Raw genomic sequence first — 119132 nt, 5'->3', positions numbered from 1 at the left:
TTATTAGGTTAAAATATAGTAAGGCACAAAAGATATTGTAACATTTAGAAAGGTAGTCGATGAGATTCCAGGAAGAAATTTGGAACATCGGCATATACAGACCTGTGAATGAACCCTTGTGTGATGGCGCAAATGATAGCAAGAGCGGGCTGCTCAAACTAAGGCCAAGATGCTGCAAGGGCTCCTCCAGCAATCTTCTTCTGAAAGGGGTGAAACGACGACAATGGAGCCAAAAATGATCGATAGATTCAGGCTCACGGCAAAATGCACCGCGGGGAGATTGCGCCAAACCAGACCAGTGCAGATAGAAAAGTACAGGAGGGATACGGCAGCGCAGCATCGTCAGAGATACTTCTAGCTGTCGAGATCGACAAACTTTCTTGATCCAGGAATATCGCAGATGTGAATATTCCATCGATGTTTTTAAGTGCTGTGCCTTGCAGCTTAATAACGCACGTCGTCGGAACCTAATTGCTATAGGTTGCTGAAGATTTATTTCGGCAACTAGGTGTTGCGAGGGCAGCCAGGGAAAAAGCTGTATAGACAGCTTGAGAGGTCCTGGCTTCCTCTTACAGTGCAGCATTGACGGCGGCAGAGTACGATGATATACTATAATATACGTTGTAGCCGGGATGACAGGCAACACGGGGCCGCTTAGGGAAGCCTTTGCGAGGTTATCAGCGATCTCATTTACTCTCAAACTGCTGTGGCCGGCTACCCATATTAAATAAACAAGGCACAGATGCGAACGAAGGAGGGATAAAAATGCGCTTAAAGTGGGACACTCCACATGTGGACAGAGGACCCATTGCTTTGCGCTGGAAGGGTGTTATAAATTTGCACGTTTAAAGGCTGAAATATTCTTTGCACAACCACAACCTGTGGGTTGTGAAAAGGAGGCCAATGGGCACCAAAAAAGGAGGTCGGCTGGCATGAGAAAATGCTTTGCGAACGGTGCAAATGGGATTCATAGATTCGTAGGTAAGGCTGCACAGTTAGACAGTGAAGTCGAGATAAGAGAGGGGAATGCAGGCTACAAGATACAGCACACTGGTGGCCAAGAAATTAGGGAGGCCAAGGCACATCAGAAGCGCTTCGCTGTCCAAAAGAACGAGAAGACAAAATTTGTATGTAGTAGAGCCTGAAAACAACACAGGTTAGAATTCTAAAATGGGCCTGACATACATTTTGTAAATCATTTACAGCGTATCCGTGCGCACACCGTAGCGGTGACTGCACAGCCTACGTAACATGCCCGCAGCACGAGCACCCTTCACCGTCACATGGATCAATCTTCACGATCTCCCGCCCTTAGAAAAATGCAGCCAAGTAGCGCTTCTATGCTTGATACACAAGTACGTGTACACAGATAGACCATCACCTCTGCCACTCAGCAATCCACGGCGCATGTCTCGACGCTTGCATAATCATCTTAGTTTTTTTCGCACCTTCGGCCGTACAAAAGCGTTCAATTCATCTGCACTTCCTCGTGCCATTTTATTCTGGAATGATCTTCCTGATGCAATTGCACCGTTACCTAACCCTGCGTCATTCCATAAACATGTGTTAAACTTGTACTGCTAGCACTGAGTACATGTGTTATTTTGTGCTCTGTACTTGTATTACTGCTGGCCTTATTTTTATGTGTATATCTATGTATGCACCTGTAAGTATTGCGCTGTGTAGGTACGATTTAGTTTTCTGTTAGTTCTTGTGAATTATGTTCTGTTTTGATACTGAAATACCCAGTGTTTGCCTCTTGTTACTGAAATCCTTTTTGATGTTGTAACCCCCCATACACAATGCCCGTTGGGGCCTGTGAGGTTCAATAAATAAAAATGTAGCGCCGCCAGGTGTCGTGATAAATCACGCAAAGCTATTTTGGGGATTGAAACTGAGGCATTCGTTGCAATGGACATGTAAGAGAGGACTGTAGAGGAAGAACAAGGATGGCGCACTTGGTTAACGTTTAACTTCAAGTGTAAACTGCTCAGCCGGGGCTCAAGAGTACTCATATATGAATGTAAATGGTCACAGAATAAATGTATATCAGGCACAGCCAAAAAAAAAACGCAATGTCATCCGTATAGTGGTAGCGCGTATATGGCAATGGAGAGGAATGGAGCTCTGCAGAATATTAAACAGCAATGGAGAAGCAGAAAGAACTGCTTCTTGCGGGTAATGAAGCCACACAAGCGACTAAATATTCTGGAAATTGAAGAGACTGTAACCTATGTATTAGGATAAAGTGGTCTATACTGTCGTAAGCTTTGTAGACGTCTAGCATCACCAAAGTACAGGTGTTGACGACGAGGAAGGAGAATTCGAGTGTCAAGATCTGCATGGGAATTTAATATCGAACATTGTAGCCGGAAGCCAAGTTGACACAGGCTGAGAGTAGTTCTACGGTCCATGAAGGCTGAACATCCTATTAGCAACACCATTTCTATTAATTTTACCACGTTTGATGTTATTGAAATAGGCCAAATATTGACAAATTCATAGTCTCGTGTTTGTGTTGTGTTGGGTTTAATGGCACATAGGCATCTAAGGCCATCATGCGCCAAAAACAAGGTAATAGGGAATGTTTTCTGCGTCATTTAATAAAAATGTGGTGTAAAGGGCCTAAAAATTTTAACTAGCTAGTAATAACAGACAAAACGAGATTTGAGAATGGCTAATGGTAAAAGCTTTAAAAAAAGGTCAGGCAACCTCAGCGGCCATCCTTGGCTGGCCAAGGATGTCGAGGATCCCAACCTCAGCCTTCTTCTCAGGAATGAGAAAGCGGCTGAGGTGTATCATGCAATAAAGCGAGCCAGTGGTTCAGTGTTTACAGTTTGTCGAGTAAGCCTGCTTCTTTTAAAAAGTTTAAAATAGAACGTATGTTAAGAATGGCGTTATCATGTAAGAGCAGTGTTGAATGGAAAGGAATGCATTCTTTATAAAATTGACAAGTACTTTTTTCTTAGTTTTTCTAGTTTAACACACGAGATTAAAATATGGTTAACCGTAAGTTCGTCTCCGCATTCTTCGCAAGCAGGTTTGTCTTGTTTGGTTAGTAGAATGTTGTGGGTAAGGTGTCTGTCCCATACGTAAACGACATAAAATAACTTCAAAAAAGCGTTCCTGATGTGTGCATGATTTCCATTGTCCTAATATTGGTTTTATTAAGTGTAGCTTGTTATTTATCTGGCTATGCTATGTGCTCTGCCATTTGTTCCTCAGTCTGCTCTGAACTAGCTCCATACAATCATTATGTGGCATGCTTATTTTCCGTATTTCCTTGTTGTGGGCTTCAGAGGCGCATGCGTCCGCTCTCTCGTTACCATCAATTCCAACATGGCTTGGAACCCAACATAATTTTATGTTATGTCCTTGTGTTATGATCCTTGTTATGTTGTGTATGACAGTACCTAGTGATGGCATGACTGCATTTCTGGACTGTAGTGCTTTCAGTACACTGAGGGAGTCTGTGTAGATAATACTGTTTTCGATGTTCTTGCTTATTATTTTCTCCGTAGCAAGAAACACAGCATAACACTCAGCTGTAAAAACCGATGCACACTGAGGAAGCCTTACTATTTTTTCCCAGTTCCCTTCCACTGCTGCACTTCCAACATAACTTGTAGTTTTCGATCCGTCTGTGTAGAACTCGGTGTAGCTATCATATTTTTTCTTTAGTGTAAGGAACTCTTGTATGATGTGTTCTGCTGGAGTTTGTCTCTTGTTGAACTGTGTAGGACTTATATCACAGACCGACGGAAAACTGTACCAAGGGGCAAATGCGTCGCAACGTTCTTCAACATTTGGTAATGTTTCCGATAAGTCAAGTTCTCGGCAGATCTCCTCAAACCGCATTAGCAAAGGCCTGGTTGCTTGGGGCTTATTTGTAAATATTACTCGAGACGGGCATGTTGTGACGATTGAATAACACACGTGTTTTGTTCGCGACCTAATTCTAAGAATGTATGAGCATGTAAGTGCTATTCCTCTGTCTTCAAGTGATGGCTCATTTGCTTCAACATGAAGGCTCATTACCGGAGACGTTCTGTATGCTCCACAAGAAAGGCGGATACCTAGATTATGAACTGGATCTAATCTTTTTAGATATGAAGGCCTTGCCGCGCCGTACACTATACTCCCATAACCTAGACATGAGCGCACTAGAGAACGGTAGATGTGAAGGAGGCATGCTCTGTCAGATCCCCAGCGTTTCCTTGAGAGTACTTTAAGGATATTCATTGCACGGGAGGGCTTCACTTTCAAGTTGTTTATGTGCGGCAGAAATGTAAGTTTTTTATCAAATGTTATTCCTAAAAATTTGTTCGTGTTTTACCGGAAGTGTGGCTCCATTTAGGTGTAAGTTCGGATCGATCTGCAAGCCTCTTTTAAGTGAGAAAGCAACAGCCACTGTTTTCTGTGGAGAGAACTTGAACCCATTTTTGTCTGCCCAGATTGCTAACTTGTTTAATGTGAGTTGTACCTGCCTCTCACACGTTGACAGGGTGGAGGACGTGCAAGCAATCTGAAGGTCGTCGACATATACGGAATACATAATGGAGTTGGGAATTATTTTCGCTATGGTATTCATTTTCAGGACAAAAAGAGTGGTACCTAGGATACAGGCCTGCGGTACCCCATTCTCCTGGACAAATCTCTTCGAAAGGGTTGCACCCAGGCGCACCTGAAAAGTCCGGTGTGACAGGAAATCTTAGTAGCGCAGAATGTTGGGCCAGTTGGTGCAGCGACATATTCAAGAAAACTTTGCGCAGAATAACACAAGACCAAAAGGTGTTATTCTGCGCAAAGTTTTCTTGGACAGGAAATCCTTCAGGCTGTTCAACATCCTACCCCTGATGCCAAGATCTGCCAAGTCGCGTAGAATCCCATATCTCCATGTGGTATCGTACGCTTTCTCCATGTCAAACTGCCAGACAATGTTGTTGATGTATGAACGCCTCTCGAACTGTATTTTCTAAGCGGACGAGATGGTCAGTTGTCGAACATCCTTTCTTAAATCCGCACTGGAGGATGTCAAGGAGGTCGCGTGATTCAAGAATGAACATGAGCCTAACGTTGAGGACACTTTCAAATGATTTTGCTATACAACTTGTAAGAGCTATCGGCCTATAACTATTAGGGGAGGTGGGCGGTTTTCCAGGTTTTAAGAATGGTACGATAACTGCTTTTTTCCAAGCCTCCGGCATCTTTCCGGACACCCATATCTTGTTGAAAAATTGAAGAACTGCTCCTAGAGCAGCTTCGGACAGGTGGGCAAGCATTTGATAATGTACATCATCCGGGCCTGGTGCTGTCTGTTTACCGAAGGACAGTACGTTTTGGATCTTCTGAACTGTAAATATTGTATTATATGTTTCGTTTGTACTGCCACTCGTTGGAAGTTTCTGCTTTTCAGTTGTGTTTTTGTGTTTTAAGAATGACTGTGTGTAGTGTGAAGAGCTTGAAACGTCAGAGAAATGTTGTCCTAGTATGTCAGCCTGTTCATCTATACTTGTTTGCGTTCCAGGGGCTGTTAGAAATGGTATAGTAAAGGGAGAGAATTTGCCGTCTAATTTACGCACCTGTTCCCACATGTTTTTTGATGTTATTGAACTACTGATGGATGAACGATATATCTGCCATGAGGCTTTCTCAGCACTGCCACGCACGTACCGAGCTTTAGCTCTCCCCTTTTTAAAATTTAAAAGGTTCTCATGTGTCGCATACCTTCGAAACTTACCCCAAGCACTATTTTGTTGTTTTCTTGCTTCCTTGCACTCTTTTGTCCACCACAGTTCGCGATTTTGTGACAACACTCCTGAAGACTGCGGAATAGCTAACTGTGCGGCGGTTATAATACAATTTGTGAACAATTCGTTTATCTGGTCAATGCTTAAATTATCTAAAACTATATTTTCTGAAGCTGCGTTAGCTCTAAAAAGTGACCAGTCAGCGAGATGAAGCTTCCAACGTCGCGGGTTTGTTGGGATGATTTGTGGTGCAGATGTTAAACTAATTCGCACTGGAAGGTGATCACTGCCATATGGGTTGTCGATGACATCCCATTTAAAATCGTTAAAAATAGATGGCGATGAGAAAGCTAGATCGAGGGAGCTCATCCCTCCCGAGCTGGGGCAACAATATGTCGCTATTCCTGTATTTAAAAGACAGATATTATTTGAGAGGATAAAATCTTCTATTACTTGGCCCCTCGAGTCACAGCGTTCGCTTCCCCAGAACAGTGAGTTAGCGTTAAATTCACCAACTACCAGGAATGGCTCCGGTAGTTCATTTATCAGGCCTTCTAAATCTTGTATTGTTAATGTCATGTGCGGAGGAAGATATACAGAACATATAGTTATGGTTTTGTAGCTAACGACGCTAACCGCAACCGCTTCCAGTTTTGTGTTAAGATTGATTTTTTTTCCAGGGACACCGCTTTGAGTGACAATTGCGACGCCTCCTGAGAGTCTGTTTGCATGCTCGCAATCGCGTCGGAATGTTTTATAATGTCTCAGGATATTTGTATGTTGTGGACCGAGGTTGGTTTCCTGAACACACAAAGCTGCAGGAAGCATTGACCCAAGAAAATGTGTTATGTCATTGTAATTCCTAAGCAATCCTCTACAATTCCATTGAAGTAGGAAAGTCATGTTTATGTTTTTGGATGAGAACTGAAGGGATTTGCTTGTCTTCTGGGCCCGTTATCGAGGTCCTGTCTTTTATTCGCTCATGAGACCGATTCCGCCGCTGCAAAGCGGGCGGACTGGTAGTTGTATCCATCACCTCACCAGAGGTGCTGGAGGACCGCGAAGCCGCGGATGTGTTGGTGTCAGGCCTCCCCCAACGGGGGGAAGTCCTGCGGGATGCTGACCCATGGGCCAGCACTCCCTGGCTTGGAGTTGGCAGAGCAGCTTTCGCTCTCCCTGCCTGGGGCGTGGGTGGCCCTGCTACAGGCGCAGTGGAACTGGCCTCGGCAGGTGCCTGAGCGCTGTGTGGTGCTACGCCCCCGCGCACCACATCAGCGAAGTTGGGTTTTGCTGTGAAGGAGAATGAATTGGTAAGCGCAAAACGCCTCCTCGCTTCTTTGAATGAAATGTTTTCTTTGGTCTTTATTGTAATAATTTTTTTCTCCTTTTTCCAGGACGGACACGCCCTGGAGTATGCAGCGTGGGCTCCTTCACAGTTCGAGCAACGTAGTGCTGCGTCGCATTCCTCAGACTGGTGGTCCTTTGAAGCGCATTTGGCGCAGGTTTTGCGGCCGCGGCAGCTCTGTGAGCCATGGCCAAACCTCTGACAGTTAAAACAGCGGCGGGGATTGGGTATGTAGTGCCGGACGTTGACTTTCAAGCATCCGACGTCGATTGTTTCGGGCAAGCTGCTCGTGTTAAATGTGAGGACCATGTGTTTGGTGTCTATTTCCTTGTTATCTTTGCGGATTTTGATCCTGTGGACATCAATTACATTTTGTTCGGATAGTCTTTGAAGCATTTCAGTTTCTGTTAGGTGGATAACGTCAGCCTCTGAGATCACGCCTTTGACTTTGTTGAGGGATCGGTGGGGAGTTACGGAGGCAGAGATGTCCCCTATGGGCACTGGATGCTCTCGCGTAGTTCAAGAAGTAGGTCGCCGCTGGCCATTTTTGATACCTTGTAGCCAGGCCCTAAAGTATCTATCTGTTAAGCATTTGGTGACAAGAAATGGGGATATAATTCGTGCTTGTTTGTCTTCACTGTTGCTGTGTATTACGTGAAACTTTGTGAATGACGGTTTCTTTTTCGCGAAAAAGTCTGTTGCCTCGTTCCGCCCTCTTTTGAGAGAGCGATCAGGTTTGGAAAGGGGGGAGCCATAAAAAATTGATGTTTTTCGGTCATGGTGCCAGCAAACCACCATGGAGTCCAACAAGGGGACGCGACAGGAACTTGAAAGAAAGTCCTGCCCACGCCAGCTGTACACCTTAACTATAACCTAATATGACTCAACTCAGGGTAGTTGGTCACACACGGTTAACCCTCGACGCCAGGAAAAAGAGGAAAAAACGAAGAAGAGAGGAGGATACAGGAAAGTTGTAAGAAAGGAAATAGGAAAGTGAAAGATAGAGGGGAGGACAGGAAAAGGCGACTGCCGATTTCCCCCGGTCGGGTCAGGCCGGAGGTGCCGTCTACAGGAAGCTGGGGCCAAAGTGGTGTGTTGCCTCCGCCGAGGGTCCTTAAGGGTCCAAACGCTCGGCATCGGCTCAACCACCAGGATCCCCTTTTCCCTGGACACGGCGATGCCACGCACAGCTAAGCGGGGATGCTCGGGTCCGTGGTGACGCATTGTTCACCATCAACCCCCTGCGGGGATTGTCCTGCGGATGCTCGGGTTAACCCCGTGGTGTCGCCACTCACCGACGTCTGCATGCTGCAGACGCCTCCCTGCGGGGAAAATTCAGTCTCCACCATGATTTTTAAGTAAGGTGATCACCTTTGCCAGCTTCAACTCAGGAGGTATCCAAGCATGTTTGATACAATAGTTTACCAGGTGCAATAAGGATTCGGGAAAAATTTCTCAAACAGAATCTTGAGCATTTTTGAAGTGACATCATCAGGACTGGGAGCAGCAGCTGACAATCTCTGAAAAACCTGAGAAAGTTCAGAGAGATTAACTTGAGAGACATAATTATTTGGCGTCGCTGGCACAAACAACACCGGACGCAAAGGAAGTACAGACGAGAACCGCTTTTGCAGGCCCGTGGCAATTGATTCAAAGCTCTTGATAGCTTCTTTAGGTTACATTTACTATGACTGCAAAATACGAGAGGAGGGGACCTTTTTCTAGACCGTAGAAAGCCGAATAGTGCACGTCGGTTGCCCGAATTTGAAGCATATTGGAATGTTCATAGTCATATTTTTTTTCGCGCTGAAAACTGAGAATTTAAATGTGGCTACTATGAATTTATAATAATTCTATTTATTTGAGCATGGGTATGAAGAAGGTTTGTCCATGCTGCCTTCCTCCGCATATAATTTCTCATACAATCTACGTTCTACCAAAGATTGGAAGAATTCCGTTTTGATGACTGCACTAGGAACTCCGACTTTTGACGGCATTCCTGTGTAGGCAGACACACGCTTGTTGACGGGTGGTCCTCTGCGATGTTAGAGAGCACCCTGCGAAGAGAAAACCTAAAAGCACAAAGGCGGCTAACCAATGCTACCGTCCAGAAACCTGATTTCTTTCTTCGATAAGGCAATCGATGGCTTGCTCACGCACCAGTCACCTCCTCTGGATATGAGCCAGGCCTCGATCACCTCCCTCTGGCGTTGGTCCCTCGCTCTGGTCCTAATTTCTGACTCCCCAAGCATAGGCTCACACTTGAAGTCACAGTCCGATCGGCAGTCATACTCACAAAAACACTTTCTGCATTTCTTGCAGTGGTCTGCCAGATGTCCGCCCGCATTACCATTCAGACACCGTCGATGTCCACCATGCCTCTCCGGAAGAGAGCTTGGGGGAATGGGAGGATTCTCCTGACAGGACCAAACCATGTGGAAGTTCAGTGTGGACAGCGCCCATCAATTTTGGGGTCAAAATGTTTCGGTATTGCAGGACACAACATAGTGCTGGTCTGCTTGGTGCCTTGCTGCGCTAGAGGCAACATAGTTCTGGCTATTTTGCTCTTCGCTGTGGCTTGCAATTTAACTTCATTCCGCAATAATAAAACAAGCACAGCAAGAATGTTTTGTCATGCAGACTCTCGCTAGTTACCGACTAGAAAATAACAAATAAACACATATACATAAGTGCAACTTTATTAGAGCACGTGGAACTTGAGAACAGCACGCGCAAAGCGGAATCGAAATAACAACCTGCGCACTTGACTAAAACGCAATCAGTTATGAATATTATATTGATGTAAATGAACGAGCAAAATTTCGTACACACTTTGCATACTTAGTTCACCGAAAATGGCTAAGGCAGATGCTTCGTGGTCCTAGAATAGAGCATAAATGATGAGAAATCACTTTTTCTTAAACCTTCACTGCCGCAGCAATTTTCGGAGCACTAATCTATGTGCGCAGTGGCCCAGCGGTGTTCCACCCCTTATTTCCCTTGCGCGCTGCTTGGCCGCCGTCAGCCTACGACGAAGGAAACTTATTGGAACCGCAAATAAATTGCAAGCCAACTTAGCATGTCTGTTTTGCAGGCTCATTGCAAAACGTGATCAGGCTTAATGGTTTGACATGCCACTTAGTTTTTCTGTCACACAGCATGAAAACACATGTCCTACCCCTGACCCACCACGCAATGAGAGGGTCAATATTTGTCACAAATTATTCATTTCATTACTGCTGCAAGGTATGGTGCAGTTAGAGTAAATTCATGTTTTTGTGCATACATGGTGATGTCACATAAAATAATTTGCATTCAGCGTATTTGCGTGAATTAGTAAACATTTGTTATTTGAAGCCTAAGAATACGAGCAGCCAACCCTGCTTCTCTTAAACTATCTGCGCATTTTTTCAATATTTTGATCCCATAAAGGCTAAATTTCCCACGAGTAAAGTTCGCGGAGGGTTAACCTAGAATGACGTAAATATGTAGAGAATATTATGCTGTGTCTTCAGAACTTATACACACGTACCTCCGCTATCGACGGAAACTGAGTGTGCAGATTTTGCCCAGGTAAGCTACTGGTGTTGTCACTTAAACTGTAAACTTGAATCTGTTTCAAAATTGTTGTGTGCACCGGCAAAACCTTAATAAAGTTAATAAATAGCAGTTAATTTAGCTCATACCTACTGCGTAAATATCTGTCTTATATCGAGAATGCGTTTTCCTTGACACAGCAGACAATTGCAAAGTGTTATTATCTAGTAAAACTTAGGGTAACAGTTCACGTCGTGCAACGTGATAATATTTCCAATATTTTGTTTACTCTGTAAAAATATTCCTATCTGTAACTGCAGTACATTTTATTTACGGCTACATCATCGTCATCATGCACCATGAACAACTTAATTACCACAGCAGCATGAATCACCTTCGTGCGCCATGTGACTGTACATTAGAAAACAATACGCAATGAATAAAGCACTTGTTGAAATGTGCAATAACTTTCAGGGCATAAACGATTCATTTCTCAGAGGTGAAGCTAGTCTGCTGGGATACAGGAACCTACAGCAGTACACAGCCATATACAATGCCACAGTGCAGATGATTGTGCTGTCACGGTCGGTCAATATATCAATTCACACACAAATCTATTTGAAGTGCGTCACAGCAACATGAATCACTGTCGTGCGCCATGTGACTGTACATTAGAAAACAATATGCAATGAATAAAGCACTTGTAGAAATCTGCAATAACTTTCAGAGCATAAACGACTCATTTCTCAGAGGTGAAGCTGTCTGCTGGGATACAGGAACCTACAGCAGTACACAGCCATATACAATGCCACAGTGCGGATGAATGTGCGGTGAAGGTCTGTCAGTATATCAATTCACGCACAAATCTATTTGAACTGCGTCACAGCAACATGACTCACTATCGTGCGCCATGTGACTGTACATTAGAAAACAATACTCAATGCAAAAAGCACGTGTAGAAATGTGTAATAACTTTCAGGGCATAAACGATTCATTTCTCAGAGGTGACGCTGTCTGCGGGGATACAGGAACCTACAGCAGTACACAGCCATATACAATGCCACAGTGCCGGTGAAGTTGCTATGAAGGTCGTTCAATACCGTATTTACTCGCATAATGCTCGCACTCGCATAATACTCGCACCCCCCACATTGCCTATCGAAAATTGGAATTTTTTTTTCCTCGCATAATCATCGCATCCCCAACATCACTCGACAGAACTAAGGAAAAGTGCATGCACTATCAAAATATAGCATTACCAAACTAATGATCAAAAGACTAACAGATACAAAGGAGCGGATGACCCAGCTACAGCCTAAGACAAATACAGCTCAGATAGGAAAGAAAATGATTACTTCAAAGCAAAGCGGAATCTTTGGGCTACATAAAAACATTCAAGAGAGCGAGAAGGCGAGAAGGTGTTTCGTCAGTTTTGTTCCGCTGGTACCGCCGCACGTTCTCCCGAGTTCCGCGAGTTCCGCGAGTGAGTGATGGTGATGTTGCGGGCGGCCAGCCTTCGCAAATAAAGTGGTTCTGCAGCTAGTGTTTGTCGTCTCTGTGGTTTTATTACAAACGTAAGTCCTGCTTGCAATTGAAGTTTTGGTTAAATTTACAATAGCTGGCTTGAGAACCCCGGTTCACAGCCTATTTACATTTGCTTTCAGCACTCCAAAGCATTGTTCAAAAATGTTCTCCGCGTAATTATCGCACCCCCTAACTTCGCACCGATTTTCTGCGAAAAAAAGTGCGAGGATTATGCGAGTAAATACGGTATATCAATTCACATACAAATCTATTTGAAGTGCGTTACGAACATGAAATAATTGAAATGGCACCCATCAACTGCAATTTGTAGATTATCAGAGCATTGTTGGGCGGTTTGTGTGGGAGAAACGAAAGTGAAAATTTGCATGCAATTGACCATGTCTTCTTGAACGACAATTTCCGTACATGCCCCTGTATTGCTCTCTAAGCAGCATAGATTGCTGAAAGGGCAAATAATACGGTCAATATTGTCCTAAAATTAGAATGAGACGCTCCTCCTCATACACACAAAAGGGAATTTGCAAAGCGTCTTCTGAGCACAGGAAGAGGGGGATTTATGCAATAAATTTCTCTCTTTTATGGTGCAGGCGTGCTTATTCTTTGTGACGAGTGTAACATTCCGATTATCGTAATAGCTCAAATTTTGTTTGAAATAATTGCGCTCGTTGAGATAAGAAGAGCTTAATTGTCATTAGGACAATTCCAGCAAATATTTCTAACGAAAGCAGAAGCGATAACTCATTTTACGACGGTGGCACAGCAATAATGTAACCGACAGAACCGCTGCGAAAGGAGAAAGGCTGATCACAGGCTGGGTCTGAAAAATTAATATTTGGCGGAAGCCAACATATATTCGTGAATTGCTTCGTTCAGAAACACTTTGGATGCGATTTGCGTCGTCTGTCATTGCTACCACTGCCGGAATTTGGTGTTACCACGGCCTGGCAGTGTTGCATCGATATTAGCAAATTCTGCACATAATAATGCTGTTTCATCGTACACGCGGTAACGACACTGCAAAAGTCCTCTTTTGCTATAACCGTAATCGCTAAAAAAAATTGCAAAACATAATAAGACAGTTTACTTCGTGCTCTCTGCTGGAACTAGAAAAACACAGGCATTCAATGGTAGGTGTTGCGTGACCCCTCAATATACATTTGGTAGTCTACAAGGAATTATTTCAGTGAGTTGAAACTTGAGCGCTATAAAACTTGTGTTTCAGCTAAGATTGTACGCAATCTGTAAATAGGCTTTTTGAGATAGAACAGCGCTTCTTTCGGCATCGGATTTTCAACGCTGTATTAGATCAGAATACAGCTAAGGCGTGCTAATTAGCTGACTGGTTAGCTGATATTGAATAGTTAACTTTGTGAGTAGTACTGTTAGCCTCATTATTTATTTAAAGGCATGTAGCCCACCGTAACATCCATATTAGTTTTAGAATTCAGAAAACAGAGTTACCATCAGCATTGTGGCTCAAGAGATTTTGGAGGCGTCTCGACAAAACACCAGCGTTTCGAGGAGCTTGCAGGGAAAGCGACCTTTCCAGTGCATGTAACTCGCTCAAAAAGGCAAAATATGTTGGGACGGAGCACTAACGGGAAGTGCATATTCGCCATTCTAAAAACTGTTACGGATATTACTTGTCTTGTGCTCTTGTCTTGTGCAGGAACTACAAAAAATGTCTATTTGATCTTTACGCACAACAATATATGTGCTCCCTCTGTACACGAATGGAAACATATCAAAATAGAATAGCCTTGCCTAACGGTGTTATGAAGACAGGAAACAATGGCTTGGGGTAGAACGTGCGATTCTCTAGCAAGAGATACGAAGTTCTAATTCCTATGCCGCGTCAGGTAGTTATGAGAATAAAAAATCTGAGTTTGAATAAACATAAATGCGCAGTTTTGATGTACATGTCAGTCGCGATAATCTGAGAGACGACAACATGCGCTCTTACGACCGCAGCGTTGAACTAACCACCTAAATAAAGAAATGATACATCAACACCCCAGGCCATAGTTTGAAACACTGAGGTCCAATTGATCATTTTGCTCGGCATTTGGCGCAGTGCAAGTTGCTAGCTTTGCTTGGATATCGACAGATCGCTAGCAGAAACTGCATCTGTGAACGCGAGAAAAGCGTTAATCCGGCCAACTCCAGGAGATTTTTATCCCGTAGCGTTTCTGTAGCGGGATTGAAAAGCGAGTTCTCCCAATAGGGTGACCACCGATATAGTGCATCCCAAAAGATAGACGGCGAAGTAGATATGATAGGGCTCGGTTGCGATGGTGGCTTTCGGTTTCCCATGCGCGCGCCAGCTGCGATGAGGCACGGCAAGGCCGCCTTCAGCAATGGCCAGGAGGAGGCGGCGGTGCTGGTACCTAGAAGATACGAAATGCGGAATGAAGTTCAAGCGGAAAAATAGACCTGCTTGAGCCTTAAGGATAAGGTCCGAAATAGTCTAGTAAGCAAAGAACTTGTCTGCTCAGTTCCGAAGCAGCATGAGCGTATCATGAGCGTATCATACATGAACGTATCTGTATCATGCATGACGATATACATGGACATGCAAGAAAGCAGGCTTCCGTTCAAAATGTGTCTTTTTATTAACTTCTTTGTACTTACGCAAAGTAAAAAGGTTGGACCCAACGAGGCGCCACATATTTCCGTTGTTTTGATTGTCGTTCTCCAGGAACAAAAGGCTGTAAATCGTCAGCATTGTTTCCGAAAATAAAAGTGCTTGTTGTGCCAACTTAAAACCCAACAGGGGCGATAACAGCAAGCACGCTTGCCATTCGTGGTAGGCCGGTGTTACGGTGCAGTAGGCAGTTGCACCACATAGGACCCCACAACATGAGGCACAAGCACGAGACACCGAAGAAACGAAAGACACAGGCTGCCGCGATGGGTGCGGCCAGCGAGCACGCGCTAGGCCCACAAACCTACGTGCAGCTCATCTGCGTTTGAAGCGCTTGTAGCACTGGCCCCGGGTGCAGAAGCACTGTCGCGGTGCTGATCACACAGTCGCGGTGCTGATCATCAAGCCCCATAACCTGCCTTGCTCTGGGCAGGCTATGGCGCTTGATGCGCGAAACGTGGAAGATGTCGGGCTGTCGGGACCAGGAAGTGGACTAACTGAAGGCAGGAGCGATCTCATAGGTGCCGGCCGTAACTTAGCTCAGCACATGATATCGGCCAAAGTAGCGGGATAGAAGCTTTTCTGAGACCCCTGTACGGATAGAAGGCGCCCAGAAGAGCGCAAGGGAGCCAGGTGAGGAGGCGACGAGGTAGCGGCTGTTACAGTGTTCCTGCTGAGGAGCTTGCAAGAGGGAGCGTGCGAATTCACGGGCTTGGCAGGAGCAATGACTTCAGCGGCATTTTCAGAAGGCGGCGAAGAGATGTACGAAGCACGATGTACGAAGTCAAGAGGCAAGTGAGGCTTGCGGCTACACAAGAGGTAAAACGGGCAGTAGCTAGCAGTGTCTTAGGTGGAGAAATTTTACGCAGATTTAACGTACAGTAGGGCTGCGTTCCAGTCGCGGTAATCAGGCGAGATGTACTGGCGAGCATGTCAGTGAGAGTGCGGCTGAGGCATTCAGTGAGGCTTTTAGTTTGCGGATTGTAAGCGGTTTTGGACTTGTGTTTGTTGTGTTTGTTGAAGAATATAGGTAGTCCCTATCGGGGATACATGGGGTAATAAGGGAGTAATTACTCATTGGCATCCACCCAAGCGCAGCCATACGGCTACAAAGGAAAGCTATACAGCTTTCTCAGAAACTTCGTAGTTAAAGAAAAATTCGTCCTGGTCCGCGGTTCGAACCCGGGACCACCGCTACACCGGAGCAGTCGCTCTACCAACTGAGCTAACCGGGACGGCAAGCTTATGGTAGGGCGAGAGCGAATTGATCAATAACTCGAAGTGGGAACAGTGTTGGTCAAATGTTTAGGGGAATCCCCCAAGGTGGAGTAAGTTTGTAATAAGGGAGTAATTACCCTTACAAAAATGACTTTTGAGCTTCAGTTGACGCCTTGTTGAGCTCCTGTTGAATCAACTGGAAACCCACATGAACTCAATGTATGTTGTGCCTACACAACACCTGCTACACGGAATTTTTGTTGAGCGTAGTCAAGAGATTTACTATTGAGCAATTTCTGTTGAACTTAAGTTGAATCATCTCAAGACAGCCGTTTCTAAGCCTAACTAAATGAAATCATTTCGACATGCATCGTGTAAACAGAACCTGATCACATTACACATATTAAGAACGCACGCAACACCCGTCATAACTCTCATAAACCGCTCAAAGTCATTTTCTTGCATAGAAAAAAGTGCAATATGCTCTTTCAGGCATACCTACTTTGGATGATTCGTATGTGCTCTCATAAAAAGGGCGCTTATTTATGCTTTATTTAAGTTGTTTATGAATGAATCAAGGTCGTCAAATAATAGACCGTTGCATATGAACTTCATTACTTCTACTACACATAAAATAAATAAATATTAATAGTAGTAACTGACATAACTTTGCTGATCGGCAGTCTACAACCTGCGCAGGTCCGGACACCCCTGAGTAGGACTATATAAGGGCGAAGCCGAGGTTGCACTTAAGATCGTAAGATGAACTCTGTCAGTTCTTTCTATAGCCTCGTGTGCAGTACTGTCCCATGCTCTTTATCTGATGGATGTGTAGGGCTAAGGTGTATGTATGTATATATATATTGATGTACACACGTGTTTGTGCGTATGTGAGGAGCACTACGTCACAGGGGATGACGGCTTCACGTTAACGAAAAATTGCAGCAATAAATATGAATATACCGCCGAAAATTGCATTGGTAGTCGGTCCATCTGGCGCAATACGATGTATTCCCAGGATTTTTTTGCTTTTTTACCCCAGCCAAGATTCAGAATGGCGTGTTGATTCACTCCCGTAATTCCTACATGAATTCAACATGAACGCAAACAGAAATTTCATTGAGAATGCTCAACTCTAGCACAGTGGCCACTTTTCCAATGAGTTTCAACTCGGCCTCAACAATTCACCAACACTAGCCCATCCTGGTCACAACAAAAATTCAACATGGCGTGTTGAGTCTGCTCATGAGAACTTCAACACTGTCTCAAGAAGCATTTTTGTAAGGGTACATGGGGTGGGGCGCAGGGCAACAAAAGGGGCGGCTTCTGATGGTAGAGAAACTTGGTTGGGAGACCACAATCGCCGCGAGGAAGGCAAGGGGTCGCGATCGATGAGGGGGACATCGAAGGGCAGAACGCTTTACGAGCAGTTGATAATAGCTGAGTGTTCTGATAGAAAATCGAGACCAAGATTGAGTTCATGAGCATCACCATCATCATCAGCCTGACTACGCCCACTGCAGAGCAAATGCCTCTTCCATGGCTCTCCAATAAACCCGGTCCTTTGCCAGTTGCGGCCACCGTATCTCCACCTTCCTAACTTTCTGCCACCCCTGCTGCGCTTGCCACCTCTTGGAACCCTCTCCGTTACTCTTAAAGACCAGCGATTATCTTGCGTTCGCAACACATGCCCTGCTCAAGCCCATTTCTGCCTCTTTATTTTGACTAGCATGTCATTAACCCGTGTTTGTTCCCTCACCCAGTCCGCCCGCTTCCGATATCTTAACATTATAGCTATCGTGTTTCTTCCCATGGCTCGCTGCGTTGTCATTAACTTAAGCTGAACCGTCATGAGCACAGCGGTATAAAACAGTGAACTGCTCAGGGATAACATGGCCACCAACACGGTGCAGATTCCATCAACAGCAACCGGTCTACCGTACGGGACACGCAACCGAGGCGTAGCACGGTTGAAAACTTTTCGGGGGCGATAGGCGAAGGCCTACATTGCTTACAGATACATGTGCTCCAGGGTCAATGAATGCACGCACGGGAACACCATCGACAGAAATCTCTCGTTCGTTCTGCCGGGAGGTCTGTAGAGGTTTTACGGGCCGCGTCATAGATTCAGCGTTAACACCGAGAACTGCATCAACCACTTTTCCCAATCAGGACGGACGGAAGGGGCGGCAGCCGAAAAACTAGGTTGCTACGGGGATTGAGAACGACGGTCTGGAGGAGAAGGGGAGCTGGAATATCGAAGAGATGGGGAACTTGAGGAGTCGTACTCGTCAGGCTGGGAGCGGGGTAGGAAACGAGGCCGCATTTCGGAATGGTGGCGGTAGCAATAGTCGGTGAGAGGAATAGAAGGAGGCCAATATACTAGTGAAATGCCGGGAAATGTGGCCGCGGGGGAGAAGTTGAAGCAGATGGGTCGCCCATGAGGCGTCCTCCACTCTGCTGGATTTTTGTAGTGTAGAGAAGAATACGAAGAGGAGTGGGTGGGAAAGGTTGGCGCCAAGATGCCGGATGCTCGGGCTCGCAATTTAAAATACAGGTGGAGAGAGGTCTAAGTTAGCAAGATCTTCACGCACGACGGCCTGAATAAGCGATAGAGAAGCCAAGTTCTGGTCGGAGACAATGAGGTCTTTGAGCCGCAATTACGGTTGCTGTCTGCCGTGCTCAATTTAAACGTGACGAAGACCTTTCGAGATGCTGCGTGCAAAGCACCTATGGCAATCTCTAATATATTAGAAACAAGGGCTCGTAACTCCAATATCGCCGTAGTCTTGCGTCTTCTGGACTTTAAAGCGAACATTACACAGCTTTGCCACCTTACGGCCCTGTATATAGGTAGTCGGCCGGAGCTGGAACGAAAAGGCAGGCTGGAAATAATGGATGAGGCAATTACCCTCTTCCGTAAGAGGATGACGCGAGAGCTGTAATATATTACTACCCATAAATGCGGATTTGGCTATTCTCTACTTTACAGTAATATATATCCCTGGGAGTCATCATACCACTGCTGGCTCAGACGTGGTATGCTGGTCAAACGATGGGCCACAGCCCTACATTGATGTGTACTGCCATCAGTAGAGCTTATGCGACCCAGGTTACTCTTCCAGAGCATCTGGTGGTTAAAAATTTGTAATTTAAGACCGCCATCTCACACGATGGGCAGTTTACTCACAATCCGTAGGAATACAGGGTAAGGTCACTCGACCGCCCAATTTTGCTCCCATAGCGAGGTGTCTAATGCCCAGCAGAATGTTTCGCCTCAGGCTGGGCAATCTGGGCCGAAGATAAGATGGCCGCCTGGGTCACCCTACCCCGGCTAATTTTTCGCTCTCAACACCGCCGACCGCCCGGTTTTTTTACGGAACGGGAACATTAATGCCATCGCTTTAAAAAACTACAAATAGAAGCTCAAGCGTACCATCAATCTCAAATTATTGCACTTGACTGGCATCACCCCTGGCCGCGTTCGGCGTCTCTGGGATGCTGTTATTTTCTCAGGAAGGGCTTCCTGATAAAATGTTCGAAGCCGACGCGGGATATTGTGCAGAATATAATAATGGCACAAAAGTTTTTCACCCAGTCGGTGGCGGCAAATGAGCGTTTATACTAAAACATGATAAGCTGAGTTGCATTTCATGACGCGTGCCCACACGTTGTAGCGCCAGGCGTCGGTGCATTATTTGTGAGCCACCCCCAGAAAATCCGGTGCGTTTCTTTACGCGCTGCTAATGGGAGGTGCCATCGATGTTTCTTTCTTGTTCAAGTTCGGCAACGCAATGCAATCAACAGGTTGGCAGTAACCACCTTCCAGAGCACAGATCTAAACGGTATCAAAAGGGTTGAAAATTGGGCGAGTTGGTACGAATTCATACTGGTGTGGCACCACAGGGACTGGGACAGAGACAGAGTGACAACAACACAAGTGCTCACTTGTGAGCACTTCTGTTGTTGTCGCTCTGTCTCTGTCCCTGTCCCTGTGGTGCCACACCAGTATGGAAACGGTATCACCTGAAGGGTCTTTTGCACAGATCTGTTGTACTTGAAGGCGTCGGAGTCGGCCTCTTCATCGAAGAGCCCCATGATCGGACAGGACTGCTACCAATGTTAAACTTTGAAAGTTCCACGCTTTGCAGCAACACATTTCAATTTCGCGTGTGACTTTATCAGAAACTTCACATGTCGCGATGCGCAAAGTGCTTATCTTAAATCATTGGTACTACAGCCATTGCCCCAGAAATGTGCGCTGAGCATTGTTTTTGGCGGGCTGTGAAAAACGTGCGATTACAGCTGTTTTCTGAAAGCTCTGGGCGTACTCCATACTTGCTTATATTATTTTCCGAGAAACAGACGCCCCTCTTAAGCAAACTGGCTCTATTCTAAATTCAATGGTAGCCTTTACGTCTGAATGCCTCGGCGCTGACCAAATTTTTTTTGAAGTGATCAGTAAATATGGTGCTGAATACAAAATCATCTATACCCTTCAGTAGAACAGTTTCTTGGGCAAGTTGGCTCTTTACATTAGGGAAATAAACCAGCCAAAAAAGAAGACGCACCGAGGAAAACTCAGAAGATAGGAAAGAGGCTGACTACCACCTGTTTATTCGAACATTCGGGGCTCAAATACATACAGGGCACTCAGTCATGTGACCTTCTTGAAAATTCAAGAAGGGTTATCGTGAAGTATTTTTTTTTCAGTTGAAGGGCAAAAGCCTGGCATTCCTATCAGATGTACTGTCAGCGAGCTAGACTCATGACAACAGCGAATTAGCCGTTTTCTTCTTGAACATTTGAATAAGCTTAATACATAGTTGACAGCCGTTTTGAAAGAGCAGATGGACGTTGGGTTTTTCTTTTCTATTGCTGCTGAAGTCTTATTCTATTCCGTGCCCCATCCAGAACTGTTTGAGGCAGTACGCGAGAGGATTGATTTCAATGGGTCTGCACCCTTTCTGAATTCAGGTGATATAAATGTGGAAAGTTTGTTGTCGATTTAGGCTTGTACCTTCACTTCAGTGTGGTTTCTTTTCGAACAGCCATGTTTTTTTTTTCCAAAAAGGAAATTTGCATAGGATTGTGTGTTGCCCCATTGAAATGCAATATATTTATATCTTTCGTTGACCGTGCCTTAGCGTCTCCTAATGACAATGGCTCCGTACTGCGAATTTTAAGATATTTGGACAATTTTTGGTGAAATTAGGAAGTAACAGTAAATTGGGGCATTCCAGTACTGCAGAAGGTATCTTATGACTGTTTAGACAAGTAGGCAAAGGCTGTGCTTGTACTTATGAAGTGCCGGAGAACAACTGTTTGCAGTTTTTAGATATTAGCCTCAAGTATTCGGGAGGGCATGCCTGTTGGATGTATTTGCCCAGAGCAAAGAACTAATTGCTCCCTTGTTTCGATCCATTCCAACAGAGTCAAAAGGGCGACCGCTTCTCTTTGGAATCGGCGCTTTTCAAGCCCTGTTTTCACATGGTTAAGGATAGTATTAACAATCAGATCAATAGACTTCAAAAGGCGGCTTCCCACGCTCTGTGGTGCCTGCAGTAGCAGAGGCCCTGTTACAAAAAGATGATAGAAAGAAAAGCCCCAGAGCGAAGCCACGACAAGGGAGGCCCCAAGTGGTCCCTTATATGCACCGTGTAGCGCACAGCCCAAAAAAGGTTGTCAGGTATGACGTTCCTGTCGTGTTCTCAACCCCGAGACAGCTGAGTGGCCTGTGCGCCCGCATAGGGCGGCGGAAGAAGCGTTAGTGAGAAAAGGGAAATACTTTGTGGACTGTGCAGTTGGTGTGGTGTATAAAATACCACTGACTTGGGGTGGGTTCTCTGTAGGCCAAACGGGTCGTTGTAATAAAGGTCGGGCATGGGAGCACTCTCAATCGCTAGAAAAGGAAACTGGGTAAAATCGGTTCCTTCACTGCAATGAGTGTAAATGTGGGCAGGTTCTTGATAGTTCCACGATTCTTAGCAGGAGTAGCGATAAGACAGCGCGTAGGCTCTGGAGACCTTTCTGATTTAGAAAGAAGCATGCTGTAGTGATTGCTCTGTAGGCTTTATGAATAAGAAAATCGCAATTGTAAAATCGTTTTTATAATCATGAGGCCTTGACAGCGAATGTGTGTATTCTAAGAATAAAAAATTCTGTTCTACGTGTTGTGCTTTTATGGTTTGATGCTTGTAGAAGGTGTTGCGGTCATTGTAAATTTTGTTTCAACAACGAAAGGTGGATGTGAGCGATTGTGAGAGGATCACGTGACTGAGTGCCTTGTATATATTTGAGCGCCGAAGGTTTCATAAACAGTTGGTAGTCCAGCACCTTTCCTATCGTCTTCTTCCCACTTTTCCTGTATGCTAAAGGCGGTTCTCAGGCGGTTTTCAGTGGCTGGCATAGGAGGACAGCAAGGAGTCTCTGCTAGACACCACGCATTAGAAATATGACTTTCTTCTGCTCGGCCATGTTGAGGTTGCTGCGGCGAATGACCCGAATCGTTCCTTCGACGTTATTGAGGACGGGCTCGTTGCAAACTGCGGTCTTCGCTGCAGGAGTAGTTCAACTCTTTATCCTGAAAAGGGTTCTATACGTCGAGCCTTAAGAGTTTAAGAGCCATACCACTCTCTCTGTGCTCATCCCACCGGTAAGGCTCCTCTGATGACTCGTTTCAGAACTTCATCTTGGCACTATAATCGGACGGCAGTCGGGCATATCCACATTGTTGTCGCTCAGCTGTGACGAGATTCTGTTAGGTAGAGAAAGGAGGAATGCCTTGCAAAAGAATACTGTTTTTAGTATAACTTGTGCTCGCAACAAAATCGTCAGGGTCGGTAGCTGCAAGGGCGCTTGCCTGATGTCATAGCTGGAAATTACAGCCGCTCTCAGGCTATTTCAAATTCATGCTTACGGAGAACTTCTGTAATATGGCGTGGAAAGCACCTATAGCAGTCTCTCACATCGCAGTAGTAGTGGCACGTGGATACCACCGCTGCCAGAAAAATCCTTTCACCGGTCGCGTCCGTCGGTAATAGGGCCGCGTGCCGGCTTCTTTGACAAAGAAAAATCACCACAAAGCTTTTTGCTCTTAATATGAAGCAAACAAAATAGGTGCTCAATCACGAAGAATTTTTTTCTGATTGGGTTCAGAGTAATGCCTGACTGGTGACGCTATCACTGCCTGGAAATATGAAAACAAATCAATTTTTTCAACCCACTGTTTCAGGCCAGAACGTTTGCAATTTAAATAGGGTAGGTTTAAAAGTGAACGTTTTTGCTGGTGAAAAGACGAAGTCATGAACGTACTCAATTATTAAGGTGAATTGTTAAGTTCTTAAGAGAGCTTGCAATTCGAGGAACAGAAGACATTAAAGGAAGAGAACAGAACTCCGCAAGCAAAATTTTATTAGTAAAGATTTTTAAAATTGCTTTGCTTCTTCCTCTAGAATGTATTGCATTTTCCAAGGGCGAAACTGCTTACCAAATACGTTATCACATTTAAGAAATCAATAACATTAAGCTACTTGCAAACACTATATACTCAGTCTACCTGTATTTTTATTACCTGATTATTATGAAAACGACTGAGATATATGAGTAGAGTTACACGCACGGCGATCATATGTAAAAAGGAAGGTAGAAGTTTAGGTTCATTGGGGTTTAACGTCACGAAGCAAATGAGGCTATGAGGGACGCTGTAGTGAAGGGCTCCGGAAATTTCGACCACCTCGGGTTTTTTAACGTGCACTGACATCGAACAGTACATGGGCCTCTAGAATTTTGCCTCCATCGAAATTCGGCCGCCGCGGCCAGGATCTAACCCGCGTCTTTTGGGTCAGCAGCCGAGCGCCGTAACCACTGAGCCACCGCGGCAGACATGGTAGAAGTGTCCTTACATGGACGCTAAAACACTTTACCTTAAGTCCATCCTCTGCACAAAACATAAGGCAGCATTGTGCGATGTCATGCTCTTGAAGAAGGTGTCGAAAAGGGATGCGCAAAGCATGTTTGTTGTAAAAATCGTAAATAACGAATGGCTGAGTTTAACGCCTTGAGCACCTCTTGGGGTATGAGGGATGGCATATTGTAGCAGCACAGAGTGATTTAGACCATCTTTGGTTATTTGTGATATTTCGATATCACAGACCATGAAAGCGGTTTTGCCACTCCGCACCCTAGAAATTATGCCGTCGCGCTGGGGGAACGAGCCTGCAACCTTGGGATCAACTGCACAACTCTACATCCATCGAGTCACCGCGGTGTTTTGTTGGTTTGACTAGATATAAAACGTTATCACAGAGAATATTTTTCAATAATATTAGCTTTAACATACACCCATTACCACTATCCGAAAAACTTCCACGCGTGATCACTGGATCTGAGCACCGGAATCGAAGAGAAAACCAAACTTATAGGGCACCTGATTCGCACGTGGCTTATCTAGGCAACTCGATCATCATTTTTGTATGCTGTTGGCTTTGTCCTTGTGTATGTATTGCTCTTGCTGCACAAAATTTTTTCGATTGACAGGGTCAGTATTGGGGTTGGTCTTCTACTATATTGTGTCCTGCGCAGTTAATTTTATCTATTCCTGTACTAACTCGCCCTGATAATTTGCCTCTTGGAGCCAATAGCGCTAAAGCAAATTTGGGCATGAGATCGTAAGATCGGCTGCAAATTTTATTTTGCAGCACAGCTTTCTTGACCTGCTTTTGATGTCCAGTGGCATTAGTAGGGCAGTACATGAGGATGTGACCACCTCCCGCACGGCCCGGTCTGCTTTTGTCGTATACGGCAGCAGGGCGCACCCAATCCGCTGATGCCGTGACCCTAAGCAGCTCGTCCCCGTGATCCCATTGCCCCCTCCACCGCCTCGTACAGGAAGGCCGTACCTCGCACATCGTGCAAAGTATGTCGTTATCAGATAGAGAACTACTGCTAAAACTATGAATTATTTTCGACACATCTGTGCAAGATTTAAAAGGAGTATAAGGAATTGCAAGACAGCTGTAACAGTAGCATAAAGATGCATAGAGAGTACCGTGAGTGAATGGATTAAGCAACGAATGAAAGGGACAAGAATAAGAAAGATGGTAGACCGTTATTAGAGCGTAGGTGCGAAAACAGTTACGCAGAACCATTCGATCATTTTATAAGTAAGCCGCTTGCTTACTTCGCTGAATTATGTGCGACAGTCCTTGGCTCGCACCACTCTTTCGCGAGTTTCATTAACAGTTGCTTTGGCGTGGTTTCTCAACGCGTGCATGAAGCTGTTCTTCATATTCGTCATGGGTTAGTGTGTGCACTAGTGGCATTGCGAAGAACAATACATTTACTGCCATGGAACCAAACTTCCTTGCAAAACAAAAACGTGCTAAAAAGCATAGAAGAGTTAAAAAGACACATATTTGAAGGCTGCTCTACTGGCGAAGTAGTAGAGCAGCGACTCTCTAGAAAAAAATCGAAACAAAAACCGGAACTGTACTTGTGTGAGCCCTAAGAATGTATGAATGACAACCTCCGTGCATTCATGAGAAGACTTACATCTGCGCAATACAATTTCCTTCCATACTGTCGTAATCACCTCTCCAGTTTATTGGATGGCGCCTAGTTATTAAGCCTAACACACGCATGGTTTCGTTTCTTGTGCTGGTCGCCAGAAAGCGTCAGCAATCTCGTTACTATCTTGCGCAGATAGGGATGCGTCATCCCCAGCCGACTTCACTCTTGCGAGATAGGGTGAGAAGTCTTATCAATACAGCGCCAAATGCTTGCAAGCAGCGCTTAGGATGACGTCCCGAATTACTGCATGGGCGTCAGTCCTGATCGTTTGCTCAGTAGGAGTCCCAGAAGGTATTATTAACTAGCCAACACAGACTTGTTACAGTGGTCAAGTTGCGGCAGGGTCTTCATTGTAGCCTTCTAGAGGCATCGTGCTCTGGACGCTGGATTAATAAGAAGACTGAAGCAAAGCTGGGCTAACATACGGGCAGTGCACTCAGAGCACCTGCCGCCCATGCACTGCAGGACAGAGATCCAATTTCCGTGGAAATACATTTATCACACAAGTACCAGGTCTTTGTAACATTGCGCAAACAGAAGCATAACTGTCACAAACTAATGCGTGGCACCACCTTTCAAAGCAAGTGCAAGAACCGCAAAATGGAAGGTAAAGAGGCTGGCGCATATCATCAGCAGGAGCATGGGAATATTCAGAGTGAAATTAATGACATTCTATTTACGCAAAAAATGATTACGCGTTATAGGCTGTGCACAGAAGGAATGCCTTCTGAAGCTTAGGACACCTAGATGTAAAATCCTGTGCATCATTCTGATTTGTGCGCTATACTTCCCCTTGTTTTGTTCTAATGCGAAGGGCATTGTTAGGCACCACTAACGAGCAAGATTCAAAAAGGAGTTAAAAAACGCACCTTAGGGGATTCCATACGTGCACTGCCGGATATCGCATCATAGTGGAGAACGGGTCACCTGGCAGCAGGTTCCAGCGCAGCGCTGCAGAGATTTCTTCATCCGTGCATGTGGAAAAAGCAACATGCGTCTGCTGACGAGATCTTTCGTAACACTCATAGACGTCTTTGGCGAACACTGAATCCCAACTGAATTTAAGAATTCCTTTCTCCACGACATTATAAACGGCAGGCGAGCGAAATGTGGCGCTCCTCATCCGGTAATGAGTGTTGAATTCGTAATTAAAGCAGGGACAGAGGGTGCCTTCCTCTATTCGCTGGTTGAGCTCGGCGAATGATTTTACGTTTGCCATCGCAGTTGGGGTGCTTCGAATGGCTGTAATGCTGCTTTGGATGTAATTTCCGAGAGCCAACATGCCTAGTGCCCAGAAATAAGTGGCAAGGCTACGGTAAGCGAGGCAGTTTGCCGCAGAACCCGGTGGACTCCTACCAAGGAGGCCGCACAACAGTAGAAGCACGATGTTCGACACAGAGGGCCTCGTCCGTATCTGAGAAACGTACCGAGAACGAATAAGCGTAATACCGAGCACTAAAGACAACGTAGTTATTAACACCAATATAAAACAAAGAAACGAAAGTGGGGTGTCGATGACGGTAACCATGTTGTCAACTCTTGGATGGCTAAAAAAACATATAGGCTCTGGAGAGTATTGAGCGTATGCGAATACGTATTCCAACATCGCGTGTACGCGCCCACTGGTCATAATAAACATGTCTACTTTTCTTTCTGTAAAATCTTTCCACTCGCTGAAATTATGAATACACAAGGTATTGTTGAGAGCCCTGTACGCATCAATCAATGCCAACGCTTCAGGCTTTCTGGTCAAGTCTACATCACCGCTGTAAAGGACCACTGCGGCCGCAGACAAGTTGTTTCCTTTGGGTAATTTAGTCGTTGAGCCCAGCTTCTTGGAAAAGAGCTCATCGGCTGAAACAGTTACATGAGCCTCACAGCGCAGGAAGCGGTCTTCGGGTATGCTGATGGCTGTGGAGTTAATCATCACCCCCTGACAAAGTGCATTAGGTAAGGACTCCGAAAGGTATTTGAACCAACGGTTCCAAAAGATCCATTGGCTTCGGACCCTCTGTGACATGTAGGCGGCCAGAATATATTGCGTCGTGTCTGGGATAGTATGCACTGTTGGCACAAAGATAATCCTCTCTATTCGCTGATCGACGGGGTTGTCTAAGAAAAGTTGAGAGCCTGGACGCTTATAGAAATAAAGAAATTCAGTGTAGACCGAAGCTGCTTCAGTGCTGACAAATTTTACAGGAATTGGGATATCCTTTACAACAGCATAGAGGTGTTCTGTCTCCGAGAGATCATAAAGTAAGATTGCGCGAGCAGAAGACAATTTCGAAGCATTCATGATACTCAGAAGAGAATACTCCTCTTGAGGGAACGTCAAAACATGCAATACGAAAAGGCAGAGCAGGTTAGCTAAGAGCAGAACAGCACATCCACTACGCCTTAAGAACATGATGTTAAAAAGCCAAAATTTGCGAAATACGGTTAATAAAAAACAATGTAGTTCTGTAACAAAGCCAACTGCCAGGCCTATCGGATGATTGCTTTTGGAGTGAAGCGTCACTGTCCTGTACAAAGCATACTTTGTCAGTGCCTTCAATCACTGTGACTTCCCTTTTACCGTGCACAGCTATTTCAAGGAAGGGTCTATGGAGCCAAATGGAGAGAAACGTCTGTCGTACTTGAGGCCGGTGTTTTCTCAGATTGTTGGGTACCCTCGAAAGTAGTGAACGTGCACTGCGCAAGGTTCAAGCAGCCATGACTGTTAAAAGCACAACACACCGGCGAGAAAAGGAAAGATTCGAGTAGCGGCGCATTACTTCTTGGCCCAGCTTTTCATTGGTGCCGTTTAACTAGCTTGAAAGAGTGGTTAGCAGGGTTGCATATTTCACTGTTCTAAATGCATTACTCTCCGTCCACCAGTTTCCAATCGATTCCCCCTTACGCATGCCGTAGTACAAACATAGTCTAATGGAAGGCACACATTAAAAGCCCTATGTTTGCCACTGTATGAGTATGGATGCTCCTTTTTCACCTTTTCTTAAGTGGTCTTCCATTACTACATTGATTTACTGGGCAGGTTTTGTTTTGAACATCAGCGTGGATAGGTGGTGCGTAGTTCACGCCATGGGCAGCACTAAGCACCCTCGGGCGTGCAAATATCATACCATGTCCTAGTTACCGACAAAACGGGGTCGACACGAAAGCTCCTTCTTAGCATTTTAAGGGTGCAGGGTGTAGTGCTACCCATCTTTATGCGCCGCCAGAAAGTTTGCTTGCGTCAGGCCTGTATTGATCGTTATAGTCGCGTTGCGTGCTAGTATATACGATTATGAGGACCTTTTTTCGATATTAGTTGAATTCATCTTAACAAGAATTGAGTAAAAAAAAATTTTCTATTCATTCAAACTTCAGCAGAATTCAAGCAGTCATTTCATATAGATTACATGCTATTTAGATGAATATTTGCCTAGCAGTAATGCAACAATATTATAATTTAATCAGGATCAGTGTGAAAACTTTGGATTTGCTTTCATTGGTGTGGAAATGAAGATATGACCCAGTGTTCTCCCAAAAACGAAATTTGAACTGATGAAGTTCAGACTTATCAAAACTAGCGCTTAAAAAGCTGATGAAATGAATCGAGGAAAAAGAATTGACAGACCGTTGCGATAGTCGGTAATGCCAAATTTGAGCTCAGCTCTTTAGCCGTGGCAGCTACTATCTGCCACGGCTGGCGTGTTACTCAGCTAACCATGCTCGGGTATCTTCCGTGGCAGCTACCTTTCAAATGTTAATTTCTCCTCTCTCTTTGGAAAAGCAGGGAGACGAACTCTTCCCACACCAGAACGTTATCTCTCTGCCTCTGCAGTTTTTTTTGTTTTTCGCACAATCAAGGAAGCGCCGCTGCCTCTTCGTGGCGACGATGGAAGTGCAGGACGTTAGGCCTACTCTGGAACCCGGTGGGTCGGAGGCAGCCTCCCAGAATAACCGCTCCTATCAACCGAGAGAGGCAAGCAGCTAGGCCACCGAGCTGTATTCTGTTACAAGCGAAGATTCCTCGGCCGACAAAGGGTTCTTCTCAGTTATGAGCAAGAAATTCAAGAGCAGACTGCGTAAGAGTCAAGACTGGTCCTCAATAACATCTACCGTCTTCACGACGCGTGGTGCCTTAGCACATACGGTCCTGTTTGTGCCCGAAACGTCCACCGATAGCTTATGCCTGCTGAACAGGGAAGCTACGTCAGTGTTCCTCGTGGTTTGCGTCCTGGGAGGGATGAAGGACGTGAGGATCAACAGCCGACGGAACCTGCTTGCAATCGATGTAACGGAGCGGGGCGCCTTGGAGAGTCTAGCCACCATCAAGAAGACTGGAGACATCCCCGTCCACTCTCTACTTGAAAACAATGGCCCAACCGCTGGCGTCTTTTTCGACGTCGACGCGCCCTGCCAATATTGTTTAAACCAGTGACGAACAGCATCGACATAATCAAAGTTCAGCACCTCGGCAAGTCAAGATGTGTCAAGCTCATCTTTAAGGGTGACTGTAATCCATCGCATGTGAAGGCTGACCGCTTTCGACATGCAGTTCGCCGAAATTGCCTAAATTTCAGTGCTTGAAAATTGGGCATGTCAGTGGTGTTTCTAAAAAACATCGTAGATGGCCTGCGCTGCTCTGAGCCAGATATTAAGGCGGAAGCCTTTAATGCCTCATCGTTGTAAGCAGCAGTTATCGACAGAAATGTCACGCTTTTCAATTGGTCGAAACGGTCGTGACGTCATAGTGCGCGAATTTCAAACGGGGCCAATTGTACTTTGGCTCCTAACCATGCAACCAATTAATGGGACCCTACAGTGATGCTCCAAGTAAGTGGGACTGGGTTTAGTTAATTGCTTACTTAACAAATTAGCCTAATTAACCTTTCTAGTCAGACCAGATAAATAAATAAAACCGAGTAGAAAATTGGCCGAGCTTGGGAATCGAACCCCGGTCACCGGAGTGCGAGACGAGCCCGCTACCACTGTGCCATGCCAGCTCGATGGTTTGGAATGAACAAAGGCGCGTCTAGTGAATATGGTGTCTTCGTTCACTCCCGTCTTCCTCCATTCCCATTACGACGAGGTTTAGATGTCCACCGAGATATGACAGATATGAGACAGAGGAAAGGAAGCCATTTTCTTTCCTCAAAAAGCAATTCACTGACGAGCGAGGCGTAGAACCGAACGGGTGATGGCGTTCTGTGGACTCTCTGGCAGCGTTGCAAGACGCTGTCGCGTTCCGCTCTCAGAGGCGAAGCTTACCATCTTAACCACACGTCAGTGACACAAGCAGCAACACTGCGCTTAAGGCTTTCGCCTCACCGCACTTTAGGTCAACAAAGTGCCCTCTGAATTTTGATGACATTTGCCACGCTACCGTCTTGAAGTGCGCCAATTTACATGGCCCTCATGAGGCTTCTCCAAAAGTCTGTTCCCGCTTGAAGAAAGAACGGGTGGTGTTAAAGCAAACTGCGTGAGACCAATCAACGCACAGAGTGGCTGCAGCTACGGTGTGTCGGCCTCGTTTTCGTCACCGACGATCTACTAGACAAGCGGCTGTGAGCGGCAGGGAAGTCTCCATCGCTCCTGCTACTTGTCTTCCCCCTCAACCGATTAATGCAAGCCCGGTGACTGGAGAAGCCGAAACGAGCGCTTCAGAGGTGACATGGCCACCACTACTGCCGTAGTCACGCTCGACCTCAGTGTCTGAGCAGGCGCCACGCTCCCGCTTTCTTACGCCTACAGCTGAGCAAGCCTAAGGCCGAGATCCAGCCCCAGGTGAGGAGGCGCAGGTGATCGCCATCTTGAGGCCCCTTATGAGCGACATCCGTGTGATGCTGCCTAGCCTTCACTCGCCAGCAGAGCGGAACGGCTTGCACGTACTGGACGCGCTTACTCCAGCTCTTGAAGCTTTACAGTAGCAGGCACACTGGCTCTCCTAGCGTTATCATTTCAAAGCCAAGTCATAGGAATATCAATTTTCCAGTGGAATGCCCGAGGACTCAGTTCCCGCATTTCGGACATTCGAGAATACGTCTATCAATACAGATTTCCAATCCTTGTGATTTGTGAGCCGAATGAGTAACAGCTCATCCGCAATTTTTTTATCTGAAGCGTTCGAATCCTCCACGCCCAGAGAAAGTAGCGAGGCCATCGTCCATATTCGAACGGAGCTTACTTATGTGCACCATACGGTTCACCTTCACAACGACAGCAAGTACGTCTCTCTAACGGTGAAAAGACGCATCCTGGCGTTTACGCTTGTGGGCGTGTACTTATCTCCAACAACATCGTTTGACAACGACAGACTGACGGATTTGCTGGCTGCAACACCTGGCACTTGGATCGTCAGCGACGACTTGAATGCGCATCACGCCATGTGGGGATGAATTCAAAGGGAAGAATTCTCTGGTTTGCCTCTGAGCGCGACCTGCAGTGCCTTAACGACGGTTCTCCAACGTACATCCGCGGGCTGTCTTAGAGCAGCTGCCTGGACTTGGCGTTTATGTCGGGGTGCCTTGCGAGACGCGTCCTGTGGTTTGCCGATGTGGAAACGCATGGAGGCAACCATATCCTCACATGTATTATCGATACTGGTCTCCGTGGATGCAAATCTGCCAAACGCTTGCAAAGCATAGACTGGTCTATGTTCAAAAACCCTTATGGTAAGTGCCTACAAAGAAGACATTACAGCAGGTATTGAAGAGCGCATCAAGGAGGCTGTGGAAAACATAAAATGCTTATTCACTTCGATAGGAAACTTCACAGACTTCAACGTGGAGCTGCAGCGCCTCCGATCACTTCGATGAAGAGCAGAACGACGATAGAGGCGTTCAAAGCTGCTGCTTGACCCTAGGGATGCAAGGCGTACGCAGAAGAAAATTCAGCGCAGAATTCAGATCTAGTGCGCTGACCGTTGGAAGGAATTGTGCGAGCAGCTGGGTTTTCAAAAGCCTCTCTCACGTATTTGGAGTGATGTGCGTGCTCTACGACAATGTGCTCAGCGGCTGCAGCCATTCAAGTCTCTCGCACTTCGCTAAGGACGTAGAGAAGCGGAGTTTGAAGAAGACTTTTGCGCACGAATAGCATACCCCATGAACCTATCCACAGCTATGAATTGCGAAGAAGTGCCTAGATCTGGGGCTTAACGAATGGACCTCCTTTTCGCCATGGAAGAACTAGAAAGCGCCACGGCTGGTTGCAGACGGTCATTGTCGCCGGGGCCCGATGAAGTAACATACTCTGCACTTTAATACCTTGGTCAGGATGCTCGATGTGTTCTTTTAGACCATTTCAGCTTATCGTGGTGTGCGCGCAAAGTTCCGGATGCGTGAAAATGAAGTCGTTTGGTTGAAGTGCTTGTCTTCCCAAAAGGATCAGTAGTACGTCCCACATTATTCCTTTTGCATTTAAATGACGTTACGTCACTTCCAAGCACCCAGGATATTATCTTGTGCGCCGACGGCACAACTGATTTGTTTCCTTCTCCTGATCATCGTCCCTTTATTCTTCCGGAAACATATGGCTCAAAATGTTATCCTTATCTAGACTCTAACCAGTTGACTTGAAACGTAACGAAAACTAAATATCTTCTGTTCTGTTCCATCAACATGTCAGCCATATATCTCGTACATTGCAGCTCAATTCTGATACTTTAGAAAAAGTATCTGAACATAAATTCTAGGTGTCAAATTCACTGGAAACATCCACTGCCGAATCATGTGAATTCTCTGAAAGAAAAAAAGCACCGCTCAAATGGTAGGTTAACTCATTAAAGTTCGAGCGTATCTTCCTCAGAAACTAAAACGTCACCTGTACTTTGCTTTTATATATTCCCGCTTGCATTACTGCATACTAGCCTGTATGGTCACCTCCCGGTCTAATTTAAAAAAAAAGCTTATGTGTTATCCAAAAGAAAGCTTACGATTTATTCATAATTTATCTGCATATGAACATGTCTCCGAATCGTCCCCAGGATTCCGGCCCATGCGCCTCGGAAAACCGGTCGCGCCATCTCGCGACAGCCGGCGGCGCGTAACTGAATGGCGATGAAAAATAAAAAATCAATATCTCGTCACGCATAACAGTTACAAGCGAGCTCTGACCCTGAGGGGTTAAATACCTCATAAAGTTTCTTTTAATAAAGTTTCATCACGGTGGCTTAAATATTGCGTTTACCTTGCGCGATGAGATATGGTCGCATGAAGCCTATGACGAGGTCGCGAAAAAAACCCCACTTGTCCTCACTTGATCACTCACCGCTGCCCTGATTTGCAATATATCGGCCTGCTCTGGTTGCTTTCGCTAGCGAAATGTCCCATCTTTTAATAGATGTAAAGTATTTTACATTTGAAAGAGGCAAATTTTGTCCCTGGCTATTTTTCTATTCATCACGCATCCTCAGCATCGGTAAGAAACGTGTGGCGCCCTCTCTCGGTGCGTTTGGCTAGGCGCACGTCTGCGCTTTTTTTTGCTTGCTTTAGGGAGATCAAGTCATGTCTTGTGCATGCGCGCTTTTATTAAAAGTGTCCCCATTGGATGTAGGCACACTAACATGGGCCGCTACAAGAAAGCGCTCGCCATGTATTCGAGAGGATTATAAGGAAACTCTGGAGCTTTACGGATACATTTAGCGCATGTGATTTCGAAGTTTTTGTTGCGATGATGTTTCCCCTGCTGTAATGCCTAAAACAAGCGATGCAGGTAATAAATAAATAAATAAATACTATTGCAAACGCATACATGGCTACTTGAGAATGAGTGATAGTGGAATTGCGTGCGCATTAACAATACAAAGCAACGAAACTTAGGTATTAGTGCATTAATCGCTACGTCTTAAAGCTCAATAGCGGTCAGCTCTTCGAAAGTTTAGGCGGCGTGGTTAAAATGCAGCAGGGATGCGTTGAAGTCAGTGTACCTCTGTAGTCTCTTTATTGAATATAAAGCTATTTCTGCAATGGTACAAGCCCAATCAAGCCTAATTCGTTTGGCTACTTGCTGTACTCCTGTCATCTGTACATATATAGACGCCTATAAACTTGCATGTTGCAAGTACTGCAGGATTATATGCAAGGAACCTGGTGCTCCGTTTCGTGCCTGTTTCATTAACTGATTGTGCGCATTAGGCAATTTGTCCAGTGTAACAATTCCTAGTGTGGTAATTCACAGCATTTCTTCTAGGTTGTTAAAGTGCCTCCAATTACTCGATCATTCGCCGTCGCTAAGGGCTTTGCCATTGCCGTAATCGCTGCTAATTTCCGCGTTCATGTCAAAAGTGTGTGCAATCTATGAAGCGATAACGAAGAGTTCATAGAACGGCATGTTGTGAGCTATTCTGACAAATTTGCCATTTGCTGTGCAGGAAGCTACGCCTTTTCCCAAAGCCGCAATCCAGAGGCAAATCCAATTTAAATTTTATGATTATAGTTTCCATTGAATTGAGAAGCAAACGCCAGCCAAATAAGTTCTTGTAGGGTAACACGACGTTTCAAAACTGGCTCTGTTTCTGCTTTAAGGCGGCCGCTGGGCGCTCCAACCGGGCCACTTGCGCAATGCGCCGCTCGCGCTGTCCATTAGCGACAGGACGCTACGTGCACGCGGTCTTGAATATGCACTGAATTTACGCGTGTTGTAAACGTGTACAACAATGCTTAGGCACTAGCTTGCGAGCGGCGCGAACTTGATAATTTTTTTGTATTTTGTGAATTGTGTACAAAGCTTCCCGTCTTTTCTGCCGGTCGCTTTCCTCCCTACTTTTCCTCGCTATCCTCTCCCTGTGACTTCCGCCGGCTGTGAATTCCGTGAATTCCGCCGGCTGCAGCTCTCGTGCTTCCTTTTTGTATTTTTTGTCATTAAACGATTACTGCTAATTCTTGAAGGTGCGACTGCGGGCGCGTTGCGGAGGCATTTTAAGCCCACATAAGGTCGACCGCAGGGTCACGGAACTTAAAACATGGATGTAGGAAAAGGTTCCCAGAAAACATTCAACAATCTCTTCCTTCATGACTCAAGTAGAAGGCTTCTGCGCAGTTTCGTTCTGTTTCCACCACAATAGTGCCGTCAAAGCAGTGTTGTCGGTAATGCGTTGCAAGTAACGGCGTTACCGGTAACGCGTTACTTTTTTTGGTAACTTAGTAACGTACTCGTTACCATTTAGTAAGTGTAACGGGTAATGTACTTTCGTTAACATTTTTCGGTAACGTGAGGTGTCACGTTACTAGTTACTTTTTATTCCAATTGTCCGCCTCCGCCTGTTTTTCAAAAAAAAAAACGGCGAAAATGATTTTGCAAATAAACAAAATATACAGGTGTTCTCGACGACCCGTGTTGCGGCTCGCATGCATGCCAAAAAACACCTACCCTTGACGACGCACTCAACTAAAAAAAAAAGCACGAACACGCAGTCACACACTTGTTGTCTCCATCCCCAAACCACTCACGCACACTACTCTCTAAAGAGTGGACTCATGCCAAGCCACCAATGGACCATTTGCAGAAATATGTCAGTCCGTTTCTGCGTAAGCTTGTTTTCCAACCAAAAGGTATCTTTCACAGGCGACACTCTCGCATTCTTTGTGAAAGCAGTTCCCTCTTCTGAGAAAACTCAGGAATGCCGCCAGTTGACTTCAAGATGGCCCCAAGAGAGTCGTCGAAAGAGTACAATGGTACAGCACAGAAAAGGGGATTGCAGCCAACCGACGGTTTCTATCTGCAACTGCGCCTACGTTTCTGGTTATTGCCAGCAAAGCTGACCTTGAACACCTTGACGTAAGCACTCGCATTTTTGCGATAATTATGCATGTTCAAGTAAAAAAAAATTGTTTTGGTGCGCAAATTTATTTTTTCCGGAACTATGACATTTAAGCATTTCTTTATTGCTACACGATTTCCGCGTAATTTCGTAAGCAGAAGCACACCAGAATTTCTGTAAATTTGTTGAGTTCAGCTGTTTTCTTTGTGAAGTTGGAATTATATGAAGTATGAGCTTTATAAAATTGTTATCTTGAGTTCTTACAGCGAATACACAGTGATTAAAATTTGTGGTCATAGAGTAACGGCAAAGTAACGTGCGATACTTTTTTTCGCTAACGGTAACGCGTTACCTTTTTTGTAGGTAACGTAGGGCGGTAACGCGTTTTTTTTAGTGTAACCAGTAACGTATTTAGTTACTTTTTTTCAGTAACTCCTACAACACTGCGTCAAAGTCACCCCTGTGGTGGCATGGCTGGGAAGTACGACCACTGCGCTTCTGTTCATTTGCTTGACATAAGCTTTGTGCTGCTTCACCCTTTCCGTCATATTGTTGGTGTCCCCAGCCTAAGCCTCGTTTACATGAACCGGACTGCGGTAGATTGAATCGGGGGGTCCAGTTGTGTAAGGTCAGCCCGACTCGACGATTGCGTGTTTGCATGAACTAGACTTTAGTGAGTCGAGACCGGTTCAACTGCAGCGACACCAAGCGTCGTGCAGCACAGCGGTGAGGGCAGTGGCAGCCTCCAAGATCGCGGCATGACACCGCTGTCTCACAGGCGCGATGGCGCAAGCGTAAAAACAGGATCGCAATTTATCCTCACCCCTCCCGCTAACTCGACTCTTCGTCTCAATCCGGTTTACGTGCTATCTTCCGTTGGGGTTGAGGGAGTCAAACCCCCCCCCCCCCCCTTTCGGAAGCGGTGTCGACTGGACTCACTTCCTCGACTCCCGCAACCGACTGTGCGGTGTTTACATTGAACCAGTAACCGGTTTTCAACCCAAAGCAGGGTTTTTGCATACCATGCCTTGCATCTTTGTGTAGGACGACGAGTCTTTGGGGCAGTGGAGGAGGCGCCTGATAATGGTGTCCGGCTGGTGCCCAGTTTCCACCTCTTCCTTCCCGAGAATGCTGGCCAAGGTTTTGCTGACGCCTTTTGCGTACGGATTGCATACGCGTTTTTGCTCCTGGCGTATACTTAGCCTACGCGTAGAATTGTTTTCGTTCCGTGTTTTTCTATAAGGATGTTTTCTTTTGTTGACGAGTTTTAATGGTGCAAGGGCAGCCCTGCACCAAAGAGCGCCATGGAACAGTGTTTTCTCCTACATAAGGTTAGGTCAAAGACTTTTCCGAATCAATTCACCTAAGAGAAACCACGAGAAAATTTGTATGCATTGCAAACCGATAGCTACCCGGCGGCACTCGGAATCGAACAACCAAACCGCCCGCGAACCGCATGCGCAAAGCACTGCGGTCGCTGATTTTAAAATAAATAAGGAAGAATTGGGAATCGCTTTCAACCTAAACTTGCTTGAATTTCACCGTACCCTTCCGACACAACTCTTTGACAAAGTTCCTCTCAAAAAGGCTATGACAACGTGACACAAGATTCGCAGAATTAAATGGACGACGAATAGGGAGGGGCGACAGTGTTAAGCGCGAGGCGCCCATATTTGTCTGTGCTAGATATCGGCGCCAGCGCACTGGCGCTGGCGCACGCGCCAGAAGCGGGGTCCGGTTGACAACATTCGGAGGACCGCGGGGCTCTCGGGGACTCTTTTCTTCATAGCTTCGTGTTCCCCGAACTTTTCTTCGCGGTTTAATTCGTCCTTGCCGCCCCCCCCCCCCAACACCTTTTCTTCACGGCTTGAAATTCCTTCCCCCGACTCGAGAGGGGGAGCCAGCCATCACCAGGGACATGGAGATGCGTGGCTCTTTTCGACGCCTGTTCCGGCGTACGCCAAGAGCGCCGACGCTGGGCGCGTACGCGCAGGAAGTGTCGTTGGAGTTGGGGCTTGCGCTGTTTTTTTACTTCCGACACTGAAGAACGACAAAGCTGGCGCGTCTGACAAACCGGTCCTGAAAGGTCTCATGGATGAACGGAGCCTTGCCGTCTCACGTAAAAAAAAAAAAGAAAACCTGACATCGGCTATTGTGTCACTCCTGGCGAAGGGTCAGTCCTGCAGCGGTGAAACATTTCTGAAAAATCCCATCCGAGTTTTTGGAGACAATCAGTTGCATTCTTTGACGTCCTGGTTACGCAGGACTGCCACGAGCTTTGTGAAGAGCGCAGTGCAAGGCACAAAGAGTGGCATAAAAACAAATTTTGGTCGATTTGGCGTGGCTACGGCAAATGCGAATTAGGTGTGTTAGCACAGCGGTTTCGATATTCGTGATCGGATCCACTGCGCACGGCTGGATGTTGATGCAGAAGATACCCAAAGTCCAGCTCGAGAGACAGGTAGTTTATTACACGGGTTGTTCGGCTGCGGCGATGTAAGAGCGAGTGCTGTGTTTCTGAGGTGTGTCGTATTACGTGTTATGTCGATCTGCCACTGTTTTCCTCATGGTTTGTACATTGTTCATGTACATAGAACAAAAGGCGATGATTTAGTGGTCTGATGCAGTGGACAGCAAAACTAATCTAATCGCGCCGACCGGATTCGAAACCCACTCGGGCCGTAAGTTATCTTCTTTTAGTTAATTTTATTCACGGTCAAGAAAACTCCAGACATACAGACGGACCTAGGCGAACACTAAGATTGTAAGCCTCGCCGCGGGATAAAAAAAAATTTGATCGAATCATGTCGCTGTTGTTCCACCGCCATGCGGAAGCAAAGGAAAAGTGTTCTCCGGCCGCCCAATGGAAACGCATCATCGTGTGGCCGTGGTTCTAGTCTGTTGACTTAATGAAGAAGACGGTACATGAAAAGGCTCTACCTTAGAGCTTTTACTTCGTAAACAATTCATTACACAACCATTATGAACAGGCGAGACCTTTGTGCGGCGACGTAATTGGTGAAAGCTTCGGAAACTACGTGTCCTCAGCCTGTGTGTCAAGAAAATCTTGTCATATACTGCTGCTATGTAGCCTTAAAAAGTCCTAAAGTCAGCAAGTACAAGCTCAATCCTGCATGCTCAAACCTCAAGAGAAAGCGTGGCTTTCGGGGTGATTGTCAACTGTCAGAGAGGCTGTCAGATATTGTGAGCTGTAATAGCTACAGACGACAAAAATGTCGGTGTAAAAGCGACTGAAAATGAATATCAAGCAAGGTAGAGCGTGATAAATGAAAACAAAAGTAAATTCAGCGGAAGATGCGGAGCGGCGGGTAAAAACGTGCGGAGCTCAAATAATGGACTGCCAGTGACAGAACGGTGGAAAACATTGGCACCAGAATCTGTTCTTACTGGCATTTGAGCAAAGCGCCACTTTTTAAAGCATGGCCCATATTGATCGCCAGGAATGGGGCGGTGTTGAGCCCGGCTTCATGAACACAACGTACGCCTTGGTTTATGACACTCCACACTGCTTCTTGAAGAAATGGTCAGCGTTCGGTGAATCCATTTCAGAAAGGACGAAAAACGATCGTCTCCCCGTTCTGCCCGCATTCCTTTGCACACAAGTCAAGCTGCCTATTCCGCAGTCAGATTTGCCACACAGAAATCGCCCGAACGCTTTGACCCTTTCTCTCTTTTCCTGCTGGAGAAAAATAAGTTGGCGCGTAGTCAAACCAGCAATTACGCCCAGAACCACAATAATTTTAGAACACATTTCATTATAAAATGAAGGTGGCACTCACAAATAGGATCTTGCAGGCCATGCTACTCAATTATGTCGGAGCTCTCATAACGTTTCAGATGTGGTTTTTCGCTTTTGCAGAGTACAATAGGCATCAGCTTGATCGGGCATGCTTTTTCGGCTCGCTGACAGGCAGTGCCTATCGAGTCAAGGCTGCAGCATGTGCGTCACGCTAAGCCAAAGTGGCTATAAGGGAGACGAGTGTAGGATGAAGGGATAAGTTCGTTATATTTTTTGGAGCTTTTGAGGAACCTAAGTTGGCCGTTGAACCAGGGGTTTTGTAGGCAGAGCTCTTGTCGCTCGTGCACCGGGTTGCAAGGTCAGCTGCCGAGGCTGAGGGAAGCAGATGCATAAGAGAAGGTTTAGACATTGTCTCTCGCCACAAGCCGCAAACTCTGAAGATGCCTCTTGGAGTTGTTTCTTGCCTGAAAGGCAGATCTCTAGCCCTTTTGACAACAGATAAAGTGGGTGGATTCATTGTACTTCCAAGAAATCTGCTGTTGTCGAAGGCAAGCTCTTGATGACCTCTTTAACGAGACAAACCGCACTGGGCTAAAGAGGGTAAAGATGAAGACTAAAAAGCTGTGTAAGGAAATGAACTTAGACGCCCTGGTTCTTTCCATCGAGAACAGTGAGAGGCCTTAACTTAGGGTGTTATTCAGCGTGAAAACCTACAAGCCGGAGCAGCCTCTTCGTGTTATCATTTCCGTGAATGGCACCTGGCAAAAATCAGTAGCTGTGTTCCTTCAGCAAAAGCTCAGTTTGCTCGCTGTCGGCGACCCTTTTAAGGTACAGAGTTCAAGTGGCGCAATCCAGGATCTCAAGGGGTCTCACGAAGGATGGTGGGCATGCTGCATAGACGTTAAAGACCGGTAATACTCGATTCCGCAGGAAGAATTGCTCATTTGCGTGGAAGAAAGCATCGAAACTTAGGGAGCGGTTGGCTTTCAGAACACTGCAGGCATATTCGCGGACGGCTTCATTGAGTTGCTCACTGCGTACCTCAAATCTACTATTCAGCAGTGGGAAGGAAACCTGTACATACAAAACAGTGGAATCTGCATTAGATCCTGCATCGCCCCAGTTTTCAGCCCCTATTTATAGCCAGGAAGGACACAAGCTTGCTAACACATTTAACAGGGTCAGCCGTGGTCAAGGTATTCTCTTTTGTAGACGAATACCTAGTCCTCCTCGACCATACGACGGATATTGAAGCTAAGACCGCGTTCTCGGATGTTATTGAGATCATTAAGCAATGCCTGAAGCCACTGCAAGTGACACACGAGGTCCCGTTAGAAGGTTCGTCCCGGATTTTAGATTTAAGGCTCAGGTTTTCAGTAGGTCATACTTGCTGGAAAGATGAGCCTTGGAGCTGCAAGAAGCTGTTACCGTTTCGTTCGGCCCACTCGAAGCTGACTAAGAGAGCGATTTCTAGCTTGTGTGTGAAGAACGCTATCGAAAAATCTTGCGCTAATTCCATGCAAGAATGTTTCTACGGTCAGGTTGCTCGTCTTCTTGATGCTGGGGACCGGAGTGTTGTTACCTCTGTTCGTCTACGCCTATTGAAGGAAGTAAAACAAGAAGCACGAGCCAGCAATGGCATCGAAGAACCGCCGCAGAAACGAAGAGTGGTCGTAGTACCGTATACAAACAATGTGTCACACCGCCTCAAGAAGATTGCTTGCATAGTGAGATAACGTCGTCTTTTCAGCCCCTATGAAATTAGGCATTATGTGCGCACACGTTAACAAGGGAGATGGCGAGCGTCGGAGGTGTAACACGGCACATCAGTACCCTTTCGTCGACTGTGTGGAGGGTGTGGCGTGCTCCATTCCCCTTTCATGCAGCAAGGTTAACGTCGACCAGACGGGTGAGCGGGCGGGCGGGCGGGCCGGCGGGTAGGCGGGCCGCCCGGCAGGCAGGCAGGCAGGCAGACAAGCGAGCGGGCGGGCGGGCAGGCAGCCAGGCAGGCAGGCAGGCAGTGCTGGGCAGGGCAGGGCAGGCAGGGCAGGCAGGGCAGGCAGGGCAGGCAGGGCAGGCAAGGGCAGGCAGGGCAGGCAGGGCAGGCAGGGCAGGCAGGCAGGCAGGGCAGGCAGGGCAGGGCAGGCAAGGGCAGGCAAGGGCAGGCAGGACAGGCAGGGCAGGCAGGGCAGGCAGGGCAGGGCAGGGCAGGCAAGGGCAGGGCAGGCAGGGCAGGCAGGCAAGGGCAGGCAGGGCAGGCGGCCAGGCAGGCAGGGCAGGGCAGGCCAGGGCAGGGCAGGCAGTGCAGGCAGGGCAGGCAAGGGCAGGGCAGGCAAGGGCAGGCAGGGCAGGGCAGGCAGGGCGGGCAGGCAGGGCAGGGCAGGGCAGGGCAGGCAGGGCAGGTAGGGCAGGTAGGGCAGGCAGGGCAGGGCAGGCAGGGCAGGCAGGGCAGGGCAGGCAAGGGCAGGGCAGGGCAGGGCAGGGCAGGCAAGGGCAGGGCAGGCAAGGGCAGGGCAGGCAGGGCAGGGGAGGGCAGGCAGGCCAGGCAGGCCAGGCAGGCAGGCAGGCAGGCCAGGGCAGGGCAGGGCAGGGCAGGGCAGGGCAGGGCAGGGCAGGGCAGGCAGGGCAGGCAAGGGCAGGCAAGGGCAGGCAGGGCAGGCAGGGCAGGCCAGGGCAGGCAAGGGCAGGGCAGGCAGGCAGGCAGGCGGGCGGGCGGGCGGGCGGGCGAGCGAACGGGCGGGCGGGCGGGCAGGGCAGGCAGGCAGGGCAGGCAGGGTAGGCTAGGGCAGGGCAGGCCACGACAGGGCCAGGGCAAGGCAGGCCAGGGCAAAGCAGGCCAGGGCAAGGCAGGCCAGGGGAGGCAGGACAGGGCAGGGCAGGCATGGCAGGGCAGGCAGTGCAGGACAGGCAAGGGCAGGGCAGGGCAGGGCAGGAGAGGCAAGGGCAGGGCAGAGCATTGCAGGGCAGGCCAAGGCAGGCAGGGCAGGGCAGGCAAGGGCAGGGGTAGGTTGCACAACCACCGGAAGAACCACGAAGAAAAGACAGAGAGACACACACAAGCGTGGTTCGTCCCGTGGTTGCACAACCTACACCTTCACAACATCTTGTACCAACTAGGCGTAACCCAAGTTTTATTGAGGCAAGGGCAGGGCAGGCAAGGGCAGGCAAAGATAGGCAAAGGCAGGGCAGGCCAGGCAGGCCAGGCCAGCAGGCCGGGCAGGCTAGGCAGGCCAGGCAGGCCAGGCAGGCAGGCGGCAGGCAGGCCAGGCATGCACGCAGGCAGGCAGGCAGGCAGGCAGGCAGGCAGGCAGGCAGGACAGGCAGGACAGGCAGGCCAGGCAGGCCAGGCAGGCCAGGCAGGCCAGTCAAGCAGGCCAGGCCAGGCCATGCCAGGCAGGCAGGCAGGCAGTCGGGCAGGCAGGCAGGTAGGCAGGGCAGGAAGGGCAGGCAGGGCAGGCAGGGAAGGCAGGGAAGGCAGGGAAGGGCAGGGCAGGGCTGAGCAAGGGCAAGGCAGGCCAGGGCAAGGCAGGCCAGGTGAGGCAGGACAGGGCAGAGTAGGGCAGGTCAGGAAGGCCAGGCCAGGGCAGGCAGGCAGGGCAGGCAGGGCAGGCAGGGCAGGCACGGCAGGCATGGCAGCAGGGCAAGCAGGGCAAGCAGGGCAGGCAGGGCAGGCAGGGCAGGCAAGGGCAGGGCAGGCAAGGGCAGGCAAAGGCAGGCAAAGGCAGGCAAAGGCAGGCAAGGGCATGCAAGGGCAGGGCAGGCAGGCAGGGCAGGACAGCGCAGGCAGGCCAGGGTAGGAAGGCCAGGGCAGGCAGGCCAGGACGGACAGGCAGGCAGGGCAGGCAGGGAAGGCAGGGCAGGGGCAGGGCAGGCCAGGACAGGGCAAGGGCAAGGCAGGACACGGCACGGGCAGGCCAGGGCAGGCAGGACAGGGCAGGGCAGGACAGGCAAGGGCGGGGCAGGGCAGGGCATGTCAGGGCAGGGCAGGGCAGGCAAGGACAGGGCAGGGCAGGGCAGGCAAGAGCAGGGCAGGCAAGGGCAGGTATAGGTTGCACAACCACCGGACGAACCACGAAGAAAGGACACAGAGACACACACAAGCGTGGTTCGTCCAGTGGTTGCGCAAACTACACCTTCACAACATCTTGTACGAACTATGGGTAACCCAAGTTTTACTGAGGCAAGGGCAGGGCAGGCAAGCGCAGGCAAAGACAGGCAAAGGCAGAACAGGCCAGGCAGTGCAGGGCAGCAGGCCGGGCAGGCCAGGCAGGCAGGAGGCAGGCGGCAGGCAGGCAGGCAGGCAGGCAGGCAGGCCAGGCAGGCACGCAGGCAGGCAGGCAGGCAAGCAGGCAGGCAGGCAAGCAGGCAGGCAGGCTGGACAGGCAGGCCAGGCAGGCCAGTCAAGCAGGCCAGGCCAGGCAGGCAGGCAGGGCAGGCAGGGCAGGCAGGGCAGGCAGGGCAGGCAGGGCAGGCAGGGCAGGCAGGGCAGGCAGGGCAGGCAAGGCAGGCAGGCCAGGCAGGCAGGCCAGGCCAGGCAGGCAGGCAGGCAGCCAGGCAGGCAGGCAGGCAGGCAGGCAGGCAGGCAGGCAGGCAGGCAGGCAGGCAGGCAGGCAGGCAGGCAAGCAGGCAGGCAAGCAGGCAGGCAGGCCAGGCAGGCCAGGCAGGCCAGGCAGGCCAGGCAGGCAGGCAGGCAGGCAGGCAGGCCAGCCAGCCAGGCATGCAGGCAAGCAAGCAGGCCAGGCAGGCCAGGCAGGCCAGGCAGGCCAGGCAGGCCAGGCAGGCCAGGCAAGCAGGCAGGCCAGGCAGGCGAGACAGGCAAGCAGGCAAGCAGGCAAGCAGGCAGGCCAGGCAGGCCAGGCAGGCCAGGCAGGGTAGGCAAGCAGGCAGGGCAGGCAGGCAGGCAGGCAGGGCAGGGCAGGGCAGGGCAGGGCAGGGCAGGGCAGGGCAGGGCAGGGGCAGGGCAGGCAAGGGCAGGGAAAGGCAGGACAGGTCAGGCAGGCAGGCAGGCAGGCAAGCAGGGCAGGGGCAGGGCAGGCAAGGGCAGGGAAAGGCAGGACAGGTCAGGCAGGCAGGCAGGCAGGCAAGCAGGGCAGGGCGGGCAGGCAGGCAGGCAGGCAGGCAGGCAGGCAGGCAGGCAGGCAGGCAGGCAGGCAGGCAGGCAGGCAGGGCAGGGCAGGGCAGGGCAGGGCAGGGCAAGGCAGGGCAGGCAGGCAGGCAGGCAGGCAGGCAGGGCAGGGCAGGGCAGGGCAGGGCAAGGCAGGGCAGGGCAGGGCAGGCAGGCAGGCTGGCAGGCAGTGTTTATTTGAGTGTGTCTCAACAGCCAAGTGGCCTAAACAAGCGCACACTAGGTCAGATAGATCAGAATGACCACTTAAAAACATCTAAAAGCAGGCATGAAAACAACTATTAGGCAAATATGTGCGTGTGAATAAACGTTTTGCTATACAGGATTTTTAAACGAATCATTAGAGAGATGGCGTGCAAATCAGGGTAAAACGTGTCAAAAAATTTTGTGGCCTTTGCATTCGGCACACGAAAATTCATCGACATCAGTAAGGTACCACAGTTAATGAAACCGCGGACGACTTTTTTGCAGAAATTGCATGTCAAGTATTCGTCGCCTGTCGCCAAAGGTACACATATTGAGGTTTTCCGAGAGAGAATCATAGTCGTAGTAACGACGGCGACCAATATATATATACTTTTATATATATATATATATATATATATATATATATATATATATACACATCATAATAGATGCGTATGAACTTAAGCTGAACATTTTCAATTTTAGTTTAATAGGCAACAGATACGCTATTCCAGGCTACTGATGCGAACTCAAGACGCGGTTTCACAAGGGCACAGTATAGAATGCGTAGACATTCTTGCCGTCGAAATTTTTTTGTTAGTCTAGAGAGAAGACCAACATGCCTTAATACGCGTAACACAATTGAATTTACATGCAATCTAAAATCATGCCTTGAATGAGCAACATCTCCAGGGTCTCGTACATGGGCCACACGAGAAATTTGTCCCGTCAAAAGTGTATAATGAAACATAACTGTATTGCGTTTCCGAGTTAGAGACAGGACCGTAGTCTTCTTAATATTCAGTTTTAAGCGATTCATCAAAAACCAATTCTCGATGTTGTTAATGTCAGCTTGCAACTGGCGGCAGTCGTCAATATCTCCAATATTACGGAATAATTTGAAGTCATCTGCGAACAACAAAATTCTCGAGCTCTTAACATGTAACGACAGATCATTAACAAACACTAAAACCAACAGCGGTACTAAGTAGTAGCCTTGAGGCACTCCAGAAGATGATAGAAATTCGTTCGGCACACAGCCAAAAATCGGACCATGTTACGGCGGCTGCCAAGGTAGCTTTTGAGCCGCGTGCAGTACATGGGGCAAAGTCCATATTTTTCCATCTCCATCCGAAATACCTCATGGGAAACCGTATCGAAGGCTTTAATCATGTCAAAGTAGATTGCATCTACCTGACCGCAATTAAATACATGTGGCCCAGTATAATCAAGCAAGCTGCATAAATTCGTTTCCACAGATCGACCTTTTAAAAAACCGTGCTGCAGAATTGAGATCTTATGTTTGTAGTATGAGCCGACGCGTCGTGCATTACCATTTGAAAAACTTTCGCAAAAGAACAAATTAGTGACACAGGTCGAAAGTTTTTTACATCACAAGCATCGCCTGACTTGAATACAGGAACAACTACTGACAACTTTCAATGACAAGGAAAAACACCAGTTCGCTACAGCCGCCGCGGTGGCTCAGTGGCTATGGTGCTCGGCTGCTGGCCCGAAAGACGTGGGTTCGATCCCGGCCGCGGCGGCTGAATTTCTTTGGAGGAGAAATTCGAGGCCCGTGTACTGTGCGATGTCAGTGCACGTTAAAGAACCCCAGGTGGTCGAAATTTCCGGAGCCCTCCACTACGGCGTCTCTCATAGCCTTAGTCGCTTTGGGACGTTAAACCCCATAAACCAAACTAAACCAAACCAGTTCGCTACAATAAGTTGAACAAATGTGCCAAAAGAGGGTCAATAATGTAAGCGCATCCTTCGATTACAAAGCTGGGAATTTCATCATTTCTCTTGAAAGTTTTGGCTTAAGTTTCTGCATCACCGAAAGAACCTCATGCTCGGTGACAATATCATATGCTAAACAGTCAGCGCTGTCTTCAAAACTGATAATAGCAGTTGTGTTATCATGGCGCACAAAACAAGAGCTGAAGTGATCAGCAAAAGCTTGGCACACATCCTGAGGTTTAAAACAGATATCATCGTGCGTCTTTACCAGAGCAGCACTAACCTTATCATTTCATTGCTTGCGTCTGTTTGTCAAAATACATTTAGGTCGCCATTATGACAGTCTGTGGTCTTTTAATATGCATGTGTCATTAATTCAAGGACAACAAACACCAAACTTAAGTAGCGTGTCCTGTTCCAAATCATGTGTTACACATTAGAATACATCGGTCAACTCATGGCGACCCACGTACATCCGCTAAATAATATATAATTGAATTTCTTGACGCGCTTCGGTTTCAACAGCCAAGGAAGATCTGTGACGTGCATAAGGTTTAAATGCCACGTAAGGGATAAATTAGACGGCACTATGATGGCTGATACGATTCACTGTTCACAATACATAAGCCAGCCTGCTTCAAGCTGGTCAGCGCCTCCTCTATACTTTCTGTGCCTCGGAGAACAAGAGGCGAACAATGGGAGCCCGCCGTCGGGGCTAGTACGGCCTTTGGCCGCCACGCGCCGCCACCGGAGTAGGATCACTGCCGCGCTGTCGCTCATAGAAACGCAGACCGTTCGCAGCTGTTCTGTCGTTGAGTTTTCGGCTGCATTCATGTTGTTTCAAGTACAATCAAAACTTTTTTTAAAAGGGAGCTCAGAAGCACTTGTCGCTAAGGGTAACCAGACCATTTTAGTAGTCGTGTCTCTCGCTGATACTGCTGTGCAATGCGCTCGCGCGTCGTCTGCTGCGCTGATATGACAGCGCGCGCCTGCTTAAATCCACTGCGTCGAAAATTGTTCTGTCACCTTTAAGTTCGCTTGTCTGAGGGTCGTTATATGAAAGCAGTACTTGGCAGCAGCTAATACTGAAAGCTTGGGCTCTGAAAGAGCTCCGTCGCGTGCTGTTGTTTACTCATGTAAGTAGCACGTAAAGCCGTTAGACTGCTTCCAAAGCTGTACCTGATCCCACGTTTCCTTCGTAAAGTTTTTGAGAGTTACCATTTTCGCCACCGAAGCCAGAGTTGGCGCCGGAAAATGTGGAGTTTTGCCATGTGGTTTCATCATTTGATCTTCCGCGCACCTCCTGCAAGACTGCATGGTGTCTCGAGTCGCATCGTTGACGCTCAACATGAGCGTATATGGTACGCGCGAAAAATGCGCTTTGCTGTCAGTGCCACCAGCTATGCAACGTGAGACGCTGCAAAATCTGCCTGCACATAACGCTGCGCAGATATAGAGGTTCATATATTCAGTAGCAGTGCGTTGTGAGTCAACACTTACTCAAACTCGAAAAAAAAAGTATTTATTGTGGAGGCTAACTTCTACACGGCAGTAAAACGTACGCCATCCTCAGAGCCTCGCGTACTTTCGCGAAAGGGGCTTTTTTGTGAAATGTTTAACTACGTCATGCTTGTCACTGACGTTGAATGCGTAGTTGCAGAGAAGCGGCCTCATGAAACGTACCGATATAAGGTTCATGAGCTGGTTGATGCCATCGCTCTTGCACTTCAGCAACTTTGAAGCACAAAGGGCTGGGACAGCGTGCTCTACTAATGTAGTGATAGGCTTTTTCAAGGTCTGATCGTCCTGCAGGGCGCGGTCAGCAAAAGCTCTTAATGTGTCGAGAACGAAGATATGTTAATCTGACGGGTAGAGCAGCCCACCTCGGTATTGGCTGCGGGTGAACTGAAGGAGTGCCTGGTTGCTAACTGGCTTCGTACACAAAGTAAGGCAGTTCTCGCAAACCATATGCTCGCCAACAACTAGTGCAATGCAACCGCCCACATAAGCGGTAGCCGAGATCTGAGCGACGGCAGGTGCTGTGGCAAAATTGTGGTAGTAAGCCTCAGAAGCACCAATCTTGCTCTCGGCAGCTTCGGCGCTGCTTGCACAGTCGACGTAAGGGGAGGCTTTGGAGCTCAAGTAGAGGTTGGTTCCGCAGAAGAAAGAACGTCAGCGGCTAGTCTTGGCATCGAAGCACATTCTTTGTAGGTAATATTGGATACTGAATTAGACGCAGCGATCCCGGTCTTCATTAGCTTTTCGAGACCTGACGATGCAGCCCGAACATCCAACATGTCGTTACACCCGGATGACATTCGCAAACTACCAAACAGGGATTCAACAGGATCGCTGCTGAATTTTCGGGTGGGGACGAAAAAGAACTCTTTAGTCTGCATGCTGACTGAAGAGTTCTTTTTCGTCCCCACCCGAAATTCAGCAGCGATCCTATTGCAGATATTTGACACACGCCACTGTAGAATAGGTAGTGATCAGAATTGCCTGATAGGTTTCGTCTGTGAGAAATTCACGGGTATGCCCAGATCTTTTTTTAGCCCTTCTAAATACATAGGGAAAGTGACTTCAAGCCATCCAAGCGGCGGATCAGCACTGTCGTCGAACTGGCGAGCATCCGGAAAATATTGGTGTATGTGCTGCGTCGTGTTGCTGATATCGTGAAGCACGAACCACCGATAAACGTTCTTCATGAACGTAATGGTTGGCCCTGCAGCTGAAAATGACACGGCAGAAGTGCGCCCAGCTTGATCCTTGAAAAAGAAACAAGAATCCTACTCCGCGCGGCCCATCAGCAGTAGCCGAGCTTCTCGTATCCTCGAGGAGCGCGGGCATCGAGGCACCCGCCGCGCGCGACGTATTCTACTCACACAGCGCCTCCTTGCGGCAGCCGCGAGCGGCGGCGGAGCCAGCGCCCGACGGCCCCAGGAGAGCGTTCGCCCAGGCACAGAAAGTATAAAGGAGGCGCTGAGCTGGTATGACAACAATAAGCAGTTGTATTACTTCATGCCTTACGTGACCTAAACATCTTCTACTCATCACAGCAATCATTTGGCTAGCTGTTAAAAAGAAAACAGTAAACGAAGAAATTTAATTATAAACAAATATCGGTCATTGTTAAGGCAATGTGTGATCAATTTACTCTAATGTGTTACGGATTAATTTAAAGATGAAACCACGCAAGAAAAAAATTGTATATGTTTAATTAAATCTTTCCCTGTTAATCTAGAACACATTTAGGCTGTCATTACGACAGCCTGATGTGTATCCTGTACAGCCCGTTTATTATTCTGTGCAGTTACGGTCCATATTTGTCTACGTTGCTAGAGGCCCAAAAAAGGTCATGCTTTTGTTCATCGTTCTTGAAACAATCTCAACTCATGTTTTTGTCGTTCGTTCTCATTATCTTGTGTTTATTTGTTTGTCTATGCATTTTTTATTCATTTATTTATTATTGCCGCAAAGGCGCTCTGGGGGCATTACATGAGGGATGGGCTAACATATCATTTCATTAGGTCAGTGATGAATGATTTGAAGGATTTCAGGTGCTTCTTGCAGTCTGTTGCAGCTGGGTTTCTATAAAGGAGGAAGTCTTTATTTTATGCTATAATGAACAAGATTATCGCTGTAATTACTCTGCATTCCTGAAGAACTCGTATAGCAGGACTAGTGTGTAAGGAGCGGGAAGGCATCCACGCTGCAAAGTGGAACGATGCCGCATAGTTCTTATAGACTTCAGGACCGAGGTTAATCAGCAGAGTCCACCGGAATGCGAACAGTGGAATGACCAGATGTGGCGGGCTGTGAAGGGACGCTGAGGTGAGAGAGAGAGAGAGAAAAAGGTGAATTTAACATTGGCATATATACATAGCTAACCGTGCTATAATGATAAGGGGGTTAATTTCTTGAATCTGCACTGCATAAACTGAAAAATGTAATAAATGCAGTAATTCCCGCCTCCGACAGTTTTCACAAGCGCACCAAGATGAGGACTTATGATTCTATCGCGAACCACAGAGCATGTGTTAAGCCATTATTCACTTTTTGACCCTTATCACGCAGCCCTTCCGTCATTAGTAGTGAGTGGAAATAAAGGCGAAAAAAGGAAATGTGTTACTGCTAAGCGCGTCTTTTGTCTCGGAGACAAATCTTTATAGCCTCGAAGAGCTAACGAATCGATTTTTACTATACATGGATTTACGAATTTCCTTCATCTACCATCCTTGCTGTGAAAAAAAAATCACGAACAAATTTAATAGTCGGCGTTTGAGGTCGTCTTCATATCTGTTTGAATTTTTGGCTACGTATTGTAGTACACATGTCTAACAGATATACTCGGCAATGAACAGTGCGTGCAGAGGTGCAAAAATACGCTTTCCTTAACGCTTCGTTTGCGTATGCTCGCCGTATTTTTCAGCGTGAGGGGCCGTTGAACAGTAATAATATTTCTTCTTTTCAAAACCACTGCGGCCACATCGTTTTTTTTTCTTACCTTCGGCTATGTCTTAATATCGGTCGGTCGGTCGGTCGGTCGGTCGGTCGGTCGGTCGGTCGGTCGGTCGGTCGGTCGGTTGGTCGGTCGGTCGGTCGGTCGGTCGGTCGGTCGGTCGGTCGGTCGGTCGGTCGGTCGGTCGGTCGGTCGGTCGGTCGGTCGGTCGGTCGGTCGGTCGGTACAGCAGAAGTACAGCAGAAGACCTGGTAGGTTCAGCGAACGCATAAGGGCTGGACGTTGTCGACGGTGCTGCAGCATTCAGTAGCGAGGAGTGGGATTACGCTGTTGGTCCACGACGAGCAAGCAGTGCACGGCGCTGTCATAGCTTAGAAACCTTGGCTAAAACGCGTGCAGTTTGGTTGCCAGCTGCTGTCATGTCCTGATGCAGTGGCTCCAACATGATGTGATTGTGTGTAGCCCGAAGACGACGGCGATCCTTGCGCACTTTATCACTCTAAGACTGTTGGGTAGGGGCTGCAGGTGGAATGGGCTCTGCGATTAAGAAAATGGATAAAGGCAAAGGCTATAAAAACGTTCTTTCTTGAATAAATCTTGTTGAAAATGCGGCGCTCGTCCTGGTCCCTTCCTCGTGCGTGTTGGCGTTTTGCACTCTCATGTCTTTCGCGAGTATGACGCCTAGGCCTGCGGCAACTATGGCCTCAAACTTGCCGCATTTTTTAGACCTATTTAGTCCTGATTACACAAAAACAACATTTAATTCAGTAGAATTTCGTGCAAGCAGTTTTGTTCCCATGCAGGCTCTGGCTTGGGCGGCACCTACCGAGTCGTCGTTGCAGTCAATAGAAAGGACTGCATCTCCACAAACCACACGGGGAAGGCGGTGGTACTTCTCTGAGTATTCTTGCTTTGAGAGCCTGTTATTCACCCGGATACCCTCGCAACACTGAATGTCCTCACATGTAAATGAGCATGAAATAACAAGAAAGGTCCGTTCGATAAGTTTTGGAATTTCAGTAAGAGGAAAGCATTTATTCATGTAATGACCGTTACTGAAAATTAAGCACTTTTTCTGTGAACGAGAAAGGTAACCTGAACTCTAGGCAGCTTCCTTGATTTTGTGGTTTCCTATAATGTTCCACAGTACAAGGAGCGGAACTGAAACCTTTTCTTTCAGCAAGTTCTATTTTATGCACTGCTTTTACGGCTAGTGGGCAATCAGATTACTTGGCAGCTTTTAGCAGAGTGAGGTGGCGCTATATATTATCATATTCGTATATCCTACCACTCAGTGCGCTTATAATGATCAATATAGAACTGACGCGAGCAGAAATCTGGCGTGGCGAGAAAAACATAGATGCCACTCTACTTTGCAACGACCAAGATGCTAAGACAATGGTTTCGTGTTATCCCCATTACACCGGTAACCACGACATAAGATGACATTTACAGGTGCGAGGGTGCCTTGTGCTATCGATGCTCTGAACAATGCACCACGTATCCACGGTGATATTCATAACAATACCTGCAGAGCAAAATCAATGCAGTCATGCAAGGGCTTTTAAGAAATGGCGAAGGAGGACCATCCGTACGCATACAGAGGCAAACATCAGGCTTTTAATGTGTGCCCTACATTAGGTACTGTTTGTACCCCGACTGTCGTAAGTGGAAATTGATTAAAAACTGCTTGGCGGAGTGTAGTCCCAGCCAAATAGTGAATTATGAGATCCAGCTCACCACTGTTTTAAGCTAGTTAAAGGACGGCAAAGGAAGCGTTGGCCGCGAAGTAATCCGCTGCTACCCAAATTTTTCCCTTTCTCTCTGGCGTGTTGAGCTTCTTTAGGGAGCACTCGTTGCCTAGTTTCGTTCGATTCCAAAGTATTCATCAATCTGAGAAAACACCGGCCACAAGCAGGACAGACAGACATGTCCTTTCATTTCGTCGCATAGGGCCTTCCTTGAAACAGCTCTGCCCGGTAGAAGGGAAGTCACAGTGATTTAAGCCCCTGAAGAAGTTCGCTTCGTACACCCCAGGTTTCACTGCAGAGCAGTGATCCTATAGGTCTGGCAGTTCGCCGTGCTACAGAACTACATCGTTTTTTATTACCATATTTCGAAATTCTTGCTCATTGAACACCATGTTCTCAAGGCGTAGTGGAGGTGTTGCTCTGCTGCTAGATAACCTGTTCTGCCTTTTCGTATCGCTTGTTTCGACGTCCCCCGAGAAGGACTATTCCCTTCTTAGTATCATGAATGCTTCGAAATTGTCTTCTGCTCGACCGATCCTACTTTATGATCTCTCGAAGACAGACAGCCTCTATGCTGTTGCAATGGATATCCCAATTCCTGTAAAATACCTCCCAATTCCTCCAAATTATACGAGCATGGAAAATTTGCAGCTATACTTTGAGTTCGACGTCTACTATAAAATGTCGCGCAATCCACAAGACTGTGTATATTTCAGAGACGACCCAATCGAACAGCGAATGGAGAGGATTATCTTTGTGCCACCGGGGCACAATATCTCAGACACAACACAACAAGTTCTGGGTATCTTAATGTCAGAAAAGGTCCGAAGCCGTTGGGTCTTTTGGAACGATTGGTTCAAATACTTTTCGAAGCTCTTTCCTTATGGACTGTGTCAGTGGGTGATGGTTAACTCCACAGCTATCAGCATACCCGAAGACCGCTTCCGGCGCTGTGAGGCTCGTGTAACTGTTTTGCACGATGAGCCCTTTTCCGAGAAGCTGAGCTCAACGACTCAGTTGCCCAAAGGAAACAACTTGTCTGTGGCTGCAGTTCCCTTTCGTAGCGGCGATATTGTAGAATTGGCTAGCAGGCCTGAAGCTTTAGCATTGATCGATGCATACAGGACACTAAACAATACCTTGCATATTCACAATTTCAGTGAATGGAAAGAATTCAAAGAACGAAAGGTAGATATGTTTATTCTGAGTGACCCAGACGTACGCAACAAGATCGAATACATCTTCGCATACGCTGAGTACTCTCCAGAACCTCTGTGCTTCTTCAACCATCCAAGAGTTGACAACATCGTTACTGTCATCGACACCCCATTTACATTTCTTTGTTTTCTATTGGTGTTAGTAACTACGTTGTCTTTAGTGCTAGGTATTACGCTTATTCGTTCTCGGTACGTTTCTCAGATACGGACGAGGCCCTCTGTGTCGAACATCGTGCTTCTACTGTTGTGCGGCCTCCTTGGTAGGAGTCCACCGGGTTCTGCGGCAAACTGCCTCGCTTACCGTAGCCTTGCCACTTATTTCTGGGCACTAGGCATGTTGGCTCTCGGAAATTACATACAAAGCAGCATTACAGCCATTCGAAGCACCCCAAGTGCAATGGCAAGTGTAAAGTCATTAGGTGAACTCAACCAGCGAATAGAGGAAGGTTCCCTCTGTCCCTGCTTCGGTCACTTTTTTTACCGGTTTTACAACTTGAGGAGCACCATGTTTCGCTTGCCAGTCGTTGATAATCTCATGGATAAAGGAATTCTTAAATGCGGTCGGAAATCAGTGTTCGCCAAAGATGTCTATGAGTGTTACGAAAAAGCTCGTCAGCAGACGCACGTTGCTTTTTCCACGTGCACGGATGAAGAAATCTCCGCAGCGTTGGGCTGGAACCTGCTGCCGAGCGACCAATTAGCTATCATGCTGCGATATCCGGCTATGCACGTACAGAATCCGCTAAGGTGGGTTAATTTCGTTTTGAACCCTCTCGTTGTTAGTGCATAACAATGTCCTTCTCATTAGAACGAAACGATTAGAATGAGGCTTTGTACAGACTATAATGTGCGATGGCTATCCTCATACTTAAAGGTCATTCTTACCTTTGTCACTTTTCCCTTCCTCCTGCTGATAACATGAGTTAGACTGTTCATCTTATATTTCGCCGATAATGCATTTGCTTTGAAAGACGGTAAAAAGCAGGAGTTTTCGACGGTTATGCTTCTGTTTCCGCAATGTTACAAAGAGGTGGTAATGGTGTGATATATATATCCGCATGGAATTTAGATTACTGTCCTGCAGTGCGTGGGCAGCAGGTGTTCTGTGTTAGCTACCAATATGTTAACATATCTTTGGTTCTCTCTCCTGATGCGTGTAGCTTTCAAAACAGGATGCTCCAGGGAGACTACATCCATATCCCTGCCGGAACATCACTCACGTAACGAATCTGCGCCGGCAGGTTAATCATATCTTCTGTGTCTCCTACTAAAGAAGTGGTCAGGATTGCCGCCTGTACAGCAATTTTAGCACCTTATCCCAAGCGGTACTCGTAAGCGTTTGCCAAAGTGTTGATAACACTTCGGGGATTACTTCACTACAGCCAAGTCGAAGCTGGGGATGAGGTACCAGTATGTGCATGAGATGGTAACGGGACTGCTGATGTTTTCTTGTGACCAGCACGAGAAACCTAACTACGCGTGTGCTGCCAGCCTTTGCTTTAAGGCTTGGCGCCAGAATATAAACTGGAGAGGTGATTTCGATAGTATGGATGACAACTTTCTTGTGCAGATATTGTGAGCGTTTTTTGCCATTTAGTGCAGCTAGGTTGTCATTCATGCATTATTTATGCTAATGACAGTACTGTAGCGGCTTTCCATGCCGGATGTTTTCGACTCAGGCGCTGCTCTGCTGCTTCGGCGAATTTCAACTACTGGTCTTTTTCATGGTTCTGTGATTCTTGGCACATTTCTGGCAATGAAGTTTGGTGTCCGCTGCAATAAGTGTGTTGCTGTTGAAAATGACCCCAGTGCGTGAAGTAACCTATGACCAATTAGAAGAACGCCGCCGTTCGCACGTTGAAATCGCGCGTTGACCATCATTTTTTTATGCTGTGGGCTCTGACCTTGTCTATACATTCCTGAGTCTGCACAAAATTTTTTCACTTGATAGTGTCAGCGCGGGGTTTTGGCTTCCAATAACTGCAAAGGAGTGCTGTGAGCCAAGGACTGTGCCGGATAATCCGGCGGGGTAAGCAAATCGGTACCTTCGAAAACAATCGAGTATTCCTGCATAGTCGTTTCCCCCTCATCGTTGTAATAACGGCTAGCTCTCTATCGTATTCGTGTCGCTTTCACTCGCTGCTTAATCCATTCGTTCACGCTACTGTCTAGGCATCTTCCTGCGACTTTAACAGCTGCCATGCATTTCTATATTCCTGTTTCAACTCCTACACAGACGCGCATAAATTTACTGAGAAGAGTTTCTAACATTAGGTTCCTATCCGAAGACAACTTGGTTTTCAATATGCGCGAGGCATGGTCTGACTGTACGAGGCACGGAGAAGATCGCGGAGAAGAGCTGCTCAGGGTAGCAGCATCGGTGGTTTGGGCGCGCCCCACTACGTCGACGACAAAACCAGACCGGGCCGCGCAGGAGGTTTTCAAATCGTCAAGTGCAGCCCTACAAGCGCCGGAATGTGTCAGGAAAGCTCTGATGTAAAAATTAAATTCCCAGGCGATCATGCGACAAATCTGCTTCAGCAGTATTGGCTCCAAGAGGTGAATTATCCGGTATGGTTGATACAAGATATAGGTAAAATTAACTGTGCAAGATACGGCATATTAGAAGACTAACTCTAGTGCGGACACTATCAACGAAAAGAATATTATGCATAAAAAGCAATATACGCAAAATCGAGAAAAGCATTGCATAAAAAAATGATGGCTGATTTGCGTAGTTAGGCCCAATGTGAATTAGGTGTGCTTGCAAGTCTGCTTCCCTTGGGGTCCGGTGTTGAGACCCAATGTTCGCGGATGGGAGCTTTCCGGATAGCGATGATAGGTTAATATTCATATATGCGGAATTAGTCATCCTCTTTATTCATAGAACCCTGGGGGTTCTTCCTAATTCCCCTGGCGCAGTGGTGCAGCGGTCAAGCGATGGGTCTCTTTCCTTCGTTGGCTAATGGTGCCATCGGGTTGACTTAAGTTGTTCTGCGACCCAGGTTGGTCTTGCCGACCAGGCTCATGGATTAATTTACTCGCATATTTGGTCAGCCTGGGAAGAATTGAGACGTTAAGGTTACATTGAACTTATTGTCGAAACAGTTTGCCTAGGAGAGGCAGCTGTTTCTCGGAAACGCATAGAAGCAAGTACGTAGTATGCCTAGGCCAAACAGAAAACATCTGCGGTCGCACGTTCTGCCCAGCCGGCTAACAACAATACTCTGCGCAGATTCCTGCAACAAATATTGTAGTACCAACGATTTCAGATCAGCATTTTGGGCATCGTCGGCATATGAAGCACCTGACGAAGCACACGTGGAATTCAAATGAGATGCTGCCCATCGTGGAGCCTTCAGAGAAGATTTACAATGGTTGCAGTTTTCATCGATCCTGTCGAACTTCGATGAAGAGGCTGTCGCCGACTTTAGCACTGAGGTAACCAGCGTGGGTGTAGGGGCTATTCCCATACAGAAGGCTGGAGTGCTGAGAGTTACTGCGTTCTTGATTCATATTGCAGCGAAGAAGCACAAACACACGTAGAAGGAACACGCAAAGAACACGGACGAACGCTCAATCGGTCACATAACTTTCTGGCGCCCCCACCTATCCTTGCCGTCTCTTGGAATTCACTCCGTTACCCTCAATGACCAGTGGTTATCCTGCCTTCGGAGTACATGCCTTACCAAGGCACATATGTTTAGCCTCATTTCGACTTAATGTCATTACTCTACGTTTGTTTCCTGATCCACTTTACCGATTGCAGTCTTTTAACGTTACAATTATGATTTTTATTCCACAGCTCGCTGCGTTGTCCTTAACTTAAGCTGAACCCTTTCCGTTAGCCTCCACATTCCTGCTCCGTAGATGAGTACCGATAAGATAGAGCTGGTATATACGTTTCTCTTGAGCTATAATGATAAATCGCCATTCATGATCTCAGAGAGCCTGCCATTAGCGCTCCAGCACATACTTATTCTTCTAGCCATTCCCCTCTCATGATCCAGATCAGCAGCCACTACATTCCCTAAGAACAGGAATTCCCCTATCACACGCAACAACTGGCCACCAACTGTGAACTGCTCTACCCTTGCGAGACTGTTGAACATTACTTTGGGCTTCTGCATGTTAATTTTAAGACACCGTTCTGCTCTGCCTGTCTAACTCACCGAAAATGCTTTGCAGCTCATTTGACCAATATAGGATTTTATTTTGATCAGAAAATAGCAAACTACTTAGGTATTGTCGAATAACTCTTATCCCCAACTGTTTCCCATCCTGGCCTCAGAACACGCCCTGTAAACATGCGGTGAATAGCATTGGCGAGATTTTGTCTCCCTGCCTGACACACTTCGTCATTGGAATTTTATTGCACAATTTGTAGACCACTACGGTAGCTGTGCAGTGGTTATAGATATCTTCCAGTGTTTTTATATAATTCTTCTCCACCCTCATTCCGCAATGCCTGCGTCACTGCTGAGTTTCAACTGAATAAAATTATTTCTCGTAATCATTGAACGCTATATATAAGGGTGGGTTATATTCTGCGCATTCCTGTATCACCTGACTGGTAGTGCGAATATGGGCTATTGTCAAGTATCCTTTACAAAAACCCGCCTCATCCTTTCGCTCATTGAACTCCAAGGTTCCCTTGATTCTATTTAACAGTACCTTAGCAAATACCTTGTTGACAACAGACAGTAAGCTGATCGGTCCGTAATTCTTGAAGTCCTTGACGCATCCTTTGTTGTGAATTGAGATAATGTCCCAAGCTTCTGGTACGACCAAGGTTATAACGCATTGCGTGTAGAGGGTTGCGAGTTTTTCTAGCACAATCTCCTCTCCGTCCTTCAAGATATCAGCTGTTACCTAATCCTCACTACATGGTTTCCCCATTTGCATTGCTCCTAAGACTTTTTTTCTTCCTCCTTCTTTAATGGCGATATGTCCCACTGCTGTGCGCTACTGCGTCTTTCATTGACGTTGTTACTACAATAGCTACTGTATAGATTTGTCTAGAACTCTTCGGGTACTTTTACTATCTGAGCCATATTGCTAATTATTGCCCTCCTCGTCTCTCAGCGCTTACATTTGGTTTTTACTCATGCCTGTATTCCTCGTCACAACCTTTAGGTTACATCCGTTCTTTAAACCGTTTTTGTCAATGTTAAACGTCCTTGTGTCTGCTATCTTGCCCTTATTTATTAACTTTGATAGCTTTTGAAGTTCTATTCTGCGTGTCGAATTAGACGCCGTCATGCTTTGGAGTTTTTGATTGAAATCTTTCGCCTCCTAAGATAGTTTGCCGGTATCTTATCAAAACATCCTACTGACTTCCTCTATGGCGAACTCCGTAACCATAGCTGTAATATTGTCGTTCATTGTTTGAACATTACGGTCGTCCTCCTCAGTTAAAGCGTAATATCTATTCTGCAGCAAAATCCTGAATTCCTCTACTATCCTTCTTGCCGCTAGCTCGTTAATGGGCTTCCGTGTCACAAGTTTCATCCGACTCCTCTTTAAATCTACGCTAATGCGAGACCTTAACATTCTGTGGTCGCTACAACGGGCCTTTCTGAGTACCTTCACTTCCCCTACGATGCCGGGGTGAGCGCATTTCATTTTTGGACACGCCATTGGGGCTCTTCCACGTGCATTACCTGTTTTCTAGTTTCAGGATGATGGTATTCATGATCCGTAAATTATTTCTCTCTGCGAACTCTGGTAATAACTCTCCCCTGCTATTCCTGGAGCCCACTCCAGTGTCGCGTACCACCTCGTCGCCGGCTTTCGGCTTGCCTACATTCGCATTGAAGTCGACCATTAGAACAGTGCGCTGTTATTTTACTTACTTGATTGCCGGTGCCACGCCTTCATAGAAACCTTCACTAATCACGTCGCTATGAAATGGTGTAGGCGCGTAGACCTGCTCCACCTTCGGCTTGTGCAGATTGCTAACCTAATTGCGATAGCTGCCACCTTCTGGTTAATACTATAGAACTCCTATATGTTGCAAGCTATGTCCTCATCGATGAGCAATCCCACACCTGGTTCTCGTCGTTCCGCTAATCTACGATAGCAAAGTACGTGCCCGCTGTTTATTACTGTATACGCCTCATCACAGTCCTCCTAACCTCGCTAACCCCTATGATGTCTCATTTAATACCCGCTAGTTAATCCAACAGCACTGCTTGGCTAGACTCACTGGATAAGATTCTAGCGTTATGGTTTGTCAGGTTCAGTTTTCAATGCCGGCCTCCTGGGAGCCAATGATTCTTAGCACCCTCCGCTGCGTCACAGGTCTGACCGCCACCTTGGTCGGTTGCGCCGCAGCCGCAGGGGACTGAGGGCCAAGGACTATTTGGTTTGTTTATAGAGAGCTACGGCCAATTACTACTCCAGTGTGGCCAAATAGTGCTCTGGTGTGGAAGTGCGTTGTGGATCTGGTCACCGAGATAAGGCCACACCCCAGGTCTGGTCGTGAAATTCTATCGACGCGCTTAGTTTTTTTTATTTACACTTGGAGGAGAATTGCGCGGCACGGATGCCCTACCGCTGCGCCATTCCAGTATCGTTAGCACTGTAAGCGTGGAGTATGGAGCGAAGGCAGTTTTCTGCAGGTGGACACCAACCCCACGTACATGAAAGACAGATTGAGGTTTCCGCTGATCCAGGGCACCAGTTATGCGCCTTTCATTTCGTCAAAATCAATGGACTCTACAACGTGGTCAACTACAACGCTAAAGAACCAATTCAATGTCGGCGGACCGCTTGCTTAGTTTGGTTTGGTTTTTGAGAAAAGGAAATGGCTTAGTATCTGTCTCACAGCTCGGTGGACGCATGAACCTAGCCGCAATGGAAGGGATAAAGGAGAGAACGAGAGAAGATATATCACGTGGCTGCCAGACCCCCGCTCCTACATTTCAAGGTCACATTGCGGCGTCGATCACCCTGACTTGACTAGGCCAGTAAAGGTTTCGCTTCAAAAAAAGACATGTTGAACGGAAGCCTGTTTCCTTGTAAGTTCCTGTATATCGTCATGCATGATGCAGAATAGCTGCTACGGAACTCAAGCAACAAGTCCTTTGCTTACTAGATGAATTCGGATGTTGTGCTAAGACTCATAAAATATCTCTTTTCGCGCTCGAAATTCATACAGCATTTCGTTTTTTCTAGGTACCAGCACCGCCGCCTCCTCCTGGCCATTGCTGAAGGCGGCCTCACCGTGCCTCATCGCAGTAGGATCGCGCAAACGAGACCTAAAGCCACCATTGCAACTGAGCCATATCACATCTACTTCGCTGTTTATCTGTGTGGATGTGCTATATCGGTGGTCGCCCTATTGGGGGAACTCGCTTATCAATCCCGCTACAGAAACGCTTCTGTATAAAACTCTCCTGGACTCCGCTTTTACGCATACTGAAAACTCTCTTAACGTTGGCCATATAAACGCTCTTCCCGCGTTCATAGAATCAGTTTGTGCTAGCGACCTATCGAAATCTAAGAATAGCTAGCACTATGCGCTATGTCAAAGGTCGGCCACCAAATGATCAACTGGTCTATAGTATTTGGGAATACGGCCTGCAGTGCTGATTTGTTTATGGAAGTGGGTAGCTAATCCGCTGTTGTTGTAAGAGGGCATGTGTTGTTGTAAGAGGCGGCACCAAAATCCGAACCTGTCTTGCTAGCGTGGCTCATGTTCTGCCTCTAAGCCACGGTTCTCCGACTTTATTACCCAGTGAAGATATTACTATTCTATATTTCATGTTTTGTTCGCATTCGTGCACAGAAGCAGCATGTGCATCCTCATGCATAAAGAAGAAGCGGAAGTTTTTTGTACTTGGGCAGAAGGAAACCTTTTGTCGAAATCCAGACACGCTCACTTTCATAAACAGGATTTGCGTCGAGTAGTCAGTACCTCACTTTAACCGACAGGCTTATAATGGAACCGCCGCGGCGGCTCATTGGTTAGAGTGCTCGGCTGCTGACCCGAAAGACGCGGGTTCGATCCCGGCCGCGGCGGTTGAATTTCTTTGGAGGATAAATTCTTTAGGCCCGTGTACTGTGAGATGTAAATGCACGTTAAAGAACCCCAGGTGGTCGAAATTTCCGGAGCCCTCCTCTACAGCGTGTCTCATAGCTTTAGTCGCTTTGGAGCGTTAAACCCCATAAACCAAACCTATAATTGAACCGGATCTAAGGACCTTACGTCAGCACCATTGTAAGCGCATGCCTTCTGTAGTTGAAAGACTACAAAACCGTCCTAATCGCATTCGCCGACATGACTTTCTTCCACCTTCTGACTATACAGCCCGCTTTCAGGCTCTTGTCACCGCCGGCCACCGCCACCCTCATGGCCTTCCGGTGCCGGTACTCGTCTGCTTCGGTAATCACCACATCCGCCCGTCTCCCGTACTTCTTTGGAGCGTTTCCGCTCGATCCCTTCTTCTCCTTTCAAGGAAGGCCGTATTGATGTTCATTAGAAGTGGCGGAATCTCAATCGTGTCCTTTATATCACTGGAAATATCGCTGTACTGTCAGGGGCGGATCTATTCCCGCGGGAGAGGAGGTTGCGGTAGCTCTTGCGGCAGTTCCGAAAGTGATAAAAGGGATTATTAGTGACTCCAAGAGCGCACTGCAAAACTTCAGTAGGGGCACAGTTTCTGCAGAAGTGGTTAGTATTCTGGAGGCGGGAAAAGGGATAGAGCAGCCGATTTTGCTCGTCTCGACACCCACACATCAAGCGCTACGAGGCAATGAATGAGCACACGAGCTTGCCCGAGGACACACTTGTCGGGCGAGCTCAAGCTCTCCTCCAAACGAACTGACAGCAACAAAACGGATAGGATCCTCACCCATCGTGAAATCGCGCAGCACTACAGATTCACTAGAACGGAATATTCGCAGTCGGATAGCAAACTTAGTAAAATGGAGACACCTCGGAGGAAACTTCAGGTCGGGGTATTTCCAAACCCAAGGATCTATGGCAAAATACGTGCAGGGAAATTCTATGCTAGATGTAAGCACTGTGACGGATGTACGACCGTTCTACACACGATCCGGACATGCCCATGTTGTAATGACTACACACGCACTCCAGACTCATGAGAGGATCTGATGTACAACGTAGAACCTTAATCCAAAGAAACATCGTTAATCAATCTTTGGCCGCCGCCGAGTCCCACGGGGCTGACGCCTAGCGGGGGAGGGGTGAAGAGGGACAAAGTCTTGCGACCCTGCGATTCGCTTTAGCTCTGTTTGTTTTTCTATTCATCCACTTCCTGGAGCGCCTACTAGCTGTTAGTTGTTAGTTAAATCACCAGGTAATAATTAGGGAAGCAGGGATTAGATACCTTTTAACGACATTGTATATAGTCATTTGACACCATTAGCGCCAACCATGCACTTTTCTTCCTGGTTTAAATAGAATGTCAATAATTCGTGTTTGTTCCCTGCTGACTCACTCTGCTCTCTTCCTGTCGCCAAGTGTTACACCTGGCATTTTCGGATTGATAACTCACTTCGTTGTCCTGAATCGAAGTTCCGTTTTAGTTTGTGTGCAGGCTGAGTTGTCCTGAATAAATGAAGGAGGAATAAGAGGAAAGGCGCGGAGGTTAACCGAAGAATAATCGGTTTGCTACCCTGCACGCGGCAAGGGGTTGGCGGGATTAAAAAAAAAGAAAGAGAAAGGAGAGTAATAGAAAACTGAAGTCACATGGAAAAAAAGCGTTTGTTAAAGTCACAGCCTATTATGCAGGCCAGAAGTTCACAAGAAGCGGAGCAGTGCCTTGGAGGCCTTCACTGCCAGCGATCGCCGCGGCCAGTCGCCGAGAATCTTCATTTCGGTCAGTGGACGTGGATCTAGACGCTCCAGCGCACGGCTGAGAGACTGCCTTTCGGCGCTGTAGGCAGGGCAGTCATAAAGAATGGTGGGATATAGTCTCGTCATACCGGCAGATGGCACATGCAGGGCTATCAGGCATTCCGATTAAGAAAGAGTAATGGTTGGTGAAAGCTACACCAAACCATAGGCGACACAGTAAAGTTTCTTCATGTCGTGGTAGGCCGGATGGAAGTCGGAGCTTCAGACCTGGGTCCCAGAATTTTAAACGTGAATTGGAAAATTGGCTGGAATTCCACGCAGCAAATGTGATGTCTCGCGCAAGTGCGCGAAGCCTGCCCCCTGCGTCTGATCTCGAAAGGGGGACCAGCACAAAATCGCCGTCTTGGTGAGCAGCACGCGCTACGTATACCACCCAGTGATTGCCTGCTACGCCGCTGTGCCCCGGTAGCCATTGATAGATAATGTCATGTCCTATATTGATGGCAGACGATGCAGTTGTCGAATTTTCGCGACCAGTTGTCCATGGGCTTCCCGGCGAAGAGCAGCCTGTAAGCCTTGGAGGGCAACTTTAGAATCGGTGAAAATAGACCACTGCTGAGGGGGCTGCTGATTGATGTGTTCAACGGCGACACGAAGAGCGGTGAGTTCTGCGCCCGTCGAAGAAGTTTGGTGAGCTATCCTAGCTCTGATTTCTGTAGTTCTTGCAGGGTTGACCACGGAGCCCAAAGAATTGCTGTGGTTCACTCAGCCGTCGGTATAGACATGCACCCGGTTTGCATCGTGGTCATGAAAATATTTAAGGGTGACTTGTTTTAGTTATATCGGCGATAAATCGGTCTTCTTCCTGATGCCAGGTATTGAAAGGAGCACACACAGATTGTGCAAGCTCCAAAGTGGCGAGGATGGCCTAGAGGCGGGAGCAAACTGGGACAGCATGATGGCGCGATGTCTTAATAAGTGAGTGTGGGATAATTAGAGTAGTTCAAAACTTTCATCGTCAGGGATGTTGCTAAACAGCCATTCTTTTGTTAAAGACCTCTATTCATCTTTCCTGGCTGCTCCCTCATTTCGTTCTTCTTTCTATTCTCCTTTGCTTGTTTGTGTCCTCAGTCCTGTTTTAGATTTCGTGCCCTGGCTTATATAGCAAAACAATGTCATCAGCGAAAAACAGAACACGAAAGTATTCTCCATTGAATTAATCTGAAACACTTTTATCAGTCTTTAAAACGGCGACTAGCACTGGTGACCTTGTGACGCCCTTTCCTGACACACTTGCTGTTTAGAATTCCATATTTTTCTCTATGGAGAATCGGGCTAGCTCTGCAGTAAAATCAGATAACTTATACTACTTTTACATACGCCTCTGAGGCGTATGTATACCATGAGGCGTAAGTTGATATAGTGCTCAGTTTTCGACTAACTCAAATCATTGTAATCCAGTAATAGTGTATGAAGATTCACGCAGCAGGCCCCATGAGGAAAGGTGTGATACCTTCTTACTGTTTTTAACTTGGTACGATTATATCACCAGTCTCTTGTAGTGTTATTACCGTGTGTACCAGCACCTCTATTATGTCCAGGCTTTGTTTATAGCGGTACATGGTAATACCATGGTCACACCAATTACGAGCTGTAGTAGAAACGCCACACGGCACAAATCGCACCCAAAGCGTTACTGTACGAAACAATTATGATTTTACGTTCACTTTTTCACCATTAAATGATTGTCCAGATGCAGCGTTTCTTCACCATTTCTCCTTTTACAGAGGGTTTGTCGGGCACAGTATTGCTGAAATATGACCTTAGAAGAGCTATCCCTTTATCACTTCTGCTCATTTAGGAATATCTTAGTGAATTTTCTTAGGGAGAGATAATATCTGCTTACAACAATAAACGCAATTGTTTGCTACTAAATTTGAGCTCTTATGATCATCGGGATAGCATATTCGGTCCAAAGGATAGTGCATCTGCATCATAAAACGCAAAAATCTACTGCATAAAGTCTCAATTTACTCTCTTCATAAGAGACTTTGTAAAACACCTTTAGTATGCGTCAGATGACCAGCGCTTGATTTCTGTTATATGAGAATATTGAGAGTATTATTTGCCCATGGAGCAATTTATGCTGACTAGAGCAATCTTTTCAAAGGGATATATATTTCTTTATTTATTTTCACATGCTGCAGATGCGGTGGGGCTATGGCAGGAGTAGCAAATACATGATTGAATTAAAGAGGATACAAAAAATACAGCAACAAAGAAATACAGCAAGAAACGTTAGGGAGAGTGATGTTGAAGTACATACAAAAATTCGTTTAATGGAAGCTAACGGTTTGTACCTCGTAGTGACTTCTAGAATTCAATTGTTTGAGCGAAAAATCTCTATTTAAAAATGCTTGTAAGCGCATAAAAAGCTGTCATGTTAAGAGGATGACGTCTCCTGCCAGAAGAAATTTTTTCGAAGGTGATATATTGGCTACTGGAACGACTGGCGAATGAATAATGACATGAACAGATTTTGAAGTGTTCACGTACTGCTGTTCAGAGAGAGAGTTGTTAGATTAAGTGAAGACATGGCTGATGACGATGAGAACTGCTAGACATAAAGTCTTGTAGGCAAATCGTTGCTTTAAAAAGCATGATCAATAGGAAGCAAATTTTCAATGTTGTGGCAGTAGCGAAGATAGCAGAACAGTGCTTTGTAAATGTACAGATTACAGCTAATGGGTGCTATTGAAGTCATGACGTTCATAACGCACTGCAAATTTATTTGTCCGGGAATAGATACATTTACCGCGTTACACAAGACATTCACCTGCACTTAGGTATTATTTATGGCTCTGTACTTCTGAGGGTTCCTGTATCCCAAAAGAAAATTTCACTTCTGAGAAATTTATGGTTCATTAACCTGTAAGCTCTTGCACATTTGTAGAGTTCAGTTGAACATTCCACTTTTCTGTCTAATATGCAGCTGATTGGCACAAAATACTTATTTGTGTTCATTTAATAAGGAAGATATTGAGGATAGATGATGATTATGAGGTGGGCCCTATCTGAAATCCACTTGAATTTCCAATAGGAATGCGTTTACAGAGTGAACAAGATGTGCGAAATATTATGTATTCGCACGAGCAGAACCCATTATCTCTAAACTTGTACCGCATGATAGGCATGCAAAATTCCCTGCATTGCAAAAGAAAGCGTTTTATGAATATAAAATAAATTTTCACGTGATCGGTATGAGTGAAAATGCACCTGATGCTCCAGTTGATTAATCTTCCACCGGTGCACATATCACCTTTCAAACAAATTTTAAATTTAACGGTTGAACTGAAAACACAAATCGCTCATTTCTCGAAACTTTCTGCACTGAGATTTCCGATCGATACCGGAGGTACCTATATATACCATTAGAAGGCACGGCATGACGTTCTCGGAACATAATATTTTAGGTCCTCCCGGAGAGAGCTACACCCTTTCCATTTACAGTTTATGGGGTCACAATTTTCAGATTTTCAGATATTTTTAATGGAAGGTGGGTGGTATGCAAGTGTTTTTAGACGTGAAGTATGTAATCTTTAACAATACCCGCGAAATATACTCACTGCAAATTATCTCGAGCTGCATCACAGAGTGTGCACAAAGCAAGTGTGAAATGACGCAAACTACACAAAACGTTGAAAAGTAATGAAACGAAAAAGTTATGACACATATTAATGCGTTGAGTGCGTGGTGGGTCACCTGTAGGTCATGTCGCCTGTTTATGCTGCACGGCATGAAAATTAATTGGCACGACAAAGCAGCAAAACCAGATTAAGGTTTTCTAGGAGCCTGCAAACAACACGCATGGCACGTTGGTATTGCAAATTATTTGCGGCTCCAATACGTTTCCGGTTCCAAAAACACTGGGAGCCATGCAGCACCCAAGGAAGTAGAAGGGTGGCTCACCGGTGGGCCACTGCGCACATGGATTATGGCTCCGAACATCGCTTCTTGTGTAGGTGAAAGAAAAATTGTTTTCTGATTAATTATACTGTATCGTAGGAGCACTTATCATTTGTCCTCACCACTTTCCGTGAACTAAGTATGCAAGTTTTCTTGTAAACTGTGCTCTTTCGCATTCCTTGATACTGTGCTCATAATTCCTGATATTTTAGTCAATTGCGGATATTGTTATTTTGTTCTAGCTCCACCTGTGTTGGTCTCAGGTCCTATGTTGTTAATAACACTTCCTCTATTTACATGCATATCTTTGTCATTTTGTAACAGGTTCCTAGCATGCCTCTGCATGACAAAACATTCTTGCTGTGCTTATCGTTGCGTTTTTATCACTGAATAAAGTTGGATTTCAAGCCTCAGCGCAAAGCTAAATAGCCAGAACTATGTTGCGTTTAGCACACCAAGGCACTAACAGCGTGGAGGAGGAAGGACGACTAAGGCATAAGGTAAGTCGACTGGTTTGTGGCAACTGTTTGTAGGTTGCGGTTTACGCCGTTTTTTATCACTACTGGGGTGGTATTCTCCCGGTGCCGCCTTTTGCCATAGAGTTTCTTACTATTACCTAGAGGGAAAGGTGGCGGCGCTGCACTTCAGCCACCATGGACGCTCAAAGCATCATGGGGCGGTGAGCTACTTGTTGCGGAACAGTCGTAATTTTTCGGGAACATAGAGTGGCACTACTAAAATTTTTCATTCCGAAAACGCTGTCCGTGTGTCCGCAGACGACTTTCGCGCGAACGCAGTGGGCAAAACCCATAGTAGTGAAAACGCGACGACACACGACGCCAATAAAAGGTTTCACTTTTCCGAAATGCCATTAAAAAACCTCTCATAGTATTTAAGCAACATCTTTTTTGAAAACATAGTTACTTTTAAAAAAGCGCCTGTTAAGTACGAAATATTAGTTTTTATAGTGTTCATTACTAGGCCAATAGGAGAGCGAGTCGTCTCTAACTTTGGGCAAACTTTGCACTTAAATGCTTTTCTGCTCGTTTGTTGCAATAATTAGACAAGATTTTCAATGTTAAGACGTTTGTAGTTATCAAACAGCTTTATTCCTTGATTATTTTTTGGCCAAAAGCTGCAGTTCCGCAACAAGTAGCTCACCCCCCCCCCCCCCCTCGATGCTTTGAGCACCCATGGTGGCTGAAGTGGTCTCGAGGGGTCGCCATGCAAACTCCCATAGACGGGCTGCCAGCTTTCCCTCTAGGTAATAGTAAGAAACTCTATGCCTTTTGCGACATGTCGCACTAGGGCGGGGCCTAAAAAAGTGCGTACAGTTGCTCGAAGAAACGCAAAACACCGCCGGCACTTTCGTCGGCGGTGCTTTCATTCACTCCGAGAAGCGACAATTTACCACTGCTGATTCACTAGCAGCAGTAGTTTCGTATCTTTGATAGCAAGAATATTTACCATCACATGACGTCTAATGTTCAAAAAACATTTGCAAATTTAATATAAACTCGCTTTACTTCATTTAAGTCTATAAAACACCGCGAAAAAGCTCCAAATCTGTTTTTGTTTCGTTCCGGACGGTTGTGCTAGGTTTCTGCTGCGTTTCAGGCAGTTGCAGACGGTAGCAGTGTAGCTGGAGGTCCCATTAGGCTTGCGCGCTCCAGAATCGAGAGCGTGTCTCAAAAACTAGGCTGAATTGCAGGTTAAACTTTATCGTCGAAGCAAGGTAAGTCATAGCGAAAAGCAACAACACCAGTAGTTGCTGGTAAACATGCCGACCGGAATCGCAAGGACTGCTGAATTGGCTGAAGCGGGCGGCTCTCGCTTGGAAGGACGCCGCCATGTTTTCACGCTAAGGGCGCAAAAGCCGCAACTGCCGATTGCGTTCGTACACAAACGCTATTTCCCCATTAGCGCTCTGCGCATGCGCACTCTGGACCCGCTATACCGCTATGCACGCAATTACGCAAAGCCCTCAATACTAAAACTCTCTGATGTTCCGTTGTAGGTTTGTAAAAGTCGTCACATTGCTTTAAATCCTCTTTGGTTCGTGCAGACACTCTTTCGTTGCACTAACGCGCATTAAAACGCCTTGAAGGGTCATGTAGATGCGAGCGCAAGCGCTGCCAAGGCCATCTCGTCGCAGCGGGCAACGTCTGCTTTGTCTTCTGTTTACGACGGTGCAAAGTAAGTTCGCATGGCGAGCTGGCGAGTGGCAGCCCGGCTCAGCAGACGGTAGCCACGGTGCTGTGCTCGTTAGCAGCCAGTAATGCCCACTAAAAGCTTCATCGGTCAAGGCAAACGGGTCGCGATGTCCGCGGACACGCCACTCTTCTTCGCAACTCATAAACCAGGCAAGGAGAGTGGTATCCATGGCGTCTAGTATCAATTTCGTAGCCCGTCGCCCCCGCCAACCGCTTCAGCGCATTCCGTTGTTCGACTAAGCGGAGTAAATTGGGGCGACGTCACGATGACGAAGCAGGAAGGCGGATCCGTGTCGTCACGCCGCCGTCACCGCGGCTCGAGCCAATCAGCGAAGAGCGAATGCGACAAGTCGCAAAAGGCGACACCGGGAGAATACCACCCCTGGGCTCTCGCTGCGAACTGATAGCGATTAAGGGCCTACTTTTAATAGTTAATAACAAAATGACAGATGGCCAGCGGACATCTACTGAATATAAAGCTACAGCTAAGAATCTCTTTCACAAAGTCGACCCCGCCAAAACGGCGGCATGTCCTTTGCATATGGGCCAAGAGACGCTGTTATGTGGGGCAAGAGACGTTGTTCAGTGGCGCTAGTAACTCGCACGCAGCTGGTATAGTATGTATAAAACTTCTAAAATATTAGTGCAACTAGGACTTATATTTTTAGAGCTAAGTTGGGTAATGTTGCGTTCTGCACAACAGAACTTCTTGCTGTTGAAATCCACGTTATGCTACCGCAAAAAAAATATTAGTAGTACAAAATTAAGTGCTAGAGCCGGTTGGCTTGCCCGGAAAGATTGTTTAAATAGAAACGCGGTTGCGATGGTGGAGGAGGGAAGGTGAGATGTAGTTGACCTCTTCAGCTGGTCAGGACTTACTACTAAGCGAAGGGCCGCAAGCTCTTCTTCCCAGTTTGCGCTGACGAATCCGGACTTGGTTTTTTTCCCTGTGCGATGGCTGGAGGCCTACCGCAATATGATATATTGGAAAGGAGAGGGTGACAACAAACGCATGGTAATACGCACTAGAACTATGGAAAATACAACGGCGGGCGAGGATATAAGAACACTGGGCGGGTAGTTTTCCGGAGCTAAAATCAGGTGAGAAAAGTTATCATCACGATAAGGAAAGCAATGCTGCTGGGAAAAGGTGACAGGTTAGTAATGAAGAAAATAGAGGGACCATAGAGAGAAAAATTATGGGGCCAATTTTTACGCCATGTAAATGGGAGAGCAAATGTAAATGGCTGACTGAGTCAGCGAGCAGATCAAACGCGCGCTGAGAAGGCGCTGGCATCCAAGTACAAATTGAACGAGAGGTGCCCGTTTCCTTTTCTCCCAACCAGCTCCATAGATTTTGATGAAACGAATGGCGCGTAACGTCTCCGTGTGTCAATGGGCAGCTCAGATATGCTTGGAGGTACCTGGCGGTGGGCACGCCTCCGGCTGATTACTCCAGGATGGGAGACACGTCATTTGTGTGCCGCATTTCAGCCACGAGTTTTTCATTACGGCGGGGTTTTCGCACCGTTAGCCAAGTAACGCTCTCACACTAATATGCGTGAAACGAAGTGAAAAAATTCTTTTCAAGAAATGAAAAGAATTCCATGAGGAAGAGGTGACAGAGAAGCAACAAACGAGGCCCATAGGAGGCGCCGTGGTGCCTTAGTAGTTATGGTGCTCGGCTGGTGACCTGAAGGACACGAGTTTTATACTACGCGTTAGAGCAGTGCTAACAATTTGATTAAGGCCATACGAAAACATGTAGGAGGGGAGGAATAACTCAAGATTTCACATAAACCTACCGTACAATGTTTTAGAATTGGCTCTATTACATTACAGAAGCATCTATTAGGTTTCTTCTCAGACACCAGATTTCATTCAATTTTGTTTTCTCAAATCCTGGGTGACATTTTCGGACTTTCCAGCGAAGACAGCTTCGGATGGGTAAACCCCCGTGCTAGACCATCTTATTTTCTTGAAAAAAAGTGCGCCGGATGGGCAAAAAAAAGAGGGGTTGAACCGAGTCTCGAACCGGTTCGGAACGGCTCCTTTGAATCGTTCCGGTTCGGGTTCAGTTCAAAGATGGCGAAAGAAATATCGGTTCGGTTCGACTCCTGTTCCGGGTAAAAATACAGGTTCGGTTCCGGTTTCGGGTTCAGGTTCGGTTCCGGTTCGACACCCTGGTTGGAGCGCAGCTGAAGCAGTTTCTAGGCAACGGCGACTCAAGGTCGTTTGGGAGCCGCACCGCCAGGAGCATACGCGACGAGCTGAGCTGGCCTCCAGTAATGTTGCTTTCGCAACAAAATACATCTTCACTTGCAGAGCACACTTGCATTTCGAAAAGACGGTTCCACTGTTGCACTATTTTAAAAAAACTGAATTCGCTAACAGGTTTGTCCTGGTATGGTACACTCTACTTTTAACGGAATGATCAAGTCGTTTAGAAACATAAAAGGACTGTTTAAAATAACTTTCAAAATCAATCCCCGTTTTTGCGTGAATTATTGAGTGCAGCAATTTTAGCCTCAATTTTCTTCTACGGGATACGAGTGGTTCCCATTGCAATTCTTTTTTCATTGCTGTACAACTATCCCTTCACCCGTACCCGCCCAAGACTGTTACCCTTGCTGCCCTGTTATGACTCTGTCGAGATCTGCTCCACAATCCCTTAAGTAGTGCGAAAATGTTTAGGGTTTTTCTTCATTTCAGCGTCCAGCGGTTTAAAGTACTCCTCTTCCGCTCTTTTCAGTTTTTTCTTGTGCCCACGCGTTAGTTCAAGTAATCTGCAAAAGCTCTCTTCTCTTAAATTCTAGGGACGCACGCCTTCTTTTCCTTATCATTTTCATCGAAGTGGCAGCCACCCAAGGCTGTCTACGTTTCTTCATTCTAACCTAATTTATACTTGGCACGTGTGCATCCTTCAGCTCAAACACTTTTTCCTCAAAGGAACTCCACAATTCATGAATATCGCAGTCATCACAACAGCACTCAAAGACGGGCATGTGACCTGGTAATTTTTCGGACACCTTTGTCGTAAAAAAATACTCCCCTGGGCTCACAATCCTTTTGTCCATCATGCGGTGGTTTTATACATGCAATGACTGCGTGGTGATCACTAATGCCTGGAATAACATCAACAGCATTAAATTGGTCCGGAGAGTTGGAAAGGAATAGATCTGAAACATTTTTATCCCTAGGTAGTTCCTGAACGCACTGCAATAAGACAAAATTATCTTTGATGCCCTTCATTTTTAGATCAACTCCACAACCTGTTGAGAATACACTCATTCCATCACAGCAATGCAAATCCGGCAGATTGAAATCACCCCCGATTAATATAAGTTTTTGGTAAACCCCGGGAATGATTTCATAAAGGGATTGCAACGTGCTCAAATCAGAACTGGGTGGGCGATAAAATGATCAAACAGCGTATGATGAGTTGTCGTGTAGCGTAAGTGTGCACCATATTGATTCAACATCATTGTAATTGGCATCTAGTACTGATAATCCTAAAGAAAAATGCACCAACAGAGATACGCCCCCGCCAAAGCGGGGTCTGTCTTGGCGGTAAGCAATGAATTCATTCGGAAACACATTCAACTATCCGTGACTGAGTACCAAATACTATTTCTGCCTTTACAGACTCTAGAAGACTACACAAATCATCAACTTTATTTACAGTGCTTCTGCAGTTAACGACTACAGCAACTAAAGCTCGTTGGAGGCTTTTCCTTGGATGAAAGGGGCGTCATCATTTCATGCCGGGAACAAACACCTGTTTTTCTTTGTCCCACGTAAAATTCTTTTCGTTCAGAATAAGTCTGTTGCACTTTAGTTCTATCTTTTTTTTGCCTGCCTTTTAAATTTTTGCATATCATCTCAGTCTCTTCCGCACATTTCGTGTCTTTGTTGAATAATCTTGATCCACGCTATAGTCAGAACCCATAAACATTTTCTCGCAACTCATGACTTTCTGTTTTTGTTTTATAGGAGGCAAAATTCACTATTAAAGTTCGCAGAGTCTTATTATTGTAATGCCTGACACGGTGCGCCCTTTGTACAGTATTCAATTCGATCCCTAGCTTTGACTGACAGATGCTTTTGATTAGGTTCTCATATTCTTCTCATGTTGCGGATTGGTTGCTGTCTTTAACGCCATAGAAGACAACGGTTTGCCTACACCTTCGATTTTCGATATCGGTATTCTTGCTGTGCAAATCCTTCATTGGTTGCGGTAATAGTTTAATAACACTTACCTGTTCGTCGATTTGTGCACTAGCTTTATCGAGTTTACTGCTTTTATCCCCTATGATGGCTTCGTGCTAGCGATCCTCGTGTCAATAGTATCTAACTTAGCCATAATAGCTGCCTGACCGTTTTGTAAACTCTGGAGCAGTTCCACCTGATATTCACTAGAAGAGCCAGGATTGAGCTCTATATATTCGGAAAGGAGCTGTAGGAACACCAGGTGGAACACCCGATTCACAATCAGGCGGAACTGCTGGCAACATACAAGGTTGTGTACTCGTCTGCTTGGACAAATAGAAGCAGTTGGCATGAGTGGAGCCGGCAATGCATACAGAGGTTCTCGAATTACAAAAGGATAACGGTAACTAACCTGCATGTGCAAAAGTAGCGTGAGGCTCATGTCGGCAACCGTGCCGGCTCGATATCCCACGAATCCAAAGCGCAGCGGGTTTACGTAGGGTTGGCTGTAGTCGCGTGGCTCCTGTAGTTTGAGGAAGGTTTGTGGGTCACAGACATGAGAGTCAGTGTCAGAGTGAAGCATGGAAACGTTGATATCCGGTGAACCGCTTTTGTTGACGGTGGTCGACACGGCGGTCCCCTTCCAACAGTGCGTGGGCGACGAAAAGGGTTCGATGAGGCAGGAGGACGCTGTCTGTCCGGTCGCGCTGACCACAGCCTAGGTTCCGAGCATAAAAAAAAAAGACATGCATGTACAACAGTAGCATGAGGAGCATAACGGCAAGCGGGCCGGCTTTTTCAGTGCCATATGCAGACGAAAACACTGCTTGGAGTTCTTTGCCTACGAATCGTTATCTGCGAAGGCTTTCAGTTTGCGAAAACAAAGGCAGTATGAATCAGGAACCCTTACGGATCAAAAACTGCACATTGAGACACTGGGAGAATGAGAGAGTGGGTGCGAGTTGCGTCTTCATCACAGGAATTCAGACGTCACTCGGTAGTCAGGCTGCTGCAATCACGGGAGTTGCTTCATACCGACCGAAATTTTCGGAGGCGAAAGTTCTCCAGGATAGAAATGAATGTTTTTCGATCCGCAGCATTAGTTTCAATGCTGTTACCAATACCCACTGAAGAAAGCATCAGAAGAACGGAGATTTAACTTGAAGTTTTTCATCCGTATTATGCAATTGGGAGAACCACTGAGAGCTTTTTTGATTGAACAAATCGACGCAGTTCATGACGGGTATACCCTTGACATATATTCATGACGGGTATACCCTTGACATATATTCATGGCGGGTATACCCTTGACGGGTATACCCTTGACATAAGACCTACCATACACATTACATAAAAAGGTTGTACCGGGAAGCACTAAACGTAGTATATTTTATGTCTCTTCTTTCATGCCCTTTCGCAGAAACGCAAGGAAATCGACAAGTCTCCAAGGAGCCAAGCCTAAACCTAACTTTTTGACCCGCGTGCGGTCCTGCAGCCGGAAGATTATATTCCACTACGCTCATAATTCATCGGTAAACCTTCTCTAAATTCCGTACATGGGACGGAAGGACAGTATTGTCTTCTGGATCACGAGCAATGCATCCTACCTGCACTCGAAGACCTCAGTTTGGAAATGTGTTCACTCATGGCGATGTGCGGCTCATCATTTGTCTGCCTCAGCGGTCTCAAGACACACGAACTGTCCAACAACGAAGTGACCTCCTCTCCGCTCTGAACTTTGAGGGACTGCACAGACTGAAACAGCTCACTCTAACAAAAAATCTGATCGCCATTGGCACTCCTGCTTCTGTTTTTTTTCCGTTGCTTAGCCTAGACATTTTGGGTTTGGTGAGGAAAAAAGTTGACATCTTCTTTCCCTACATTTTAAAAGTCTGAACGTGAGCACCTTGTTGCTGTGATGTAAGTTGATTTCAAACTGGTCACAGCCTATCTTTTCCTGTATGGCAAGGCTGGAAACCCTGGAGGTGGATAGTAACAAGATTATAGTTCTGGACGACAGTGTGTACAAGGACGCTAGGGTTTTCATTTCAATAAACATTTGCAATAGCGTTTTTGACAGCACAAACTGGCGCACCCGAAATGTGGAGCAACTTCTGCTCCGACTGGAAAGAGAAGTTTGTTGCTGTAACTGTGTCATTTGTAGTGGCGAAATAGGCCCACTGGCAAACACTTCCTTCAAGAGAGTCCTTCCAAGAACTGAAGCATGCCGTCTCCCCAACTATTACGTCGTCATCAGGATGCCTGTCATTCTTGTTCTTGTGGGCTCGGTGACGGGTTATGCCCTTTACGTCTAGAGATGGTACATCGGTTACTTAGCCCGACTTCTGCGCGTCAAGATCCAAGGATATCGACGATACAAATCCGGTCAATGATTCCTCTGGGGCGCGTTCATTTCGTACCATAACTCGGACGCGGACTGGGTTCGCGACTACGTGCTACCCACGCTTGAGTCCTCCGCCCTCCAAATCAGCGTGTGCATCTGCGAGCGCGATTTCATTGCCGGTATGGGCATTGTAAAAAATGTGTGTCCTGTGTATCGCTGTTTGTGCTGAGTCGAGCGTTTTACGCCAGCCGCTGGTGCCCGTTCGAACTGACACTTCCGCAACACTGGCTATTCGAGTCGAACCACGAAAATGAGATGGTGGGCATCGTACATGAAGAAATCAAACAATCCCAAATGTGCTCTCTGCTTAAGTATTTGACCAAAATAAGACCGTAAGTTCAAGCCCCCGCCGTAGAGTCTGACGCCAGTATGAAATGGTTCTTTTGGCTGCTTTGGAAATCTGGCTGCATGAATCAACCACAGTGCACTGCAGATGAGATGAATGAACTTTCCTTTCAACGGTCTGTATTTTTCAGTAGCATTACACTATTGCCTCGGAGCTCTATATTATTTGCCTTGAAAGGTTGGCATCATTTCTAGAGCCTCCGTTTCTTTTGTGCTGTTCCTAAGGCTGCCGCCTTCATAAAGTGAAAATCACGGCAAAATGAAAATCACGCAGCATTGGAATAAGTGGGGCTTTATATCACAACTTGTTATGGTCATCATCCCAGAGCTTTATTTAAGGTACAATTGCAAATAAACAGTGATCTTTTTTTGGAAGCCTTCTATGCTTTTGTGACGGCTCGATTGTCATTACCACCTGCAAGAATTTTCTCCCACAGTTGATTCGATGTCGTGAAAAAAAGTATCATTAAGCGGTTATTCTTGGCATATTTAGGTGCAGGATGTGGCCCTTCTCACACATAGCCAAGTCCAGCTTTCTTGGACATCACCTTTAATTCTTAGGCAACGGTGCACTATTGTAAGGTACAGTGGTGAACATATTGCCGCGATTCTTTGTAGTGTTTGTTCATCCAGTCTTCAAAGCTGCCGGCACGCTGCTTTTTCGCTTTGTTTGTGATGCAAGACATGACGAGGTTTTACTCGATTGATCGCATCCAGGCGGAGCCGCTTCTACGTTGTTCCAGAGTGTCCTAGTAACTTTGAACGATTTTTTTCTGAATTGCTCTGTCAGCTTTAAACTCAGCACAGCCGAGAGCGGCGGGAATTCTGTTCGATGGCCGCCGAGCCAACCTGTCGCTACGCCGCCGCCGAGTGATTCAGTTCTTTTCGAGCGCAAATCAGCCCATATGAACAGTTTCGTTTAGAAGCCATTGCTGCTGTTTTCCTGCTCGCCTTACTGAAGTCACCGCTGCGTACAATGCTACGGGTCGACTCAGAGAAGATGAGGCAGGCGAAGTGAGAGGGCGCTTGGCGCGTGCTCCGAATTCGAATCCTGTGCAGTGGCCTGTGTTTTGGCATCCGGTGCGCCCTGTGCTTGTGTTGTGTTCAGCGTGAGTGCACCAGTGTTCTGCGTGGTGTGAACGCCTCCTGCCACGTAATAATATTAATGGGAGTGGTCTAACTTTCCCATGAGAAACAACAAAATCTTGTATTCAATGTTTCTCCTTCACCTGCACCGAGTAGTTAAGACTGCGATAGAAAGCCAATCAAATGCATTTTTGACAATAAATAGCAGAAAACTACTGGCGTCGCAAGGAGCAAAATGCAGTCATATTGATTCCTATTGCGCAGTCTCATCATGCGATAAAAAACGCGTTGAAAAGCAATTTCTCGCGGAAATCGTGCGGTTGTCCAAATTTCTGCTTACGCAATATTCGTACTTTACCCGACACACTACCACGGCCGGTCTCGACGCACGCGCTTCATCGAGCGAGCGAGCGCGTCGAGACCGGCCGTGACACTCCCTACGCTTCTCCACCTGCCGGTACGGCTCGTGCGCAGACTTTTCTGTTAGAAAGCTTTAAGCCCATGTGGGGAAGCTTCACCAGAGACTAAATCATTTCTTGTTTTCCAGAGTGGGTGAGAAAGAGATAAAGAGGAAGAGAGAAGGCGGGGTTCTTCAACCATAAGAATATGCTGGTTGGCTACTCCGCACGGGAGAGAGGGCTGAGGGGTTTCAAAAAAGGAAAAGGAGACGGGGAGAGGAGCATCGTCAGTGTTTGTTACTGAAGCCATTAGCTATCAGGAATCAAAGCAGTGCCCGGTAGGTATTGGGGACATTAGAATTCTGTGGCCATAGTACGGTGATCTTATCCTTTGTTATAAGGGGAGCACACGACAAAACGTCCCAAAGCGAATAATGCAAATTTTATTGTTTTATTTCGCACCAAGTTGTTGTGTACATTCGGCTGGTTAGTGCAAATTCTTTTGATGTTGCGGTTCAGTTCACGCTTAATGTCAACCAAGTGTCATCATCATTGCTCATCGATGTGGGCGCAAAACAAATTATCTCCTTCCATACATGACTAAGTGGGTAGTTTGAAAATTGTCTACTTCGTTGCATCAACACTTATGCTGATGAAAGCCTGCAAAAAGAACAAAAAACTAGAGCAGCCAATACACGTTTGTAGAAACATCTTCTGTACGGCCACAACTTGATACACCAGTTGCTTGCCGCCAGAATTCCCTTACTTCACTTGGTTGTTGCCACATGAAAATTGACCCCGAATGCGAACGAAAAGCTGCAATTTACATCTTTCTTGAGTGTACGGCTTGTTCAGATAAACCAAAATCACGGGAATCGCTTACGACAAAGCGCAAGCTTTCTCAGCTCTTTCAGTTTACACGTGTGCTAAATTAACTTCCTTGATTTGTATCAATTCTACAATGTAGTATACGTCCGGCCGCTTCACATTCAGTGATCAAAAAGACACCCTCCTCTTCGGCGCCAGGTTATCCGGTACAGAACAGTTTCGCAAGATGCGTGTCCCATTCATTACTTAGGTTCAATCGCTCAACAAGCGTTTTTGTTTAAAGGTGACACGGTTCATCAAGTTTCAAGGAGTGAGTTTGTTTTAGCACAACTTTTTTTCAGCTACTGCTTTTCGGCGAAACTGCGGCACGTCCTGCAAGTAAAGATAAAAATGCCAGCAAGGCTGTACAAACTTTTTGCTCTACAAAACTTAAGTAATCGCTGTACATTTCTTCATTTTTCCGTGTTATTTCAGCCACAATACAAATGACTGCTTAGATTGAAGATTGCCGTTTTCATGCGGTGGTCATTGAAGTCTTTCGGCTGCCTTGTAAACTATCTTATGACTCTTCTTTTGAACTCCCAATGGGCGCAAAGTTTTTCAGCCAGATGGTTCTGCAGGTAAACAAGTGAAAATAACTGAGGCCCAGGTCCTGGCAATTCGCCCCATGCTCCAAAATCTCCCACGTGAATTTTTTTATAAGGAGTGAGGTGGTTGCGTGCGCGGTATGGACCCGATTGCTGTCAAGGAACGATTGATTGATCAAAAACATCTTTTTTGCTCAATATTCTGAGAACATGCAGGTGGGCCGCCTAGTCCGGTAGTCCACTGGCTGCTGCTGCTGTGCTGGCCCTCCCCACCAGCCAGTGCTGACGGTCAGGATCATCGCTGATAAACAAAAAGGCAGAATCCTATGCCATATCCTCAACCAGACAGAACTGACATTCGCTCTGTGATGGTATTCAGGGGAAGCTATGTGTGTCAAAGACTTGGAAGCTCTGTCAAGGAACAACTTGTGAGCGATCCCTTACGTTTGCATCAAATGCGGTGTCATAACTTCTTCAAGGTTTCTTGATATGGAGAGAGCTAATATGGAGAGAACGCCTTCTCCACATGCTGTTGTATCGGCTCGGACCGGCAGGAAAACTGTCGACAACGGCGGCAAGTGTACATGGTCGGCATCAACTTTCATCGCAAAGCCTGTGGCCCGGGGCGGTACTGGCGATGAAGAACGTGCGCGGAGGGTCAACCTGTTCTGCCCTATGTCGATTACGGCGCCATATTCACGGAGAAAGTCCATGCCCAGAATAACATCTTTAGAGCAATTCTCCAATATCACGAAAGTGGCGGGGCACGTCTCACCGTGGATCTCGACGCGGGCAGTGCACTTGCCAACAGGGTTTACGATGTGGCCGCCCGCGGTACGTATGGGCGGTCCGTCCCACTGGGTGGTAACCTTGCGAAGACGTCGAGAGAAACTGCCGCTGAAGACCGAGTAATCAGCGCCGGTGTCCACAAGCGCCGTTACGTCGCGCCCGTCGATCAGAATGTTCACATTGCTAGAGGTTACAAAACGGTTTGCGTTTCCAGGGATACCATCGGTCGAGCTGGGACACACTAACGTAGACGGAGGTTCTTTGCTTCGTGCGACTCCGGCAACGCCACCTCCAGGCGTCGCCGTACTCAGTTTTCCCGACGTGGCGAAAGGCTCTCACGGCGAGACCCGCGAGAAGGGGATGGTGGGCGGCGAGGTGACGGCGACCGAGAGGTGCGAGGAGCAGCTGTAACCGGTGATGGAGAACGTCGAAGGTAGTCTTGTATGTCGCGGGGCTGCTCACCGTAGCGGGGGCACGGATCGGCCCGGTGAAAACCCCTTAGGCCGAGTTCGCGGTATGGACAGGAGCGATACATGTGATCAGGCTCACCGCAGTGAAAACACAGTGGGCGCCGGTCCGCAGTCCTCCAGATGTCGGTCTTCCTGCGTCTCGGCGGTCCCAGGCGTGCATCAGACGAGTGCAGGAACTCACGGCGTCGAAGGCCGGAATCGGGAGCGCTCTGGTCCTGGCGATGGGCGGGAGGAGGACGACGAACTGCGGCGGCGTAGCTCAGAGCTGGTGGGTCGGCTGCAGCTACAATTGGGACGTCTTCAGGCGCCAGCGCGTGTCGCAGTTCTTCGCGAACGGCCGACGCGATGGAGACAGAGTAGGGCTGCTCAGGAGTAGGGAAGAGCTTTTTCAGCTCCTCGTGGATGACGTCGCGAATTATTTCTCGAACATCGGCGAGACCAACTCCACCCAGGTCAGACGAGGCAAGACTTGACACGACAGGAAGGGCGCTCAGTCTCCGAAAGTGACTGGTTCTTGTCGCCAATGCCTGCTCGACGTTGGTAGCTTCGGCGACGAATCCGGCCACTGTGGTCGGAGGATTGCGGATGAGGCCTCCAAAGATGTCATTCCGGACACCCCTCATCAACGCCCGTACCTTTATCTCCTCAGTAGCCCGCGGGTCGGCGCGGGCACTCAGACGCAGCACGTTTTCGACGAAGCTCCTGACGCTTTCGGTAGGTCCTTGGATGCGAGCGTGGAGCAGATCTTCAGCTTGCTGTCGCCGATGCTGGTTTGCGAACGTGCGTACCAGTTCGCTCTTGCACGTCTCCCATGATGTTAATGAAGCCTCATGGTTCTCAAACCAATACTTCGCTGTGGCTTCCAGGGAGAAGTACAGGTTTTGCAGGCATTGCTCTGGAGTTCACCCGTTATGTCGCGCTACTCTTTCATAGTGTTGGACCCAGTATTCAACATCGTCAAGGCCGTCGCCACGGAACGGCACGACAGATCTTGGAGTGAGAGGCACGTAGACGATCCTCAATGCAATCGCGGGGTCGGTTTGTTGTGACTGGGACGCCATGGTGACGTTGGCTGTCCTAGATGTCCGCGATCCCTCGGGCAAAAGTCCGAATTCCGGCGCTTGGCCTTGCTGGCGTCGGCTAGCGCGAGTCTCAGTTTCCGCCGAGGGCTCCTCCAAGAAACCTCGACGGCCAGGACTTAGGACGGGGCTCGAACTACGAGGCGGGGTGCGCTGCATGAGATGCGTTACCCAGCACCTGCACCAAATGTCACGGCTTGACGTACAGGCCGGCGGCGAGAACGGGTGAAGACAGGGAGCACAGAAAAAACAGGGAGGTCCACCAGCAGCAACGTCGTCGTCGGCGCGCAGCAAACACTCCTCGTCTTTTTCTTCAACTCGCGACAATATAACTTTTCTTTGAGTAATGAAGTTTAAATTAGTAAAGCCTGCCTCATCGGTATACGCCTATGCGAACGCATCCATCTATGAATTTGCATAGTTCATCAGCCGCAACAGACGCGCTCCAGCTCTTTTTTCCGTCACGAACATCGGCTGGGCTTTACTAGAATTCTCTGCAGCACTTCCTCACATTCTGTTGATTCTAAAACATGGTAAGAAACAGCGCATGTCAGACTGTGAATGGTCGCGGTTAGTAGTCAATTTGCATGATGTGAAGAGGTCATCAGAATTGCACTCCGCATTTGGCGGGAAACAATGCAGATAATTGTAAAGTGTAAATTGGCAAATTGGTTTTCGAGGAAAGGAAACGGCGCAGTATCTGTCTCACATATATCCGCGGACACCTGAACCGTGCCGTAAGGGAAGGGAGGAAGGTAGGACTGAAAGAAGGATGAGATAAAGAGGTGCCGTAGTGGAGGTCTCCGTAATAATTTTGACCACCTGGGGATCTTTAACGTCCACTGACACCGCACAGCACACGGGCGCCTCTTGCGGTTCGCCTCCATCGAAACGCAGCCGCCGCGGTCGAGTTCGATTCCGGATAATCCTAGTTGAATGAACGAGTTCTGAACTTTCTTCACTTGAACAACCTTTACGACGGTGTCAAAATTGAGGTGGAAAAAATTCTCTGAAACTGAAAATCTCTCTCGTATACAATCGTGCTAGCATTTATGGCCGCTTCTAAGAGGCACGGCATTCAACGGTGTTGTTTATAATTTCAAATCGTCTAGCAAAAACATCTTATACTGCATCCTTTCTCGTGAAAATTTCAATACGCGGGACAGCTGTCTCGCCGTTTGAAAAGAACACTCACTGGTGAAGTCAATGACTCCAGGATTCACGCTGTTCACCCAAAGGCAGTTTGCAGTAATTAGGAAAGAGTGGATCATAAGGCGACAAGGAGAAGAGCACTGCATTTTAACGCTATAGTGTCTCAGAAAAGCCGGTGTAGGCGGCGTTGGCCGGGAGCGAAAACTCCCGAAGCATTATTGAAGCAAATCGGGTGGGAAAGGGGTCGACTTGGGGAATCGAACCAAGGCCTCCGGAGTGGGAAACGAGCGCTTTAACCAGTCCGCCACGCCAGCTCGATGGCTTGGAATGAACAAAGGCGCGTCTAGTGAATATGTTGTTGTCTTAGAAGGCTGACTTCGAGACATGTACTGTGGTGTATATTACCAATTATGAGCATGGAAACTACACAAGTCGCAGTTAAGCGAGTAGCAAAGTACGTTTCCGCTACTTTTCCTATTCGCTTGGCGCGCACGTAGCGCCATCAGGCGGCGCCCACCCAAACCACTCCCTTCTCATGCTTCTTGCAGTGTACAGTGGGGTACAAAAGTCTCCGGACCACGTGTTCCTCTAACGAAGCCCATAGCTCTGCTATTAGTTGGCGGCTGGAGACCACACTTGTGGAGGTAAAAGTTAAATTTCGGTTCTTTCATCTCCACAAGTGCGGTCTACAGCCGCTGTCTGATAGTAGAGCTTTCGGCTTCGTTTGAGGAACACGTGGACCGGAGACATTTGGCCCCGACTGCCTATACCCCAACAGATAGCGGGTGAGGGCAGCGCCTCGTGCTCGTTTCGTTCGGGCGCAGTGCGGCCGTGTGAGGACGCAGGAACAGGGCAGCCGTTGGTGGTTACTTTGAGCCATATTGGCGACTTTTGAAACCTGTCTGGCGACGAAAGTTTTAGGTTGGCTCCATGCCTACTTCCTGACTACTTTGATTATATTGGCGCGTTTACAAGCCATTTTTTTTAACTCGCAGCGTGCTCGCCGGCAGGGTCGGTGCGCATCGAAGCACCCCTACGCACGGCTAGGGTAGCTATATGTAGCTTACATGCGCGCGCGGCCCGATGCTCAAGAAGGTGACGTCTCCAGAGAAAAGATTTCACTAAACCAAGGAGCCCTGATAAAGTCCTGCTCCCAGTTCTTGAGGTGAATGGCGATACAATTCCTGCACCAGCTTCCAAATGCCTTTCACTTGGGAAGCAGAATGCCATCAATCCTGATGGCAAAGAAAGCACAAAGAGCCGTGAAGACATACTGAAGCTGCCGCTGCATTTTTTATGGATGTTCCTCTATCGAGCTGGGGTCAGAGATGCGGCAACTGCAAACAGTAGGCGTGAACTTGATCACACATCATGCAATAAGCGTGAACTCGATCACACACTATGTTCGAGTTTATGGCATGCAGTGGCCGGATCGTACAAAGACACTTTCAGCAAATGGTATTTTCCACACGTGGCGCAGTAAAGCACAAAGTTTTGTCACATTGAGTTTCCACCTCTGAGGCTGAGCGCGTTCCGCTGTGATAACTTGGTTAAAAAAAAGGTGCGCAACAAAATGAAGCTTGACTGCTTTACGGTGTTTGCACGAATCAAGTTCGATCACGGCTTCAAGGCTAAAACAGCCTCAATGTCCAACTGGGTTTCTGGCTAAAACGTGGCAAAATTACTGTCGTAAGATCGTGCTATCTACACGCACATGCAACGTACATACATACATGCAACATACCTGTGCCTTGAAGACTAAGTAAAGGGCTAAATCTTGTGCTCTTTATTCCGTTTCTTGCATTGATTTAAAATTTTATTGTTCTTTGAGAAGTCATGCAACTAATATCGCTTCTATTATACTTGGCCAGAATTTGGCTCTAAGATTGCATGGAATGGCTACTTCTGGCTACTTTCAGCTCAAGTTTTGGCTCTTTTTAAAATGTTACGAACAGCAACGCTGCGCGGGAATCACGCGGTGAGCTGCGAACAACGGAGCCAACATTCAAGGCGCGTTCACCACGATGATTGCGGCTTGCTGCCCGTCGTCCGGCGTTTTAGGCATCGGGTTTGTCGAGAACCATGTGCCGATGAACTACGACTGTATCTTGAGCCTCGCGCGTTTCGGGAAGGCACCTGACAGCGCTTATTCGTGTTTCATCGCCCCGCGCGTCCGTTTCAGCGTACTTAGAATCAGCAGCATCAGGTTCAGACAAAGGCCAATTCGCATATATGGGCATTAATCCAATAAAAGCATTCGCGTCATACCGTTAAGGCGGAGCTTGAATGTCTCCTCCGAATTATTTGTTCATGCCATCTGCAGGCTTTTGAACCAGCAGCGAAATTAACAATATTTTCAACTGACATTACACACCACATGTCGCTTAAAATTGCACTTAAAACCGCCGCCGAGGGACAGCACACAGCAAAGAGACACGACAGAAGGCTGACAACTGATGTTTATTTGTGCGCACAGAATACGTAGTCGAAATAGTTTGGTTTGGTTTACTCGGGTTTAACGTCCCAAAGAAACTCAGGCTATGAGGGACGCCGTACTGAAGGGCTCCGGAAATTTCGTCCACCTGGGGTTCCTTAACGTGCACCGACATCGCGCAGTATACGGGCCTCTATTAAGGCGGAAGCCTTTAATGTCTCATCGTTGTAAGCAGCAGTTGTCGACAGAAAATGTCACGCTCTTCAATTGGTGGAAACGGTCGTGACGTCACAGTGCGCGAATTTCAAACGGGGCCAATTGTACTTTGGCTAGTAACCATGCAACCAATTGAAGGGATTGTAGAGTGATGCTCCAAGTAAGTGGGACTGAGCTTAGTTAATTGCTTAATTACCCAATTAGCCTAATTAGCTTTACTAGTCAGGCCATATAAATAAATAAAACCGATTAAGAAATTGGTCGAGCTCAGGAATCGAACCCCGGTCTTCGGCGTGAGAGACGAGCATCTATCCACTCCGCCATGCCAGCTCGATGGTCTGGAATGAACAAAGGCGCGTCTAGTGAATACGGTGTCTTCACTCACTCTCATCCTCCTCCATTCCCTTCCGGCGAGGTTTAGGTGTCCACCGACAAATGAGAGACAGATACATTTCCTTTCCTCAAAAACCAATTTACCGACGAGCGAGGCGTAGAACCGAATGGGCGATGGCGTTCTATGGACTCCTTGGCAGCGTTGCAAGACGCTGTCGCGTTCCACTCTTAGGGGCGAAGCTTAACATCTTAACCACACATCAGTGACCACACTTTAGGTCAAAAAAGTGCCCCCCCCCCCCAACCCTGAATTTTGTGACACAGTTACTGCGTAATTTCCTTTCCTCAAATACAATTTTCATTTCCTTCATTACGGCTCCTCTTTATCTATCTTCTTTCACTCCACCTCCCTTTCTCTACGGTGCGGTTCAGGTGTCCACCGAGATGACAGAGAATTACTGCGCCATTTCCTTTCCTCAAAAAGCGTTGCGTTCAAAGGTCAAGGCATCGCGCCGAACGGGTGGTGGCGTTCCGTGGACTCCCTGGCAGCGCTACAACGCGCTGTCGCGTTCCACTCCCAAAGGCGAAGCTTAAGCGTCATTAATTAGCAGTTTATTAGTATTCAGGCATTAATCAGTAATTAACCATTAATTAGTGATTTGTCATCACTTAGTAATTAGTACTCAATTACATGTGACGCCACCAGTGCCACAGAAACAGCGAAGGTGGTGCGGAAAACGCTTCCGCCTCTACCCACTTTAGACAGTCAAAGTGCCCCCTGAATTTTTATTTCGCCTTCATCAAATTTCGTCTTTCGGGTCAGCAGCGCCGTAACCAATGAGCCACCGCGGCGGGGCATATATAGTCGAAAAGGCGGAGGTAAAGGAGAGGAGAAAAGAAAATAATAACATTGCGTAGTCGCGATGAAACTGAAGTGGTCAGCGTCACCGGATAAAATCGAATAAGGACAAAACACGTGTAAAACACGCGAGATATAAAACGTTTATACAGATGAATTATTAGAAGTGATAAAACAAAACAAAAACTGAAGCAATAAAACACGAGGATAACAATACGGCGAAGAAATAATTAAAAAAAAAAATAAAAAAAAGCGGGGCGCAACAAGAACCATCCTCTGTCATAAAGTGGAGCGGTAAAATTTATAAAACTGTCCAAATAATCTTGTTTTTTCACTTTCGATGAGGACTACGGATGTGGTACTGACGCAGGATTCCCTGTTGTAGTCTGTCGCAATAGCTTCCAGTACTTCACGTGTTAACCGCTCGGTCGTTTTGGCCAAGAGCGTAGACTCGCGTAGCAGTGACACATCCGGTTGGTTGGCAACGCTTGCAGTGGTGGGCCAAATGTCCGTCGAGGCATTGCTGTCGAATCTTGCGTGCTCCATCGCCTGTTTGTTGTTGCACCTACGTGTATGTCCTGTGTACAAAGAACGCAAAGTCAGTCTGTCACTGGCTGAACCACATCAGCAACCAGAATGTAGTGGTTTTTGCAGGGAACAGCAAAAGCAATCTTTTGTGACTTCCGGAGAAAGAATGGGTTAAAGCCTCAAATTGCCCTGCGGTGTAGGTAAGAGTGCTGGACTATCCGCTGCCTCATTGTCAGGTTATACGAGCACTCAAAAAGTTTGCAGGGGAAGAAACCAGTGCAAAAGTGGCAAGCACTACAAGAGACAGCCAGAAACGAAAAATGTATACCGACTTCGCCGCGGCGGCTAAGTGGTCATGGTGCACGACTGCTGACCCCAAAGATGCGGTTTCAGTCCCAGCGGGGTCGGTCGCTTTTTGATGCAGGCGAAATGTAGATGCCCGTGCACTGTGCGATGCCAGCCAACGTTGAAGAACCACGGGAGTTGGAAGTATCCTGAGCCCTCCACTACAGCCTCCATCATAGCCTGAGCCGCTATGGGACGTTACACTCCATAAAACAAGAACCATTAAAGGTTGAATAGCTGGAGAGTTCCACAGGAATACTTCATCACTAACAAATGAGCAATTTGCATTTTCACACAGTCAAGAGGGTTGTCCACTGGTCAGATTTGGTTTTAGAACAGGCAGCAGGTGAATGAGAAAGAAAAACCAAACAAATTTCTGGCACGCACAGGGTTTTCCAGTGGTAGAGGGCGCTTCCCATTCGCACATAAAGTGCATGTTACTCAGGAGACGAGCTGCAAAGCATGATTATTGAGTTAGACAGGCAGAGCGGACCGGTGGGTATGCCGATAACCAAAATGATGTTTACCAGTCTCCGAAGGCAACAGAAATTAGTGGTAGTGAAGTGCTGTAATTGGTAAGGAAATACGTCTACATAGGGCAGGTAGTGACCGCAGATCTGGATCACGAGACTGAGATAATTAGAACAAGATTAGGCATGAGTGCATATGGCAGATCCGCTAAGACCATGAATGGCAGTTTATCACTATCAATAAAGAGGAAACTATACAATGGCTCTATCTTACCGGTACTCACGTATGAGGGCCAAACGTGGAGGCGAACGAAAAGGATTCAGGTAAAGTTAATTAAACGCAGCGAGCTATAGAAAGAAAAATGGCATGCGTAACGTTAAGAGACCGAAAACGGCCAGAATGGAGGAGGTAACAAAGTTGGTTTAATGACGTCTTGGTCGAAATTAAGAGGAAGAAATGGGTTTTAAAGGGGCATGTAAGAGAAACGGAGTGCATTCCAAGAGAAGGCAAGCGTAGCATTGGGCGGCAGGAAGTTATGTAGGCGGATGAGATTAAAAAGTTTGAATAGAGAGGGTAGCCGCCGCTGGCAAAGGACAGGGTTGGCTGGGGGAATATAGAGGAATTCTTTTTCCTGCAGTGGACGTAGTCAGGCTGCTGATGATGATTTCAGTGAACGCTTCAGATCACGCTTTCGAAGCGGGCATGACCCCCAAGCTATAATCGTTCCAATAATGTCATTAATTATATTTTCCAGCTCATTGCAGAAATGAGCCACGATAAGACTGTAGTTTCAATCTACAGGGCAAACATTTCTCAAACTGTTGTACGTGCGCAACACGAGAACTTCTTTTACGGCCGTTTCTCCAAGCACTTACCGACAGCCGGAAAGACACCAGTGTGTTGTTCTCACACGACTGGAGTAAAAGCCACGAGTTCCAATTATCTGCTGTTATTGTTCGCAGTTAAGCCATTGCAGCTTAAAAAAGGAAACCAGCTCAAAAAATATTAATAAAGAAAAAGGCATCGTGAATGCCATAGTCTAGGAACTCCTTTATTACTCCACGGGGTATACAACAGATTTTAACACAAAATTGTCAACTGTCTGGCTTTAGAACAGCTTTACAAAAGTAACACAGCCCCGATTTGACAGAAGTCTTTCGCCCTTTCTCTTCAACACATACAAAGAAGCAGGTCTGTGATTGCATACTTATGTGAAGACAAGAACAGATGGCAATGTACGCAGTCTGCCTGAAACATGTACAATAAGATCATAAAAAGTACGAATGCATATCTAAAAATGAGTTTGGCAGTCAAGTTATCGAAGATGATGAACGAAAGCAGCACGTAACGAATATGATGGCAAGCTAGTGCTGCAGCACATACCACAAAGAAATACAGTTTCAGTACATTGCATGCCACGTGCAAAATATCTAGGCAGTGACTGGTGACAAAATGACATCAAACACAGGAAAACTTCTACAACAGGCGGAAAGATGCACCAGAACACAACGTACATTTCCAGAATCCGCACATGTGCTGAAGGAAAAAAGTCCACAACTAGTATGGCAGAAATGAAAGAACCACCCTTCCGTCCGGTTCATCATGACGAGCCCGGCTGTCCATCGGCGGAGAAACAACTTCATGGGCGGTCTCATCGCACCTAATTGCCTCATTGCACGCCGTCGGTAAAACCCTGACGTTATAAACAGCATTCCCAAGACCCGTATTTCCTACACAACGAATCCACTTCGAGCAAAGGTATGCACAAATGAAATGAAGTTGAGTGCGCAACCCCTTTTCGGGTTTGGTTGCGCGCCGGAAATCTCAGAGTCTCTGTTTTTCGTAAATAAATTTTTTCGCTTTTTTTTTTGGGGGGGGGGGGAGCGGTGGCGGTGATCCATTAAATAGCGGGCCACCGCGAGACAGCTGAAAAGAGGATATATTGTTACATTTTTATTACCCTGCTACAGCCCTCCTTCGCAGAAAACAAAACTTCCTGATAGATTGGTCGCAATGACTCCAGAGACATCGTAACAAACTCTCTTGTCTTAGATTTCCGCAGGTGGCGTGCGTCGAGGTGTCCCGACTCACTGCTGCCAAAACTGAAAGGCAGCCCACCAGAGTAGCCATGAGGATTAATTCGGTTTTCCATTGTTTTCTAAGGTGTTCGTGATATGTTTATGCTGCCGCGTAGAGTTGTGAGGCATGTTACCTCTCGAATTTCTCAGAAAACCTTGGTATATTAGAACAGTTTTTCCTGCCGTTACTGGTGACTCCTTGAACATGCAGTCCCCGGTACTGTAGAGCGAACGATTGCTCTTGACGTGAACAATGAAAGCAAAACTGCCTCCTAAAAAAAATTCCTTAGTGCTATTAACAGGACTGTACACTGAAGCTGCCCTAAACGAATGCGCGTTTCAGTGTGCAACTGAGCAATTCATTCCATTGCGCAGTAATCATTCCTGCTTGAGCTCTATGCTAGCGCATCATTTGTGTATATTGTTTGTCTGGTAAAATCATCAGTTAATGCTATCTTACTGTCTAAATCTCAGGCATGCACTCTAACTGGCGTCAACATTGATTTCGCTGGTTATGCGAATAATTGTTTATGTCCTGTATCTTGCAGTGGTTATTGGAGCATTTTGAGCTGCACGAAGCTTTGTCTATCATTACAGGACCGGAGGATCAGACGGCCGAACGTGACGCAATATACAAACTGGCCTGCAATAACAACTAGCAAAGTGTTTCGAACATCTAAAGGGTTTTTTTTTACGAGAGTGCAGTTACAAAAACGCTTAAGCTGGTAATCAGACCTGTACCTGCAGTGCTGACGAAGAGTCGTACAAGAAGTTTTTCGAAACGCGAGAAAGGTGTTTACTGCCATACACAAAGCAAAATAGAAAGTCTGGTATCATTTAGTGCTTTCACAGCATTGACTTCTTTGTGTTGCCTTTCCTGAAGCACTATGTTGGCGTGCCCTTCACTTTCTGGTATGCATTATTTTCTGCACTCTCAGTGAAGGCAGGATGAAGGTTACGACTTAAAGTGTAAATTACTCGCGGCATGCACAGATGTGGAGCGTAACCCCCAAGCAGTTCCTAGCCGGAGATAAAATACACAGCGTAGACCATATAGAGTATACGCTAGCATATATGCTATATCTTCATTAAGCCCTTATTAAGGCACACCATTATTGGACTATAGGGAAAGCCTCTACGAAGCAATGTAGCGTCAGCAATGCGTGGATTCTGACACGAATGGTGAAAGTGTCTAGCTTTTGTTGGGAATGGCGCTAAGGCAGCAACGGTAGTATAATACAAGATTAGTACCACCAGAACAGCCTCAACCTCACGAGACCGCAATACTTGGAAGCAGGAAAGTTTCGAGCCGCATGACTACTGTTGCAGAGCAGCCTGGACCTGGAGCCAGAAAAGGTTGTTCAGGGCCTCGCTCGAACCGTCGGGCGGTAGCTGAACGTAGGTGCGGGTCTTGATGAGTTGCGTCAGCATGGAGCTCATCTCAGACTTCTCCAAGTCGTTTTTCCTTATGAACACCAAGCCATCATTGCGGTCGTTCTCGAATAACTGATGCTGCGCCAGGCTTAGCTCAAACATGCACCAGCGACTGCGGCAGAACTCCCGGCTCAGCACGAACAGCGACACGCGGCTCTGCATTATGGCCCGGCAGATGTTTTCGGTGATCGGGAGGCCCGGGATGAAGTCCCGCTCGGCCACACAGAGCCGAAACTTCATGGAAGCTTCGAGCTTTGGAAGGAGCACGTCTCGCACCCACTCGGTGTCCGAGGCGTGGTACGAGAGGAAGCCGTCCCACAGAAAGCTTCCTGTGCGCGTCTGTCTTCGATACGCTTTAATGGCTACTTTGAGGTACAGCAGGCTGTACATGCAGTACCAGCGGTTCCTGTAAACGGCGTAGCCAACCAAATAGGCGACCAAGACCGAGAGGAGCGCGGGAGCACCGTACATTCTGTAGTAGTCGGGCGGGGTGCAGTCGACCTCATTCCAGGGCGCCTCGAGAACGAGCATTTCCTCGTGCTTCTCAGGTGGTTTGCAGACAAAGCACTCGGCACACTGAGCCGGGTGCTTTTGCAGCACGGAAAGAAGGTTCTTCAGCTGGCAGCTTGAGCAGTCCCAGAGATTCCAGCTGAGGTCCACGTAGCTGACGTGGCTGATGTCACGAAACATTTCTTCGTTTATATTGGATAGCACGTTGTGCTCTAAGACAAGTGTTTTCAGTTTACCCATGCGAGAAAATAAAGGTCCCTCCCACTTAGATATTCTATTATGCGCAAGATTTAGCTCCTCGATAGGCGCATACTCCACTGCACCCATTCGTAGTTCTTGAATCTCGTTCTGAGACAGTATTAGTCGAGTCAAGGAGATCAAAGTGGAGAATACTTGCGGGCCTTCGAAGTGCACGATCTGGTTTTTGTTGAGGTTCAGAAAAGTAAGTTTCCTAAGTCCCTTCACCTTTTCTCCGTCAAAATGCCTAATCTTGTTGCCTGCCATAGAGAGGATCTTGAGGTCTTCCAGGCAGTCAAATGGAGACCCAAAAATCCTACCTATATCACAGTTGTCTAGCGCCAGTCTCTTGAGCAGCGGAAATCCACAAAAGGCGCGATTTGGTAAGGAGCTGAGGTTGGTTCCACTCAGAATTAGCCGCTGCACGCTGCTCTTCAATTCACCATCCCTGGGACAGTACTCTAAGTCGATTCCACGTGGCACATTGGTATCGGACATGTCGAGCGTATCTAGCCGCTCTAAGAAAAAGATTGCCTTTGGAATTTCGGCTAATTTTGTGCCGATAAGAGAGATATACCTGATACCTTTGTCCATAATGAAGAATGCAAGTGGATATATCTCCCTAATGGGCGTGTGGAAAAACTCGAGGCGCTCGATTTCGAGTCCGAGTTCGGGTCCGCTAAACCGAAGTAAGATTCTCTCAAAGTTGCATTTATAGAATAAAAGATGCGTTATGTGAGTGATGGCGAAAATTTTAAACATTTGCTCAGGGAATTCCTTGACTGTGTCTGCAAACGTGACGTTCAAAGACACGGTCGTGGCGGCATCATTATTCCAGAGCGTTGAATCTTCAATCTCGAAACTAGGCTTGTCCCAATAGCGGTCGTTGATGCCGTAGACGTCAAAGTTACAGCCTCCGTCGGCAAGAGTCCCATTGCAGACGGCGATAGCGACTTGCGGGGGCTTTCCAAACGTGCTTTTAAATGTCATCTGGCGAATGTATAGGAGCAGGGAGTAAATGCTTGGGCTGCCAAAATTTCTCTCATCGGACGTAATGAAAATGTCGTAGTTCCCATATGCTTTCTGAGGAAAGATATCCCATTTTCGTATCTTGACGGATCGGAGCGACATGCAGAGGGTACCACCCTGAGCAGTTTTGTTGTACGCAGGTTCGTCGGACACGAGCTCCTGTTCTATCGTCAACGTATCCGGGTCGGCAGGGATGAAAAGTTGCCGATTTGACAGCCCTACAAGAGTGGTACAAATGGCGTGGACGTATCCACTTTCAACGGTCAGGTAGCAGCGCTTTGAGCGCTGCAACAGCGCTGCGTAAGGAGCGGTGTGGGTGCAGTTCATTGACGTGCTGAGGCCACAGGCTGTTGTCAGAGCCCAAAAAAGTAAAATGGCTGTTTTCGTGCACATCTCCGTCTGAAAGAAAAGAATGTGGCCGTTGAGAAACCACTACTTGAGCTCATTTTCTTCCTAGGTTCAGTTCAACTGCTAATAAAATGACCTCTCGCGGAATGCTGTCTGCATTACTATCTCTTCCTCTGCTCACAGCTCGCAATGGGAAACTTGCGCTTAAGCACAGCATTAGGCGTACGCAGTGCCACTGGTGCTTCAGGAAAGCCCACCACCAAATTTATAGACAGGCTTTTAGAAGTATGAAGACTTCTGCGCATAGTAATATCAATCTTGGGGGACAGCAGACAACAGATGAAGCAGGTTAACTGATAAAGTGGTTAAAATCTTTTTTGACAGTCAACTTCCTAACTAAATATGAAACCTGGGCGCCTGCTTTGAATTACTTATATTGTACTGTCCGCCCTAAAAAGGGTCCAAGCAGTAGAGGGAAGTGTTTTCAGAATATCTGCGGAGCATTCTTAGTGAAGCTCAGAAGTGTGTGATCGAAGTAGAGCGACGCTTTCAAAGGCGAACAGCCTGACACAGGCCAGCTTGCGTTGCGTTTCGGCGGACACGTGCTATTTGCAATCTTTTTAGTTTCGGTTTTTAGCGCAAGACTTGACGCGGAATCCAGGGCTTTAATTTGCGAATTTTCTTTTCTTTGCTGGGAATAGAATTTTCCACACAGTTTGTAGGGTTTTCTTTAAAATGGGTGCCATAAGCAGACACTTCATTTTCGTCAAGATTACTCAGCCATTGGTCAAAATTTAATGCGCGCTTTCATGCCTGCGACGCCAAAAAATATTAGCAGATACAGATTTTGCAGGTGGAGAGTTTTAGGGAATTTAATGCTGCAGGAAAAATACGCCATATGGTGAAAGGGGCGGCCGTTTTCCACTGAGACGAAAAAAGTTCCGATGAATCGGCTGGTTAAGTTTGCAGCCACAAGTGCCTTGAACAAGAGTGAGTTGTCTAACCTCTAAGCGCGTGCTGAAAGTTGTGTTGCAACATACGATCTGCAGATCTGCGGATATCTGCAGCCGGTCCTTATGAATAGCCGTAGCAGCTAGTGTAATTTCGAAAACGTGATTACTTACGGGGGTACGGTTCAACACTTTTTTTTTAATTTTAGTCATATTGTGCCAAAAGATTTTCGCTATTGAAAAGAGCGTGTCTTTGGCGCACGCGAAGTGATCGCCCACCTGCACCCCTTCCTCCATTGAGAACCTCTCACGTGGTTTGTCACATGGACTGTCACATGGCCTGTCACGTGCCCCAGCCCACGGGGTGACGTGGCTGGGGCACGGCCTTTGTTTTGCGTGCTCACTTTTGGATAGCACGAGGCTCACTTTTGGATAGCACGGATTTTTTGGCGCGATGTGGTCAAATTTTTTTAACTGACCGTGCTAAGAGTATTCGCGTTTTCGAAACTCTAAAAAATGATGTGGCTACTTCTCACGGCCGCCTAGAAATCTGTCATTGCGACCACCCCCCTTAAAAGTAGTAGTTATACAGCTAAAGTTGAACTGAAGAGGAATCTGAACTCTTATTTTTACCGCTGTAACTCGATCTGCATGTTCCGAGCGTTCTTAGGAACTTGGAAGTACAGCTCTATGCCTGCGATTTCCGTAATGTAAATACGATTAAACGTCCCGGCTCCCACCTTTCTAAGAATGCTCGGATCGTGTACTTCGAGTTACCGCGGCGAAAAGAAGAGTTCGATTCCTCTTCAGCTCACCTTTAACTATGAGAAATTATTCAGTCAGCTTGCTAGTTAACATCAGTAACCTGTTTCCTAATGTCGGCCAATGCTGGTATTGAAATACTACAGAAACAGTCTTTTTACCTCAAAAAGCCCATTTTTAAAATTTAGCTGAGGCGAGCTTCTGTTTAAACACACGGTATTTGTCGATTATTGGTACGTGAAAAAATCACCGTTCTCAATGAATAACAGCAGCTCTTTATACCGAAAACTCAGTACCATGCTCTTGGCAATAGTAAACATGGGGTAAATGTCATTTTCATTATCATGTCCAACTAGCAAAAAATCATGCCTATAATTTGGATTTGTGGCCAGCGCCAGAAGAATATTCCGTGGGATAAATCTGATGCTTCACTGCTCTAGTTCTCTCACACGTGTGCTCAAACTATAGCATTTATGATCAACTGGAGGAACTTCAAAGTTATATAGGAGCTTTTAAAGCGCCAAGAAAGCGGCTCTTGAAGCTATCTACAACGTGAAAACTAGAAAAATACGCACCTTGCTCTTAGAGCGGACGACCCCGCGTGTCTGCTTTCGAAACACGGTGGGACAAAGCCACGGCGCAGACTGCGCACTTGGAAGAATGCTATCTGCGAACAGCGTCTTTTATCACTGCCTGCGCCTACACAGGAAGAGGAAGCGGCGTTCGAAGTGGCTCTGAACGCTCCGAATTCTAGGCAGCATTATGGCAAACAAACAGCAGCGGGGGTGAATTTGGGTGTGACAACGAGGTCGTATCACCGCCAGTGTTATCCTTAGTTCAGGACGTGTAGACGGAACACGAATCTTTGCGCGTGGCGCCGCAATAGAGAGTGGGAACTCCGTGGCTGCTTGAAAGGCCGTTGCAGCCGACCTCGGTAATGAAAAGCTCGCGCTGACCCAGTGAGCACGCAAATTTCTGCACGGAGATATTTAGCCGCTTTGATTTTGTGTACGACTTCGCTTTTCAAAGCACTCGACGACACTAATTAAAAAATGAATCAAAGCAGCTTTATTTCGCAACCTTAAATAACGAAAAAGGTGGCCGGAGAAAAAGCTAGTACACTGCAGCTTGACTGGGCTCTAACCTACCATCAGCAGTGGACGCGGCAAAAATACATTACACAGTAATAAAGCACTATAATAAATAAATAAAAAATAAATTAGATATCAAACGCGCAATGAAAAGGACATATTAATGTACACTAATGAAGCATCACTTAAGAGAATGTATGGGATAATAGAAGGAGACGCAGCTTTCATGTACACAAGTTATACATGAACAACAACTGAAAACAGACAAAAAAACATGCAACAAATGGTGTGAAAGGCAACAGTCAATCTTGTACATACACGTAGCATATATTGAGCCACACTGAAGCAGTACTGAAGCATACTGTAAAGCATATAAAGGAAGCATCGACGCATATCTTATAAAAAAGGTGGTGGAATGACAAGAAATACAGCACATAACAGAAGTATGGAATTGTGACTTATACACTTACAGACGAACTAGGGACCAATTTGTTTAAAGTAAAGAAACTTATGTCTTTTTTCGTTAACGTTATGATGTCAATATTCAGTGTGTAATAGTGGTTTAACGTCGTTGGCAGCGGATGCTGAATTCTCTGTCGTCCGTAGTGCGTGCGAGAAAAACGAACATGCCAAAGCGGTTGACAGCGAAAAGCATATGCTCAAGGAGTGTGCTGAAGTTGCGCAATGTCAACAAAAAAAAGTTGTCTGCCTTGAAGCGCCTTCTTGTTAGAACACAGTAGTGTGTAAATGCAGAAGTCCTGAACTCGAATGATTTAAGGCATTTCAAAAAGAAGCCCGGTGTGTTCTAAGTTGGAAGCATTTAATACCGCGTGGACTGCCTTTTTTTGCATTGCAGTGAGGTTGTGTAAGTTTTCAGCGGTATTGTTACCCCATCCTGTCAGGATGGCCGAGCGGTCCAAAGCGCTGCGTTCAGGTATTGTTACCCCATACCAGTACACAATAACACAAATTAGAGCTGAACAAATTAGTGCTGACCGTAATTCTGATGCCGTTATTCCGGTATCACATTTATCATTTGGTTCTCCTGCATATGTGAAGAGGCGTACTTTTATCATTTGGTTCGCATGCATATGGGAAGAGGGGTTGTGGTTATCCCGGGGTGGTGTGCATAATCTTTAGCGTAGCTAGAAGGGCAACTGTGTCATTTTTTGTTGGTGTGTTAGTCTAGTTATTATGTTGCGTGTGGTCGTTTTGTTCAAAGCGGTCTAGTAGGTGCCAGAGTAGGTGCCAAGCTGGTTGTTATACGTTCCTGCTGCATCGGCCGCACATTCTCGTGATGGCTCCGAGGTCCAGTATGCCTGCAGCGAGGTGAGAGGTTTTTGTGCAAGAGGACGCCGACTTTGTAGAACCATCATCTCGCTAAAAAGACACGTTTGAAAGCAAACAGCGCAGGCTTGACCACGCCGAGAGCCTTCACTACCCAGTCAGCTGAAGGGTGATCTGAGTATAATCTGTGATGCCTATGCCTATGGCACTTGGCATCAAGCTTATCACATTTTTTAGGCTGGTTTAATCTTAAAAATACCGAACAAATCATTTAACTCAGTACAGTTTCGTGCTAGTAATTCTGTTCCCATGCAGGCACTAGCTTCCGAATTGTCGTTGCAGTTAACCGAGAGGATGCATCTCCACAACCAACATTGGGCAGGCTGTGGTGCTCATTTTGGAGTGTTTTTGTGTTCACTATATGTTATCCACCTGGCTTCCCTCTCACCACGGAGTGTTTGAAGATGTATAGGAGTAGGAATTAATGAAATGTCTCTTTTGATGAGGGTTGGAATTTCTTTAAAAGAAAAATATTTTTTGATGTAATAACAGTTACTGAAAATCAAGCAGTTTTTCTGGGAACGGAAAAAAATGCCGACGGTTACGTTACTTCCTAATGCGAAATCTGAGGGCAGCTCATCAGCTGTTTCGGCTTTTCAATACAATGAGGCAAAGAATTCGAGTAAGACGTGTATGTACAAATACAGACTTGTTATTTTTCACATATATTCCTTCTTCAAGAAACACTCCACTAACAGTTCTTAATTGTCATGAAGGAAGCTTTGCGGCCGGAGGACGCAGAAATAGATGGATATATGCTCGACTTGCTGCACCAGTGTCTGGTTCTCAAAAAGGAGGTATGCGCAAGTATTTCGTGAGGTTGTCACAGCTGTGGAGCCATTACGAGCGAGAAGAACGGGATGTTCTCCCGCATAAGTTGTAAGACGTTCCCGGTTGCCATTATATCTACCTTAAAGCCCCCACCCACCCTGGCAGGTCGTAGCGTTTCTGGCGCAACGTTGTCAATGCCAAAGCACGCAGCGCTCTTCTGTCACCACCGCCACATAGCTTAAATCACGATTGAGGTCTACACTGTTCCAAGAGGGCGGATATGAGCCTTGCCTCTGGTTGAGGTGTCCACCGAGATGTGTGAGCCAGATACTGCGCATTTCCTTTCCTCAAAAACCAATTTACAAAATTTGCCCTGAGCTTTTCAAGCCCTCGCTCTATTGGTTTCGCAGCGGTGGGAGACAGATACTGCGCATTTCCTTTCCTGAAAAAAATCCCGAAGACATTTTGGAAATTCTAAAGTGCGCTTGGGGAAACCCTTGTGGTCAACCCACTGTCTCTTCCCCGAACCGCTTAGCGCGGAATCACTGGGCAGCTTCGGAGCCATGCGTCTCACTCTCTCGACCGCATCGAGACGTCTGGCGAAGCCACCGCCGCCGCGCGCACACTCGTCCTGCCTCTACTGTCTGACGTCACGGTTGCTATGCGCAGCTGCGCCTCCCACTGGGGCCCGGTTGTTAAGGAGGGCAGGTTGCGTTTTTACTTTCCCCTTTCCAAGCTCCTGCTCGATTGCTTTCGCAGCTTCACGGGCGCCTTACAGCTGCGTTCAAAAAGGTAAGTTGACCTCGAGGCAACTTCCTTGGTTTTGTGGTTTCATGTAATGTCCCATAGTACAAGCAGCAGGACTGACACCTTTCAGCTAGTTCTATTTTATGCACTGGTTTCACGGCTAGTGTGCAATCTGATAACTTGGCACACCCTTGCACAGTGATATGACGCAATTATCTTATTCGTGTATACTACCAGGCAGTGCGCCTGTAATGACCATTTTAGACCTGACGCGAGAGCATATCTGACGCGGCGAGTTTGCATATGTGCCACTCTACTTTGCAACGATCAAGACGCTAAGACCGTGCTTTCGTGTCATGTCCATTACGGCGGTAACCACGACATACGGTGATATTTACAGGCGCGAGGGTGCCTAGTGCTACCTATGCTGTGAACTATGCACCCCGTATCCATGGTGATATTCATAACAACGCGTAAAGAGGAAATAAATCCAGTTATGCAATAGCACTTAACAAATTGCTAAAAAGGAGCATCCGTACGCCTCATGCAGCAGCAAATATAAGGCTTTTAATGAGTGCCTTACATTAGGTAGTGTTTGCACACCGACAGGGGTAAGTGAAAATTCATTAAAAACTGTTGCACGTAGAGTAATCCAAGCAAAATATTGAAGCATGAGAGCCGGTTAACCACTAATTTAAGCTAGATAAACGGCGGCAGAGAAAGCGTGGGCTGAGATGTAATGCGCTGCTACCCAAATCTTTCCCTTTCAAACCGGTGTGTTGTGCTTTTAATCGACATGGGTGCTCGATGCTTGCGCAGCACTCGTTGCCTAGTTTTGTTCGATTCGAACGTACGAAACAATCTGAGAGAACACCAGCCACCATTACGACAGAAAGACACGTCCTTCCACTTCGTTGCTTAGTCCCTTCCCTGAAGTAGCTCAGCTCGGTAAAAGGGAAGTCACAGTGATTTAAGGCCCTGGAAAAGTATGCTTCGTAGACGACAGTGAAGTTCCACTTCAAAAGCAATCATCCGATAGGTCTGGCAGTTCGATGTGCTACAGAACTAAATCCTTTGTTTATCAGCCATATATCTAAATTTTTGCTCATTGAACATAATGTTCTTAAGACGTAGTGTATGTGCTCTTCCGCTGTCAGCAACCCTGGTCTGCGTTTTCGTATCGCATGTTTCGACATCCCCTGAGAAGGACTATTCCTTTCTTAGTATCATGAATGCTTCGAAATTGTCTTCTGCTCGAGCGATCCTACTTTACGATCCTTCGGAGACAGCGAGCCTCTATGCTGTTGCAAAAGATATCCCAATTCCCGCAAAATATCTCTCAATTCCTGTAGTTTTTCCGTTCATTGAACTTTTTCTGCTACACTTAGAGTTCTCAGTTTACTATAAACTGTCGCGTAATGCAGAAATCCCTCTACTTTTCCCAGACGACCCAGTCGATCAGCGAATAGAGAGGATTATCTTTGTGCCACCGGGGCATATTATCCCAGACATAACACAACATTCTCTGAGTAACTACCTGTCAGATAAGGCCCGAAGCCGTTGGGTCTTTTGGAACGAATGGTTCAAATACCTTTGGCAGTACACACCTTACGGACTGTGTCAGATGGTCATGGTTAACTCCACAGCTATCAGCATACCCGAACACCGCTTTCGGCGCTGTGAGGCTCGCGTAACTGTTTCGCCCGATGAGCTCTTTTCCAAGAAGCTGAGCTCAACGGCTCAATTACCTAAAGGAAACAACTTGTCTGCGGCTGCAGTTCCCTTTCTCAGCGGCGATATTGTAGAATTGGCTAGGAGGCCTGAAGCTTTAGCATTGATCGATGCATACAGGACACTCAACAATACCTTGCATATTCACAATTTTAGTGAATGGAAAGAATTAAAAGAAAGAAAGGTAGACATGCTTATTCTGAGTGACGCAGACGTACGCAACAGGATGGAATACATCTTCGCATACGCTCAGTACTCTCCAGAACCTCTGTGCTTCTTCAACCATCCAAGAGTTGACAACATCGTTACTGTAATCGACAGCCCATTTACATTTCTTTGTTTTCTATTGGTGTTAATAACTACGTTGTCTTTAGTGCTCGGTATTACGCTTATCCATTCTCGGTACGTTTCTCAGATACGGACGGGGCCCTCAGTGTCCAACATCGTGCTTCTGCTGTTGTGCGGCCTCCTTGGTAGGAGTCTACCGGGTTCTGCGGCAAACTTCCTCGCTTACCGTAGCCTTGCCACTTATTTCTGGGCACTAGGCATGGTGGCTCTCGGAAATTACATCCAAAGCAGTATTACAGCCATTCGAAGCACCCCAAGTGCAATGGCAAGAGTAAAGTCATTAGGGGAACTCAGCCAGCGAATAGAGGAAGGTTCCCTCTGTCCCTGCTTCGGTTACTTTTTTTTCCAGTTTTACAACTCCAGGAGCACCATGTTTCGCTTGTCAGTCATCGATAATGTCGTCAGTAAAGGAATTCTTAAATGCGGTCGAGAATCAGTGCTCGCCAGTGATGTCTATGAGTGTTACGAAAAAGCTCGTCAGCAGATGCACGTTGCTTTTTCCACGCGCACGGATGAAGAAATCTCTGCAGCGTTGGGCTGGAACCTGCTGCCAAGCGACCTATTCTCTATCATGCTGCGATATCCGGCTATGCACGTACTGAATACGCTAAGGTGGGTTAATTTCGTTTTGAACCTTGCTCGTTGTTAGTGCATAACAATGTCCTTCACACTAGAACGAAACGATTCTCAACGAAACGGCTATTCTCATACTTACAGGTCATTCTTACCTGTGTCAGTATTCCCTGCCTCCTGCTGATAATATGTGCTAGACTGTTCATCTTACATTTCGCGGATATTGCATTTGCTTTGAAAGGCGGTGAAACGCAGGAGTTTTCAGTTCAGTGCATTTATTTCAGTCATGTACAATGGCTGAGGAGAAAGGAAAAAAAGCCGCGCACGCGGCTTGACAAAGCTCCCATCTCCCGACGATTATACTTCTGTTTCCGCAATGTTACAAAGAGCTGGTAATGGTGTGATATATATATTTGCATGGAATTTAGATTACTGTCCTGCAGTGAGTGGGCGGCAGGTGTTCTGTGTTTGCTGCCAATATGTTAGCCTATCTTTGTTTCTTTCTCCTGATGCGTGTAGTTTTCAAAGCAGGATGATGCAGGGAGACTACATCCATACCCCTGCCGGAATGTGACTCACGTAACGAATCTGCGCCGGCAGGTTAATCATATTTTCTGCGTCTCCTACTAAAGAAGTGGTCAGGATTGCCGCCTGTGCCGTAATTTTAACACGTTATCCTAAGCGCTATTCGTAAGCGTTTATCAAAGTGTTGAAAGAACTTCTCGGCCTACTTCAGTACAGCGTAGTCGGCGCTTCCGATGAGGTACCACTATGTGCGTGAGATAGTACCGTGATTGCTGATGTTTTCTTGTGACCAGCACGGGAAACGTAACTACGCGTGTTCTGGCACCTTTTGCGTTAAGATATGGCGCCAGAAAATAAACTGAAGATTTGTTTTCGACAGCATGTATGGAACTTTATTGCGCACACATTGTGAGTGATTTATTCCATTGAATGCAGATAGGTTGTCATTCATGCCTTATTAGTGCTAATGACAGTGCTTTAGCGGCCTTCCATGACGGATTTTTTCGACACAGGCGCTGCTCTCCTGCTTCGGCAAATTTCAACTACTTTTCTTTTTCATGCTTCTGAGATTCTTGGCACATTTCTGCAAGGACGCTTGGTGTCCGCTGCAATAAATGTATTGCTTCTGCCAAGCCCCAGCGCGCGAAGTAACCTATCAGCAATTAGAAGAACGCCGTCGTTCTCACGTTGAAATCACGCGTTGACCATCATTTTTTTATGCTGTGGGCTTTGACCTTGTCTATACATTCCTGAGTCTGCTCGAAATTTTTTCACTTGATAGTGTTAGCGCGGGCGTTGGGCTTCTACTAACTGCATAGGAGTGCTGTGAGTCAAGGACTGTGCCGGATAATCCGGCGAAGCAAATCGGTACCTTAGAAAACAATCGAGTGTTGCTGTACAGTCGTTTTCTCCCCATTGTTGCAATAACGGTCAATTATCGATCGTATTCGTGTCGCTTTCGCTCGTAGCTTAATCTATTCCTTCATGCTACTGTCTAGGTATCTTCCTGCGACTTTAATAGCTGCCATGCATTTCCATATTCCTGTTCCAAATCCTACACAGACGCGAATAAAATGACTGAGAGGAGTTTCTAACAGTAAGTTTCTATCTGAAGACAACATGGTTTTCAATAGGCGCGAGGTACGGCCTGACTGTACTATGTAGTGGAGCGGGCCGTGAGATCGCTGAGAAGAGCAGCTCAGGGTAGCAGTATCGATGGTTTGGGCGCGCCCCACCCCCGTAGACAACTAAAGCAGACCGGGCCGTGCAGGAGGCACTCAAATCATCGAGCAGAGCCCTACAAGCACCACTATAAACCGGAATGTGTCAGGAAAGCTCTGCTGCGAAAATAAAATTCCGAAGCGATCATGAGCCAAATCTGCTTTTGCAAAATTGGCTTTAAGAGGCGAATTATCTGTTATGGTTGATACAGAATACAGGTAAAATTAACTACGCAAGACACAGCATATTAGAAGACCAACCCTAGTGCTGACGCTATCAACGAAAAGAATATTATACAGAAACAGCAGCTGACGAAGCACACGTGGAATTCTAATGAGATGCTGCACATCGTGGAGCCTTCAAAGAAGGTTAACATTGGTTGCAGTTTAGTGCAATCCTGGGGCACTTCGATGGAGAGGCTGACAGCGACATTAGCACTTATGTAACCAGCGTGGATGTAGGCTCCATTCTCATCCAGAAGAATGGAGTACTGAGAGTTACTGCGTACTCAATTACCTCTCTGTGGAATGCTGACGGTAAATATTCGACAACCGCGTAACGCACTTCGATGATCTGGTCCATACAGTAATTGAGCCCCTACTTTCACGTGAGGCCGTCCAAAAGTGTAGCGAACCTCCACACGTTTTTATACAAAACGCAGTTCAGCCGCATGAATTGCCTTATAAAATCCGCTAGTGAATGTTGGCGGATATAAGGAGCACATTGAACTACTACTCACACTTTTGTGACATTTCGGAATGGATGTATTTGGTCCCTTACTAGCCTAGACATCTGCAAACAAGTGCAGAACAGGAGGAACTGTCTAGTTGACCAGCTTCACAGAAGCCAAAGCCCTGTAGTTTGGTAGCGCAGGCGAAGTTAACAAATTCTTCGATAAGACCACCTAAAGAGCATCGAAAAGAAGAATCTGAAGACGAGAGCGCATAAACAGCAAACTGCATGTGCTAACATAACGCTTGAACAAAACGAAGGTGGACATGCTCCCCATATAGGTCCACGCAAATCACAAGATCTCGGAAGTGATCTTCGCCTACTTCAGCTTCACGTACAGCAGATCTGTGGAAGAAAGCACTGAGGAGGTACCATTTAGACCTGTGCACAGGACGTTGTTAATACCAGGGTCCAGATCATATTGCCAATCGCCACCAAGAAAGCAGCATCGATGACGCTTCCTATTCTCAGCGTGCTAAAAAAGCGCTACAGATTTTCTGCTGGCGTCTCAAAAGAAAACAACGCCCCCACGCCCTATGCTACAACATGTGAACACGCGACTTGAAATGCTAGTCAGCTTATTATGTGTGGATATGAATGCTCATTTTCCGCCTCTGACTGGGTGAAAAACTTTTCTGTCGCTATTTTATTCCGTACAACATGCCGCATGAACATGGAATTCTTTAACATGCAGCCCTTTCTGACGGAGTAACAGCCTCCCTGGGACGATGAACACGCCAGGGGTGATGCCACTCAAGCGGTTAAATGATAAATTGAGCTTTATCGTACGCTTGAGTTTCTATATAGAGTTTTCTAAACCGATAGCGTTAAGGCTCCTTTCCAGTAAAAAAAAACCCGGGCCGTCGGCGTTCTTGGCGGCAGCGTTGTCAGCTAAAAATCGGCCGGAGTAGGTTGATCGAGGTGGCCACCCTATCCACACAGGTTGGCCAACCTGGGGCGCAAAACCTTACTGAGCATTGGGCAACCTGTCATGGCGGCAAAATGGGCTCGTAACTTGACCTTGTACGACAGTCCTGGGTCACGTGAGCTTTTGCCATCATCGACCTGCCCAACCGATTGTGAGGAAACTACCCACCGTGCGAGGTGGCCTTTTGAAGTTACTGATGGGTTGCCATAGCATGCTCTGGAAGAGCAAGGGCGTAAATTTGCCGATCCCTAATTAGATCTTCCGTCCCCTCAGATAGCTTGCCGGTATCCTGTCGAACATCCTGCCGCCTTCTTCTACGGCGCACTCCGTAACCGTAGCTGCGAGATTATTGTTAATTGTTTGAAATTTACTGTAGTCCTCCTTAGTTAAAGCGGAATATGTGTTCTGCTGCGAAATCCTGAATTCCTCTACTTTCCCTCTTGTCGCTAACTCATTAGTAGGCTTGCGTGTAACTACCGTCCTCTCTTTCCTCTTCAAATGTAAGCTAATATGAGATCTTACCATTCTGTGGTCGCTACAACAGACCGTACCGAGGACCTCCCCATGCTCTACGATTCCAGGTTGAGCACATTTCATTTTTAGTCTCACAATGGTGGCTCTCCCACATGCACTTCCTCTTTTCTTGTTTCCGGAAGAAGGTAATAATGATCCATAAATTATTTCTGTCAACGAATTTTACCAACACCTCTCTCCTAGAGCCCTCGCCATTGTCGCCTGCCGCCTGGTCTCCAGCCTGCTGCTTGCGCACCTTAGCAGTGAAGTCGCCCATAAGAACAGCGCGTGGTTGTTTTACTTTCTTGGTTGCCGATTCAACGCCTTCATAGAGGCTTTCACTGGCCGCGTCACTTTGGTTTGGTGTAGGCGCGTAGACCTACACCACCTTCGGCTTGTGCATATTGTTGAGCCTAATTTCGATAGCTGCCACCTTCTCGTTATTACTATATAACTCCTATATATTGCCAGCAATGTCCTCATTGAAGAGGAATCTCAAACATGGTCCCGTCTGTCCGCCAATCTATGATAGCACAGTACCTGTCTGTGGTTTAGCACTGTATACGCCTTATCAGTCCTCTTAACCTCACTAAGCCCTAAGATATCCCATAATCGCTAATAATCGCTAGTTAATCGAACAGCAGTGCTAGGCTAGCATCACTGGATAAGATTCTAGCGTTAAAATTGCCAGGTTCTGTTTGCAATGGCGGCCTCTTGGGAGCCAGTAATTCTTAGCACCATCCGCTGTGGAGCAGTCGACCTAGAAGGCGGTCACGCCTATGACGCAGCGGATTGTCACGGCGGGTCTGAGGGCCAAGGGTTAATGGGCTAATTGGTTTGTTCATAGAAGGCTGTGCCAAGTACTACTCCAGGGTACTCTGGTAAGGGTGTGCGTTGTTGGTTCTGGTCACTGAGATAAGACCGCACCCCAGGCCAGGTTGTGCAACTCCATCGACAGGCGGAGTTTTTTTTTATTTACACCTGGTAGATGATTGCGAGGCACGGCTGCACTACCTGACAAACACTGGCATTGGGCTGGAAAATTCTGAACCTGTGTACGTCAATGAACACCTTTGCCCGGCACAAAAGAAACTGCTGGCATTTGCTGTAAAAAAAGTATGAGCATCAGTGGAAGTATGTTTGGTCACAAAATGGAAAGATATTCATGAAGCAAAGTGATGGCTCGGCGATTGTACCGATAACCAGATAGAAGGACCTCATCAAGCACTTTTCGCAGAAAAGCAGTCGTGCTGGGTCAGCAGCAGGCGATATTTTTAGCTCAGCTCGCCACTAAAGTCTGTCGTCCTTCTCCTCGTCAATCGAAAAGAACTAAACAAAAATGACCCATCACAAACTTATCCTACCAGTACAGGTGAAGCTAAAACACCGTAACTGTGAAACAGCTTCGCACCTAAACGCGCGCTCAGTGGGCAAAAAACAAGACGAAATCGTTCTGTTATTAAAGCAGTTCTCCTTCGAATTTAAGGTTTTGATGCCGACTGAAACGTGGCATCAACCTAGCTGCATGATGCTAGAGCTGCCCGGATACGAAGTATTTTTCCTTAACAGACCTAACAAACGCGGCGGCGTTGTTGCTATCTGTACTCTCGCGTGCAAAAGGTACCACATTCTGCCTAATCTTAGTGGAGTTACAGATCATCATGAAGTCTTAACGCTGGAAAATCGAAATCAGCTGATTTCTGTAGTATACCGCCGCTCAAATGGCAACATAAAAAACTTTACAGATTATTTTAACCAGATTCTAGAATTTGCATCATTGGATAAATGTTCTTTTTTGTGTAGTGGAGATTTTAACGTTAATATTCTTGACCACAATGGTACTCTATGTGATTTCAAAATGAAACTTCTCTCCTGTGGGTACGTCAACTTAATAGAAACAGCAACACGTGTCGCATGCACGACTGCGTCGCCGCTTGATTTCATAGTCACGAATATTGAAATCAGTGTATTCTCTTGTAGTACAAGTGCTTCTGATGTGAGTGATCACTGTCCGATGTTTTTCGCCTTTGAAAATAAGCTTGCTAAGCGAAACAATGTGAACGAGACCATTAGTGTACAGAGCATTACAGATCCCTCATTGCAAGCATTTAAGCACGATGTTACGAACTTCGACTGGTCTTGTGTGCTGCAAAAAACGGACGTCAATGATGCGTATGACTTAGTTTTTCACCATTTCCTTCGTCTTTATTTAAAGCATATTCCACTCGAAAACTACACCCCTTCCAAAAAGATAAGGAAACCATGCGTTATACAAGAACTGTTCAAAATGATAAAGGACGAAAATCGTTTGTATGAAATGTTCCTTCGAACACGTGAAGAAGATGCTTTCTTAACTTTAAGAAGTTAAGAAACCGTTTAAACCCGGAGCTACGGAAAGCAAAAAATTCATATTATCAGCAGGTCTTTTCAACCGTAAGTTCAAAGAGACTTGATATTGCTTGGAAGGCTTTAAACGATGACCTAGGTCTCCGTGTGAACAGCCATGATGCAAAAACTCTGTTATTAAGTGACGAGGAAATAAAAGGAAGAGCACACTCGCAGAATATTTTAACAAACATTTTCTCAAAACATTTCTTCATCTCAAGATTCTACGGACACTGATATTGCCGCTTACCCTAGCCACGTTAGTAATACTATATTTTTCGAGCCTACCGATGAAAATGAGGTTTATAATGTGTACATGGGAATTAGTAAGAGCAAAGCCTTAGGTATCAATACCATGCAGATGAAACCACTGAAATATGTCTTACCCACAATTTGTCTCTTGCTTTCTCACATCTATAATGTTGCACTGGAATGCGAGGTTTTCCCAAACGGAATGAAAACGGCAAAAGTGTCTGTAATCTATAAAGAGGGCGACCGAAATGTACCAGCGAATTACAGGCCCATTTCAGTACTCCCTGTGTTTTCCAAGGGACTGGAAAAGGCTATTTCCTCAAGAATCACAAAGTTTTTCGACAACCATAGGGTAATAACCGAGTCACAATTTGGTTTCAGAACTGGTAAATCCACAGAAACAACCTTACTAACAATGGAAGAAATTATTTTGAGCAGCATTAATGCGGACTTGTATACGATGTGCCTTTTTCTTGATTTCAGTAAGGCGTTTGATTGCTTAAACCATACGATTCTTGCTAGCAAATTTCAAAGTTATGGTATCCGTGGTAAGGCACTCAGTTAGCTTGAAAGCTACCTACAAAAGAGAAGTCAGTCGGTGTCTGTAGATAATGAATTTTCTTCCCTTTTGCCTATGATTGTGGTGTCCCACAAGGAAGCCTACTTGGACCTTTTTTGTTCAATGCGTACAAATGATATTGTTAGTAAAAACCATTCCGTTGATTTTGTAATATACGCCGGCGATAGCACAATACTTCTTTCAGGCCCTAACCTTATCGATTTAATTGTGAAATGCAATGACACACCCAATAAATTATCTAAATCGTCAAGGCTGAAGAAATGAAAGATAAATCCTTCAAAGTCCAAGGATATAATATTTTGCGCAAGAAACAAACCGATAACACCCATCTGCCTGCTCAACTCTGAAAATCAACAAATAGAAATTGTTGAAGACCACAAGATCCTTAGAGTGCATTTTTCGTGTCATTCAAAATGGGATGACCACGCCTAACACCTCTGCAAAAAACTCTGTTCTTTTTGCGGGGCCCTGTTGCGATGCCGTAACACCTTACCTTTGAAACATAAATTACAAAATTATTATGCATTATTTTTTTCACCTTAACTACTGTAACTTAGTATGGGCCACAATGACTAAAAGTAACATAAATAAGCTCTTGGTATTGGAAAAGAAAATTGTTCGAATAATCGCCAATATTGATAACATGACTACCACCAAATACGCCTTCCAAGCACATAACAATGTCCGCGTTGATTTTTTATATAATTTTATGTTATTGGAAAAATATCTGTTTTTCCACGGCATAGTTGTCAGTTTATACTCGGCCTTATCACCTTTGTACACGCGTCGTGCTAAGATGAATACAGGAAGTACTACCTCATGGAACATACCACGTTTTCGCACTGATTATAAATTACAAATGTTGTCTTATAACCTGGCCCATGTTTTAAACAGATATCAACATACAACGGGATATAAAAAGGCTGAGCTGCGGAAATATTTTGTTCAAATGTCATTCTATGCCTCCACTTCTTAATTGTTGAACGTTTGGTTTAGTGTTAAGATATTTTTCCCTTCAACATATCTTTGACCATTCCAGTGTTCTGTTTTTTTTTTGCATTATTAGATTCAGTGCATATATGTGTCGAGTGTTTTATGTATTTATTCTACTACTGTATGTGTGGCTGCTTTTGAAAAAAAATTTCTTGTGCCGCTCGTGTGCTACTGCTTGTAGAGGTTTCCTGGACCCAGTTGGTTGGTTGGTTGCGACTGAGAGAGGAATGAAAAGGAAAGTGCACAGGCCTGCCAACTGGCTCAAGCCGAGCCACCTCCGCTGCCACGTGCAGATAGAAGAGAGTTGAAAGATAAGAGGAAAGAGCAAAAGAGAGAGTAAAGACGCGCGTCGCAACAACCGCGTCCGCTGGAGAGGACGCTGGCTGAAAAAACAGATACACGGCCGTAGCCCGAAGGCTACCGACCTCCTGGACCCAGTCAAGCTGCCCAGGCAGCTTTTAGCCAGGAAACTCTACAGTTGAACCTGAAAAATAAACTTATTTACTATTGACTACCTCTAGGCCATCGCGGCATCCTTAGCATTGTAAGCATGGAATATTGAGCGAAGGCAGTTTTCTCTAGGTGGACACCAACACCACGTACATGAAAGCGAGATTGAGGTGTCCACTGATCCTGGGCGCCAGTTGTGCGCCTTTCCTTTCGCTAAAATTAACGGAGTCTACACCGTGATCAACTACAATGCAAAATAACCCAATGAGCGAAGGCGGCCCGCTTGTTTAGTTCGGATTGGTTTTTGAGGGAAGGAAACGGCTTAGTATCTGTCTCACATCTGGGTGGACACATGAAACTTGCCGTACGGGAAGTGTCAAAGGAGAGATTTAGGGAAGATATATCACGTGGCTGCCACAACACCGCTCGTCCACTTCAAGGCGAAATTGCGGCGTCGATCGCCTTGTCTTGACTAGGACAGTAAAACTTTCGCTTTAAAAAAAGGCAGAAATATAGAACTGAACCCTGATTTCTTGTGAGTTCATGCATATCGCCATGCATGATTCAGAGAAGCTGCTACGAAACTCACCCAGCAAGTCACTTGCTTACTAGACGAATTCGTAGGTTGTGATAAGACATGAAATATCTCTTTTCGCGCTTGAAATTCATGCAGAATTTCTTTTCTTCCAGGTACCAGCACCGACGTCTCCTCCTGGCCATTGCTGAAGGCGGCCTCGCCGTGCCTCATCGAAGTAAGCTCGCGCACACGAAACCTGAGGCCACCATTGCAACAGAGCCATATCACATCTACTTCGCTGTCTATCTGTTTGGATGCGCCATATCGGTGGCCGCCCTATTTGGAGAACTCGCTTATCAATCCCGCTACAGAAACGCTTCTGCTTAAAACTCTCTTGGACTCCGCTGCTAAGCATATTGAAAGCTCTCTTAACATTGCCCATATAAACGCTCTTCTCGCCTTCACATATTCAGTTTCTGCCAGCGACATGTCAAAATACAAGCATAGCTAGTACCATGCGCTGCATCAAAGGTCGACCACCAAAATGATCAAATCGTCCATATCGTTTGGGACTACGGCCTACGGTCTTGATGTATGATTTGTTTTTGGAAGTGGGTGTTTAATCCCCTTTTGTTGTAAGAGGGCACGTGGTCGACTCCTTGAGAATATCGCCACATATATCAAGGTTGTTCTTTACTTTTGCCCGAAATAATTATTCTTTATTCTCATGAAGTTCTGAGGCAGCACAAAAATACGAACCTGTCTTGCTATCGAGGCTCATGCTCTGCCTCTCAGCCCCGGTTGCCTGCCTTTGTAACTCAATTAAGATATGTATCTTCTATTTTTCATGCTTTGCGTGCGTGTACAGAGGGAGCACGTGTATTGTACTTTCTCCTGCAGAAGTAACCTTTTTGTCGAAATCCAGACATCCGCACTATAATGAACGGAATTAGTGCGGAGCAGTCACTACCTCACCTTGAACATGCTGGGTTGTAATTGAACTGGAACTAAGGACCCTACGTAATCATCATCGTAAGCGCATGCCTTCTGTAGGAAAAAGACTGTGGCATACATCTCCAGCCAACCTTGTCCCGTGAATGCTTCGTGCACAGCATCTCTTCTTCCGTCCTAATCGCATTCACCGACATGGCTTTCTTCCCCCCCCCCCCCCCCCCCCCCCCTGGCTGTACGACCCGCTTTTAGGCACTTGCATTCATCCGTCACCACCACCGTCATGGCCTTCCGATGCCGGTACTCGGCTGTTTCGGTCTACGCCACATCCGCCCGTCCTTAGTACTTCTTTTGCAGCGTTTCCGCTTGATCCCTTCTTCTCCTTTCATGAAAGGCCGAATTCGTGTTCTTTGGAAGTGGCGCAATATCAATCTTGCCCCTTATATCATTCGGAATGTCGTTGTACCGTCCGTGGCGTATCTACTGCCGCGGGAGAAGAGGTTGCGATAGCTCTTGCGCCAGTTCGGAAAGTGATTAAAGTGATTATTAGTGAGTCGAAGAGCGCTCTGCACAGCTTCAGTAGAGGCAGAGTCTCTGCAGAAGCGGTTAGTATTCTGGAGGCGGGAAAATGGGTAGAGCAGCCGGTTTTGCTGGTCTCGACGCCCGCACATCAAGCGCTACGATGGGATGAAGGAGCACACGAGGTTGCGCGTGGACTTACTTGCCGGGCAAGCTAAAGCTCTCCTCCAAAGGAACTGACAGCAATAAAAAAGGATAGGATGCTGAGCTATCGTTAAATCGCGCAGTACTAGACTAATCAGAACGGAATATTCGCACTCGGATAGCAAACTTAGTAAAACGGAGGAGACACCTTGGCGGAAACTTCAGGTTGGGGTATTTCCAAACCCTTGCATCTATATCAAAATATATCCAGATGAATTTAATGCTAGATGTAAGCATCTTGATGGATGTCCGACCATTCTACACACGATGTGAACATGCCAACGTTATAAAGACAACACACGCTCACCAGACTCCTTGGAGCATCTGATGTACTACGCAGACCCATAAGTGCTAAGAAACATCGTCAATCTAGCTTTCTCCGCCGCCGAGTCCCAAGAGGTTACGGCTGACGCCTAGCGAGGGGAAGAGGCACAAAGTTCTGCGACCCTGCGATTAACTCTGTTAGTTTTTCCATCCATCCACCGCCCGGTGCGCCTACTAGCTATTAGTTATTCTTTAACTAATAAGTAGGTAATAATTAGGTAACTAGTTATTAAATAACTTTAACGACAATGAATATCATCAGTTCACGCCATTAGCGCCAACTAGGCGCTTTTCTTCCTGGCTACAATAGGATGTGATTAACTCGCGCTTGTTCCCTGCTGACTCACTTTGCTCTCTTCCTGTCGCCAAGTTTTACACCTGGCATTTTCAGTTTGATAACTCATTTCGTTGTCCTGAATTGAAGTTCAGCCGTTTTAGTTGGTGTGCACGCTGAGGTCTCCTGAATAAGTGAATATGGGTTAAATAGAGCAGCTCAAAACTTCTATCTTGAGGGATGTTGCTAAACAGCCATTCTTTTGTTAAGGACCCCTATTTAGCTTTTTGTCTGCTTTCTGATTCTGTTCTTTTTCTGTTGTCCTTTGCTTCTTTGTGTCCTCAGTCCTGCTTTAGATTTCGTGCTCTGGCTTGCATAGCAAAACAACGTCATCAGCAAAAAACAGAACAAGAAAGTATTCTCCATCGAATTAATTTGAATTACTTTTCAGTCCGATCCTTTCAGTACGCCCTTTATGAAAGCGCCGACTACCACTGGTGACCTCGTGTCGTCCTTTCCTGAGAGACTGGCTCTTTAGAATTTTATATTTTGCTCTATGGAGAACCGGGCTGCCTCTGCAGTAAATGCAGATAACTTCTAGTACTTTTACATACGCCTTCTGAAGCATATGTATACCATGATGCGTACGTTGATATAGTGCTCAGTTTTCGACTAACTCTAATCATTGTAATCTAGTAATGGTGTCGGAAGATTCACGCAACACCCCCCATGGGGAAAAGTGTGACACCTTCTTGCTGTTTTTAGATCGGTACTATCATACCACGAAAGACAGTTGTATTGTTATTATCGTGTGTACCAGCACCGCTATTATGTCCAGACTTTGTGTATAAAGGTAGACGGTTATACCAGGGTCATACCAATTGCCAGCTGTAGTAGTAATGACACACGGCACAAATCGCACCCAAAGCGTTACTGTACGAAACAATTAATGCATATATGTTCGATTTTCACCATGAAATTATTCTTCAGACGCAGCGTGTCTTCACACTTTCTCCTTTTACAGAGGATTCGTCGGTCACAATATTGCTGCAATATGACCTTAGAATAGCGATCACTTCTGCTTCTTTAGGGATATTTGAGAGAATTTTGTTAGCCACAGATAACATCTGCTTGTAACAATAAACGCAACTGCTGGAAACAAAATTTTAGCTTTTGTGGTCATCAGGGTATCCTTCTAGGCCCAAAGTATAGTACATATTGATCGTAAAATGCAAAAATTTATTGCATAAAATCTTAACTTCACTTCATTTTAATCACCTTAAAGACCCCCTTCATGGGGTATTACATAAGGGGTGGCTTAATATATTCAACAATAATAAATACATGTCATTGCAGACGATACAAGTGGTTACAGCGGATAAGAATGAAGATGGGAAAATCTCATTTTGCTCTGTTCATAAGACGCTTTACAAAACGCCTTTGATATGCGTTTTATAAGCAGTGCTTAATTTCTGTTTTTATGAGAACATTGAGAGTAGTTTTGCCCTTACAGCAGTCTATGCTGACTGCAGCAATCTTTGCTACGGGACATTTATTTCTATATTCATTTCCATATGCTGCAGCCGCGGCGGGGCTATGGCAGGAGTAGCAAATACACAATTCAATGCAAGAGCATACAAAAAATACAGCAACAAAGAAATACAGCAAGGAACGTTAGGGAGAATGATGTTGGAGTACATACAAATACTCGTTTAATGGGAGGTAGCAGTTGGTACCTCGTAGTGACTTATAGAATTCAATTGTTTGAGCGAAAAATCTGTACTTAAAAATACTTCTATGTGCATAAAAAGCTATTATGTCAAGAGGATGATGTCTCCTACTAGAAGACAATTTTTCGAAGGTGATATAATGGGTACTGGAACGACTGACGAATGAATAATGGCATGAAAAAAATTTAAAGTGTTGAGGTACTGCTGTTCAGCGAGAGCTGTTATATTAAGTGAAGACACCGCTGATGACGGCGAGAACTGCTAGTCATAAAGTCTTGTAGGCAAATCGTTGCTTTAGGAAAAATGATCACTAGGAAGCAAATTTTCAATTTTGTTCCCGTAGCGAAAACAGCGGAACAGTCCTTTCTAAATGTACAGATTGCAGCTGATGGGTCCCATTGCAGTCATTGCATTCATAATGCACTTCAAATGAATTTGTCCGTGAATCTATATATTGACAGCGCTACTGATGACATTCATCTGTACTTTGGTATTATTTATGGCTTTGTACTCCTGAGGGTTCCTGTGTCCGAAATGAGCCTTTCTAAGAAATTAATGATTTTGCTAGCCTGAAAGTTTTTGCACTTTTTTAATGCTCTGTTATACATTCCATATTTTTGTATAATATGCAGATGATTGACACATAATACTTATTCGTGTTCGTTTAATAAGGAAGATATTGAGGATAGATGATAATTATGTGGTTGGTCCTAATTTAATCTACTACAATTCCCAATAGGAATATTTGCACAGAGTGAACAAGATGTGCGAAATATTATGCCTTTGCACGAGCAGAACCTATTATCTCTAAATTTGTACAACATGATAGGCATGTAAAGTTTCCTGCACTGTAAAAGAAAGCGTTTTATGAATATAAAACAAATTTTCACAAGGTTGGCATGAGTGAGAATGCACCTGCTGTTCCACTTTAATAAGCTTTCGCCGGTGCACATACAACCTTTGGAACATTTTCCCATTTACGGTTGAAGTGACAGCACAAATAACTCATTTGTCAAAACCTTACCTTCCGCACTGAGAGTTTCCGTCGGTACCAGAGGTACGTGTATATAGTATTAGAAGACACAGCATGACGTTCTCCGGACAGAATTACACCCTTTGCAATTACCGTTTATGTGGTCACAATTTTCAGATAATGCGCAGATATTTTTATTGGAAGGTTTGTGTTATGCAAGTATTTTTAGACTTGAAATATAACAATTCACGCAAAATATACCCCCTGCAAATTATTGATTGACATCACATAGTGTGCAAAAAGCAAGTGTGAAATGACGCAAACTGCACAAAACTTTGCAAAGTAATGAAACGGAAGTTATGACACATATTAACACGTTCAGTGCGTGGTGGGTGACCGGTAAGTCACGTCGCCTCTTTATGTTGCGCGGCACGAAAATTAATTGGCACGACAAAGCAGTAATCCAGATAACGGTTTTCAAGGAGCCTGCAAACAGCACGTATGACAAGTTGATATTGCAAGTTATTTGCGGCTCCGATAAGGTTCCGGTTCCAAAAGCCCTGAGAGCCACGCAGCACCCAACGAAGTTGCAGGGTGGCTCACCGGTGGGCCACAGCGCACAAGGATTATGGCTCCGAACATCGTTTCTTGTGTACGTGGAAGAAAAAATGTTTTCTGATTAATTATACTATACCGTAGGAGCACTTATCATTTGTCCTCACCACTTTCGGTGAACTCAGTATGCAATTTTTCTTGTAAATTGTGCTCTTTCGTGTGCCTGGTTATTGTGTTAATAATTCCTTATATATCAGTCAATTTCTGAGATTATCTTGGTCTAGCTCCGCATGTATTTGTCTCAATTTCTATGTTCTCTGATAAAACAGGCTTTAAGTGCATGCCTATATTTGTCATTTTGTAACAGGTTCCTTGCATGAGTCTGCATGACAAAACATTTTTGCTGTGCTTATGGTTGTGTTCTTATCACAGAATAAAGTTGGATTTGAAGCCTCAGAGCCGATCTAAAGAGCCATAAGTATGTTGCCTCTAGCACAGTAAGGCACTAACAGCGCGGAAGAGAAAGAACAACTAAGGCATAAGGTAAGTCGATTGGTTTGTGGCAGCCGTTTGTAGGTTGACGTTTGCGCAGTTTTTGATCTCCACTGGGCTCCCGCTGTGGACTGGTAGCGAGGAAGAACCTACTGCTAAAGTTAATAGCAAAATGACAGATGGCCAGCAGACCTCTGCTCATTATGAAGCTACAGCTAAGAATATCTTTTAAAAAGTCGACCCCGGTAAAACGTCGGCATGCCGTGTGCATGACGCCAGCGCCGATATATGTGGTGTTGAGAAAACTCTTGTGGGCAAAGAGACGTTGTTCTCTGCGCGAGTAACTCGCAGACACCTGGTATAGTATGTATAGAACTTCTAAAATATTAGCGCAACTAGGACTTATGTTCCTGAGAGCTAAGTTTTGTGATCTTGCGTTCTGCACAACAGAAATTCTTGCTACTGAAAACCACGTTATGCTACAGCAAAAAAAATATTTTTTGTCTAAAACTGAGTGATAGAGCCGGTTGGATTGCCCGGAAACATAGTTTAAATAGAAACGCAGTTGCGGTGGTGAAGGAGGGAAGGTGATATGCAGTTGACTTCTTCAGCTCGTCAGGACTTACTACTAAATGATGGGCGGCAAGCTCTTTTTCCAAGTTTGCTCTGACGAATCCGGACTTGGTTTTTTCCATGTGCATTGACTGGAGGCATACCGCGATGTGATATATTGGAAAGGAGAGGGTGACAACAAACACAAGGTAATACGCACGAGAACGATGGAAAATACAAAGGCGGGCAAGGATGTAAGAACACTGGGCGGGTAGTGTTCCGGAGCTAAAACCAGGTGAGAAAAGTTATCATAAAGAGAAGGAAAGCAATGCTGCAGAGAAAAGGTGACAGGTTATCAATGAAGAAAATAGAGG

General features: G+C 46.5%; 1 protein-coding gene and 1 pseudogene across 1 annotated transcript; one reads left to right on the top strand and one right to left on the bottom strand.

The window, feature by feature from the left end:
- Nucleotides 1-14506: 14506 nt before the first annotated feature.
- LOC149333907 (toll-like receptor 4) lies at nt 14507-80685 on the top strand (annotated as a pseudogene).
- A 9499-nt stretch (nt 80686-90184) lies between these two features.
- Nucleotides 90185-97374, bottom strand: LOC149333906 (toll-like receptor 2 type-2). The gene is made up of 2 exons (XM_089558832.1): nt 97056-97374; nt 90185-94819 (listed from the first exon to the last, which is right to left on the bottom strand). The coding sequence occupies exon 2, from the start codon at nt 94811-94813 to the stop codon at nt 92528-92530; it is 2286 nt and encodes a 761-aa protein (XP_089414958.1). The 5' UTR covers nt 94814-94819; nt 97056-97374; the 3' UTR covers nt 90185-92527.
- Nucleotides 97375-119132: the final 21758 nt, after the last annotated feature.

This window comes from Amblyomma mixtum, chromosome 8 (assembly GCF_055824585.1).
Source record: "Amblyomma mixtum isolate Tamu chromosome 8, ASM5582458v1, whole genome shotgun sequence".
In the NCBI taxonomy this organism is placed as follows: domain Eukaryota; kingdom Metazoa; phylum Arthropoda; class Arachnida; order Ixodida; family Ixodidae; genus Amblyomma; species Amblyomma mixtum.
This window is presented reverse-complemented; position numbering and strand designations above follow the sequence as displayed.

Excerpts from the sequence above, each read along its gene's own strand:
- LOC149333906 (XM_089558832.1), bottom strand. The coding sequence starts at position 94,813 with ATGTGCACGAAAACAGCCATTTTACTTTTTTGGGCTCTGACAACAGCC.